At 40.0% G+C, this 108,266-nt stretch overlaps 4 protein-coding genes across 8 annotated transcripts; 2 read left to right on the forward strand and 2 right to left on the reverse strand.

The window, feature by feature from the left end:
• Nucleotides 1-3,613: 3,613 nt before the first annotated feature.
• LOC120559695 (glycerol-3-phosphate dehydrogenase [NAD(+)], cytoplasmic) lies at nt 3,614-11,352 on the forward strand. Its single transcript, XM_039801618.1, has 8 exons — nt 3,614-3,762; nt 5,108-5,285; nt 6,496-6,636; nt 6,843-6,981; nt 7,506-7,618; nt 8,915-9,151; nt 10,047-10,153; nt 10,267-11,352. The coding sequence occupies exons 1-8, from the start codon at nt 3,719-3,721 to the stop codon at nt 10,361-10,363; spliced, it is 1,056 nt and encodes a 351-aa protein (XP_039657552.1). The 5' UTR covers nt 3,614-3,718; the 3' UTR covers nt 10,364-11,352.
• A 1,034-nt stretch (nt 11,353-12,386) lies between these two features.
• On the reverse strand, nt 12,387-25,359 carry LOC120559225 (glucose-6-phosphate 1-dehydrogenase). 4 transcript variants are annotated; one of them, XM_039800783.1, is made up of 14 exons: nt 25,242-25,359; nt 23,348-23,413; nt 22,054-22,175; nt 18,006-18,043; nt 17,770-17,878; nt 16,955-17,172; nt 15,641-15,799; nt 15,024-15,149; nt 14,658-14,751; nt 14,358-14,544; nt 14,025-14,260; nt 13,823-13,899; nt 13,512-13,604; nt 12,387-13,419 (listed from the first exon to the last, which is right to left on the reverse strand). In XM_039800783.1, exons 1-14 carry the CDS (start codon nt 25,285-25,287, stop codon nt 13,329-13,331), a joined length of 1,662 nt encoding a protein of 553 aa, XP_039656717.1. In that variant the 5' UTR covers nt 25,288-25,359; the 3' UTR covers nt 12,387-13,328. The 4 variants fall into 4 exon arrangements, with proteins under 4 accessions (XP_039656717.1, XP_039656719.1, XP_039656718.1 ...); XM_039800785.1 differs by lacking the exon at nt 25,242-25,359 and adding an exon at nt 25,129-25,240; XM_039800784.1 differs by lacking the exon at nt 25,242-25,359 and adding an exon at nt 25,046-25,217.
• Nucleotides 25,360-31,034: 5,675 nt separating this feature from the next.
• LOC120558822 (testis-expressed protein 49-like) lies at nt 31,035-33,029 on the forward strand. Its single transcript, XM_039800084.1, has 4 exons — nt 31,035-31,225; nt 32,066-32,242; nt 32,352-32,475; nt 32,555-33,029. Exons 1-4 carry the CDS (start codon nt 31,135-31,137, stop codon nt 32,601-32,603), a joined length of 441 nt encoding a protein of 146 aa, XP_039656018.1. The 5' UTR covers nt 31,035-31,134; the 3' UTR covers nt 32,604-33,029.
• Nucleotides 33,030-34,759: 1,730 nt separating this feature from the next.
• On the reverse strand, nt 34,760-77,363 carry LOC120558823 (adenylate cyclase type 6-like). Of its 2 annotated transcripts, XM_039800085.1 has the most exons (24): nt 77,135-77,363; nt 73,616-73,883; nt 72,551-73,490; nt 53,552-53,701; nt 49,544-49,665; nt 47,597-47,708; nt 47,172-47,299; nt 46,895-47,053; nt 46,308-46,449; nt 45,324-45,452; nt 45,208-45,236; nt 44,978-45,125; nt 44,751-44,848; nt 41,347-41,434; nt 41,135-41,251; nt 40,881-41,039; nt 40,557-40,732; nt 40,227-40,253; nt 40,083-40,112; nt 39,865-39,997; nt 39,377-39,640; nt 39,065-39,269; nt 38,824-38,948; nt 34,760-37,480 (listed from the first exon to the last, which is right to left on the reverse strand). In XM_039800085.1, the coding sequence occupies exons 2-24, from the start codon at nt 73,633-73,635 to the stop codon at nt 37,352-37,354; spliced, it is 3,630 nt and encodes a 1,209-aa protein (XP_039656019.1). In that variant the 5' UTR covers nt 73,636-73,883; nt 77,135-77,363; the 3' UTR covers nt 34,760-37,351. The 2 variants fall into 2 exon arrangements, with proteins under 2 accessions (XP_039656019.1, XP_039656021.1); XM_039800087.1 differs by lacking the exon at nt 40,227-40,253.
• Nucleotides 77,364-108,266: the final 30,903 nt, after the last annotated feature.

Here is a 108,266-nt window from a genome sequence, read left to right on the forward strand (position 1 = left end):
GTCCTGCATTCAAAATTTTACTTAAGCAGTATATTATCAGCAAAATGTCCAAGCACCAAAAGTACTTTTTATGCAGAATGTTCTGTTTCAGAACATTAGGCTATGTATTATTGGATTATAATTATTGATACATTGTTGCGGCTGGTAAAAGTGGAGCTCATTTTAATACACAGCTAGCATGATTTCCCCATAGGGATCAATCAAAGCTTAACCTATAAATTCATAATGCATCACAATGTATTAGTTCATTATATTTTCTATCATTGTGTGAATGCTGATTCAGCATAATTCTCAGTATTGTTATCTGATTCTTCCATACGATTTCAGTCGCCTACTACTTCTGCATACAAAGCTACAAAAACCATTCAAATATTGAAAAGTCGATAAAGTGATGATGAAGAAGGCATGGTATAGTATGTCTAAAACAGTCATAAAAAGTCAGTGTATAATAGTATGTCAAAAATGGTCATACTATGTCGAAAAAGTGAGGAAAAAGTCATAGTATAGTATGTAAATGTCAGCTGGGAGATTCAGGCCTTTCTTATTACCACACTAAACCAACAAGGCTGTCAGCTCCAATACGGATGTGGGACTTGGAGGTGTCTTCCCCCCACTTCTCACCATCATCACAGACCAACCCCTGCATAGAAAACCGTATTAATCAATTGATTTATCGTCAGGAATCAGGCTAGGCTTTGATTGTATCAGCAAGTCATGCAATCAATCAATTAGTCAGGACCTAACATTCTATACTATGACTTTTTGATCACTTTTTCAACATACTATACTATTGGCGCTTTTCCATTATATGGTACCTGCTCGACTCGCCTCGCCTCTACTCGCCTTTTTTGGTTTTCCATTAAGAAAAAAAGTACCCGGTACCTGCTAACAGGTACTTTTTTTAACACCACCTCAGTCGAGGTTCCAAGCGAGCTGAGGCGATACCAAAAGGTGACGTGAAAGTGACAGAGGGGGGTGCCCTGAACAAACCTGCCATTTTTAAATAGTTTAGCCAGCTGTGTTTTTTTTTTGCTGCCTCCAGCTTCATTTGAAACAAAATGTGTCTTCTGGCTGTGGCAACAACAACACACCTTCGACGTTCTCTGTATGTGTCGTGTTAGGTCACGGCAGTTTACTGCGGCGCCACTATGAGGACCAGCCACGCTGAGGACCAGCCACGCTGAGGCGGTACTAAAATCTGCAATGGAAAACGGACACACAGTGAGTCGAGTCGAGGCGAGTTGAGCAGATACCATATAATGGAAAAACGCCATATGACTTTTGGCCGCGGGTTTGACTCCGACCTGCTGCATGTTATTCCCCCTCTCTCTCCCCTTTCATGTATTCATCTGTCCTGTGGAAATGCCTCTAAATGTCCTCTAAATGCCCCCAAAAATAATCTTAAAAAAAACAAAACATACTATACTATGACTTTTTTCGACATACTATACTATGACCTTTTCGACACACTATGCTATGACTTTTTCGACATACTATACTATGACCTTTTCGACACACTATGCTATGACTTTTTCGACATACTATACCGTGACTTTTTTATCACTTTTTGTCCATTCTATACTATACTATGACCATTTTAGACATTCTATTATACTATGATTTTTGAAGCACTTTTCTCAACATACTATACTATGACTTTTTTAGCACTTTTTCGACATACTATACTATATGACAATTTTTTACATACTACATTGTGACTTTTTCATCACTTTTTCAACATACTATACTATGAGTTTTTTATCACTTTTCGACATACTATACTATACTCTACTGTGGCCATTTTTCAACTTTTTTAGGACTTTTTTCAACATGCTATACTATGACCTTTTTCGACACACTATACTATGACTTTTTGATAACTTTTTCGACATACTATACTATGACTTTTTAAGCACTTTTTTCAACACACTATACTATGACTTTTTAAGCACGTTTTCGACATAATATACTATGACTTTTTAAGCACTTTTTTCAACATACTATACTATGACTTTTTTGTGACTTGACCATTTTAGACATTATTATACTATGACATTTTAAGCACTTTTTTCAGCACACTATACTATGACATTTTTATCACTTTTTCGACATACTATACTATGACTTTTTCGATATACTATACTATGACTTTTTTAATGGCTTTTCTTGACATACTATGCTATAACTGTTTTGAACATTTTGTATTTGGTATCACAGTGGCTCAGTGGTTAACACTGCTCCAAATAGCACTGGTAAGTAGGAACTGCAAACTCTGACCTGGGTTCAAATCCCAGTAAGACTTTTTTTCGGTATACTATACCATGACTTTTTCATCACTTTTTCGACAAACTATACTATGACTTCTTCATCACTTTTTCAACATACTATACTGTAATATGACTATATTTGACATACTATAGTATGACTTTTTTATCACTTTTATCAACAAACTACACTATGACTTTTTTATCCCTTTATTGACATACTATACCATGACTTTTTCATCACTTTTTTAACATACTATACTATGCTATGACTATTTTTGACATACAATACTATGACTTTTTAATAATCTTTTTGACATACTATGCTATAACTGTTTTCAACATTGTCTATTTGGTATCACAGTGGCTCAGCGGTTAACACTCCTCCAAATAGCTCAAGCAAGTAGGAATTGCAGACTCTGACCTGGGTTCAATTCCCAGTAAGACTTTTTTTGGTATACTATACCATGACTTTTTCATAACTTTTTCGACATTTTTATATCTTTTTTCGACATACTATACTATGACTTTTTCATCACTTTTTCAACATACTATACAGTGACTTTTTCATCACTTTTTCAACATACTAGCTATACCATGACTTTTTCATCACTTTTTCAACATACTATACATATATATAACATAATCTGTGATCTGTGAATCTGTGAACATACTATACTATGCTATGACTATTTTTGACATACAATACTCGACATACATACTCGACATACATATGATTTTTTTATAATCTTTTTCAACATACTAGCTATACTATGACTTTTTTCGATATACTATGACTTTTTTTAACACTTTTTTAACCCATGTTCGATTCCCAGTAAGACTTTTTTCAACAAACTATGACTTTTTCAACATATAATATGTACATACATGCATTTTCTAGTTAATATAAATCTGCAAAGTCTACTAAAGTCAGCAAATATATGCAGTGGAAAAAAAATCACAATATTTTTTATCGGTAGCAACGTTAGTATTAAGTAGCAGAAAATGGAAAAACTCAGTAAAGTACCTCATATTAGTACTTAAGTAGGGTACAGTATTCCCACCACTGTGTATGGTTAATAAGATTACTGAAGCAAGCAGCCTCAATAACTTCCCAGGTTGTTTTCTTGTATTTGCACACACCGTTATCACGCCATGAAGCCGACCGTTACACCATAAAACGTTAAGCAATGTCTGCTAGTTCACATAGCTAGAGACTTTGTCCGATTTACTTTGAGCCTGATAACCTCTAGCTAATCAGCTAGATGAATGAATGACCAGATTGGCCCTTCTTTTAAAGGGCGGTTCAGTGTCTCCCCTCGGACAGACCAATAAAACAGTAGTGCTGCTTGCAGCTCGCTCGGTTGCATAACCACACTGAGTACAAGTCCACAGCAGGTCCACAGTCAGTCAGCCAGCGTCGGTTCAACCCCTATTCGATTTACCACTTAAGAATGGCAGCTCCGAAGAAAGTCTGCATCATTGGCTCTGGAAATTGGCAAGTTCATGTGTTAATGTAGTCAACTATAAACTGTTTAACATGGCTAACTTTAGAGTTCGTTGGCATCTTTGTGTGTTACCAATTGCTTGTTCACCCATCGAACCGGTGCTAGCCAACTTAACATTAGCATCACTGAGCAACGTTAGCATCACCGGGCAACCATCCATGGCAACCATCCAGCTAACGTTAACTAGCAGTTAGCCGCATTTTCCATGGTGACGTTAGGGAAGTTTGACTTATACCATTAACTAATTTGTAACATTTAGCTAGCGTTAGTTAGCTGGTACACAAGCCAGTTTTAGCCTTGATTAGTGCTAATAAATCGGCTGAGTACAGAAAACTGGCCATGTCAGTCACGATTACGTTAACGTTACTGGGATTTTGCCTGTCAGCAGCAGAAATATTAGCTACGTTATATGTTAGATGAAACTCTTCTTAGTACCTGTACAGTAGAAATATGTTGTTGTTATTTTACAGCCACCATCTATCTAATCATCTACAATGTGCATGGCTTTATATTCTTGCCCAAAAGAAGCCTCCAAATGATGGTTTTCTATAACACCAAACCCCATTCAACTGTCAACATTGTCTACTTCAAAATCTCAGCGTGCTAAAAATTCATTTCAAACCGTGGTTGAATCTTTTAACGTTAAGTCCTCTAGTAAATTCGGCATATAGCTCTAGTTATAGTTTATCAACCAAACATATTTACTTTAGGTAAAATCTTTGTTTTATATTTATTGGAAATAAATTACGTTTAAAGTTTAATAAGCTCATTGATGTATTGTTTTGTATTGTATTGGCTCCGAATTATTAGACGACTGCCTCAAAATCATGTTAAACCCCTATGCAACAATATGGTAATAAACATAAATTCATCAAAGTTCTCAATGGAGTTTGGCGCAGTGTTGTCTCCACACACCAGTAGTCGAGGGTAGATCATATTATGGATATAAACCTGTTTTATGTCTATGGGGTAGATTAACCACATATGTCAGCTTATCTTGAGTACAGCCTGCCAGGTCATTATCTCCAGAAAACAGAAGTTGGTGATTAAAGAGCAGCAACTTTAAAGGAAACTAGTAAAAAAAAAAAAAAAAAAACAGGATGAGCCATGATTAATAATGACCTGGTGATCACACTTCTGTATATCAAGACTTAAAAGGCAAAATCACTGGATGTTGGATCATTTCAAACCCCTCTGCTTATCATACATGGACCCACACTGACTGTTTTCCTTCCATTTTACTGTCAATATTCACAGACTTTTAAATGCAGTGTGAATTTTATCACACTTGTTTTATTTAAATGAATTACTAACTTGTAACTATTACCAATACAGGGGTTCTGCAATTGCCAAGATAGTGGGTGCCAATGCTGCTCAGAATTCAAATTTTGACACCACCGTAAAAATGTGGGTGTTTGAGGAGACAGTTAATGGGCGTAAACTGACTGAAATTATCAACACTGACCATGAAAATGTGAAGTACCTCCCTGGTCACAAGCTGCCAGCAAATGTGGTAAGAAACTGTTAAGTTTCCCACCATTCAACAGTAATTCAGTTTTCTGCCTGTTGCTTTGCTACCTGTTCAGTGCATGGATGTAATGGTTATTTTGGTTCCTTGAGGCATTATTTGTACAGACTAGGCCTGAACAATATATTGTGTCAACATTGCTATCCCAACGTGAGCACATGCAATAGTGACATCGCAGAGGACGAAATGTGAGTCATGGTGTGAATATGCTCATCATTCAGGTCACGCTGAAGAAATGTTAGCTGCTTAGTAGGGGTGTAAGAAAAAATCGATACACTTTAGTATTGCGATATTTTATTTTGCAATACTGTATTGATTTTCAAAAAGGCAATATTTTTTTTTTTTTTTTTTTTTAAACGTTCAAAAATATTCATGTAAGACAGTGGTTCACGTTTATGTTGTGTTTAAACCCCCTACCGCTAGATGGCTATGATGAGACGCACCACTAGTGGCCTTGCCTAAAAGTGCCTAGCAGTGCCTGACTTTTTGCTAGAAACTAACAACGTAGCTATGGCTGAACTTTGGCCTACTTTAGCATATAAACATTAGCTCACTAAGAACCTGTGAACCACAATCTCAAGATTAGATTTTCTGTGTACTGAATTGTTTACCTAAAGTAAACTTCTTTGACTTCTTCTTTTTTTTTAAATATTAGTTTTTCTAAAATTATACTTTAAAAAAAATCCCAATATATCGCCTTACGCACAGTATCGCAATATATTGCAATATATCGTGACCCACGTATCGGGATACGTATCGTATCGCCAAATTCTTGCCAATACACAGCCCTACTGCTTAGTAAAACAAAGGTTTGCATTCACCACATCTACTCATTGTCGGGTAATTTTGACAACATTAAGTCTCATTTATTGGTTTCCTGGTTACACCTGTGCTAAACGCTGGTCCAGTTCTTTAAATTGCAATATACTGTATATCGCAAACAACAAAAGAATCGCAATATCAAATGTTTCCAATATGATGTTCAGGCCTAGTACAGACACATTATGCCTTGTATCTGCTTTTGTTCTTGTTGCCCTAAATAGCTTCCTCTTTCACAATAAAAGATTATTAGTCTTTTTATAATGAATTTATAATATCAGTTTCTGAATGTGCTCCTAAAGCAGGTTGTTAAACCAGACTTTAATGAATGTCATATCTCTTACAACATCCTCCTCACCCTCCTTTTCCTCCTCAGCTGGCCGTCCCAGACCTGGTGGAGGCGTCCAGTGACGCAGACATTTTGGTGTTTGTGATCCCACACCAGTTTGTTGGGAAAGTGTGTGACACCATAAAGGGCAAGATAAAGACTGATGCACTGGGGATATCCCTCATCAAGGTTGGAAATGGCTCTTTTAATTTTGTCACCGTTTGTCTCTGAATTTAGTCGCTTTAGACGCTACTTCATGTTGTATGATGCATACAGGATGTGTCCAGGTTAAAGCAGCCGCAAAACCAGTTGTGCAGTGTGGTCTTTGACCCAAATACCACTAGAGATGGCTTAAAGTAAATACACTGCTTGAGTATTTGTTTATTTTCCTCTAGGGCGTAGACGAGGGACCTGATGGACTTAAACTCATCTCTGATGTGATCCAGGAGAAGCTCGATATCGCCATGAGTGTACTGATGGGGGCCAACATTGCCAATGAGGTTGCTGATGAGAAGTTTTGTGAGACCACCATTGGTTAGTCTGATTATTGGCTTTCATGTTTTTTGTATTTCTTGCTTTTATTTTGCGATTGCTTAGCATTGGCTTGTTGCTTAATTAGGACAAAGTTGAACTTTGGTTAAGAACGCAATCAGCAAGTTTTAGTCTTGAGGGAGGAAGCATGTTTGTTATGTGTTCCAGCTTTCTGCAACGTCAGCATGAGGGTCACAGTTTAATCTGCTTTGTGGTGTAAATGACAGAGTGGGCTGGTTCAGTTTGACATTTGCTTTCTTTACATCTTTGTACGCAGCATATGACTGCATGCTTCATGGGATTTCCTTTAGTGCGTGACAGAATTAATATTTGTTGGATCAGTGCTGGCAAATGTAACTTCTTTGAGGAATTGGAGCTTTACAGCTACACTCTAAAATATGCAAAATCACTGTGATTTAACCATGACTCTTAATAAAAGTCTAACAATATATGTGGTGGTGACAACAAGTCATCTTGTAGAGATCCCAAAAGATAACCATGTTTTTTTTTCCCCCTCTTGCTCGCAGGGTGTAAGAATAAAAACCACGGGGCTCTCCTGAAGGAACTGATGCAGACCAACAACTTCCGAGTCACTGTGGTAGAGGAGTATGATGTGGTGGAAATCTGTGGAGCCCTGAAGGTGAGCTTTTATTACGATTAGTATGCTAGTATAGGTATGTTAAGTATGCCATTACCAGCAGACTGTTACCAGTGAAGTAAACTCAAGCAATATGTCTTCTCTGCATCACATGACCGTATCAATTACGACGTGACCAGTCCGAGCTAACGTTGAATGAAATTTGTTAATCACAAATGTAAATCAACCTTACCTCTTCCACTCAATTTAATATTTTCCAGTATTATTTTAAAGGGGACATATCATGCCAACCATTTTCGGGTTCATACTTGGGGGGGGGTTTCTAATGATTTCTGCAAGTGACATAGGAAGGGGAGCCACATCTGAATGGCTTGTTGAATCCCATGTATTCTGATCTAGGCAGCCCACATACTATGCAGTTAACCCACTACATATTCAATTTGATGTCATTGTTAGTATGAATAGTATGTTAGCATGTGATTTTAAACAGAGCCCATGCCGTTTCATCATGCACTGAGTCTTCTTGCTGAATTACCATTATGCAACATGGAAAGTAGTTTAGCCAAGTTTAGCAATTGTCCATTTAGCGAGCATGACAGCTGCAAAACTCTCTGCAGCTCTGTCTTTGTACACTGAGCAGAAGTCAGACAAAAAACAAGTTATGTATTAGTATTTAGGTACATTCCAGCATTGCAGTCCTGTCAAATATAATGTATCTTTGAAAACTACTTTATTATATACACACAGACTATACTGCCAATAAAAGAATGCTGACAAATCACAGAAATTGACATTTAGTTTTGCCTCTAAGCAGCAACTGACTGAATAAATCTTCCCCTGGGATACACTGCAAATGTTAAATGAAACACTGTACTTACGTTTTTTTTTAAAGGCACAGCATTTACAGATTTATATTGAATATGGAATGTTTTTTGAGGATGGAATATTTTTCAGGGTGTTAGTTTGTGAGTTACGCCATTTAACATTTATACGCTCATAGGCTTCACACATTTTAATAAGAAATGATTGTAGATGTAATTCTTCTGTGGGTACCAAATTAGCAATTCTTTTTTTGCCAAAACATTCTTGATTCCAGCTTCCATTCTGATCCCAGCTTTTCAAACGTGATGATTTGCTGCTTTTCTCTGTTTTGACATTATTGTAAATGGAATATCTTGATCGTTTTTGACCGTATGTCAAACAAACAAGACGTTTGAAGATGTTATGTTAGGCTCTGAGAAATTGTAATGGGCATTTAGATTCAGAGTCTGCATCCTGTCCAAGGTATCCGCTCTTTTACCTGCAGTCTTTGCTAACACTTGCTCATCCGTCCTTCAGAACATTGTTGCGGTCGGAGCAGGTTTCTGTGACGGTCTGGGCTTCGGAGACAACACAAAGGCAGCAGTGATCAGGTTGGGCCTGATGGAGATGATTGCCTTCGCCCGTATTTTCTGCACGGCTGGTCCCGTGTCCTCTGCAACCTTCCTAGAGAGCTGCGGAGTGGCTGACCTCATCACAACCTGCTACGGCGGCCGCAACCGCAAAGTAGCCGAAGCTTTTGTGAAGACAGGGAAGGTGAGTGCTCAGATTTTGAAATATTTTTACCATTTTTTGAGAAAAGGAAAAAAAGTCCAACTTGTTTGGATTTTAAAAAGATTCAGCAGCCAAAGCTGATGATTTCTCTCAATTGGTTGGCAAATGTTAGAAAAGGTTGACACAGAGGCAGCCACCATTTTATCACCATAAAACATAACAAAATTGTACGAAATAATATATGAAATGCAGCTTTAACCCACTTAGTTTAAACATGATTCACCTTTTATATATATACTGCAGTTTCTGCACTACACACTTATTAATAATTAGTGCGCGCCATTTCTTGAGACTAGCAAATCCATATTGTGGTGAATTACACATAGTGACTTTCAAACTCTATAGAAATACATTGTTAATATTAACTACAATATGATATGAAATACTGACAAGCCTTGTGCCATTATTAGCCAAGGACTAAATAAGGGAAAAGTACATTTTCCGTTGTTTTGAACACGTACTTTTACCGAGACACTCCTGTTTTGAGCGTTTTTCAATATTTGTTTAACTAATAATATAACACAATACAAAGACCATAGACAAAGAGGTTCAATTAAGACCAGACATAACGAAAACCACAACCAGGTGTTTGTATTGTGTAAATGAATTACTGTTAAAGAAAAAATATTGAACAAAATCTTATGTAATACCGAAAGGGAAAAATAACTCATCCTTCAGAAAATACTTAACATAAAAAAATATATATATTTAAGCATGTTGGTCCATAAAGTTAATTCACAGTCCGCCACATACTGACATTGTTTTTTTAAAATATAATTTTAAGTATGAGAGTAAAATTGAGTGCGTGGACCTATCTCTTTTATCATTTAAAAAAAAAACTTTACTTTACACTTCTGCATGTCACGTTTCTTCTCAGTCCATTGAGGAGCTGGAGAAAGAGATGCTGAACGGTCAGAAGCTGCAGGGACCAGCGACAGCAGCCGAGGTCTATCTCATCCTCAAGCACAAAAACCTAATTGACAAGTAAGTTAGGCAGCAACACAACACATTCATAATCATGTGCAGTGCTTAGAAAGTAGGTCATAGACATCACCTGCATTATTTTGCACTCAACAATACCTCCTCCTTCCTCCCAGGTTCCCACTGTTCAATGCAGTGTATCAGATCTGCTATCAGGGCCATCCAGTCACAGAGTTCATAAGCTGTTTGCAGAACCACCCAGAGCACATGTGAAAAACAACAAACTGACCAAGTGCCTTCTAAATGGAAACCATTACCAGTTCTCACCTGTTACCCATCAGAAATAGACGGGGGATGACCAGTCACTCCACAGCTGTCATGCAACTAAAAGGGCTCCAGCCAGTGAGCGCAATTCATGTTCACTCTTTGGAGAGGTTGCATAACATCTGTGCGTTCAGCTCTCGTTTTACCACTTTGTCCTTAACACTGGGTTTCTTTTAAGTGCTTTTTTTTATTTCCTGACATTTACATGAAACTTGAAGGATCATTGTTGAAGGATTTTCTTTCCCCTTGCGATGGTCAGATAGCTGTTTTTGCCCGAGATTTTTTTTTCAAAATCCGAACGCATGGTATCACTTTTCTAGACCGTAGCAGAATTGAAAACACTAAAGAAATCCAGACTTGACTGGATGTCAAAATGAGAATTCAATAACAGTTTTTAAAAACGTTTGACTCCTGTTTTAGTCAACCCTTGACTGCCATTCAGTTAGTAACATTTGTACAATGTTTTTAATGGCACTTCATCATGCATTCAGATTTTGGCAGGGCCAACCACTCAGGGCAAAGAAACAGCTGTCTGTAGAGGGACTTATTAGTATCTAACGTCGTTGCCGTCTAGTGAATGCTTGTCCAGCATGACAAGTTCTTTAATTATATATGTAATACCTCACTTAATTATTTGTGTGTGCTCTAAAGTGTCTTACAAAATTCACTATGGTTTTTCTTGTCCTGTACTGTATATTAACATACTGTTGATCGCACAGCAACTGTTTTTAACAAAAAGTAATGCAAGTGCCTTAGAATGCACGGTTGCTAAGTCTAGCCATTGTCTTTTCTTGTCAAACCAAAGACTTAACTACTTAACATCCGTCCACTATTCCATTTGTTGTTGTGACCCTGACTGACATCGTTTTCACTGTTATGGCTAATGTGTTAAATAATGTCAACATTTGTCTGTGAATAAACTAATTGTTGTCAAATCATCGCTAGAATCCTTTTTTAATCTTGCATTAGCAGCAATGATTTAAACATACGTCACTGCAGTGGGAATTTTGGTTGAAAAAAAAAAAATACTGCCAGAATATTGTTATGTACGCTCTAAAAGCAAAGTGTTGCAGTGGTAGGAGGATGAAAGTTAAATTTATTGATCTAATATTACAGAAAGCTGAAAAATGTGGAAGCGTTATTGGAGGAAATACTAGCCTTTTAGCTTTTAAAAACTTTCTGTAACATCAGTTTGTTTTGTGGCTGGATGTGAAATATGCTTGACATTTTAAACCGCAATACAGTAGGCTTTTTACAGTAGACTCTGCGATTCAGTGTGTGCTTACCGTTTCAGGACCGACAACTGACGTCTTTGTGGCATTGCAATTAGTTAATTCATTTCGAGGAGCGTCAGCCAAATCCCCAAAAATTGAATTTGACATTTTGTGTTAGATGACAATATTTTTGACACTCATGTCTGTATGCTAAATTTGAAGCTAGAGCTAGCATGCGATTAGCTGAGCATAAAAAAAAATATAGAAGAGAAATAGCTAGCCTAAGTGTATCTCTAAAGCTCATTAATCGACACGTACCTCAGTTGTTTAATCTTTACAAAAAACGAAATGACAAATTTGTGGTTTTACGGGACATTGGCCAAGAAATAGCTTAATGACGCTATAAACCCACAAATAGTTTTCAACTTAAACTTTTTTGTACAAATTAAAAGATCTTAGATACATGTTAATAAGTGAGGTTGAGAGGCATTTGCATTTAAAAAAAATTTTTTTGGGACAGAGCCATGCTAGTTGTTTCCTCCTGCTTCAGGCTTTTAATGCTAAGCTAGGCTCCTGCTTGCTTCACATTTAGCGTACATACATGAGTGATGTTGATCCTCTCATCTAATTCTGAGCAAGAAAGCCAATTGTCAAAACTATTTCTTTTAAGATTTTCATTTAAATGCTGATACACCCACCAAAACATAATTTAGTGACTTCAGTGCTTGAAGCAATAAAACCTACAAAGCGTGAGACACTTTACCAGAGAAGCAAAACTAGTTTATTACAAGAAGTGGGAATGTAGCAAGCTTCACATACAAGTGTGCAGTTAACAGCAGTATTCAGTACGTCATTACAAAGACATTCACTGTTGACCTGTGGTAGACACTGCTGCTGCCTTGAAATATACTTTGAAATATGGAATGAACTTCAGTAACTTAAACTCAGAAGAAAACATGTAAACAAAAAGGGAATGAAGCTCAGTTGGAGGCTACTAACCAAGACATAAAGCTTGTTTTGTATGTCCATAAGGACACTTAAGACTATTCCAGTATGAATGCTTTGCCCTTTGCAAACCACAGTGTCTATTTATCTTAAAGAGGAGGCATACAAATAAATTACACTAAGTGCGATTAATAACTGCAGTCAAAGCATAATAGTATTACAATCACAATGGTTATTAAGAGTGACAGCTGGTGAACAATCATTCCTGTTGTTTCTCGACTCTGCTGTGTTCAGTTCCCATCTTTGGTACAGTGCTGAGTGAGCATGACTCAGCGGAGTGTTTTGTTGTTGCTCTGCTCTTGTTACTCAGTCATCCTGACAAATTAAGACCCAATTAATAGAGACAGGGACATGGAGCTAGTTCATCAGACCGTTATTTTGTTCACAAAAACATTTTTTTTGTTCCCTCTCCAAGTGACTTGGTCCCACCTCAAAAAGAAAAGAAAACTTGCTGTATATGTAATATATGAAGGGAAAAAAAGAAAAAAAACTACCTCAAAAGCTGGTATATGCCCATGATGACCACATAAATTCACATTTCTCTTTTGAATGCGTGATGAACTGGCTCCAAGGAATAATTGCCATACCCGAGTAAAAGTTCTGCTACTCTCCAGTATTGGATAATGAGACGGCTCACTTACCCTGCTGCACTCCTCATACTATCATACCTCTACTCCTCCCTCATCTAACCAAAATCACAGTCTGTGAGGATTGACCCATTTATAAGTGCCTTCATAGCGAAATCCAACTCTCTTTGCAAGCTCGTCTGCTTCTGGTGGGCCACGGCTAAGAAGAAAAGAAACAATCACAATCAACACTCTGTATTAACTCCTCTTCAAACTGAGGGAGGAGGGGGGTAAGTGAATAACATTTCCTACCTTCCGTATTTGTAAGGAAGAGGTTTGGGCTTCTCTCTGTCTATGTGATGAAGAAGAGGTGTGAAGATCCTCCATGCTTCCTTTAGTTCATCACTGCAGTGACAAACAATCATGTGGTGGAGGACATAACAACAAAGTCAAGTAGTGTCATGTCTAAAATAGGTTAAGGTTTTTTACGATGCAGGTTTCCTTCTGGCTGAGGCAGAGAAAAGATGCACTATGTCGCTCGTAGCTCGCATGAAGCAACATGCTATTTTAACAGATTGTTTACAAGTAGTAACATGAGACAGTAGTGAAAAACTAAGACAGACCTGCGTACAAAGTGCATCTGACTCCCACAGAAGACGTCCAGGATGAGACGTTCGTAAGCGTCTGGAAGCTTCACATCCTGACAACAAAAAGCACATTTTGTGTTTTTTTATTTATTTTATTTATTTTTTTAAATATGGTTAAGAAACTGAATAGCTTGGTTATCTTTCCTTTGTACAGTTGTTTAAATCAACTTGAACCTGCCTTGTATCTACTCTTGTAGGTGAGGTCCAGCTCAGTTTCCTCAGGGCTAAAGTAGACGCCAGGTTTCTTGCTCATCATCTTGGCGTAGACAGCCTCGTTGGGCTGCACACGCACCACTAGCTCATTCCTGCGGCACTGATTTCCAAAGATGTCCCCTGGGACATCTGTGAACTGAAGCCGCACCTCAGCTTTCCTCTCATTCAGAGCTTTTCCACAGCGAAGAATGAAAGGGACACCTACGGAGTGAAACATTTTAAAGCCAATGCGTTATAAAAGAGCAGGGGGAAATGTGAGATCAGTAGGATTTGTTTTGTAAAGGCATGGCGTGTTTACCATCCCAGCGTTCGTTGTGCACATAGAGTACAGCGGTGGTGAAGGTGGCCTGAGTTGACCCTTTAGGAACTGTGGGATCATCAAGATAACCCAGTTTGGCGTCTCCCTCACCCTCTGGATCACCCACATACTGACCCAGCACCACATCCGACATAGACACTGGAGCGATGCACTTCAGCACCTTCACCTACAAGAGGGAACACAAGAGAACAGAATCCCTCCATTAGAAACCCAAACCATAACATATCACTCCATAACTGTAGTAGTGTTTGAGTGGCTCTCTGGGAGACGATTTTGTACCTTTTCATCCCTGACATCATCAGAGCTAGTGGATGCTGGTTTCTCCATGGCAACCAGGCAGAGCATTTGGAGCAAGTGGTTCTGCATGACATCACTGATCAGGACAAAAAGCATAGTTGGTCACACAAAAGACAGGAAGCGACAATGTGATGGCTGTTCCTTAAAATTATAACTTGTGTTAAAACTGGTAAAATCTTTTCATTGTCTAAACCAAAGCTACCAATGATTATTTACTAATGAAAAGTAATTAAGTATGGTACTACTCTGCTCATTCCTATACAACTTCACTTTAAACCTGGTGTATTAACTTTAAAATTAGCATACAAAGAGAAACTTTGGGGATTTCTTTTTTTCCCCCCCACTCACCGGATGATGCCAAAATCATCAAAGTAGCCCCCTCGGCCCTGAGTGCCAAACGGTTCTTTGAAGGTTAGAACAACACAGGCCAAGCTGTCCCTGTTCCAGATTGGCCCGAAGATTCGGTTCCCAAATCTGCAATGAACATCACAAAATTGTTCTCTGCTCAGCGGCAACACACATGCACGGCGCGAAAAGACGGCGGTTCTTGACAGAAGCTTTTCTAAGAAAATGATCTTTGACCAAACAAAGGATTACAAAGCTCAGGGAGAAATACCACTAACTCTAAGAAGAAATATATACTGTATATTTCTGGTAATATAGTTTAATTAAGCCCATTCTCCCAACTGATAACTGCTTTGATTTCCACAATCTGACATATGTGACCAGGTTTATTTTATTTTCACTCTATTGGATTATTGTTATTTTATAACCTATGAGTGGGTGTAGCTCATTTACGGTTACCGCTTAATTAAAAATTCAGGCCAGTCAGGCTTTGTTCCTCTACATACAGTAGCTGTTTACCAGCAATGTTATCCTATTTGACAATCATAATCTTTACGAGGCATAAGATGATAAATAAATGCATGTAAAAAAGGGTCCTAATCTGAAGATTGTTTGCTTACCTGAGCACCATGAGGTTCTGCACCATTTCCTTGCCCAGATAGTGATCTATACGGTAGATTTGATCTTCAGTGAAGAGGGAGGAGAGGTGAGTGGACAGCTCCTCAGAGCTCTGAAGGTCATGTCCAAATGGCTTCTCTACGATCACCCTGTTCCAGCCTCTGCGCACGAGAAGAAAAGAACGGAACAATTCAAGTTCTGTCCACTTTGATTGCGCTCATAGTCTCGCATTGCCAGACCTATCTCCACAGCACGGTGGAGTAAGGTCTGGCTACACCACACATACATTCCAGGATAGGAGAAAAAAGAAAAGACTCTGGGTTATGCATTTCTTTAAACCAATCACAATCGTCCTGGGCAGCACTAAGCTCCGGACGCAGCGATGCTGGCTGTGCAAAATGGTCTCGGGAAGGAACTTGTTTTGGGTGGAGCATTTGCACCCCGCAACTGCTCACATAATACAGCAACGTGAGCTAATTAAATTAGCTGGATACATGGGTAAATGTAATTTGCTCATGATCACAATGACACATTAGTGGAACACAACTTGGTTTCCACTTAAATTCAATTAAAATGACATAAGGCAAAACAACAAATACTAAAAAGGAACTAAAAAACACTGAGGATAGGAACTGCTGAGGATCACTTTTTCCCCTCCATCAGACCTGCTTATGAAGAAACCAGATGAGAACAAAAAGTAAGAAAACATTTTTCTCTTAGGCGTCATATACATCATATTTTAGCTAGGTGTACCTAATAAACTGGCAACTATTTCTCTTTATAATGTTCAGTTTTTGTTGAAACTATTTTAGAGAGGTGTTGATTTAACTATATCTTCATTCTGGAGGATTTAGGTTGCAGTGCTAAAACTGTATTGCATTAAACAGATGTTGTTCAGCCTACTCTCATTGGTATGAATGGAATGGACACAATAATAGAAACGCCATTGTATGGCTGCACCTATGAAAGCACCCAGAACTTCCAGTGATGCTGGTAATTTTGCAGTCACCCAAATGTACACCTCTGAACCATGGTACTAGTGCCGTCTTATGGAGACATAAAATCTTTAATCACATTTTATTGGAGGGATTTCTTTGTATGTGCTAAAAGGCAGTAAAACAACGAAGCTTTGAATTAAAAGGGTAAGGTGTTGGTACATATTTTCAAAGAACGGCTGAATAGTACAACAAGGGACATCATTGGAGCTTTAAGACATACCACTCTGTGTGTAAACAGTACAGACTGTTAGACATAGCAGGACAAAATACAAGTAAACAGTGTGCCGAAGCAGCAGTTAGTAAGATAAGTGTACTGACTTTGTGCTCATACAGCAATGCTTGATGTTCTTGGTAACATCGTGGTAGACGGTAGGTGGCAGCGCCAGGTAGAAGAGACGGTTTGCCTCTGGTCCTCCAGGCAGAGACAGGATGTGCGTGTTGAGTTTGGAGAAGGAACTCTCATCTGCGTATTTCCCACTGATGTACGAGTTCCTGCTGAAGAAGGCTGACAACCGCTCTGCCTCTTTATCCGTCACCTGGGTCAGAGGATAGTAACATTTACACATGAATGGATTTCATAACGATTTTGAAAAATGCAGTCGTGTGTGTGAAAAAATTGTTTCATCCAGAGTCACCAGGACTTGAGGACTATACATACAATACATGAAATGGAAAGATTTATTGTATTTCTAAAAATATAAATTGACCGATTATATAACTCCACTGGGAGCTTAGTTTAGCCACTTGGGGGCAGCAGAAACGAGCTGTAAAAACAACACTGACATGTCATCTTTTAAGTTGACATGGCAAACTTGTTAGCAGGTTTTTAAGACCTTTTTTTTCGCTGAAAACAGCTGCCAGCTGTGGTCGAAAACAATGCTGCGAGAGGGGTGAGAGGGAGCCAAAACGATAAAGTTGCAGGTCAGCCAGCTGAAAAACAAGCTTAAACTCACTATAAAGCCAAGTGGAACCGCAGATTAATGTGATAACTCTCCGTAGGTTCATCATCTCTTCAAGGATTAAACCAACAGAGGAAAGAAGAGTAACAGAGGGGATGGAAGATGGACCTGCACATGCATATGAATCCGTTAAAAGATTATAGGGCGTCGCATCTCAAAAGGCTCAGTTTTTACCTTCAGGTATGGCATGGAAGAAGTCCGAATGTCATCAACTGTCAAGTCAGAGCGAGCAAAGCCCACAAAATATGTCTCCTCAGGGAGGAGGCCGTCTCTGTACAACCACCTGGGAGAGAACAGAGAGACATAGCGTTCAAACTTCAGAAGCTTCAGTCCAGATTAGAAGTATCCTTCCTCACACTCTGCTGTGCTACTGATGCGAAAGCCTTCACTGGGGTCAGAGGTTCACTCACCATAGTGTTGGATAGATTTTCTTCTTTGCCAGATCCCCCTACACACAAAATCAGAAATAAGATTTCACTTTAAAAACGTAGGTCACAAACACAATCATCAAGTTACTGTGCAGCGTATTTAACTAGTGCCAAAGTGGTGATTACTTTCCATCTCCGACTCAATATGCTGCAGCACTACAGGTCACACCGTCTGGCAACAGGTAAGCAGGTTGCTTTAGCCATTTAAGAATTATGCGGCCTTAGTAATCCCACTGAAAGCAAGTGCTAACCGCTGACAGAGTGTGGAGACAAAGAACTGCCCGAATGCTGAAGAACCGGTTGCTTAGTGGTTTAACTATAAGAGCTTACCGATTGAACTTTTGATAGTGGTTGACATGTTTCACACGACAACACAAGGGCTTTACTGTATACTACTACTACTACTACTACTACTACTACTACACTACAGTGTCAAACAGACCGGAGACACTCAGAAATCAGAGATGTCCTGAGGCAAACTTCTAATCAATACAAGGACAAGACAGAAGTCAACTTAATTAAAAGTATTTCCCATAACACCCTCCTGCTGGCCTAAATCACAATCTCACATCTGCCTTTAAGACAGTATTGCTCAGCTGGGAATTCAACTCATGTTAACCCTGCTTCTTTGTTTAAGATGGTGCGTTTAAAATAATAACAGATGAGAGAAACTGAACAAAAATCTGCCTTTAATGTCACTCTTAAAAACTTGGCTATGCATATGAACTTATATGTACAAATGTCCTATGACATAAGCAAAGGACAAACCTGTTGAACAAACCTTTCATGTCATCATGAAGCTGAACTATAACTATTAGAATTAGAAGTAGCAAGTGAAGGTTTGAAAATGTCTGTGACTGTATGTATTCACTTTGTGATAAACATGAAAAAGACGCTTGCAGTGCAGCCCTTTATAACAGCTGGAGCAACACACATATCTATAAAACAAGTAACTAGAGTGAGATTGCACACAGCCCAGCCCTTCCTCTGACCTGCCTGTGTATGACATTGAAAGAAAAACGCTGACTGTCAGTGACACTGCAAAAATCTGCAACAGCGCCACTCTATTCTCCCAAGAGCAAACTGTGCAAGAGACAGGCAGACACAGCCAATGAATGACTGTAGCCTGACAAGATGTTAAAAAACCTGAACAAAAAAGGTTTTTCACATGTGATGGAAACAAAAAAAAAAAGTTTTAAAAAAATGGTTCTTTAGAAAATAGGGTTTGAGCAGTAAAAGAAAAGCAGTTTACATTTTTTTTTAAGATTATTTTTTGGGCTTTTCAACCTTTAATTTTTGACAGGATAGCTAGATCAGAAATGGGAGAGAGAGGGGGAAGATATGCAGAAAATTGTCACAGGTCAGATTCAAACCCCGGACCTCTGCGTCGAGGCATAAACCTCTCAGTATATGTGCACCTGCTCTACCACTGAACCAACCCGGCCACAGCAGTTTACATTTTATTATAGATACAACCACGTTGCTGTAAAACTGTCTTCATTTACAACAGTGTTAGGCATGTCTTATTTAAATCAGAGAAACAAATGAATGAGAAAGAGACATGTAGATAGATTGAAGCCCTGGTAGAGAAGGAGAAGGCAAAGAGAGAAACATTGAGAAATGAGGAAATTGGCCAAAAAGATTTCAGAATGCCTGAAATGATTTTAGTTCCTGAACTTGACACCTGACCAGTATGAGGAAATAGTAAAACAGTGAAAAGAGGAAATTTCTTATCATATTCAACTTACTATTGAATTTACTTTAGCAGTAAAATAAATTAACTTTGATTATGATTAGGCATGTGCATTAAATGCCAATATTTTTCTAGTAACAATCAAATTGAGTCTGTGACATTGATTTTCACAAACCGTAAACTGCACTGTACTATTTTATGCTTTGTTGGATTGTTAATATTGGTTTACTTTTTGCACAATTTTAAATAGGGATTTTAATGATTAATCTATGGATCGATAAACCTATATTAACCGATAATGCAGAAGATGAGGGACATGTAAATTTGCTGTAGTATACCGTTGCCCCACTAAATGGACCCGCTTTGTTTTTAATGACATTTATTTACAGGTGTGTTTGATGACTGCCCGAAAGGGCCGTACAAACTATAAAACAAACGCCAGCCCTCTGAGGAAGAAACAAGTCGCAGCATGCCTCGCTCTGCTCACTGAGGCAGTCCTGTTGATGAACTTTCTTCCCTCCTCTACACAGACGACTGCAGGTCTACTCAGCCAAACTGTCACATGGTGAAATTAGCTGATGACACAGTCGTCCTGTCTCTGCTTTTAGGCTCCCTCCATGTCCACAGCTCAGCTCTGCAGGAGTTTGTGATGTGGTGTGAAATGTCCTGTTTAGAGCTGAATGTGGATAAAACCCAGTAGATGATAGTGACCTTCTCCCCCAAGCAGAGGCAGTTGGCTGAGGCAGTCACTACCACCATCCAGGGAAAGCTAGTAGAGGAGTATAAATACCTCGGGACTATTTTTGACAACCAGCTGAAGTTTTCGTCCAACCTAGAGGAAATTCTGAAGAAAAGCCATCAACAGCAGTACCTGCTCAGGAAACTAAGATCATTTGATGTAAGCAAGGACATCCTAACCACACTCTACTACTCATTTACTGAAAGTGTGATAACCTTTTCCTTCACTTGTTGGTTTTATTCCATTAGTCTTCAAAACAGGAACTGCTTACATCAAACTGTTAAAGTCTGTTCCAGAATTATTGGACACCCCCTGAGAGCTCTGTTCACCCTATGCGAACAGCAGACCTTGAAGACTGCCTGTAGGATCCTTTGTGATCCATCACGTCAAGTTTTCGATGTTTGACTGGCTCCCCTCAAGGCGCAGACTCCGCTGTCAGGGCTGTAAGACCCAGAGGAGGAAGGTGATCTTTGTCCCCAGGGCTGTCCAGCTCCTAAACTCCCAGCCCCACCTCAAGATTAAGCATCTTGAACAGAAGCAGCTTCTCTGTAATGCAGGCTGAAAGCTTAGTGTCAGACAGGACAGACTACTTAAGCCGCCTACACATGAGCCACAGGTTAAACAGCTCTGCGCTGGCTGTTCCATTGTTTTTCTAAGGGGGGAGCGGTGCCACCCAACTAGGTAGAGCCCTACCGGTGGCGCCGCGGATGGCTCGACATTGCCGCAGAGTGCTGTGCTCAAAGTTTATCATTCAAGTAACTTTGAGTTTACTTGTTGTTTTAACTCTGAATGTAGCCTACTCGGATTTTGTGTCAAACATAGGTCATGTCAGTAGTTAAAAGTGGTTTTCTAGTAGAAAAACATCCAACTCATTTCATAAATTATAAATGATTAATCGATTGTTAAGGCAGCCGACTATGGGTTAAAGAAATGGCTTAAAATTTGCATAACTAATTTTAAGTGATTTTAGCACTTTATTTCATGTAAACAAAGTTGTTAAATAAATGTTTGTGTTGATACAATGAATAAAAATGATGCATTTAGGGTGCGTTTGATTTAATTTAATTCATTAAATGAAGACAAAAAGGTTTCTGCAAGAAATATGTTTATGCTACAAAAAGTAAGCTTTTAAAAAGAATATTTATGTCATGGGACCAAAACTCAGGTCTCACACTGATGCTAGTTTTTGAATGATACCGAGTCTGAGGGGATACACAATATTGAAATGATAAGCAAAGAGGAACCTTGAGGTTTTACTGTCTCAATTTTAGGCTTTTGAAAGCTCGGATGACTCTATGGTGCTTGTTTGCATAAGCTTGGTGAAATCGGTTTCAACATTTCCTTATTCACATTATGTGCAATTATTGCAGTATTTCTAAAGATTTCAACACACTCTTTGAAATTATGGCAAACAATTCTTGTGTAAGTGGCCTACTCTGTATGTGCCAAAACTAATAAGGCTACACAGAGCAAAGGTACATGCTGGTTAGTCCTAACAGCTTTTCTGAATCACAAAGTAAATTGTGTGTCATGCACATCATTAGCTTTTACTTATAAAAATCACTGTCTAGATTATGACGCCCCTCCCCTGCTCTCACCGATGCCCCCATGATGATGAAGATGTGAACATCAGACTGATGGAACTCCACATCTTCATACAGCTCCTTCCTCAGCTCCCCAAACACCTCAGAGCGAGAGAGGGGGATGTTGTTCATTTTCTCTAAAAAGCAGACAAAAAGATAATCCAGTAAATAAAAATTTAACAATGTTTTTTGACATGTTAAAGAATCCATTAACCCAACAAATACAGAATGCACCCTACTTAACACAAATGTACCAGGCCTGCATAAAATTAGTATGCAGCCGATGATTTCATAAAAACGAAAAATGTGAAAGAAAGTTTGCGAGTCCTGGCCTAATATGTGAATTCAATGGACTTTTGCTCTAGGCTGGTAGCACCCTAAAAAAAAAAAAAAAAAAAAAAACTTTATATAATCACTGCAGACTGATTTGAAAATTTTATATCTTTGGGTTGTGGACTATTGGACACAAGACATTCTCCAACATTACATTTTTAGAATTTGGCTATTTTCTCCATCAGAATCCTAAAACATCAAATATAATACAAAAAAAAAAACCAACAACAAAAACCATAATAATTGACAAAAACGAATGTACTGATTAATCTAGAGTTGTACCTACCAATTAGTCAACAGTAAGTATGTATACTTTATGGTTTCCTGTGTAGATCAGCATTGACTAAATATTTTGTAAACAAGCTTAGTAAAAGTGTTTGATATCAATTCAAACCTGATTTATTTTTAGCTTAAAGGGTATGATTTAAATTTGGTTTCACATTTATTCTCATTATCTGCCCAAGATCTTTCTAGTTGTCAGTGTTTTGGTTCATTTTGTAAGAAGAAAAAAATAAGTTGAAATCTTAGGAACTGAGGTAAAAAAAAATTAAACACCATGGTATGGTTTACATGTTGTACTACCTTGTAGTCTGCAAATGCCTTTATCAATTTAAAGTGTAATTTTAAAAATAAATGTAGTTTCGAGTAATTTTGATATGCAATTATCATTTTAGTCATATGTTAAGAAAAATACCAAAATTGTCTGGTTCACTTTTGACCACAATTTCTGAACCATTTGTTGAGGCTTCTACCAAAGATGTAAACGCAGACAGGGGCGTAGCACAAGATCCTAGACCCTATGCATACGCAGTCCTGATGGGCCCCTATGTTCCTCAACCCACCCACCCGCCCAAAAAAAAAAATACATTTGATATTAACCTCTTATCCTAATTGTAACCTAATATAATAAAACACACTAAGATGTTAATGTTACTTAACACCTTTCAGTCAAAATGTCTAAATATGGTTTGCTCACCTGGTCTCAAATCCAAAGAGGAGGATGAGGGGTCTGTTGCTACTCCACTCCCTGGTGTGACACTTTCTGAAAGTGAGGGCCATGTGTTTCACAATGTTAAGATCTGCTTCTACTACTATATCTGACATAACTATAATGTTGACATGATATGTATCTACCGATGAGCTACCGAGCTACCTATGACACAGATTAGCCTATTATTGCTAATTATAGCCTATTCATTTTAAATTAAACATGTTTCAAATTAGGCTATTATAATGGTGTGTTGTATGCAAACATCATTGTTAGTGTAGTTAATCTATTTAGCCTTTACCTCAGATTAAATGTATAACCAAATTATCAGTTTGAAAGTGTATGTTCTGCTCTTTCAATGGGTTGTCTCAGTCCGGTCGCGAAGATATTCAAGCAGTTTAGCACCATGGATTTCGTTTTCTAGTTTGTGCTCACCTTTCTATAAAAAGAAGTCAGTTACCGATTGTTTCCCCCCCATTGTGTCTTCTCTCCTTCTCCTGTCTTTCCTTTCTTTTTTGGTAGCATGATTTGGCTTTCTTTGGCTTTTCTACAGCAGAAGTTTGCACTCCACCAGATGCTCAACTGAACTAACATAAACAAAATGCAGATGGACTAAACCATTTGGCGCATTAGAAAGGGACCTTAGTCTTTTTTTGTATACAAAATGTATTCAGTCAATCATTTCCTGCAATATAGTTCAACAATAGAGTATTTTTATACATGACAGTCACAGAGCAGAATTGACCATGAATCCTTTCTAGTTCTAGTAGTAAATGAAACACTATATTGTACTACCTTGTAATCTGCAAGTGCCTTTATCAATTTAAGTGTAATTTTAAAAATAAATGTAATTTCGAGTAATTTTGATATGCAATTATCATTTTAGTCATAGGTTAAGAAAAATACCGAAATTGTCTGGTTCTGGCACTGTTTCTTTGCTTCCTCAATTATCCAACTTTCAAAGATAAGGACCTACATATTTGAGAGAGAGGACAAACAGATTTCTGTGTGACTCATATAATTTGGTAAAGGAGCTAAATCAGGAAGTACTTTTTTTCATTAATTTCCCCACAGACTTCTTCATTTTACCCATAACTAGACCTGCAGACTGCGTTGACAATAACAAATATGAAACGCTTTTCTAAAAACATAGCAATCGACAAACTTGAAAACTCATGTAAGGTTTCATGTCATTCCTGTCATAAAATCCCTTCACATAAAAACAACACGTGGAATTCTGTTGATGGTGATTGTGAGATAGTTACTATAGCTCCCATACTTAGCCTTTCACACAACAAACTATAATGATATTAGTCAAATCCTCCACCAAATCCCGTATTTAGAGGGGCTAAGCGTTACTGCAGAACACCGTGATAAAGCTGGATACATTTCGGCTAACACATCAACAGTACACGAGCTGACATCTTGTTGCTTGGACAGTTTGCTAGCTACTCACATCCAGACGAAACCAGCTCAGATAATGCTGATATTTAACTGAAAACCGCCCTGTCATCAGCCCTTAGCTTCAAATGCTGTTGCGCCAACATGAGTTGACAAGCAACAAATCCCTAAACTGTCGCTTTACAGCTAGCAAACAGCCCCTAGCTTACATCTAGCTAGCTAACTTACATGGAACAATAAACACGGTTAAGTTAGCGCTACAGAAGTTAAACTACTGCTACTCACACGTCCGTAAACGAGATGATAACTTGGCAGTTAAAACCCTGAACCGAACCCAACGACAGGGTACGGGCTTTACACACACTCACAGCTGACAACAGTCGAGAAGGTGTGTGGTGTGCGTTTGCGAGTCCTGCCTACTTCCCTGTTCAAGCGATAAAGAAGAAATCGAGAGGTTTTTATTGGTTTGGGAGAAACATACCAGCGCTCGCTCGAGTTCCCATCACTGTCGAAACCAGTGACGCCATCGACTCTGCCGGTGGGCGTGGTTTAACTGTACACCCAACCTCCCACACACACACACATAGATATATCTACGCACACACACACACACTCCCGCCGCGCACGCACTCACACGCGCACGTTCGCACGCACACACAGAAGTGTAGTTCAATCTTCCCAGCAATGTGCTTGAGTACGAGGAAACAAAGAAGAGATTAGGAAAAAATAACAATTATTTGATTATTGATTATTTTTTCAGCTTTATTATTTTTTTTAAATACAATACTATTATTGACTCTTTTCCTTTTACAAAAACATTTAAAAGAAGAATTGTACCACTGGATATAGATGAATACCTCTGCCAACCAGTCAAGTTCATTGGTCAAGTTGCAGTTTACATCCATGTATGTCCAGACTCATATATATAGTAGCCAAGACTTTATAGAAATTTCAAAGAAGGTATTAAGTATATTTTTTGGTGAAAAGTGGATGCTTCACACACATCTTCAACCTGGCAGCACAGAAGATGTATACAACCACCACAGTTGGTAGCTCATGAGATGTGTGTGGAGCTGTGAGATTGTGTTCTAGTTCTGTTATGGCCCAAAACGTGTTTTGTGAGGTCACAGTGACCTTAGTCTGCATCCATGACGTACCACTTCCGGGATTGCTCCGTTGCCGCCAAAAATGTCTTTAATTTCGGCCAGATGTCCAGTACCTTCCACTTTCTTTGTCTAAGCATTTTAAACTCCGGCGGATTTATGAGGACTGGTTGACTGCTCTTCGGATCTCTGCAGGGTAAATCCAGACAGCTAGCTAGACTATCTGTCCAATCAGTTTTCTGTTGTCCTGAGGCTATTTTGCAGAGGCGCCGTTGCTCCACGTGGACGATTGTTATTGGTTTAAAAATAAATGCCAATAAACCAGAGCATGTTTTTCTACTATCCTGGAATGCTGTGTGGACTCACCAGACCCTCCTCTGCAGTGCTGTGAAGGACGGTCTGGCAATGTGAGACTACAGGGGCCTTGACCTTTGACCTCCAAAATCCAATCAGTTCATCCATGAGTCCCAGTGGATATTTGGGCCAAATTTTGTGAAGATTTCCTTAATGTGTTCCAGAGATATCGCATTCATATGAATAGAACAGACAGGCAGACAGACAACCTGAAAAGTTCACAGTATATAGAATGTGTGCAGTGGTCAAGGATAATATTCCAGAATGTGTGTTAAGCAGCTTACCAAATGGTGATGGAGCAGGTGAGGATGGACTAAATGATGCCAGTGTAGAAGTGCACCATCATTGTCTGGGGCAGGTGGACATGACGTACAGGCTCAGTAACTTATAGCTGGGCACTGAAGTTTTTAGCAAACGTTACTCAAACAAGAGTAAATAGAACATTTGTTGGGCACTTTTTCCATCTGTGGATTAATTTGGTGCTCTAGTGAGTGTATGTGGAATTGACTTGAAATAAACTACAGTGTGTGTGTGTGTGTGTGTATTTATGGAAATGAAAGAACATGTCTCCCAGTCTAACAGTGTTTTTAGTAGTTATTAGACAACAGTGGAGTGCTATTAGCACAGAGGAATAAGCTGATCAGGCTTTGGCTACATAGTCTATACAAGATGTCAGTAGCAGGAGGCTCATTGTTGATTTTGGTCTTTTGGATTTGTTAACCATTAGAAAAATATAAAACATCACAAGACATATCCTTTAATTGAATACTCAAATGCCCAAATGTACATTAAAAGCAAGAGTTATTGGTCACTGGGATGATTCCTCCTGTTGGTACTGGCCGTAAAGAGATGCCCTCCTAGTGCTCCTGTGCAAAAATGCCTTCTGAATAAAAGGTCAGCTGAAGCTAATATGAATTAACCAAATCCAGAGGGTATTTTCCATACAGCCTATAGTCACAAAATGTCCTTCTTGTGTTTAAACACAGTCACAGATTGAGAGTTCACAGAACACGTAACACTAAAAGCCAGGAACAAACACAGGCAACCAGACACTGAAATAAGAGAACAAAATAGGGTAGTAATGAGGGACAGGACAGGTGACATGAGAGCTGACGAGGAACAGGTGAAACATGTCAGGGCGGGGCAGACAATCACAAAGACAAGGCAGGAAGTAAAACAAGACATGACACATGAGAAAAACCTACAAAATAAAACTGGAAACTAAACTAAAACCAGGATCATGACACGTTTCTGGGTTGCAGCAGAGGGATATTAAGCCGAAGAGGGAACTTCGTGCTAAAAAAAACCCATAACTTTGTCAGATATCACTTGATTTGGTTAACTCAGACTTACTGAAGGCTCTTATTAGCTTCGGCTGAACTTTAACTAGGCTCCATCTTTTACATTTGAGTTGCACCGGGAAGGGATTCCTTCCCAGCTAGTATGGATAGGGGGAACAATTATACAAACAAATAACTCTTTGAATGTTCATAAGAGCATGGGAGAATTTTATTAAAGCCCTATTCGCACGGGATAAGTATTACCTGGTGACCTCCAGTCATTTGTAATAATTGCGGAGGTTGTCTGTGATCTTAATCCCGTGCGAATCGGTCATGTCTGTAATTTGTAAAGTAATAATTCCCCCGCAAATGACCTACCATATTTCGCCGAAAACGGAGGTCCTGTGATAATATTAGTCCCGTGCGAATCGGCATCTCTGTGATTTGGGGTCTAACTGGCTGCGTTGTCAATTATAAATGAAAAGTTTTTACATCATATCCGGGGGATAATGTCTGTAAATTTGAGTAAAATACAGACTTCAGTTATCCCGTGTGAATGCGCCAGACGAAATACAGACGTGTGGGGGTAATTTATAAACTACAAGAGGTCCCCAGGTAATACTTATCCCGTGCGAATAGGGCTTAAGATGGATTTATTTTTTTATTTTTTTTATATCTGAAGCTAAATGTCAACATATACAAATCCATGACTAGAGTCAGATGAAAGCCCAGCTTTGGCTGACTCTGGGGGATTTGCAGGTAGTCACAATCACTTTTCCTTCTAATACTGTCAAAAACTTGCCCGGTGATGGGTTCTTCAGATGGTTTTGCTGAAAACAACAACAATGTAAACTGTGACAAGAAAGAGGAAATGGAACAGGATTTCCCTGTGCAGCTTGGGACATTGTTGTAAGATGAGTGGCTGCAGAGTATGAGGTGATGTAGAAATACATGTTGTACCTGTGTGAAGATCCACACTTGCTCAGGCGCTGCTGTGGGTACTTTTCCCTTCAGTTGACAGAGTTTAAGAGACACCACAGCTCTTCCAGGGGTTGCATGTAAACACAACTCAATGCCGATGCTGAGCCATACCTCTTGCCTGGATGTGTACTCAAAATACTACAAAGTCACACAGAACAATGTTATTTTTAAGATGGTAAATATAATGGAAAAAAATAATCCCTCATCACAGGTCATGAACTAAGTGTGGAAACAATTCCACCACAGTGATTTCTCCTTTTTAGATTTCTGCAATTGAAGGATTTTTAAAGTCACGAAGAGTGCAAAAAGATAAAACAAACATCATTTTGTGTAACAGAACACAATTTGTTATCCCTTTATTCATTCCTCCTGAGATATTTCGGACCCCCATGTTGGGAGCCACTGATCTAACAGAAGATAGCGTACCTGTGCTCTACCTTAATCACTACATTTTAACTCTTTCTTCTCTACATCCAGGCAGCACTTCCAGCCAATTTTTGCAACTGCAGAACAAATAATAATACAGTAACTGGACAGTTAACGGTCTGGATTTCCATCTAATATAAGTTTTGTCTCAATGTTCTGTAGAAAACACAAATCAATCAAACAAACGCTGTACAATGGTTCAACCAGACTGACAACTGAAAGCGCTGAAAGAGACAAAGATACCTCTGGGCAACAGAGAATAGAATCTAAATAAGAATAGAAATCAAGAAAGAAAAACAAAAAATCACTATAACCAGTGATTTTTAACGGCAGTGTACATTTCCTCCAGAATCATGAGTCAGTGTCATCAAGAAACATAAGCTCACTCTGTCTTCACCCAGATCACGGTGCAGGGAGATACGATCACTGGCAAACGTGAACTTTTTGACCAAGCGCCTAAACACACATCCCTACTTGACTATTTCCTGCCATAAAACCTCTCACACATAATCACACAATCATCATTGTAAACTTTAACATCCTATATGGCATCACCCTCTCTTCTCTCCTTCAAACTTTTATCTTAACCTCACAGGGGGGTGACCTCTAGCAAGCTTAACCTCCTATGCGTCAGTGACATTCCATTGAACCACTTCCTCAATTGACTGCACACAGCTTCTTCTGCAACGTGGACAAATATAACTCTAACTGCTAATATTCTATAATCATGTCTACAATAATAGAAATATCTCAACAGAACCCATTTAATTCCTCTTTACGTTCTTCAGGAGTCATTCGATGTGACACAAAGGGTTTGCCATTTGCGCCTGGTGCCCTCACTACCCTGGGATCTTGGAGAGGCCTCTGGATGTGAGGCTGGTGCTCGTGTTCAGTGTAAAAGCCAGTTGGGCAGCTGGGACTTGGCAACGGGACAACAGGCCGGACGGCGGATCCTGGGAGTCTCACCACACCTGCCACAGGTTGGTGTGATGGTTGTGGGAATGCTGTGTCGTTGACGTTGTAGAATTTAATGAAAAGTACGATCAAGAAGCAGGAAACTGTAACCTTTACGGGAAAGGTGAGTCGAAGGCAAAATATAGGCATAGTATGCACTGGGAAGGACTGGCCTAAAACAAAGCTGAAAAGAGACCACATAAAATACATCAATTAAGTAAGCATAACAAATCTTTATAAAAGCAATTCATCTGAATTCTTTAGACTGATACCAAGACTTTAGATACCAAGCACTATACTATTTTTTTTTACTGGCCTTCATGTCTTGTCATGTGACAAATGAGTATTAGACACATTTTTCATTGTTCTATTATGTACATATGTCTTCAAATACTGTGGAAACCAGCAGTATGCTACTTGTTGATAGTACAGGTAGTAAGTTTTAGCAGTTTGCAGATAATTACTCAACTCACATAGTTGAGTAACAACACATAGTTGAGTAACACACAACTACATATAATATCCATAAGAGTAGATTTTCTTTGTGTTATGTCGTAAAATATACAAATTAAGAATCTTTATGTACATGTATTAGTTATTATTGTGTGCAGTAGTGCATTAAAAATACCAACAATCTTAAAGTAAAATTAATACATTTTGTATAGGATATATACATACTGTATACCTTGTTTGTGTATTGTCTAAAGACTTCCATACAGGCTTCATAGAACATTATACTTGTGCTTTGTTTGCAAGCTACTTAAAATAAAATAAAAATGTTGTGAAATTTGACATGAAATCTGTATGAAAGTGGCCATAATCATACAAGACATTGTTTAAGTTTACAAAGTAAAAAGTAGTAGAAAGTTGAGACATTGTACATTCAACACAAGTTTACAATTCTACAACAATATTTGGAGGAAAAATACCCAATAAACAAGATAGATTACACATACAGTCATAACAGGATAGATCTACCAAGTTCTGAGCTAGATAGCAGACACGCTTCCAACCAACACAGTCAAGAACATTATATATCTGCTCAAACCGGTCTAAAGATTATATATATATTTGCTCTAAAAATAATGTTTTATTAGTTGGTTTGTTTATTTATTTATTCTAGTTGGCTCAGGTTCAACGTTTCCTAGCGGATGGGCGGGGCTTGCTGCCATGGTTACGCCTAAACCAAAAGTTGTGATTTATTTACAGGCTGTCTGTCTCGTCTGTCTCTCGGTTGCAGGCTCGTTTATCGGCTCGGAGCTAACTTTGCCGCACTATGACCTTCTTCGGTTTAACACACCTGGGTTATCAAAACCCAATAGGCGATAAAATGATAGTGAATTCCAGAGGAGCGTCTCAATTCCGGGGTAAGAGGAGCTGGACACCGATCGCTTCTGGATTGTATTTCGTCTAGCTAACTAACTTGAAGTTAACTGTCGCTACCCACAGTGAAAACAGAGCCTTTAACTTGCTGATAGCTAACACGAAGACTTTTTTTAATTCTCTAAACGTCTTCAGGCTTCAAAAAACCGCAAGCTAGCTACATATATAGCGCTAGCTAACATTAACGTTAACAAGTAGCTTGATAGTCCAGAGCAGGATCATGTTTGCTTATATGAGCTAGCTAGTAAATTGTTGTTTTTTGCCCTGGAGGGCCTTAATTTACAACACGTGGAAGACTTTAATCCAGGTAAAACGTTAATTATAATATTTGACTTTATTTAATATACTATAACGTTAGTCTCAAGATCTCTTTTTCAAGAGAGACCTGAGAACAATAACCATTTATAGTCAGAGAACCAGCATACAAGCACTGCTGGAATGTAATTAAGCAACGGCACCACGTTAATTGATAGCTTTAGTTACTAACGTTAGTTACTTTGCAGATGTTGATTATTAATAAAAAATATAAATTAAATAATACATAATTATATATCATTATCGGTTAAGCTACCCAGCAGTATATAAAGTATTTATGTGACTCTAAAATGGTCCATTCTAGCGAAAAAAAAGGGGGGGGGGGCCTCGATGCTGTATTATTTGCTGCTATATTATAGCATTTTTATGAAATCTCAAGCAATGCATCGATGGTAAAATACAAGTTAAACTTTAACTTGAGTATCTTGTGTCTTTCATAATAGCCAGAGGTTTATTATTGTAATCGAATGATGGATCAGTCTATACTATAGTAACGTATCTCTTTACAGATGGTGAGATTAACACCAGAGCAGGACTGCCTCCATCTCTTCAAGGAGAACAGGGACCCCTCAGATGTAATGACACATGCAGCGTTTACCACCAGCCTCTTCCCTACAGCGCTGACATACACCATGGGAGCCATGAGCGATACAAAGAGATGGTCAAACGGGTTCAAACACCCAGGGGTGAGGAAACATAGAAAGACAAGACATTAAGGGTCCGATGGGCTATGTTGGATCTATATCACAGCTGTATTCCTGCCTGGTAAAAGTGTCTGTCTCCTCTCTTCTTCAGCCCCTAACCAGCTGTACATAATGCCTCTAACGGACAGCCAGCAGTATGGATGGATGTTGTCCAGGAATCCTGAACCATGGACCCAAGTCAAACGCTTTCCCCGAAAGAACAGTGAGATGACAAAGTATGTAACATTACCAAATCTAATTTTTGTACATGTAAAATAGATCTCTGTAAATGTAATCCACTTGTTACTTTCACAGGTTTGTTAAAGAAATGTCAGCGACAGACCCGGAGTTCAGCCTGTTCTGACAGCCTTTCTTCTTCAGTTATGACACACACGCACACACACGCACGCAAAGCAGCATCAATTTTGATGTGCATTACGAGATTAAATTGATAGCAGATCCACTTTTTTTTGACGTTTTTCATGCTTCATTTCATTTTTTTTTTACTTGCAATCGAAAATCTAGTTTTATGGTAAGCTATTTTTTACACGAGCTATGAGTAACTAACTACCTCTCTAAAACATTATTTCTTAACCCTTTTAGCTCCCAACTTTTATAAAAGAAGTCTGAAGGTAGTCCAAAGAAATTTAGAGCAATTTTTCAGTGTTAAACAAGCAATAAAAATGTACCAACTACCACATTTTTATTTTACAAGTCAAGATCAAGCAGGGTCCAGACCATAGACTGTATATTAATGGACAGAGCATGTGTGACATCACCCATTGGTTTATGGAGATCTGCTATGACTCGTCGAGTTTGCCGTTATGGGCGCAGCCATCCTGGTTGCGGATGTGACGATTTTAGACGAGAGGGAGGAGTGAGGGAGGAGCCATAGACTGATGCTTACACTCTGCCTTACGTTACACACTTTCACTGGCAATCACATCATAGCCACGCCCTAAAACGCCCCCTGCTTTATCGCAGATTTTAAAATCAACGAGACCATAATTGAAAGAATGAACATCATTCTGTATTGCAGACGACTAAAAACTAGCGATTGAGACCATAAACTCATTATGAAAAAATGAGGTAATAAATCAAGTGAGAAGTGGGTCACTGTCTCATAGACTTCTACAGAAACCGACCTCCTTTTTGCAACTGCATGTGTCGCCCCCTGCTGGAATTCAGATAGAATGCAGCTTTAAGGCACTTCCGCATTTGCAGCACTTTGCCGAACCGGATGCTTTGTCCATTAATATTTACAGTCTATGGTCCAGATCCTGCAGGTTCAAAGGCACCACTGGAGTGGTTCATATAGAAAGTGAGATTGTACTGCGCTCTAGAGGAAACAAAAATAACTACTTCTGAATTTTGGGAGATGGTCTTCATGCGAGTATTCAAAACAGACTTCTTTACCAGATGCACAGCAGGTGCACTGATTGTCTAAAATAGAGAGACATAACAGTTTGCAGATTGTTGTTGTTTAAGAAGTGTTGAGCTTTTGAGGACCATTTGACCACTCGGCAGTAAAAACGTTTTACATTATTCCTCCTGAAGAAATATTTCACTGATATTCCAGTGCATCCTTAAGGGATCAAGATGGACACAGGCTTGTTTTCTCAGGTCATCAGGGATACACAGGAAGTCAAAGGATATCAGGGCATTCTCAGGCTGGATTTAAACAATTACCCTTACCCCTCCAAAGGCATAAAATGTCCCAAAAATGACTTATTGGACTTAATTCAGTACCACAGAAAGCGGCAGATTAGTGTGTCAAAATTCCAAAGGCTGTTTCTTACCATAACTAGCCTTTAGATGGTGCAAAGTGTCATGTGTTTATCAGTGGTACTGCTGGTCCTGCAGCTCTGCAACTGGAAAATATTGTTTTGGTGCTTTTCATCAGTGACAGTGTCCTTATATCGGTGGTCCATTCCTGTGGTAACTGGTCCAACCTCCCACAAGTCCAAACAAAGTGGTGACATTGCCAAAAAGCCTTAAGTATTCCTAACCAATCTGTTTATTTGGCGACAGGTGAACAAGGCATCTCTTTTTTTATGTTTCTTACAATTACTGTCATCTAACTTTGAGAATATCTTTGTTTGCAGGCTTGAATTGTCTAATATGTGTTATAATGGTGCTGTTAAGGTTTGATTCTGTGAGTGAAACTTTGTGTCCTGTGTGGGTAACTGTAAACACATCCAAAACAGGGATATTGTTTAATTATATGTTCATTGGATAGTCCGTATTATAAAGTCAGCACACAGAGAATATCTGTGGATGCTTTTAAAATGTGTAAGAATCTATATATGATATGAGTATATATATATATATATATATATATTATATATATTATATAAGTATGTGAATGGCAATTAAACTACTTTCTACTGTAAAATAACTGACATTACCACGAATATGAAGTTAATGTAAGACAAACCTCTGTTCCTACAAGCCACAGGTAGGATATAATTGCAGTACATCCAACAACATTAGTAAATATATGAACATGCAAAACAGCCATGGATTTTTTTTTATTTATTTTTTTCTTCAAGGGGAAATGTTATTTTTCTCTTTGTCATAGTCCTCAACTCTTCTTGTCCTTTAACTCTGCAAAAAGACTCCCCTTTCAACTCCTCCAACTCAGGGAAAATACAAATAAAACAAAAACAAATGCGGAAGGATTCATCAGGCCTGAGCAAAACACTGTTTCAGTAGTATGGGGACAACCTTCCTCCCCTCTCTTGTTCCCCCCAAAACATCCCAAGAGTTAACAATCAACACAAGTCTATGGACAGCCAATAGAAATAGAATACATACAATGCACATTTTATAAACTCATGTCCATTCTATAAACTCTTTGCTTATATGAATCACTCTTCATTGGTCACAGTTCACTTGATAGTTGGTGATCTCCATTACATTACTGTCCTCTGGTGCTCCCAACACACCCCAAGGCCAAATATCATTGCACAGGAGGGGACCAATAGCACAAGGCTGCGTGAGCTGGCTTTGGTACAAACATGATCAACTGTTGGTTGCCATTGTTGAGTGTGGCGGAAGAGCTAAATCTGGACTGATTCTCTCAATTACAAAAGTTGAAGCTGGAAAAACCAAGTTAATTGCATTGATAAGAATGTTTACTGGAAATTATTCTCGACAAGCCCTCATCCCTTTCTCTCTGCCCAGGCACTGTTCCTGTTAAGTGTTATTCTATGATTTGTTTTCTATTAACTTAAGGCAATCAAACTCAGCTATTAGTACTTCTACTGAGTGGAGGAATAATACAAGAAATATGTTTAAGTTTATTCATTCTGTCCTCTTCACATAGTGTGACACCAGGGATGTCATTTTTTTACTGCTGAGAAGTGAATGTGTGGGAGGGAGAGGTCACCTTAAAGCCTGACTGAGATTTACAATACTGCAGTAGTGGCATAAATAAAATAAAAGCACAGTGAATCATCTGTATGTGTGTGTGTGTGTTTACTGCTATGCTTATGTGAGCATACACCACTCAGGTTCTGCTGCAAAGGCAGCTAATGGTTATTACTTACTATACATGATCACACCTATCGCCAGTTGAAATACTGTATTGTACATTAGGATTGAACAGCAGAATTCATTGGCTGCAGTTGATCAGTTGGTACCAGTGAGCTTGAGCTTTACAACTGGCATTTTACAAGAAAGCGTGCTGGTCTTTGATCCTTTTCATTGGAATGGAATCATCATAATAAGCATAATAATTAATCAGAATCATCATCATAATAATAATAATAATAATAATAACATTAAGAATATACAAATGATGGATACAGAAGTGATACAAAATACCCTACGTTAAAACAAACAGAAATGAAAACAAGATACCACAATCAGACATGCTTCAAAGCAGTTATGTTTGGCAAGAAAGCAGTTTTTGTTGTATCATAAAAACCTCACAGTGAAAATAGTTATGCCCCTTCAGGATTACAAAGCACAGTATTCAGTCAAAATCAATATATATTTCTTTCCTTCATCTATTTCTCCTTCATAGAAGAATCCGGCTGTGTGGTACCACTGCGTTGATATCCAAGGTTTTCCCCCCTGATGCCTCTGGATCTAAGTTCCTTCATTTCCTTTTGCACCAACAAATACTTCTCTAAAAGGGAAGGAGCAGTCGATGACAATATACTGTAAAGGCTGACACCAGCTGCCCACTGGCTGCTCAAGCTCTAAGGAACCTAACTGACATGATATGAAGGATGAAGAGGATCCTATTCCCAGCTGGGGCTACTTCTAGTCCTCAGAGATTAAAAATATAGATTTCAGATATCACCTTCTAATAACATCCTTAGTCGTCTTTACTCATTTTGTTTAGAGGTTGAGGGCAACATCATAATTTTCAGTTAAAGTGATCGGATCTTTGCTGCCTGAATGGCAGACAAAATAAATGTATTGTATATATTTTATGAAAACAAAATAAGCAGCCTGTGCTGCCAGCAGTTGTAGTGAGAACATATCAAACATGTCTTGCCTTGCTTTTAGTAAATACTTTAGTCTTTGGTCAATATATTCCTCCTCAGTTCATACATATATTCATACACACACAAATATGCATGTACATACACACTTATTAACGTGTAATAAACTGGATATTTGTGCACGTATGTATTCACACTTTTTCATAAAGGACCTTTTGCACAAAACTTCAAGATCAAAATAAATAATTAAGTCAAAAACAAAATATGAGTACCTGTTCATAATTCATGTGAAATAAAAAGAATTACCAGAAAAAAAACAAAGTAAAAATATAAAGTAGCCTTATGTACAGCGTTTATCTTCTTTTGACACAGGCTAAAAGGCGTTGTTTTAAATAAACAGACTTTGCATCTTTCAAGAAGCCTGAGAGAGAGGCTAGACATGAGAAAAACATGTGTCCTTCAACATGTATGTGAGCCAAAATGGCTGTCAAACGAGAAAATTTCCTTTCATCAAGAACACTTTCCTTTTGAAGTCTTGAGTTTTTTTTCCTCCTTACTTGGGATTCAAGCCATTCTCTCACACTGTGAGTCCTCACTCAGTGGTGCTGTGTCCTTGCAGTGGGGAACATCCCAACATGTGCTGCTGCCACGGTTGCTAACTGTTGGGCGGGCCATCGTTCAGGAAGTAGGTTGTCATTTCGCCTTTCCCTTTGACCTTAACCACCCCACGATACTCCAACACGTACCCTTTGTTTGCAAGCACCTGGTAAAGGTCTGTAGTCACCTGAGAGCAGAACGGAAAAGATAGATTTATATAAGGCTGTATAAATACTTATCTGATCAAATTAAGGAGCACGATGCATTTTTTCAAAATGTAGATAATATCATGAATCCACAGTCTGACAACCAGAGACTACATTATTTAGAATTTTTTAGTTCCCTCAATTTCATTTAAAATGTGCAGGTGGAAGGTTACTTATTCCAGCTCTTATGAGACTACAGTTTCTAATATTTGTTGGGGTAGAAAAGTAACCATTATTCCAAAAATAATGACAGTAAACATTTTCATTTAAAGCTGCTCTAATCCTCAGCTGCTGGTTGCTCAATATTGTTGGAATCAGCTTGCTTTGTGGCTAGTTAAGTAAATGACCTCAGCTGTAAGGTTTAGAAATCAACAGTGACACTATAAGACACATGAGCTCTTACAGTAATCTACCAGGTATTTATTATACACTCAGTGGCCACTTTATTAGGTACACATGTACAATCTAAGCAGTTCTGTCATAAAGTCTACTTTTTGATTGTCAAAACCTGAAAGTCCTCCCGGATCCATATTCTTCATATATGTTTACATTCTATGTAAACTTTTGTCATCCTGATTGTCTATACTGTCATTGTATTATGTTGGTCTATTCTGTTCACATGACATCTATTGCACGTCTGTCCATCCAGCAAGAGGGATTCCTTCCACAGTTGCGCTTCCTAAGGTTTCTTCGCCGCTAAAGGTTTCTTTTGGGGACTGTTTCCTTCAAGCGAGGGTCTAAGGACAGAGGGTGTCATACAGATTGTAAAGCCCCTTGAGGCAAATTTGTGATATTATCTAAATAAAATATAGTCATAGAGGTGTTTATTAAAATATATGTTTTTAGAACTGATGTCATAGTAACTGTGGTGGTGTTGTACTGGAATGTATTGTATTCAGAAGCATTTGTAATACTGGGCCTCTCTCAATATAATATACCACCGTTAACTTATGACCTCAGCAATAAGCTGAAATAAACTGAATTTACAGATTTCCGACAATCAACAAAAACTTAACATTATAAACTTCATAAAGATAGACTTTATGGCAGAGCTGACGCATTGAATTGCCATACAATGTACAGGTATAGCTAATAAAGTGGCAACTGAATGTAACATGTTTCATGAGTATTGTAGAATAATCCTGAATTTTAATAGTTGTTACATGACGTTTATCAGTGTTCTAAGCCCCCAACGTCTCCTACTAGGATTAGGCAATGGTTATGGTTAGGGTTAAGGTTAGGTGCCTTGAAGTCAATGGTCGCAGCACTGCTTGGAAGGAGACGTTGGGGGCTTAAAACACCATCAAGCTTACATGACACCTACCTGTATGCAGTCAGGTACACCTGTACTGTCCATACGACTGGCCACATTGACGGTGTTTCCCCAAATATCATATTGAGGCTTCCGTGCACCAATAACCCCTGCTACCACTGGTCCAATGTTCAGACCTGGGAATTAAAGACAAAAACATTTGACCGCATCAACAAAGCTGCTACTGTTAACATATTAGGAAAGAAAAGCTATTGTTTTCAACATGTGGCCCCTGTAACTTCTGCTTAGTTACCTATCTTCATCTGGAAGTTGTTGAAGGAATGCTCATTGATGTACTTCATCTGCTCCCTCAGTCTCATGGCGTAGTCGGCCAGTGCAATAATGTGTGAACGGCCCTCCTTGTCGTAAGTGGAGTCATTGAGACCGGAGGCCGCCATGTAGGTGGAACCAATGGTCTTGATCTTCTCTAGCTGCCTGTACTTCTCTTCACTGATAATCTGAGAACAGACAGTGATTACATTTGAGCAACTTTTAAAATTAGCTGTAAGCAAAGGTCAAAGGGACAACACACTGAGCTTTACAAACATGCCTCAACCAACTTTACCTCATCAAAGTCAGCAATGATCTCGTTGAGCAGCCGGAGACACTCCACTCCCTCGTTGTTGGCCTCCAGCTCCACGTAGAATTCAGAGAAATTGCTGATGGAGGCAAACATGACGGCCACACACTCACAGGACTGGTAGTACAGCTCGTCGTTACGCCGCTCACGCGCCAAAAAGTGAGCGGCTACGTCCTTAGGCAGAATATTATGAAGGAGGCGACGATTGTAGGCTTGCAGTTCCTCCATCTCCTCCTTCTCCTCTGTGGCCTGGGAGTGAATGCTCTTTATTAGATATATTTAGCTTTTATGAATGCTGTAATAAAATGTCTGGCAGGGTCGAGGTGTGGACTAGACTGCAGATGTTCTATTATCAGACACTAATAAACTGTGAGACAACTCAATCATCTTCATCAGCTTTCGCAGAAAAGTGAAGAGATTGTGTTTGTAGTTCACGTGGTCAGATGACGCCCTCTAGTGGACGCTGCACATACCTGTAATTTCCACAGGAAGTCGAGGCGTGCAGTAGATTCAACCTGCTGGGCGTGCAGGTACAGTGCCAGGACAAAGACTGTGAGGATCACTGGAGTCATGACCCTCAGGGACACTTTTGTCACAACAAATGGGCTGCAAAGTGACAGACACATGGTGACATTAATGGGAAAAGAGATAAAAACCTTCAAAAGTAACACTGAATGTGCTGTAATCTTACCACTGGTTTGTAGTTTCATTGAAACTGGACCTAAAAATACAAACACAAAAATGCATTCTGGTCAATACAAATAAAGCAAATAATCATTTAATATTAATTTATTTAAAGTGTTTCTAAAGTGTGAGTCCAAATACAAATTCTTACCATTGAGCGCTAGTTTCATTTAAATCACTAAAAATAAAATAATGACCATTAGAACAATAATGAAATATACAAAACTCTGACATTTAAAATTATTACATTTTAAGTCATAAATGTTTTAATTAATGGCACAAAAGGGTACAACACAATCGTATTGTTTCAAAATGTTTGATATTGGTGCCAATATGATACTTCAGTTTCGGTATTGATATCAAAACAATACTTTTTTTGATACCTTAGTTTGGGGAATGTAAGCATGCTAAAACCCTTTTGTTTCATTTAACAAAATATGCCCCCTCCTCTGCATTAGCATGCACAACCTGTACCACTTACATGGCATTGGAGGTGACAAAGAGGTCTGCGTTGTCGAAAAGTGCTACTTGTGGCCACTCCACCAGCAGCAGGAAGGTGAGCTGGATGAGCAGCATGAGGGCCAGCTTCCCTATGCTGCTGATCTGCAGGAACACTGAGCAAGCCAGCAGCGTCAGCAGCACACTGTAGCTGAAATACTGGAGAGCAGCATCACAAAGAGGTATTATCAACAACCGATCTCAGAAAAAAACACAAATGTAAATGTGACATTTTCATTTTTGAAATGGTTCGACCAGTTGCGTAGAGAACACAAACAGTGAAGTGGTGACATAACAATGAACTCACCTCAGGAAAAGGGCAGGAGGGGCCTTCGCTAGAACAGATCTCCAGACCCCCTTCAATGGACACATTCAAGGTGCGGATCAAACAGGGCGTCACCAGCGCTGCAGAGGTGTTCAGCTTCTCGGCTACGCATTGTGCCAAGCTCTTGGTGTCACAGGCAAACTGCAGTGAGGCCGAACATACACACACATGTATTCAGCATGATTTTCAACATGTATGGTTTGTGTACTGTATGGATATGCTGACTGTAATCATACCATATTAACAAAGGCAGAGATGAAGACAAGGATAATGGTAAATACTCCAACCAGGGTGCTGTTGGTGCGCGACTGGACAATCTTCTTTGAAACAGTCTGCATTGCAGCTGGAAAGAGCTTCAAGAGGAGGGGAGGGGGAAAATAAATGATTTACACATATACAATGAATGACATATTAGCAAAATATCTGTTTGTGCGTTTTGAAAAGCTACCTTGATGCACGAATATATGGCACAGATGAAAAGGATGTTGGCAAGTATGACAAAGATACTAATGTAGATTCCCAGCATGACTGGGGTGCTGCAAGGGAGAATACATAAACATAGTTATAGAGAAACACTTAAACACAGTTATAGAGAAACATTTAAAATGCTTTCACATCTAAACTGTTTGGTGTGAACGCTGTCAATCAAACCCTTTTGTGTGCGACTGTGTGCAATGAATTCAAAAGCTTAACTTATATTTATCCATCTGCTAATTGTGAAATGTTAAGATCTTGTAAGTTTTCGATACAAGTGATGAACTGTGTATATTTATGGAAAATAATTTGCTGAAAGTGAAAAGGAGTTAAAACAGGTATGTTGAGCTAGTGTCATAAACCCAATTTTAGCATTTCATTAATAAAACGTGACACATTCAAACAGTAAGCTTCCACCTGTAATATTATGGACCGAGACTCAGTTTTTGTACTGTTTGTATGAGAACATACGCATATACAAGGTCTTGTTGCAGTCTGGACTAATACTTCTCATAATGAATTTTATTAGGTAACTTTTTGAAAATAATAGGGCTGGGCAAATTAACGCGTTATTATCGCGTTAACTCATTAATTAATTAACGCGATAATTTTATTGCGCATTAACGCAGTTTTTATTATTTCTTTTATTATTGTAAAAGTCTGTTGCTCATAGGCTTTTATTTTGTAAAAGTCTGTTGCTGACTGCTGCCACGCTTACAGGAACCGGAAAAGAAAAGAACTGGCAGATAAAGAAACATGGAGAAGGGTACGGAACTTTTACATGGCCATTTTCATTTTAAAGTTCTTCCAGACGGCGCAGTAGACAGAACCAAAGTTATTTGTAACCACTGCAAATTTGAATTTTCTTATCGCCAGAGTACTTCCAGTCTGAAATATCACCTAAGCGCAATACACACAGTTGATACCAGCTAATCATTCAACGAAACAAACAGTGGCGCGTCGGCAGACTGCGTTAGATGCAGCGTGTGGGAGAAGTATAGATAAACAAAGGCAAGAGAAGCTAACAAATGCCATAGCGAAGTGGATAGCTACAGACTGCAGGCCCATTAGTGTTGTGGAGGACGTCGGTCTGAGAAACATTCTGAGAATCGTAACAAATGACGGCAGGTATGAGATTCCCTCAAGACGCACCATCACAAGAAGAATACACAAGTTGTTATGAAAAGGAGAGGACCGCAAAAGCGACAACTTTACAACGTGTTCTTCTCACTGGGGACTACTGGACAACACTGGGTAACCATAATTACCTCAGTATTACATTTTTGATGTTATGATTGTGGCTCAGGATTTTGTTTTTTAAATATATATATATATATATATATATATATATATATATATATATATATATATATATATATATATTAGGGCTGTGAATCGATTAAAAAATGTAATCGAATTAATTACATCCTCTGTGATTAATTAATCGAAATTAATCGCATACATAATTAACGGTGCCTGAACCGATACTTTTTAAGAAAGTAAAAAAAGAAAAGAAAAAAGAAGGGTACTAAACAACAGTCGGTGACATTAAAGAAGGGCTTGTTTATTGCTAAGGCCATATGGTCAAAATTAAATGCTTTGATAATAATCTATAACAATAACTTATTTCACTAGTAAATTGCTGTTGAACGACAAAAACAACCACCAGATGGGAAAAGGACATTTACAATAACTTCAAATGCACCACGAGGCTGTAGTTTACCAGTTTCATTGAACGCACCGTCTGTGCTGAATCCTCTACAGTAAAACACAGTCAAACTTTACACCGTTTAGCGTTAGCTGTCAGCATTTTAACAGTGTTTAATCCAGCTACTAGCTAGCGGTAGGCTAACGTTAGCTGCTGTCAAGTATAGTGTTAACTAGCGTCACGTGCAGCGGTGTTTGTGTTGCCTGTATCGTCCGTTTCATAGTGATGACGAACTGACCGAAGAGCCGGTTATTAACCCGATTCGTGTCACTGAGCCGGGAGAATCGAGTGACATACGTCAATGAACCGACTCACTCCTGTTTTTTACCTCATTAGCGCCTCCACTGGAGTGGTGGTAGAATCAATCAGGAAATGGGCTACCTCGAGCAGCACGATTCATTGGACCGAAAGAGTTGTTAAGAGAGTAGAGACCGTGCACCCGGCTACTGCCGAGAGTCTGCACTGCCGAGAGTCGAGACCGAATGTAACCGTTAACAACCGCTCGAGTATATAAGCAAACGGTTTGTCTAACGGTTCTCGGCAAGTTTGAGTTATTAACCAAGCCTTGTTTCTGATGCATCTTAGGTGACTGTGTTCGGAAATTCACACATTATTGATTGGGAAGTGCATCACATACAAATACACATGTTATCTTAGTTATGTTAAGTTAAATGTTAGAGAAGTGAATGTTACAGGCTGTCACGAGCAGACCGGGCGGGCACCCGGCTACTGCCGAGACCGGGAGTAGCCGGATGCTGCAGCCGCAGGCACGTGAACCGTTGACCGAATCTATAGACTCGGTTCGCCAACCAACAACCGTCCGGTTGAACCGACTCGCGTAAAAGAGCCGGTTGTCACATCACTACCGTTTCAGAGCATCAGAGAGAAGAGCAGACATATCGTGGCACCAGATTTCGGTAGCCAGGGTTGGCAGGAAGAAGTAACAAGTAGCTAAATGTTCCAATCAATGATCCAGGCAGCACATTCTCGTCTCCCTCCTTCATTTTACAGTCAAATAGTGGCTAGAACGGCTCCGGGTCAAACGTCAATATGGAATGGATTAATCTGTTATTTTTTGTCAGATTAATTAATCGAAATTAACGCGTTATTTTCACAGCCCTAATATATATATATATAAATATATATATGCTTTGATTACATTGTTTAAGTTGAGATTTACACTAAATATTTTATTTATCTGCTATTGTATAAACAAAATGCTGATGTTAAGTGTTTGCAGAACAAATGTTATGGCACTTTCGTTCATATGGCAGAACATTTAAAATAAAATTGCGCTATACACTTCTTTTGACTTCATTATTGGATTTTGCGTATAACAATGCGATTAATCGCGATTAAAACTTTTAATCGTTGCCCAGTTCTAGAAAATAAATAAACATACATGGTTCACAAAATGCAGCAATTTGATTTCCCCAAATAGAGTAAAGGTCACCAAAACCGTCCAATGAGCTACCTGTAAGTCTGAATGACTTACAGCTCTTGGTTTACTTTTAATAACTCAGTGTGAACAATAAGGCATCAATCTATATTTTTCTACTTTTTCTACTCAGTCCAAACCAAACAAACCAAACTACAGGTGTGAAAGCAACCCTAAAAACACACAGTACATACGGGAGGATCTACAGTATGTGAATTTAGGAAGTACTCACTGTGGAAAGATAACAATCTGTATGAAGGATATGAAGCAGAATACTAGTAGAGTACACGCAACATAGCCTCCAAAACGATCGTCCACCTTCTTGGAATACTGCAAGAGGAAACAGCAGAAGAAGAAAAAACATAGTCAGATATGAGCAGCAGCCAGCTCCCTCCTCCATACATGTATTATATTTAAGTTGAAGAAGCAAAGACAATAATCAGGGGTCTTAGGATCAACCTTTTTCTCCAGGCTAGATGTCTGGAAGGTGAGCAGGAACTTCTTAACGTGGTCTTTTCTTAGCTGGTCAATGCTGCGAGCGTCAATAGCTCGCCCCAAAAATTCATCCACCTCGTCCTCCGGGTTCATCGCCTCCTGAACACAACGGCTGCAAAAAGATACAGGTTCTTAATGACATCCAGCACTGCAGCAGTCTTCATATGTGTTAAGCATCAAGAGTCAGTACTCACTTGTCTTTACTGGAGGTCTCATCAATCCCCTGAAGAAAAAAACAGACACAAAATATGACTCTCAGAGAAAAGCCGCCCGGCTACCTACGAAGGTGTGTGTTGGTGTTGATTCTTACCATTTGTCTAAAGACTTTAGAGTCTTTGGTCCTGGAGAAGGTTCTGTCGGGGACCCAGCGTGGCATCAGCCCCTCATTAGAGTTGGCTCTCGTCCTCTGCATCTTAGCCATCACCGCCTTCTCCTCCTTCTGCTCAGAGGGAAGAACATGAAGGCTTGACCAGCTGTTCTCACACAACAGTCAATGACAATATAAGTGACTAAATACACTAGAAGAGGTCTTTTTTATTTATTACGCCCACAAGGAAGAGTGTACAGTCAGTTCAGGATCTAGAAAGATTACTTAATTCACAAATCTGTCCACTCTCATCTGTTAAGATTATGCCTCCTTCACAGCTTTTGATGTTACAGTTATTCCACTTGTCACTGTTGACCTGCAGCTTAACACCCATAGACATATACAGTATATGTCCATCTTAAAGCTTCTAGACACTGCTGAGTTACCCAATGGTGATGTATCAGTTTGGGTCCAGTTAGCCTTGTTAACTATGACATGCAGCTCGGGAAATAATTTTGGACAAATTTAAATGGACTGAAAGTTTAAGGACAAAGACAACTTGATACGCTCTACACGTTATTGTAGGCCCAGTTTTAGATGCAACTTAATTTTGTACAATATATGTAGTACGGGGTCCCTGTTCCATCTCTCTTTCAGTTAAGGGGTCCTTGGCTTAAAAAAACGTTGAAGACCCCTGTTCTAAAGGATGTGCTAAAAGGCTAATGTTGTGCAATAATAATAATTAAAATAAGGGTGAAAAATAAGGATTAGATAAAAGGAAATAAACATTTCAAAGTAAAAAAAAAAACATTTTAAAGTTTAAAAATATAAATGTATGTAATATATGTTTTTAAATGCATATTTTCAATATAGGGAAAATGTAAAATATAAAATATTTTAATTTCTTAAATAATATTTTTCCTGAAAGGCATGCTATAATAAACCTATAATATCTTTATTGAGCTGTGTGCGTTTTTGTGCACTGACCCGTTTCTGGCTGCAGCCAAGAACCAGGAAGGTCTCGATGCTGTTGTCCTTTAGATACGCGTTCCTCTCACCTCCAAAACCTGGTTCCACCTCATAGTCTCCATTAAGATACTGCAAGGTGGCCTTAGTGATGTGGATCCGCCTACAAACAGACAAGGAATTTTTATATAAAACCTGCATATGTGTGCATGTCCATATTTGAGTGTGCAAATGGGTGTGTGCTTTATTTCTTTATTGGTATATGCAGAACTTGGGAATGCCAGACACACTTCTGAGCAGTTCTGGAATTACTGTATAACATAGGTCAGAGAAATGATCTACATGAATTATAGCAAAAAAATAATCAACTGTTCTCAAATGTTGTATATTTTCAGATGAATTAGTTACATTGAGAAAGGTTAGGCAATATTTTAGGTGAACCTCCTTCACTTAATTGGTTATAAAGAATCTTAAAGGGTCGTTTTTATCAAAGAAAATTCGGTTGACCACTGTAAATAGTGTTGGGTTGATAGCTATTCTACATTGGGATGTTTTTTATAATGTGCAAACTGTCCATGTGTGTGTGCACCTGTGTTTATTTCCCTCACCCTGCTTTGCCTCCCGCCTCCATGTGGTTTGCCAGTGTGACATCGTTTGACCACACGTCAAACTGCCACTTCCTGAGACCAAGCACACCACAGTGCACACGCCCACTGTGAATCCCAACGCGCATGTTAACGTTGACCCCTGTCACCTCGCGCACCAGCCTGCAGACACACACAGCCCAGACGATCAGTGTCTCCGACAGGACAAAACTTTGCAAACGACAGCAAACAAACTAACTCCAAACACATGCAAACATATGCAAACACTATTTCTACTCACGAGATCGCCTCTATCATGTCGACGCCCATCTCCACACAGCAGTGGGCGTGGTCAGCCCGGGGTTCAGGCAGTCCAGACACACAATAGTAACAATCACCCAAAATTTTAATACGTAGACAGTGGTTCTCCTGAAAAAGGTAGGAAAAAAGGATGAAAAGAAACAAATGAGGTTGATAAGTTGAAGCTTTCCGAGGAGAAAAAAAAAAAGAAGGAATAGTTTGACATTTTCAAACTAGTCATATCTGTCAGTTAAGAATGACTTTACAGCCAGGATTAGCTGAGTGTAAAGACTGAAAGAGAGGGGAAACAGTTAACCTGGATATGGTAACAAAATCAGACTATCAGCCCCTCTAAAGCTATGTCCCAGAACTACTCCTTTAAGAAAACACAACAGACATAGGAGAAAAGACGCTGTGGATCCTTACCGATGCCAGCTTGTCAAAACGGGCAAAGAGTTCATTGAGTGTCATGACCAGCTCCTGAGCCGTGCATTGAGAGGCCAGGCTGGTGAAACCCTCGATGTCTGCAAACAGAATACTGAGGACGAGATAAAAGAGGTGGAAAAACAGAAGAAAACCACTTTTAATCGTTGAATTAACCTATCAAGCATCCTCACTTGGGTTCAGTGTTGAAATTTTAGCATTAGCAAATGATTAAAAACTTAGCACAAAAAGTAAGGAAATTTGTGTTTGGTAGATTATTTCTGTGGTAACAATGCTTTTTGGCAATACATCTTATACTGTTGGAAAGCCTGTTTACTTCCCTTTCAAATGGTGCCCCATTTGTAAGGAAGATGCATTTGTGGGATGAGCAGCAATGCTGAGTATGTGGGTTGCACCCATGAAAAATTTGCCAAATCTTCTCTGCCAATGCCAAACAGCTTATTCTGCCATTGACTCGTTTGGTGTTTGGTGGATTGGATGATTGAAGTTTGAAGAAACAAGACATATTGGCAATTTAACAATTTATTCATTTCACAAACAGGAGCCTCAGCCTGGCACCTCCTCCTCATGCTGGTCACCAGCCTGGTCACACACTGCTGTGGGATGGCATCCCCATTCTTCAACCAGCATTTGTCGCAAGTCAGCCAACGTGGTTGTGTTGGTCACTCTGGCACGAACAGCCCGCCCAAGCTGATCCCACAAGTGTTCAATGGGGTTGAAGTCAGGACTGCTGGCAGGCCATTCCATCGTCTCCACTCCCACATTCTGGAGGTAGTCTGTGATATACCCCGCCCTGTGGGGGCGAGCGTTGTCATCTTGGAGGATAGAGTTCGGTCCCAGACTGTGGACATATGGGATTGCCACTGGGTGCAGAATCTCATCTCTGTATCTCTCTGATTGGCAGCACCTGGGGGTACCAGAAGCTCCAATAGAAGTGTCAATAGCAACAGCAAAATAACCTGATGGCATTGGCAGAGAAGATTTGGAAAATGTTTCATGGGCGCAACCCACATAATCAGCGCTGCTGCTCATCCCACAAATGCAGGTTCCTTACAAATGGGGCCCCATTTGAAAGGGAACTAAACAGGCTTTCCAACGGTATAAGATTTATTGCCAAAAAGCATTGTTACCACAGAGAAATAATCTAACAAATACAAATTTCCTTACTTTTTGTGCTACATTTATTTTCATCACTACACAGCAGCAGCAACAGCAGTACTACAGTTTGTTGCAGTATGTTACTATGTGCTGACCTTGAGAGAGGCAGAAATGTTTGGCCCTAAAGTCTTCTGAAGAAGATCTGTGCTAATAATGTGTGTGTGTGTGTGTGTGTGTGTGTGTCTGTGTGTGTGTATGTGTGTGTGTGCGTGCATGTTTGTGTGTGTGTGAGTGTGTGAGTGAGGGACAGAGGGACTATGTGCAGTGTGTTTGCTCAGTGCTGTAATTGAATGCGCGCTGAAGCTCTCCATCTTTGGGGATTATCTTATCTTGGCTGCTGGTGATTAAGTATTCCCTCACTAGTGTTAATTAGCCTCCACTCTGCCAAATCACTCTACCCTCTTATGACTCTGTGAGCGTGTGTGTGTGTGTGTGTGTGTGTGTGTGTGTGTGTGTGTGTGTGTGTGTGTGTGTGTGTGTGTGTGTGTGTGTGTGCGTGCGCATGCATGTACAAATGTGTAGTCATTCTCAGGAAGATTTATGGAAAAAGTTATGTTTTGTGTTTAATTTTATGGGCAATACATCTTAACATGTATTATTATGTTTTAAAGATGACATATGATACATAGCATATCATATAATGTACTCTCAAGGTATCTTACATGAATATTACAAGTGCGATAACAGAAAACAAGGTAGATTGAGTAAGTGAAATTTGAATTCATGGGTAAAACATGAAATAAAGCACTGAAGCCAAGTGTCCCGGCTGACCTGACATTGTCGTGTTTCTGGATATAGATTTTATGGAACATCATGTTTTCCTTCTTGGCATTGATGTCAGCCTTCATCTCCATAGCAACGTGCCTTGGCAACACTGAAAGCAACAGACGTTCCTGAAAAACAAAAATACACAAAAAGAAACAAATTGCAGATTGTATCATTCACAATATAGTTGTCTACAGTATGTGCAAAATGGACGGATTAGTTAGAATTAGGATGAGGTTTAGTTTTAGGCAGAAGTTAAAGGTTAAGTCTGGTGATATTCTTTATTTATACTATTGTCAACAAATCCCATGAAAGGATTAAAAAAAACAATGTGACCAATTTTCAAAGATTTACTTTTTCTGTAGGAATGAATGGGCTTTAGAGGAACAGACGGGGATGGGAAGTCAAAAAGTATTGAGAAAGCAAACACATATATTTGGTCATTTCATGGGATTTGTTGAGAATAAAAGTTTAAGAATAATTATATGACCGATGATGTAGCCTCCATTTCTGAGTCCACTGTGCTTTTTGATAGTGTTATTTCTTGTTCATGTTTGTAAGTATTTTTGGGTGCATTTTTGTGTCTTTATTTGACACCCAACAGTAGAGAGGTACAGTGTTGGAGTAGTAAAAAGTAAAATGGAGATACTCAAGTATAGTACTTTACCACACAGAGAGAAAGACATCATAGAAATGCAAAGCCAATGCCAAACATTAATTACTGCTGTGCTGTAAAGAAATGTTTCCAAGTTAGTTGACTGACGAGGGTTGGGTATCGTTTGGGTTTTTTCCGAAACCGGTGCTAAAACGATACTTTTAAAACAGTGCCGGTGCCTAAACAGTGCCTGAACCAGTGCCTGAACCTGAAAAATACAGTTGTGTTCAAAATAATAGCAGTGTGATTTAAAAAAGTGAATAATGCTCAAAATCCTTTGAATAGCTTTTAATTCCATAATATCAATGCACTGGGAACACTGCACATTCAATTCTAAATCAAAACATGACCAAAATTGATCAAGTTTGTGTTATACCTTTACAGAAAGTGAAGAAAAAGAAATATTAGGCTGTTCAAAAAAATAGCAGTATTTGCATTTTTCTTTATAAACTCAAACATTTACTGTATAAACTGAAAAATGTCTCAAGGGTTTGCTTTACTTTGAATCACTGCACTAATATTTAGTTGCATAACCATTATTTCCGAGAACTGCTTCACATCTGTGTTGCATGGAGTCGACCAACTTCTGGCACCTGTGAACAGGTATTCCAGCCCAGGAATACTGGAATGTCCACAATTCCTCTGCATTACTGGGTTTTGCCTCAGAAACAGCATTTTTGATGTCACCTATGGGATTGAGGTCTGGGGATTGGGATGGCCACTCCATAACATCAATCTTGTTCATCTGGAACCAAGACTTTGCTCGCTTACTGGTGTGTTTTGGGTCAGTGTCTTGTTGAAAGACCCATTTCAAAGGCATTTCCTCTTCAGCATAAGGCAACATGACCTCTTCAAGTATTTTGATGTATTGAAACTGATCCATGATCCCTGGTATGCGATAAATAGGCCAAACACCACAGTATGAGAAACATCCCCATAACATGATTTTTGCACCACCATGCTTTACTGTCTTCACAGTACTGTGGCTTGAATTCAGTGCATGGGTGTCGTTGGACAAACTGTCTGCGGCCCCTAGACCCAAAAAGAACAATTTGCTTTTCTTTCTTTTTCTTTGGCCAGTCAATGTGTCCTTTGGCAAATTTTTCTTTTTTTCAGCAATGGGACTTTGCGGGGGCTTCTAGCTGATAGCTTTGCTTCACATAGCCTCCTTCTGATTGTAACAGTACTCACAGGTAACTTTAAGTCTTCTTTGATTTTCCTGGAGCTGATCATTGGTTGAGCCTTTGCCATCTTGGCTATTCTTCGATCCATTCGAATGGTAGTTGACCGTTTTTTCCCACGTCGTTCAGGCTTTGGATCCCATTTCAAGGCATTTGAAATAATTTTGTCTGAGCAGCCTATAGTTTTTTGCACTTCTTTATATGTTTTCCCCTCTTCAATCAACTTTTTAATCAAAGTCCGCTGTTCCTCAGAGCAATGACTGGAACAACCCATTTTGCTGAGTATTTCAGTGTGAAATGCACTACAACCAGCATGCACAACATTTGCTTCCTTCCTTCCTTAAATATGGGCCATAATTGACGCCTGTGTCTTCACAGAATCAATCACCTCACTAAGTGAACACAACACTGCTATTATTTTGAACATGCCTCTTTCAATTACAGATTCAATTTTACAGAATGAGCAGCATGCATGTCATGACTGTTGGGTCTGTTGGTTTTCTATGACTCTACAACACTTACTAGTAAATTATTTGCCATGTAGAAATATCACTTCTACCAAAAAATTTGATTTATGAGGTTAGTGATGTTGGACTGCTATTATTCTGAACACAACTGTATATAATATATTTATAATGTATATAATATTAAATATAAAAAAAAGGAGCACAAAAAGACAGCTGGCAACATTAAAGAACGGCTTGTTTATTGTTAAGCCCATATGGTCAAAATTAAATGATTGGTTAATAATGTAATAACAATAACTTATAACAATTACTTATTTCACCAGTAAATTGCTGGTAAACGACAAAAACAAGCACCAGATGGGAAAAGGGTATTTTACAATAACTTTGAATGTACCACAAGGCTGGCGAGTTTCAAGTAAACGCACCGTCTGTGTTGTTTTTCCGACAGCGGCAGCTGTGGACTGTTAGGTCCCGCTGTTGGAATCCTCTACAGGGAAATACAGTCACACTTTACGCCGCTTAACATAAGCTGTCAGCATTTTAACCGTTGTGTTAAATCCAGCTACTAGCTAACGGTAACGTGGTATCCCGTGCAGTGACATTATAAAATTCTACTATCAGTTATAGTAATTTAGTGATGGCAGGCCGCTGACTCAATGTTTAGTGCTACAACAATCCCTGGCCTCATTAATTAAAATGATTCCAGAGAGTTTACATGCAGTGAGGGACACAGATTTTAAATTTGGGGGAAAAAAAGGAGCAGTACTTGGTACTTGGCAGATAATCAAAATTTTGATATCTGGAGAAAATATCTAAAAATATAAGACAATATTTGTTCTGGAAATAATGTTTGGAAAAGTGACTGGTGAGACATGTACTTTTTCACATTGTCAGATATTCTTTTTGAAGGGAGATAGTACTGGTGTAACTGAGGCTTCTAAAGAGTGTATTGCAATATGGGTTATTTTTAAGCTTAATATTGTTAAACTAGCTAGTTAATTCAAGTCCTTTTATATTGTATTTTAAAGTTGATCCAGTTCAACCTACGAGAGATTTTGACAGCTTGTGCTAGTGTTTTGCTTCCAGGAAGAAAATGCCTGATATCTTTACTACAGAAATGGACAAGGGGACGAATCATCTGTCCAAATAGCCCAAAATACAGTATATCACTGCATGTAATGATGGAGAGCTGAAACAGACACAAAGCTAACTGGCAGTAACTCCCGCCATGAGCCTGACAGCAGAGTGTGTGAATATGAGACTCATGTTCAATTCAGTCACTTTATTGTTCTAGATGGGAAAGTCGATGCAGTACACGATAAAAAACACATGTACAAATAAACGAAAGGACAACAATACAAAAACATAAAGCACAAAAATATGTTTCCTGTACATACAATATACATAATTTTACACAATACTCAGCAGCAATCTCTGAATAAATTCTAATTTAAATGTGAAAATTAAGCTGGGTTATTGCACAGGCAATTAATGTGAAATATTTTCTTTACTTGAAAACATATTTGGACAATCTGGGAGTCACATTCTGCTTTAATAGAAGTATTTCAAGTTTTATTTTTACGAGTGAAAAGACTTCAAGGTTGAGGCCATTTTTTTCAAAAACAAGTGTTGGAAAAGGTCTTATATTCTGGCCAATGTGGTCATTATATACATATAGACAAATGTGTATAGCATTTGTGTGCTGGCCTACCTGTTGTTGATTCTCCCTCTGCAGGTGTAGTCTGGCCTGGATGTATCCTCGGGTCTCCTGGAAGGCTTGTCTCTGGGAAACCTCAGCGGGGTAGTGGGTACAGATACCAATTATGTTAGTGCACAGGAAGATCAGGACATTAGCGCTCACCTGGAGAGACGAGAGAGGAGGGAGGAAGGACAAAGGAAGTGAATGAATCACGATTCAAGCATAAAAGTAAGCAGGTATAAATTAATTTGTCATATAACAGTGTTGTTTTTATTGTTTCTGGCACAAAATGGTTTAATTAATCAAAAACCTCAGTCTATACTGAAAGAGAAAGGTCCACAGGTGTACACTTTTAAATAGTGTAAAAAGGATGTCTATTTTTCTGTGGGTTTAATCTTAAATCATAGTAAAACTGTCTGGTTGACTGGTTTCATTGACAGTGAGAGCAACAGTGATGCTAACAGAGACAGTACATCTCAAGTGCTTGACTTTACCGGAAGATCTTAACATAACATAAACATAAACAAGTCATAAAAAGACTAAGAACTAAAATGGTGAAAGGCTTTTATTGCACTCTTTGTAAGGGTTAAATTATGATACTACTGGCATGGTTTTTATTCCCCTGTCTACCTCTTTCCTCAAACATTTGTTTCCAAACTATAGACAAACTATATACATTAAGGACCCTTCACACGGTGTGATTTCAGGCTGTCTGAGACAAAAGTTGATAATCGTGAGAGAAACGTGGTAAAAATCTTTGATCGTCATTCCAAGTCTGGTCCTAGATCACATTGTGAGACATGTCCACCAACGACCGATTTTCTCACAATGTGACTGCTGCTATAATCCACCACTACAAACCAACCAATCAGAATGCAACATAAAAAACACAGAATACACTGGTCGGTGTGACATTTTGTAAGAGACATTTTGAATACATTTTAGAGGAGAAAACACCAAAATGATCAAGACAAAATGAAAGAGTTTGTGGCATTCTGGCCAAACATTATTTATTGTTTGCTGCATTTTTCACATGGATAACGCAAGCTGATGACGTGCCTCAGCTCTCTTACTATTTAATATTTACACGGTACCTCTACGATTCACCACAAAGTTGTCTGACATAACTCAAATTGATATCGTACAGTCTGACACAGACTTCTACCAAGATTTTATTAGACCCATCTCATACAGTGTGTCACGTAATAAACGTACACGATCGTTGTTATTGCACACTCTAAAGGCCTTCAAACCACTTCGACAGGATTAGAAGACAATGTATTCATAAGATATATATTCAGCTCATTTAATGAAATTAAAACAGAAACATGTATGTCCAAATATTTGTCAAAGCTTTCTATAAATATGAAATATCATTTATTCTTTTAAACACACCAGTTAAATTTTGCTTTGCCCCAAACTAATCTATCTATTTGTTAATAATCTATTGAGCTCACAATGGTCAATAATTACATTGAGTTGAGTGTGCACCAGAAGGAAGCCCAGAGATGATACATCTCGTATCAAACACGAATAAGAAGCAAAAAAAATGGCTTCAGGTCTAATTTGAAGCCCAGCTCCACCAAACTCTCTCTGTATTTTCTCAGTATGGCTATGTTTACAAAATGGTGCTCTCCGGTGACTTTTGCGCGCAGAAGCTTGAGTGATGCGTTTTACGCCATCGCTGAGAAAGGGCAACAGGTAACGGTCAGCTTTGGAGACGAAAAAGACTACAAGATAATTACCTCTTCTGAAGAGTCAATCATGTTTTTTAATCCACCGTTTCCTCCTTGAGCTACTAGCAACTGGCGTGGGAGGGGTGGGGGTGGTGCGCTGACCACCGAAGGCTTGCGTCATGTGGACAGTGTTGTTGTCATTACTTAGAGTTCCTCATGGGGACGACAGAAACTACGCACTTTTTTCACAGTTTTAACCATTTTCATCAAAAAAATCCCAGATATACGGCATAAATGATGGTTTGGGTGTCAATTATTTTGAAAGATACATTTCTTGGAGAAATGCAACAGGAGTACTTAACTTTAATGGGCTTTCCTAATTGTTAAATTTTTTATTTCAATTGTTCATATCAACATATCTTTAAATCAGAAATATCAATTGAGGGACTTTGTTAAAAACATGTATATTTTGAATCAAAAAGGTGAATACTGGAGGGATTGTTGCTGCCTTTAATATAAATAAAAATAATAAAAGGAAACTGAAATGGAGAAATGTATCAAGTCTTAAAGGTTGTGGGAAACTATTTTCTTTTTCCAGCCCCAAAAAAAAAGAAAAAAGAAAAAGCCATCCCAAGCAGCCCATGTTGAATATACAATACTTCAAACATTTTTGGTAGGCCTAGCAAAAACTACGTTTCTTCTGCTTTTCCCCCCAAAATCATCCAACTGGGTTTCCAGGATATACTGTAACACCCTTTTCAGCACGATCCAGATCACTTTGGATTACTCAAGTACCTTTCATTGTTAAGATAGATTGTTCTTCCACGTCCATGCAGGTCCTCAAGTGTTTTGATCACCATGCTTCCTTCACTATTTGAAATTTCCCTGGAAAGTTTATCCAAAGCTGTATAAAAGCAGTCTAAATGTTACTGTTGGTTTATGTTGTTTCAGAATATTGGGCCTTCAGTTTTAAAATGCCCTTTGTGTATCTTTACATAAGCTCCACTTTGTGTTTGAACCTTTGTTCAGCAGATTTTCTGCACTTTTACTTTACTGTACCATAATCACTTTCTCAAATGTAAATCAATCTTACTGTTAATATCGTGTTCACGGTAGAACAAGAGATGAAACATTTAATATAATTCCTAAACAACATTGAAATTGCCCACGACCAGAGCTTTTCTTCTGTCCTAAAACAAAAGAAACACATTTAATGAGAACTTGCATGTAAACAGGAGAGCATGAATGAATCATGGGCATATACAGTATATACAGTGGCTACAAAAAGAATAATGAAAATAGCAATAGAGGATAAAGGTGACCCAGGGTGACATAGTTTCCAGAGTATCACAGACACAAGAATAGAAGCAGATGGGTAATGGACAGATGAGTTGAAAAAGAACAAGGCGGGGGTAAAAAATAGACCAGCAGACTAATAGACAACACAGATAAAATGGCAGACTGACAGATGATGGGGGTCGGAAGGAAATAAGTCGAAAGAAGGAGGATGAGGAAGGAAAAAGACAATGTAAGGTCGACAAGAGTAAGAAGAGTACGAGTTAGTAAGATCTGGAGTGCGAGAGAGAGAGAGAGAGAGAGAGAGAGAGAGAGAGAGAGAGAGAGAGAGAGCAGGACAGATATGGGCCACAGTGACATTAGGCAGATGGCTCAGAGCGCTGACAAAATGAAGACACAGATGAAAGATAGTGTGTTTGATTTTAGGTGAATGCCTTACTCCTATATGTATGTGCAGTCAAGACTTTACTGTGTTTCCAAATGCAATGAGCTGCAGCTACTGTAAGTATTGATCTGTTGAGATTCACTCAACGTGCGTATCACACTCCATGCGTCTGAGCTCACAGACTTAAACTAATTGCTTGCTTTTCTCAAGAGGGCAAGGCCTAGTGGGTTTACAGAGTACACATTAAGGCCCTGTGTTTACGCAACAGCACTCCACCTCTTTAGTAGCTCTGCTTGGCAGCCTTTACCTGCTACCTGTACACGCCGCCACGCTCCCAGTGCAGGGCCAGTGCACCTGCTCCTCTGTGCTCAACAACACACTCATTTATCTAAACTCACCACATATTACCATATCCTGCCCAGCTTCTCCTGTGCTGGTTTAGTCCAGTACCATTATAATCATACCACTAATCATTATGATCTGCATTGCTCACTTCCTGTCAGGTAGAGTTCATGACTGAGTTACCAATATGATTATGCCCTACTAAAAGGGTTATGTTCGGTTTGTGGAGACTAAAATAAACCAGGAATTGAACATCACGTCACTGGAACATCACATAGTTTGTTTGTTTTTTGCCATAAAAGCAGTCGTCATTTCCCCGAGGGCTGATATGATGGAAGCAGCCAACCAGTCTGTGGAGAGAACCTTGGCCTAATCCCGGGATATCAAAATGGCATTATGTAAGAGCTGTTCTGATCTAGACAGGACAGGCAAAACATGTACACAACATAGATTAAAATGTATTTTTCCACAAAAAGCCCCCAACAGCTCAGGGAGGATATGCAGGCTTAATTAATAAATGATCAACACTGCTCTATGGATCCATTGCTGAATAAATGACTTCCTATGTCTGCTGCATACCTAAAATAACTCCACAATGAAGTTAAAGTGTGTACTTTAAAGTGTGTACTCAATTCTGCCACAAACAAAATCCAACCCCTACCACAACTTAGTTTTTCTAATAATCACGAGATACGATTATAAGATACTTTAATAATAATAATTATTACATTATTTATTATTATATTATTTCTATATACCATGGCATTAAAACTATGATTAGTATCTCATAATTATGTTGAAACAAGGCTGTATGGCTGTTCTTAGGCACAGCTGTGCTTTTAGCTAAATGCTCACAAAGACAATGCTAACATGGTGGTATTTAGCAGGTATGTTCATCTTGTTTATCATCTTAGTTTAGTTTGTTAGCATGCTAACACTTGGTAGTTACCACAAAACAAGTTTTGCAGGTATTATTTGGTCATAAACCAAAGTATGAGGGTGCTTGAGGAAAAGTCAGAGGATTACCAAAGTTATTGCAATTTATCCTGAGGGCGAGATGAAGGTTTGTAAAAAATTTCACAGCGATCCAGTCAATATTCATAACCACGTCAACCTCATAGTGGAGCTAGAAAAAAAAAGGCAGGGATTACCAAAGTCAGTCCCCCTCTGGGGACCATAAATGTCTGTTCAAGATTTCAGGGCAATCCACCCAATAGTTGAGATATTTCAGTCTGAACCAACGTGGTGGACCGCAAATGCAGCGATGATATCCACACTATGATATCCACACTACACCTTTCCTCCACATCCAAACACAACACTCATCACCACTCTACACCTAATGAAGCCTCTTTGAAGCTACCGTCTCAGAGTTGGACGAGCAGGCGAGGATGAGAGGGGCGCTTATGGAACATTCACAAACTTTATTTATAATTTTTCTCCTCCTTTATGACGGATCTAGCACAGCAGCCATTTACTTTAGCAGGAAGCCTCTGGTCCTGGCAGTGAGTCTATAAACATTGACTTTTAAGGCAAGCAGGCCCCTTTTCAGACGTGAGGAGAGAGCAATGCGGATGAACGTGTCAAAATGGGACATTTAACAGCATCCTATAAGATGGACACAAATGTAATGTACCTGGATTTGATTATTTAAAGCAGCTAAAATCAATATTTTGATATCAGCAATGGGTCATATGGCTACTTGTTTGTGAAAGGGGCCGCAGCAATAAACCCACAGAGAATGATCACCGAACTCTGCAGCTTCCCTCAGCTCTACAGAGGTTTATAGCATATTTTAATGTTATAACTGCTGGATGTGTAAATAAGTAATTTTACTAAGTAAAGTTTGCAAATACCAAATCAACAAAGTTGATTCTATGTCAATGTTGTGTTCTCAACTTTGTTTCTGCTGCCCCCAAGTGGTAAAGAAAAAATCTGTTATTGCAGGTTAAAGGGCTAACATAAATATAGTCCGTCTGTGCAATGAACTCATTAAATTAAAGAACCCTCTCCAAAACAGACAGTAGGATGTGACTAATAGTCAGCACTACCAAGCCAGTTCCATTTCAAACCAAACAATCTCATCAACTGGCTGAGGTTTCCGGATACACGTCCTTCTTCCAAGTATCTCTTTTTATTTTTCTCAGCATGTTCACACAGAAGTAAGGGGCCTGACCCCTCCTTTATTCCCTCCATCCTGCTCTCCATTCCACTTAACAATACTCAGCCAACACCCACCCAGCACTGACCACAGGAAGGTGTGTGTATGTGTGTGCACACATACAAATGCACAAAATTAGCAGGTCATGGAGGATCCTAACATTTTCCCCCAGACGCCTAGTATTACTACTGTACTGCAGACCCCTTACACATCAGTTGACAGAATGAAAAGTTCAGAGGCTTAAAAATGAAATGAAATTAATATGCAGAACAAACGGTCTTTCAGGACATGCAATTTACACTTTAAATCCCTTTTAGCAGATCAGATACATTTCCCACAGACACATGCTTTGTCTCTTCAATCAGTCAGCAAGTCAGTTTAGAAGTTGTTGATATGCAAAAGCAAGCTTTGCTATAATGTACTGTATATTCAGGTATTATGTTCACTTTCCTGAATAAATATTCCTGTTAGAGAGCTCATTTTGAAGCCAGCAGTCATAATAGACCTCTTATGCATGGAAGATGGAGATGTGAGGATTTTATATATAACTCAATGTTGTTAAAGTCTCTCTCTCTCTCTCTCTCTCTCTCTCTGTGCTTCTTTCTCAGTCTTGTGAAAGGTTCTGCTTAGTTTTGGCCTGAGACTCACACCCACGGAGACTGTGATGATCAGAGATGGCAGCGCAGCTTTCACTTAGCAACTATCACCCACATTCCACAGCCTTCCTCCAAAGACCTGCATTCACCCACCCAGGTTCAGGAAGGGTGCAGTGTGGGGACCAGCTGGGGAGGAGGAGGGGGGCGGGCTAATGACTTTGTCTTACAGGTTGTTTACGCCGACATACCACAGTCAGAACATGCTGTATTCTCAGTACGTCCGGACTCTGGTTTGCCCCTTATCAACTAATTGTTTTCACAAGCAACAAATAAATTGTAATATTTTAAATGTCACATATACTGTACAGTAAAAATCTCCAAGTTAACAGAGCCCAAATTCCAAAATAATCAATTAAGTGTTCATTGCTACCCCTGTCAATCTTTTTACTCTTGCACAGCACACATGTAGATTACAATGACAACTATGGAAGATTTACCATCAAAACTCTTTTTGATTCAAGACAGAGGTAGACAAAACTGGCTTCTCACTTCAAGCCAATAAAGCTTGGGTAGGCAGTATTGTTTTGGCGTCATTGGGCAAAAAAGAAAAACAATAACCTTTCGTCATATTGTAATTCAAGTGGTCTGAGAGAAAACTAGATTTCTGTACATTCTCTTGGCTCTGTTTTCAGGCTTTAGAAAATCTAACCCATGTCGAGAGACTTTGGCCAATCACAGGTCATTTCAGAGAGAGGGCATTTCTATTGGCTGTTCTACAAATGCAGATGCGTGTGCACAGTCCTTCAGATGATGAAAGCCTGATTCAATGGCTACCCGAATGTGATTTTTTTTGGTCCAAGGTAGGCTTTCTTATATGATGACGTATACGCATGTTGTAATTTAGCATGCGGCAGGTCAGGGCCAAGGTAGGTCACGTCGGCTACTTACAAAAAAGCTAAACGAAGGATGACAGAGAGTTGGATGACGGAGAGAGGAATACTTTCAACAGCTGAAAGTATTATCCTTGACAGTGTGAAGACAGTGGGAACATTGATGACATCCAACATGTCACTGTGAGCAGAGCAGGGCAGCGTCCCTCTCCTCTCTCGCCTTGTGCACGCAGGCACAGCGAGTTACTATGGTTATGGGAATCTGTGTCGCCAGGTCCTTTTTTATTATGTAAGCCTCAACAAAAAATTTAATAGGCCTATATAAATGTGCGATAATCTTCGTAACATACAGTAACAGATTGAATGCAGAATGTTTGAAGTTATGCAGTTTGGCTGATTGTTGACTCCTGCTGTAAGGTTAATTATTGTTCCAATTCTTTATAAATAAAGAATGATTTCTAAAGGGGGGGGGGGGTGCGAAAAGTAATAGAGTAATATAACGAGTAATGTAACTAGTTACTTTTGATACTAAAGTAATATTACTTTTTAAAGTATATCTCTCATACTAAAGCCCCATGAACATGTGGAGAAATCCTAAACTTTACAGGCCTGCCGTGCTTAGTTGTAGTTGCTAAGCTATGATTGGACAATTCCTGTTCTGACAATTAAATCGACTAATCCTTTCAGCACTGCTTTTACTTCAAATGGTATGGAGCCGTCTTGGACTACTAGAGAAAATAATTGTCCAGAAAACTGTGTGGAGAACAAGATGCTGATTTATAAGACCTTTTCCCAGAGGGAGCAATGACTGATGGGATATTGTTGTTGAAACGGGGCCAGCAAGAGTGCAAGTCAGAGCTCATCGACCTTTGAGGAGCATCTGGAACTTGTTAGAACATCTGTGTTAGATCAGGCTCTGTAAAACACACTCCAGCACCCCAAACATAATGACGGTGCTTTACTCGTGACAAAACATAAGAGTGTCCCCCGTAGGTTGCACCTTATCTTTCCTTGAGAGCGTCGGTTATTTATTTCCATATTCTTTCATTTCATTTGTTTTTTCCGACCTCCTCCCACTCTGACTAGCGCTCACTGACACTTTTAGCCTTTGTGAAAGAGAGTGTGTGTGTGTGTGCGTGTGTGTGTGTGTGTGTGTGTGTGTGTGTGTGTGTGTGTGTGTGTGTGTGTGTGTGTGTGTGGTGCCAGGCAGCTGCTGGGTTTGTGTACTCAGCCTGAACCTCATGTCTACACACAGCTCGCACTGCCCTTATCTGAAATGACCAGAACCACATCAACAGATAAAGAGTCAAGCCCCGCCTGCTCACTCTGCCGGGTGGTCTATACACTGCCTGGAGGTGAGCGTCGCCCGGCTGCAACTAACTGAGACGCATTACAATCAAACATTTGTGTCTTACAGTGGAAACACTTTTAAAATATTTTAAGCTACAGACAAAAAGATATTTTGGAGCATATTCATCTGTACAGTGTTGTCATTTCTGCAATTTGTGATGAACAGCAGGGAAGCGTTTTGTCCTTTCTCAGGAAATCATTTTCAGGACAACGCCACTCAAACTATTTAAAGCTATTCTTAGGTTCTTAAATCTGTCATCATTGAGACTGACATGAAGCAGTGTCATTTAAACAAAACTGAAACACTGTGATGTGTGAGGCCACAAAATGTAATCATTTTTTTATTTAGTAGTTCTTTAGTTCTTCAATTTCACCTTTTTTTTGGTTTCCATTGCAATAAATCTTTTGATTTACAAGAAGAATGTTGACTTGACGTGTAATTATCACAAATATATAAATATATTTCACATTGAAAGATTGAGGTCCACTCCACACACCCGTGTTTTTATTTATTTATGGTAAAACAACAAAACAGATTAAGAAGAAGGTTAACATGGAAACTTTTCATTACATTGCTCAGATCTGTGTCCAAAATCCGCCCCTCATTCATTATTTCCTGTAATAAACACTCAGTAGTTCAATCTGTACGACAGTTAACTTTATACTGGGCAGTAAATTGAGATTTTGCATTGTGGGACTGTTAGCAGAAAATACTTTTTTCATTCCATCATGGGAATTTTTAAAAGGCACAATATGGAACACAAAGTTCACACTCAGACAGACAGCTAATATAGTGCACTGTGGAGTAAATACAGAGTGATTTCAGTGACATTTTCACTTATTGTAGATCCAGAAATAATTTATACAGAGATTTGTTCCAACAGTAGACAGTAATAGATCTTGATTTTTTTTCTTGTCAACTCATATACTAGATACAGTTTACTGTAGATTACATTAGTAGTTGGAATCGTGCAATCTGGTAAGGAAGTAGTATATTTTGTGTATTTAAGTATGTGATGCATAAGATAAATCACAAAAGAGCAGGAACTGAGTAGCTGATATTGTATCTATGTTCCTTTAAAACAGGAAATGGTGCAAATGTTCCCAAAGTGTAATTAATTCAGAAAGCCAGTCACAATATATTTTATTACAACAAACATGTTTTTTTAGCTAAAAAAGCCCAATGATTACACTGTCATTGTAACTCTTTCCGTCTGTCATCACTTGTATTTGTGAAGAAATGAATTTTTCTATCAACATAAAAGTATTACTGATGACCCAAAGATTTCCAAAAACAGTTCTATTTGTTCGCTTTTCTGCAATTCCTTCCGCTGTTTTAGACATCTTTGAGTATTTTAGAGGCTGTGAAACACAAGACCACATTGCATAAATGATGTTACAGCCGTGTCTGTAACAATTACCTGTAATATAAAGCCAGTAATTTGAATTCTATTGGCCATGTTTAAACTCCCTTTCATGTTTCTGTAAACATGGACAGGGACATGCTGGGGGTCCTAACACTGGAAAAATACACACCACACAGTTCTGCTGGCAACCAGGCGGGTGTGACTTCTATGGAGAGAGTGTGACTATTAAGTATTTTGGCATTGGAGTTGCAAAAGTGTTTTTATTTAAAGAACAACAAAATCTACACAAAAAAAGAAGGGTTTACGAGAAGTTTTTTCTGGAAACGCATCGGACACCTGCAAGGACGCTGGGCCTTACATGCTGTGGACAGACACAGCGATAGCTCAGGGATAACTGCTGTGATTAAACAAAAAAGCCTCTTACAGGAGTTATGTCACCATTACAGAAATGTAAAGGAGTTGTAATTACCAATAAAAACGATTATCTGTGCCAGAAAAAGAAACTCATAAATAACAGAACCATCCAAGCCATTGAGTTTTCTTTAAAAAGTGTGTATCTTCAGAGGCCTAAAAACACATCCTGAATAGAGGCTAGTGACATGCACAGTCATCGCGAGCTGACCAGAGATAAGCTTCCCTGAACCACACAACTGGCAAACAACATCCTGTGCATCCCTCCCTCTCGACTCCCCACCACCTCTACACATATGACCTCTCCTCTGTCATCGTCATGTTTAATTATGGGCTGTCTCATTTTGACAGTAGGGGGGAGGAAAACAAAGCACAAATCTATCCAAGCAGCCAAACAGCAGCGTGTTTAGAAAGCTCGGACCCCTCCATCATCAAGGTCCGCAAGCTTTCAGATTCTCAGAAGGAGAAAGTGAACAGAAAGTGAAATCAATTTTGACCTGATTTTTACTTGAAGCAGTGGTTACCAAACTGTACACCAGCAGGCTGAACTGGGTATGCTGGCTGCTTGAGTCGTAGTTGTTTCCATGGCAACCACTGGACCAACTGAACACAAGCACTGAGGGAGACACTTAGCAATGCTGTTTATTCCCCATCATTCTCAGAAGTGATGCTAAACTAATTACTCATTTTTCCAGTGCTCTCATTGGTCCACAGGTTAAATCTGTATCCATGTAATCCTCATACAAGTAAATACAAACAAGCTCAACTCTATATGGAGAAACAATTACGCAATGAGGGATCATATCACATTCAGGAGTATCAATGCTGCTTACATTTTGTACATACACTGCAACCTCTCTGGAGCCTTGTGGTGTGTGTGTGTGTGTGTGTGTGTGTGTGTGTGTGTGTGTGTGTGTGTGTGTGTGTGTGTGCGCGCGCGCGTGCGTGCGTGTGATCCCATCGGTCAGCACCCATCCTGGTCGTGAGGAAAGTGTACATGTGACAGGTATCCTTGTTAAAATGCTGCTGCCGCGTTAAACACACAAATTATTTATCAAGGAGGCTGTGAAAAGGACTGCGTGGGGAGAATATCGGATTCTCCTCCGATCACACCGCCTTGCTGCCTCCTCCTTCACTTATACTGGGTGTCTTATTCTATAGCTGCAGCTTTGCACAGGTGATTGTCACTCGCTGACACTTCCTCCACTAGGATCCAAGTACAATGTTATTCAGGCACCGGGAGCTGATGTTAAACTGTGAACAGCTGATACGGTGTGAGATTTGCTCTGATTAAAATGTTTTTTCTCTCTGTGTAACATCCTGGTAATTTCAAAATTGAGTAAACAGCCATTTGGAAAGTTTGACGTGAGACCAAAGTGGATAAGCGCATTACTACACATTGTAGCACATTACTATTTCAACTCTATTCCCTTATCTTATTTACTGAATAAAAACACTTAGTGGGAGCTTGACAAAGAGACCTGTAAAACATATCGACTAGACGCTTGATTTGCCCTCTGTGGTATTTAATGAGCTTTTAGGGGCTTAACACACCATATCTGCAGTGGTCAAAGATCCATCCCAAAATGCATTACCTTATGCTTCATTAATGTGCAGCAGAAAAAGATAAAGAAATCGTTGTTCCATCTGTCAATATACAGTATCAGCCTTCAGGGTATGTGTAAATGCAGGCCCATATGTATGCAGAGAAAAGGGGGTTAGAGTGACATGCCTGTTGCTCTGACGTAGGCTCTGATAAGACTGTCCCATGTGACGCAACAGTTAGCAGAAACGCAAAAGGCTGGGTATTTTTAGGAACCAGTCTTTGACCTCTCACAGCATTTGTGTCAACAACATCCAAACAACAATGCTAGCTTTTGCCGGGGACCATAAATAAAATAATGACGAATGTACAATAATGAGGAGTTTCAATGACAAAATGAAAAAAAATGTAATTGACAAACTGTTCTGCACTGATCAGTGTGCGTAAAAAGAAGCAGAATGGCGTGTATAAAATGTGCTTGGGCTTTACTGGTGCATTTTTCTGATTTAATCCAGGACAGAAGCAGGCACTATTCATGTCAGTGTTCACATTCAAATAGGCACCCACACATACAGGCAGGACAATAGTTTTGTGATGTTGCTTCCCAAAGAAAAACAAACAGCAGCAATTCTGACAAACATTCAATAGAGACTAGAAGGGAAGGTGACAACCATAACAAAGCATTGGATGGTGTGTGTGTGTGTGTGTGTGTGTGTGTGTGTGTGTGTGTGTGTGTGTGTGTGTGTGTGTGTGTGTGTGTGTGTGTGTGTGTGTGTGTGTGTGTGTGCATTGATGGGTGGGACATGCACAAGTGTAGGAACTGTTCTGCTATGGCTAATTGATTTTAGCTGAGGAGTCTCAGGATCAAAAAAACATGAGCAGTTACAGCAGAGTGAAGCTCACATGTAACAGCACGTCTCCATTACAAAACCACTTGTTACCACAATGTTAAAGCTTTGATAGATTGAGTGTTTGTTTTTAAAGCAGACCTGTGTATAACAAGGTTCAAATATACTGTAGTTCATGATGTGAGTGTGTACAATAATATGCTCAAAGTGAAGCTGAGAACAGACACTCTTCAATTCTACTGTATGCAGGTGTAAAAACACACATCCCAAACAACGGCAAGAGCAATACAGGAAACCTCCAGATGGACTGCATGTGTTTTGAAAGTTTTGAAGGGATTAACGGGCCATATATTTCAAGAGACGAACACGAAATACCTCTCATGTAGCTGGCAGACAACATCGAGATGTCTGCTCGTGCCTCAGATTGCTCTGGTCTTACACAATAAGAATAAAAACAGGATAACAACCCTGAAAACAATTCAATTCCGCATACTAATGCCCATTTTTTATGTACAAATCAAATTCAAAATTTTGTAATGAGAGATTTGTGTGATCATACTATGGTATATTTTGGCCAAGAAAATATGATAATGGTATTTTGAAAAGTTCAAAAGTAAACTATTTTTACTACTGTTCTGTTTTCAGGTCACATTCTTTGTGGAAGTCTTGAATTAAGTTGCTATTTTCTTTTGTGTTTTGAAAGAATGTATGGTAATAAATTAATAAATGTCCTGTTAAGCCATTCTGTCAAGACTTATTATTTTTATGAGGAACACTTGTTTTGGACTTCATGCTGCGAGTCACTGACAATGTAATTTAGTAGATTACCTTTCATAGGGCAGCTTTCCTGTCAAAATGTCAATTTATATAGATACAGTAAGTGTATTGGCTTCGCTCTTCAAGCAAGTTGTAATGTTTTGAACAGAATTTAAGAGATTTTATTACAAAGTAAATACACACTATATAAATTTAATGCTATGTTGCAAGAAGAACCCAATTGTTCCCAAAACATCTAGATCATATGAAGGTCTTTTTCATCTTTAAAGCTCCTGAGAACTTGGTTATGAATCTTAAATATTTCTATGCAAGATTAAATATTTAGGAATACATAAGCAACAATCAAAATTTAAGTTTGTAAATAAAGATACTTATTAATAAATGAAAAGTTTACCGGCAGTAATTCAGTTAATCTGCTTCATCAGGAGTGTGTCTGTGTGCTTTGATCCGATTTGATTGACAGTGACTAGGCAACATAACCTTTTTGCAAGCGAACGCTCACTTCAAACCAGTAAAAGGAGCTCAGAGAAAAATACAAAAAACACACAGAAGAAAATGTCATGTTAAGTGTGCAACAATGCAAAATTGATATAACAGTGTTTCCATGTAGCACGTGTCACAGTAAGATTTTCCACGTTTTTAGTGCCTTTAAAGAATCTTTAATGCAGTCGTCACAGAGCTGCCAAGCCAGATGTGGTGATCCAGGGGCAACACTGACATTTACCCCTGACCTTTTGCTGGTGTTTCTGACACAGGTAAGTCGGGCGAAGTGTCCATGCTTTCTGAACAAGCTGTCCATAAATTATATGTATTTATGAATGTTTAAGTGTTTTGTGTGTGATCCTCATTTCTCAGATATTTCAGCTCTTACTGTATATGAACTATGTTTAAAATAAATAGGAAAATACATGATTTTGGGAAGGGGCATTTAAAAACCACACATTGCTGGTCACTGATTTAACTCAGCAATCCCCTTGAGTCATGAAACTACAGTCTGATACACAAATGGGACGAACATCATTCACTGCACGGATGATAGATTAATCAGCTACTCCTACTTTTTCAGAAATCAACTGGCGCTCATGATAGAGGAGAAACCCAACTCAACTGCACAGATTCCTTCTCAATTCCCCGTTTAAATCTGCAGTGCCAGCAAACAGAAGTTGGCAACAAAAAGACAGAAAAGAGGATCTGCATTTACATAATTCCTCATACACAACTTCATCATTATCTGTGAGGTTAATGAGTTATTGGAGAAAGAGGAAATACTTGCACACAACCGTGAAGCAGTGATTGATGACACTGTTTTACTGTGTCACATATAGTATACAGGCGACCTCAGGAATAAACAGCATTGCCGGGCCGCAGCTATCTCATGGCATTCATTCAGTTAATGACGGCAAACAACGTTGGAGCCCGTGATGGATTATACTATGGTACATCATGCATGATGTTACAGAGCAGACAGCAGTTACTGAGTTCCCACGAATGCCTAACCTAGTCCTGTACTTCTGTTATTAATTTATAATAAGGATCACAATACTATAACAAAGTGATTTGTCTTTAAGTGACTTGTTTGGGTTGTTGTAGTCTGGCTAACACGTGAGAGGATATGTTACTGAACCTTACAGTTATGGCAGAAACATTACAGTGACAATCAGTGATTTATCATTAAGTCCTATATCCCACTATTGTTTTCATGTAATGGCCTTCCTATTATGTTTTTCATAACTTTCCCCCAGGGAGACAGCAGTTGTGAAACAGCTATGGCTATATGGCTGTCTTCCCCCCCAACCACCAGTCTGCCTCATCCTTGTCACCCCACCCTTGGAGAAAAGTACAAAGCGTCCCCTGTGTGAGAGCACAGAGACCTGAGTGATACTGCTTTATATCATGGTATTCTCCCACTGTCACACAACTGCACACACTCGCACACACAAACAGCCGTCCAGCCAGGGGCAGTTTATTCAGCCAGCTGACCTTCAGCAAGCCCCTAGGTCCTTGGCATGACGCACAAACAACACACTGTACAAAAGACCCATAAGCTGCAGAATACATCTAAATATGCAAATAAAACAAGGTGATGAAAACACAGCAGAGCAATCTAGGGCTGCAACTGAAGGTTACTTTAATTTTGATTATTTTCTTGATCAATCGATTTTGTTTGGTCTATAAAATGTCAGAAAATGGTCAAAAAATGTCGATAAGTGTTTTCCAAAGTCCAAGATGACGTCCTCAAATGTCTTGTTTTGTCCACAACTCAAAGATATTCAGTTTACTGTCATAGAGGAGTAAAGAACTAGAAAAAATTCACATTTAAGGAGCTGGAATCAGAGAATTTTTACCTTTTTATAAAAAAAATAACTCAAACCGATTTAATCGATAATCAAAATAGTTGTCGATTAATTTAATAGTTGACAACTAATGGATTAATCTTTGCAGCTCTATAGCAACCTATACACTGTATCCGCTGTGTTGCCAGTTCACGTGGCATAATACCACATAAACATCGTGACATAAGAGGCATTTTAACATGACATGTTTCGTTTACGTTGCGACGTAACAATGTGTCCAGTTCAGTCAGACTACAATAATGATTTATCACTATATCACAATTTTTTGTTTTTCTGATTTAAAGTGCTCATATGCTTTTTGGCTTTTTCCTTTATTGTTATATATCTTTTTTTTCCATGTTTGAGGTTTACTAAGTGAAAAATCCCAAAGTCCACCCCAAAGGGACTTACCGTCTCCAACAGAAAACACTGTTCACAAACTGCTCCAAACAGCTCTATTGTAGTCCAGCTTTTACTTCCGTGACGAACGTGCGTCACTTTGTAACACACATTATAATGCTCGCCTAGCTGCTAGCGTGGCACGCCCTCATACTCTGTTTCTAACTGGGTAGTAGTCATTACCTAGCTACTGTGCATGTGCGACTCCCAACAAATATGGTACAGAAGTGTGATGCCTCACTCTGTAGCTAAAACAGAGAGCTCAACACACAGGGAGAAAAGAGGAGCTGCAGCAATGTGCAGTCCACCAAAAAATTGTGTTTTTTGAAACTTAATCCAGTAAACCTATTCTGATATAAACTCTAAATACAATTATGGACCTGAAAATGAGCATAATATGAGCACTTTAATTACTTCTTAAACCTCAATGTTTTCAATTTTCCACTTAAAGTAGCTTCAAATTTTGATTAAATATTTTTTTGGGCCTGCATCTAACAATTATTTAAATCTGCTGATTTTTGCGTTTCATCAATGAATGGTTTGATCTGTAGAATGTCAGAAAATGGTAATAACAAATGCCCGCCACAATAATAAAGCCCAAAATAAGGTCTTCAAATGACTTGTTTTGTCTGACCAAGCAGCAAATCCTCACAACTGAGGAGCTTACAGTAAGCAATGTTTAGTATTTTTGCTTAAAAGATGACTGAAATGACGAACACAGTGAAGGATTTAGCAGCTAAAGAGCCAAATATTTCCCTCAGGAGTTGGCGGAGACCAAAATCAAGCTATAAGGAGAGCGGGTGGCCACAAAGTCAACAGATGAATGCTAATGTAGTTTGTCTGCTGGTTGATTAATGACTGAATCATATAGACCAAATGGAGAGAACTTGTTTTCTATCATGTATATTTGCAATATGGCTTAAGCTAGACTTACAAAACACACAGAGCCTGTTCATCCTATGAAAGACAACTATTAGCTAGATGCAATCAATTTAAACATGTCCACTGCCTCTTCTTACTCTCATAAAAACATGCTTTATGTTGAAACATCAGTTGCTACAGCTAATCAAAAAGCTCCAACTATAACAGTTTGCTCTAGACCTCATCACTCCAGATCCTTAAAAACGCCACTGAAGTGGCGACAATTTAAAAAGGAGAGCTCTAGAAAGTGGCCAGATTAACTTTTTCTTTTTTTAGGGAAACGCCAAATGAAGACGATGACACAGATAAGCTAAGTTAATCAGGAGAAGTGCAGGATGCTAGCGGTCTTGCAAAACAATACAACGTTGCCTGCAAACCAGCGTTTATGTTTATGAATCAAACTTTTTCTTGTAGCTCCGCAGCAGCAGCTAGTCCAGTGTGCTGCTAACAGTGACAATGAAGAGCCTATAACATTACCAAGCACCAGTAGCTTAGAAATCTAGACGCACCCTAGCAGCAGCGAATTTAATTTGCAGCCAGGGGGGTCCAGGCACTCTCTGTTGACATGCAAGCTGGAAAAACCAAACTCTAGTCAGGCCAATCACATTGTGTATAGAGTCGGTGGGCGGGCTTATGGCTGCTGCTGCTGGGAACAGCGGTCTTCTGGAAGACTTGGAGTTCAGCTTTTCTTTGAGAAAAGAACAAAGAACAGCACAGAAGTCATTCTTAAAAAAGGAAGATGTGTTCGTAGTTTTGCCGACTGGATACGGCAAAAGTTTAATCTATCAACTAGCTTCGCTACCTTCTTCATTGCTCTGCCTGGTTGTAGCGCTAATTTGAAAGACAACCGTTTATCCCGCCCCTCGGATTGAGCCCCGTCAATGGTAAGTTCCCAGACCCAACATCTTGATGTGGGTCTGGCTTGTCAGGCTAAAGCACCAGCTATACCCATAAGTCCAGTTTGGGCAGGTAGGGTTGCTCATTGACTGAATATTATATGAATTAATAAGAGTGTGGTGTAGACCTGCTCTATATGAAAAATGCCCTGGGATAATTAATGATGCCAGATGATTCGGCACTACCATAATGAAACTGACTTGACTTGATCAGAAAGCTTTGTAAAAAGGAGAGATTTGTGCTGAGAATTATGACAATTTATAAAATGTGATTTAGTGTCAGAAGCAGAGCCAGTAGTGTGCATTAGGGATAGCTGCTGTCAGTGTGGATGGCACATCTACTGTAAGCTGTTGTATCACAGTGTGTGAACAAGCAAACATGATCAGATTAGTAACAATATTATCACTTTTTATGCCCAAATATTACTCGTGACCCATTATGCCTTTATCCTTGAAATTATGATAGTAAATATACAAAGCCCACGACTGAAAGGGAAAAGAAAGTTATATGAAATATTCAAAGGAAAAAATAGATTATGGTGTCATTAGAAAATGCAATTTTTGAAAGTTTTGGATATCTGTGATTACTTATTTGCACAGAAAATAGATTCTGATATTGTTGAACATCATTGGGATGTTGTTAAGATGTTAACTTTTCTAATAAATCTACATTATGAAGCAACACTTGGAAATAGTCAAATTATTGGTACTTGAGTACAATATTTTAGTACTTTTTCCACCTCTGCCACCCTGTTCACTGTAACTGTCTATTGAGGTCACCCATAAACAGTCAAAAATTAAGACGTCAACCTTCTCTTACCTGTTTCCATAGGAACTGGTCTTCCTGATTGATCTGCCAGGTGGTGACCACGTGTATGATGGACAGCACTGCTCCACTTAGCACCGCCGCTCTCATCCTCACAGGTAGCAGAGTGTAGATGATGTAGATGAAAAACACGGACCACCAGATGCCTTCTGAAGCGCTCCTGGGTGCCACCATGAGCACCCCGAACACCTGTACAGACAGCAAGACTCCAATCACCAGGTAACTGACCATCCACATGTAGTCCTGGTGGAAGCCGTTGCGGTTGCACACTACCATAAGAGCCATGAAGAGCGCCATCGCGACTGACAGGGCTGACGAATAAGCCACGTGAGGGGCGGCATGGACACAGTGGAAGGTCAGCATGATGCCGCACACGATCACAAGTACCCCCATGAGCATGGTCAAGGAGCTCTGGTTCAGCCTGAAGAAGTAACGCTGGTATAGGCGCTCCAGTTTGCGGGACTGGAATTTTTTTGACTGGAACACCTGTACTACCCTGAGCCAGCAGTCTGCAGCCGTCACCACCCCTGCTGCCCCATTGGACCCGTCATCGCCCATGTCACCGCTTCCTCCATTACATCCCCCTTTCCTCCCTTTTAACGCACCATCCTCAAAGCCCAAGTTGACCGATTTCAGCCCCACCCCTTCCCCGGGAGCCCCTACTCTTTTGCCGTAGTGGTCCTCCTGCCATCCGCAACGGACGCCGAAGTTGCCCCCGCCTCCCAGGGCCCCAGTCAACCCTCCGCGGTGGTGCTGATGGAGGGGGGCTCCAGAGGGGGGCTCCATAGCATCTGAGTCCCGCAGACAGCTCATGTAACGCGGGTTGCAGAGAGATGAGCTTCCTTTCCGTTTGGACTTCTTGCCATTGCGCTCCCCCCACGCAGTCTTGCGGTCGTCCACTCTTGCGACTAGGAAACCACTGAACCAGGACATTCTGTGTGAGCAGAGAGAGGAATGTTTAGTACAGCATCAGATGAAAGACAGATAACAGCTTTAACACTGATACCACGTTGGAGGACCATGTCCTCCTTTGACTACCTGTAGGAGTTGTTAATATACCTGTTGGGGTTCTGGTACATGTCCCAGCCCTTTCCCTTGCAGCCTGTTCACTCATTTATCCCCGTGGACAAAATTTTGAAGTAGTGAGGAGGGGTTTGTAGAGGCCACACTGCAGGGCCACAGGGTGGGAGTGACTAGATGGGGTCAAAGGCGCAACAGTCGCTTCACAATGCTTTAGATGTTTGGGCCAGGGTCAGTGATCAGAGACCAAGGTTAGTGAGGTGATCAGTCTCTGCGGCCAGGTCTATCTCCACGGCTTCTGCTGGGTCTAGAGGAAAAATCAAACACATACAGTAGACTGTATAAAAGCCAATGCACAAATAGATCTGGGATGGTGTCATGGCTCAAATGTAATCAGTAAGCACATGTTTCAGGTGAGAAACATCAGATCATGATAGTAATGTGGATGTCTTGTCCAGTCTATCATTGATCTCAACAGGCCTGACACACATTAAAATAGCTTGTTCACATAGATCTACTTTATCCCAAATCTGACAGGAAATAAAATGCATCATTGTCCGCTAAATGCACAAAAATCCCATTTCCTGAATAACCAGACACACTTGAGATTTTGTCTCATAATGACAGACAGATTAATAGGAGAAGAACAAGCTACTTCCAAAACTCTGGGGGAGGATATGACCCAAAATAGCTTGAAAGCTTGGATTTCTTTAAGGTGAAAGAGAACTTGTTCGATTTGACCCCCGTACAAAAACACAGCCTCTAGTATAAACAGACAGCAGCATTTTGGAGTCAGTTGGGCTGAAGATAAAGAGTGACTCCTTCAAGCTCTGTTTATTATCACAATCAATAATAAAAGACGTGTAATAAATACAGATAAATGCCACTGGACAACAGAACACTGTCAAGACAAATATCAAGACAGTCATGGGAAACAAAGCATGAAAGGATCTGTGGACCCTGCAGCGTTAAACCAAAAGTTGTTGTAGAAATTACTAGAAAATCAAGCTTCTTCCCTTTTAGCATTATATAACATGTATATAGACATGTAATTGTATCAGTCGGTTGTTGCTGGATGAAATCTATGTGTAAAGATGCCCTGTGAGCACAGAAGGACACAAATGAACTGAGTTTTATATTCTCCTGTCCATTTTATAATAATCTTTAAATTAAACTTTTCCTAACATCTGTTTGATGTTGTAGACGGTGTTTGACTTATTTTAGTTGTTGTTTTTAAGTGTACCATCAATGTATGAAAGTTTATATCTGGTATGTTCTATGGATATTGATTGTTATCTCTTGCCCCTGTATGTGTAAGTAATCTTGTAAGCCTGTGTGGATTGGACACCTTTGAGTGTATGACATCCATTTTTGTATGATGAGTAGGGATGCACTTAGCCGATACTGCCCTTATTAAGTGGACTGGGTTTCAACCGAATGAGACTAATCTACATTAAATACAGTTCTTTTGTGTTCCTATTATGAGTTACATTAATTTAGTCATGGTAGGCCGCTGACTATACATTTGTAGTGCCAAGGCAAAGCCTGCCTTCATGTTACCTCACAAGAGAAAGATGCCAATGAGTTTCACACAGCGAGGTATACAGATTGCAAAGTTGTGAAAAAGAGAGCACTGGTATCGGACTGGGATACGGTATCTGCAGATAAACTGAGTTGAGGTATCATATCGGGAGAGAAAAAAATCAGATGGTGCATCCCATTTATGAGGCTACTATAGGTATCTAGGGACTTACTTTCTTTGATATTCAATTGAAGGTGTATGCTGACCTGGTCACATTGTATAGTATCTATGTCTCCAATAGTAGGCTACTATAACGACCATACAGCATTTTTTAGTAGTTAATATAATAATAGTAATGTAGTATGGTCTTTTTCGTCCTGATTGAATTAATCATCCACACACACCTCAGCAACTGCTACCAGCTGATCTTACCAGGCCTCCACACACCCTGAGCTCCACACAGTGCAGAGACACACAGAAGCAACGCAGCCGCTGCAGCCGCCGGCTTCCTCCTCGACCTGCATTTTCGCCAGAGAGGCATGTTGTTGAAGCAAAAATAGCATTTCCTCGCTATATCTTGCCTGCATGCGCCTTCTCTGGCACGTATAGACCCCCCACACACACACACACACACACACACACACACACCTCCCCTCTATCTCCTCGTCCCTGACTCCCCTGCACAAGGTCGACCAGCGTGTACCCATTTGCAAACGTCGCGGTGTTGCCACTCGCTTGGTGTGTGTGTGTGTGTGTGTGTGTGTGTGTGTGTGTGTGTGTGTGTGTGTGTGTGTGTGTGTGTGTGTGTGTGTGTGTGTGTGTTTGTGTGTGTGTTTGCATGGTGCTTGGCTGTACTCTCCAGTTCCCCCCACTAGCGTTAGGAGAAGGGAGGGGAAGCGGAGAAGGGAAGGCGGGGGTTACTCACTATTCCTAGGGGACATTTTCAACCGGACAGCCGCTACACTGGCGTTACAGCCACAGACGGCGAACATAAAGTAATTAATTGTGGGCTTGATGTTAGACAAGTCCGAAGCTGTGTATATGCATCCATCTCTCTCTGTGGCTCAGTTGTCATCCAGATGATACAGATGCGAAAATAGATCAACCAATTCAAAATCAAAAAGGTATGCAACGCGCTGTATGGGCATTTTTTTCATTTCGTGCGGATGATATGTTTGCGATCCGGTATATAGCCTAAATGCCATGCACAGAGAGGCCGAGTGTAAGGGCCCGCATTCAAACAGCGCAGGCTTCTTGTTACATAATACCATGGCCTATGTGACAACCATAGCGGGGACCATAAAACCATTCCGTTGAGTCCGATAGTCCAAATTAAGACACAAACACGCCTCTGTCAGCGATGTATTTTTGTGCAAATGTCCTTCAGCCTGCAGCAAAGCAAAAGCTAACAGTTTACGTGTATTGACAAACATGAGTCTTGGGTAAATAAACAGATATAAACACGTTATTGCTGCTGCTGTTGCTGCTGCTGCACATTCCTCAGCATCAATTGATGGAGGACTAGCGGTGAATAATACTCTAAACCCCATCATTTACAAAGTCAATGGGTTTGTATAGGGGTAAGACATGGAGGTGTTTAAGTTTAAAGTGATGTTATGAAAAATGATCTGCGGAGCCTTGATGTGAATCATCATGAGCATCAGATCCAACCTGCAAGCGGCTCCAGTCTCTTATGTAGCCAATTAACACGCCCGGGACTGTCAACTGTAATAAGAAACATAATGATGCAGCTCATCCTTCTCTCCCCCCACACACACAGATATGTTGTAATTGGCCGCCAGTGGAATACATGTACTGGCCGTGTATCGTTTGCCACCAGCACCAGTGTGAAGCAGAGGCCTTACAGCAACTGTTGCCAGCTATGTCATTCACTCCGACAGACATGGGTGACAGAGTGGCAGATGCGTCTACGGTTCAGTGCAACAGCGTTTGAGACATTTGTGTGACAGGAGAACATATATTGCATGTCGGCCTGCAGTGTGCAGCAGCAGTTACAGTCAGAAAAACGGACTCACCGTGTTCATCTTCTTTTTCTATTCCCCGACAGGACCGCAGCAGACAATCCGATTCGGTGTGGTTCTCGGTGGGAGCGGCCAGGGTGGAGGACCATAGCCTAACGTTAGCTGTCCAAGGATGGTCCGGTTAAATTGGTCACCCTGTGGTGGATCTCCTCCTGTCGTCTTATCGCTCCACTCCCTTTCCTCTCCTCCCCCTGACCCTCTCGGCTCCAAGCACCACTGTCAAGACGGGGGAAATACAAACATCACACTTCCGGTTATTCGGTTTTCAAATTAAAACCCTTCCAACCAGCAGTGGTGGCGGAAGTGGACTATTCGCAACCCAACAAAGCAGTCACTTAAAGAAATCGCTTAATGAAAAGATCAATACGTCCATGTCTGCCCACTTCCCAAAAAAATGTCCTTTACATAAATAAAGACATTTGCACCATAACTTGATGCAGAGAGGGACAAATTGTTGCAGAAAAATTCACCAGAATGCAGAAAATCAAGTGTTGATCTCAAAAGTGGAGATCTCAACCCCCCAAATGTTCAAGTCAAGGTTAAATTCATAGCCCAATATCAGAAATTTGCCTCAGGAGTCTTTACAATCTGTACAGCATATGACCCTCGATTTGGATAATGAAAAACAATATACAAGACAATCCATATGACAAAATGATACATATGATGTGAACATATATGAAAATGAATGGATCCAGTAGGATGTCAAACAGCAGGAGCCTGAGCCACACAACCTCCTCACCAAAGATTAAAGATAAAAACAATGTGGCTTTTATTGCCTTTATTAATAGGAAAGATTAATTCAAGAAAGTGGGAGAAAGAGGGGGATAACATGCAGCAAAGGGCCGCAGGTTGGAACCGAACCAGCAGCTGCTGCAACAAGGACTGGTGAGCTAACCAGGCACCCCTAGTTATATGTCTATTTCTTTTTCTTTCTTTTTTTCCTGTAAACTGTTCTGTGTGTAAGTGCATTCATTAATTTCCTTGTATGTGTACACATACCAATAAAGCCGATTCTGATGAGAAATAAAAGTGTGCAGGTCTACTCCACACAGCCATATCATTTAAAAATCTTAATATTTTCGTGTTACAGCAGGGCTTTCTCTCAGTATGGAATCAAACGATTGCATCAACCATGTTTTGTTGCTTGTGGTGCTGTTCACCTCAATAGCCTTAATGTTTCGGCTTTTAGTCTGAAATCAAATTCCACTTAGTTCCGGTGTCATGTTATTTAACTTTGGGAGAATTGAGCAGCTCACCTCAGCCCAGGCGCGCCGTTGCTCACAGTCACACCACTCTCCCATTCCCACTTTTGATCAGCACTCCCTCTAGAGGTGAAGCCGTGTCTGTAGCGAGCCCGGCCGGTCAAACACCACCAGCATGAGTCCCAGAAGGAAAAAACAGTCATGTGGAGGAGGGAAAAGTCAGCTGACACCTTCATTCTTTTTACCTAGCCTAATTAAGTATTTAAACCTTGTTAGGCTGATATACAGCAGCAGTGAACTAAGTACTCAGATCCTTTTACTCAAGTAAAAGTAACAACAGTGTAAACGTACTCAATATGTAAAATGGCCCCAGAGTGTTACATTTAAGGTCTCAAAAGATATGTGCCTCAAGCCTATTCGTGGGCTCAGTTGCTTAGTTTTGTCCATTTCTCTAGCCAGATCACTGATTAACATTTTGATATAATTTTAGTTTAAAAATCTAAATATTGTAAGTCTATAATAATAACAACAACAACAACAATAATAATAATATAATAACTGCAGTGAATTTTTTCAATTAAACCAGACTCATTACAGGATCTGGTTTATAAGAAAAGTCTTATTTATTGTCAGTGTCTGCACTAAATCAGACATGATAGGGCCATGTTTACAAAAGGTGACAGGTGACAAGGTCCCTCTTAAAAAACTGTGTTATACAAACAGAAAGGAACAGATTATAGTGAAAAGTTTACAATGGACAAAAAATAGATAATAGTAATCAGTTGACCATCAGCGGAAGGCAGGGTGGTCAACATTAGCAATGAGGAATATCACAAACTAGGGTCAACCTGTGAGGCAGGTCAAAGGTGAATAACCTGTCTGCTTGAGAGGGCCAGGGGACTGGTGAGACAGGCTCAGGAAAACCAGTTTGGGAACTGGAGGCAGGTCCATTAAGGCGTCTGCCCAGATGCTGAAGCAACAGATGAGGTTACTCAGGAAGATGGCACAAAGGTAGTCTGGCTCAATAGATGTACGTTGCTGCGATATAGCCTGACATTGACGCGTCTCTCACACATGGATTACCCTCTCCTTCTGCTATCTCCGTTATCTATTTTGCAAGGGGACGGTTACTGCATCTGGGTCTTGGCGCTGCCCAGGACGGTTGGGGCAATGCAAGACTAGCATAAAGGTAACCTGGTTCGAGACCTCTGAATCATCGGCCACATCTCCAATTTGTTGAGTAATTCAGATAGATAAATTGAATTAACTTGATAGGCTGAATGAACAGAACAGAGTGGCAATTCAGCCTGATTATCAGAGCTGGGTAATGTTGCTCGGGAAAGGGAAGTTTGGGGTCCCCTGCTGGAGCTGCTGCCCCCGCGACCTGACCCCGGATAAGCGGACGAAGATGGATGAATGGATGGATACCAGACAAGCACAAAGGAGGCAGACACCACGACTACAGAAATCCAAAAATACTTTCTGCCACATAAACCAGGCAATGTAGAAATCACAAAAAGCAGCAATCTGGACAGGGAGAGGCTGATGATGACCACACTTGGTCAGAGGCTCACAAGACTATTTAAAGATGTAGAGATGAAAAACTGGATGGTGCTGGACCAACTGAACCAACTCCAAGCTTTGTTGCATGTCATGCCCCCTTTCACAAAAATATTGGGAAAGGCAATCTGATAGTGTATTACTGTAGTCCGTCTTAGAGTTTCAGGTTTAACTATAGACTGTATGCATAAACAAAATAATTTGGAGTAGGTGTTGAAGAAAGGTAAATGCAGTGGTGGAATGTAACTAAGTACATTTACTCAAGTACTGTACTTAAGCACAATTTATACTTCTACTCCACTACACTTCAGTGGCAAATATTGTACTTTTTAACTCCAAATTTAATAACTTTAGTTACTTTGCAGATTCAGATTATTAATACAAAATATAATCAACAAATAAATGATGATGTATTATTATTAGACTTTATTAATTCCTTTGGGAGGAAATTCACAAGCTAAAGTAATCAAAAGTAGCCCCACCTTGCATATGCAACATTTAAATGATGTACAAATGCATCCATAATATAATTAAATAATATACATTATTCTAAAATGAGCCAGTCTACATAGTGAGCCCTTTAGTTTTGTTACTTTAAGTAGATTTTGATGCTAATACTTTTTACTTGAAAAGTAAGCAAGTTAGTAAGTTAAGACACATTTTTAATGTATGACTTTTACTTGAAACAGAGTATTTCGACACTGTTGTATTGTTACATCTTCCACCACTGGTAAATATAACAGCTGACCCTACACAACATAAGGGTAAAGAAGCACACAAGAGATTAAATGACATGTGCATAAATGCTCTCTTTATGATTATTAATATTGTCCAAAAGGTCTGTGATGTGTAACGTTAACCCATATATTACTTACAGGTATAGCCTAGCTCAACAGTTTTTACTTAAAGCATAGCCTAAATACTGGAACAGTGGAAAGATAGCTAACGTTAGCATTGTCAAAACTACAGCAGCAACCACAACAACAACAACAACAACGACTTTATTTTTAGGTGTAGAAATGGAAAACCTTGTAAATTAGTTTGAAGAACAGTTAATGTTAGTTAGCTTACCCACTGGAGCTATTTCCTGACCAACTATGTAAGTTAACGTTATGGCTGCAGTGGGGTTGTGTTTGCTACCTAACAAGTAAATCTACGCTATGTTAAATAAGACCATTTTGGAGTTGGAAGTTGTATTTTTCACTTTATAACGTTCCACAGCCTTACTGCACACAATCTCACCGCCAGCCCTGAATCCACAGAGACGTGTATCAGCCCAGAACCCACAGGGATGTGTTTCACCCCAGAAGCCAGAGGGAAACTGTCCTTAAAAGGAGTGGGGAGCAAGATAAAAATGTTGGCTAATGAAACTACAACACTGTAGGCTAGTCTAGGCGACTATGTAGACTAGATAGAGCTAAAACAGAAACGACACATAACTAACTTGTTCGTGGTGTTTTATTTTGAAACAAGGATTCTTTGATTTCAGACATAAGAAGACATGACAGTAAAGGCTCATGCAACATTTCTTTTGGACAGGTTCATAGGTTTACATAAAAAGACAAAAACATTATTTGAGAACTTAAACAGACTGGAACTGGAATGCTTCCAGCTGAAAACGACAAAAGAGCAATCAGAGAGTGCACTGGTGCCTAGCAACGGTTGCTAAGCTGCATTCAATGTTGGTGGGCGGAGCTTAGCTGGAACCATAGATAGGCTGGAACGTCCTTTGATCTGACCTCAGGTTCTAGAATGCCTTTCATCCTTTATCTATGCCTTTCATGAATGACATCATGACATTTTGCCTATAAGACAGATTCAGACATTAGGGAAAATCATTCTATACTATGGTTTACTCTACATCGGTTGACTTATATCTGCTCAAAAAGCTTCTGACAAACCAGTACCTGTAAAACAAGACAAGACATTCAGAAAACATAGTCTATCTAATACAATCACCATGACTAAAATGGAAAGTTCCCAGACAGAGGAGATAGCGACGATCAGAGTGGAAGATGTTCGTCCAGTGGTTGAGTCCTTTTTCAAAAGGATGACATTGGAACAGCAGAGATTAATGAAGGAAGGTGCACCTGATGATGCCACATCAACATTGATGGCAGAGATGATTTTGGACCTAATATCACTAGTGTCTAAATCCATTTTGGCAACTCTGCAGAATAAATACAGCCAAATAATCTCTGAGGAACGTGTTCGGTCCAGTCTGGGCGACACACTTCCTCTGACTTTTGCTGAGGTTCTACAAGTAAAGGACCCTGTCCACTGTGACAACTCAAATATATTAAACAACATGTTTGTTACAGAGGTTGCACAATGCATTTACTCTGCTATCAGCAATAGTGCGGACACTTTGGAACCTGTATTTAGTGGGCTGAGCTCCCCCTCACAGACTTAATGCAATGGTAGGACATGCCTTTAATATGTTGAAAGCTTTTATGAGCAAAATGAAAGACGTTTTGTGCTCACGTCCGACCACGTAAAACCACGAACAAGACAGGACATCTCCATACAGAAGGCTGCTGATGGACAACAAGAAATGGAAGATCAAGAGGAGGCAGATACTGATTGCTGCCAGTCAGCAGCCAGATCTGTGGAATCAAAAACCCCGGACAAGGTCTCCAGAGCATCAGAGCACTTTGTGAGTGCAACAACCACAGCTGTGAAGGACATAATTACAAGTGAGGTCTGTGGACTCACAGAACCTCTACTGCAAGAAATGACAGACTCCGAGTATGATCAGCTGCAATCTGACACCTCACGGGAGATTAAAATTATTGCAGATGACATTACGCGGTTAATTGTTCAGGAGGTTAACAGTCTGGAAGAACAAGATGCTGCAAATATTAGTCCAGAACCCAAAGAGACAAGGACCAGCCCAGAACCCTACCCAGAACCGACAGAACAGTAAAAAGCCCAGAACCCACAGGGATGTGTTTCACCCCAGAAGCCAGAGGGACATGTATCACCCCGGAATCAAGAGAGAAACTGTCATTAAAAGGAGTGGGGAGCAAGATAAAAATCTTTTTTGCCACGCAGTTTGCCAAACTGTCAATACATCGCATGGCGACTCAACTAGACAACCAATTCCACCCTGACTCCAAAGTTAAAAGTGAGACGTCAATGCAGTCCTTTGTGACTGATGTTGACTCTCTTTTTGCAAAAGATGGTGTACAACAACAAGTTGGAAGTGAGGTTATTTATAGCAAATTGCGGGATATTTCCAACGGTAAAGACCAGGTGTTCAAAGAAGAGCTTACTGGTCTCCTCTACAGTTACGTCTCTGAGGGGAGGATTCCAGAGACTGTCCCAGGATCAAATGAAAGGACACTGTCTAATTCCCCATCCCGTGATACAGTGTATGGTGAAATACATTGTAAAGTGTGGCGTTACCTTGGACTGATAAAGTGGTGGCTGTGCACACAGGCTGGCATCCACAGTGACAAGATGAAAAAGGCTTTCAAGAATACTGAGTCACTATCACCGACCGCTACTCCGACATCCTCACCCACACCTACACCTACACCCAAATCTACACTTACGCATATGCCCAAATCTACACCTCACGACAATACCAAACCTACACCTACGCATACGCCCAAACCTACACTTACATATACGGCCATACCTACACCTACATATACGCCCAAACCTACACCTACGAATTCGCCTATGCCCAAGTCTATACCTACGCCCAAACCTACACCTACAGTCGCAGTATCTGAGGAGGCGGCTGCCAGACCTGTGCAGAATTCAACGGCACAGGCAGAGAAAAATAAATGTTCCGTCAGGCTACTTGTGCAGAAGTTGGTTTTGCGGACCTTTAACAAAGCGAAGGTCAACACAACAATTGGACATTCAAAAACCATCATTGAGCGCCTGTTCGAAAAGATATGGGCTGAAGTCGAGGGAGAAGATTTTCAAATCACCAATGACACTTATAAACACCTGAGCAAGGCCATTTTAAAGGACATGTGCAAGAAGTGGGGCTGTGCACAGGACGTGCTGGTTTCAATGAATCTAGATGAACCAGCAGTTGACAAATGTATTGTCTCCTTCTTCAAAGAACACCTGATGAAACCAAAGAAGCAAAGTGCCATCAAAAGAGTCTTCTCCTCCATTCCAAAGTTTGGCCAGAGACTCTTTATTGTTTGGACTATGGCAGTGATTGGCCTCTGTTGTGAGGATTGCCTTTGTAGGACAGAGGACCAGTGAATGGCCTCGGTAGGACAGAGGACCAGTGATTGGCCTCTGTTGTGAGGATGTTTTGTAGGACAGAGGACCAGTGATTGGCCTCTGTAGGACGGAGACCAGTGATTGGCCTCTGTAGGATGGAGACCAGTGATTGGCCTCTGTAGGATGGAGACCAGTGAATGGCCTCTGTAGGACGGAGACCAGTGATTGGCCTCTGTAGAACGGAGACCAGTGATTGGCCTGCGTGGGTTTTACTCCGGGTGCTCCGGTTTCTTCCCACTTTCCTTTAAACCATGCAGCAATTGGGCATTTTTAATATCTCCCTACAGCTTGGTTTTGTTATTAACAATAAACAAAACATTTATAAAAATTTAAATCTGCTTATCTCTCTTATCATTTGCTGTAAATATTCAACTCATGCAGAAGTTCTGCCGATTGAGTTTCACCCAGGTCAAATGTTTGTGAAGAAAATAACAAAAAAAAACAACGTGGTCTTTTGCAACAGTGTTTTTTTCATGTGAAAGCCAACTGTTCTGGCATCAAAGTTATGCTCATGACCAAAAATAGTTAGTAGATAGAATAGGGTTAGGGCTGTTAAGATAAGATATGATTACAATACTCAGTTGCATTACTAAATTCATTTTAACCTAACCAATTTACCATCTAGAGATCCCTTTCTCCAATATTATGATTTTGTTGTGAGAAAGTGACTTTGACAATAACATTCAAACAATAATTCTGTTTACATTTGAGAGTTTTATACAACAGTTTCAAAATATAACATTCTATTAAAATCTTTGCAGTGTCCGTGTTCACCAAGTCTCCCTACTGTATGTGCACCCTACTGATAGATTTAAACAAATACAAAAATCAAAGCTGTTATAGTATTATACAATATATTTGATTATTAATATTGTCCAAAAGGTCTGTGATGTGTAACGTTAACCCATATATTACTTACAGGTATAGCCTAGCTCAACAGTTTTGACTTAAAGCATAGCCTAAATACTGGAACAGTGGAAAGATAGCTAACGTTAGCATTGTCAAAACTACAGCAGCAACCACAACAACAATAACAACAACGACTTTATTTTTAGGTGTAGAAATGAAAAACCTTGTAAATTAGTTTGAAGAACAGTTAATGTTAGTTAGCTTACCCACTGGAGCTATTTCCTGACCAACTATGTAAGTTTGCTTGTTGGCTGCAGTGGGGTTGTGTTTGCTACCTAACAAGTAAATCTACGCTAAGTTAAATAAGACCATTTTGGAGTTGGAAGTTGTATTTTTCACTTTATAACGTTCCACAGCCTTACTGCACACAATCTCACCGCCAGCCCTGAATCCACAGAGACGTGTATCAGCCCAGAACCCACAGGGATGTGTTTCACCCCAGAAGCCAGAGGGAAACTGTCCTTAAAAGGAGTGGGGAGCAAGATAAAAATGTTGGCTAATGAAACTACAACACTGTAGGCTAGTCTAGGCGACTATGTAGACTAGATAGAGCTAAAACAGAAACGACACATAACTAACTTGTTCGTGGTGTTTTATTTTGAAACAAGGATTCTTTGATTTCAGACATAAGAAGACATGACAGTAAAGGCTCATGCACCATATCTTTTGGACAGGTTCATAGGTTTACATAAAAAGACAAAAACATTATTTGAGAACTTAAACACACTGGAACTGGAATGCTTCCAGTTGAAAACGACAAAAGAGCAATCAGAGAGTGCACTGGTGCCTAGCAACGGTTGCTTAGCTGCATTCCATGTTGGTGGGCGGAGCTTAGCTGGAACCATAGATAGGCTGGAACGTCCTTTGATCTGACCTCAGGTTCTAGAATGCCTTTCATCCTTTATCTATGCCTTTCATGAATGACATCATGACATTTTGCCTATAAGACAGATTCAGACATTAGGGAAAATCATTCTATACTATGGTTTACTCTACATCGGTTGACTTATATCTGCTCAAAAAGCTTCTGACAAACCAGTACCTGTAAAACAAGACAAGACATTCAGAAAACATAGTCTATCTAATACAATCACCATGACTAAAATGGAAAGTTCCCAGACAGAGGAGATAGCGACGATCAGAGTGGAAGATGTTCGTCCAGTGGTTGAGTCCTTTTTCAAAAGGATGACATTGGAACAGCAGAGATTAATGAAGGAAGGTGCACCTGATGATGCCACATCAACATTGATGGCAGAGATGATTTTGGACCTAATATCACTAGTGTCTAAATCCATTTTGGCAACTCTGCAGAATAAATACAGCCAAATAATCTCTGAGGAACGTGTTCGGTCCAGTCTGGGCGACACACTTCCTCTGACTTTTGCTGAGGTTCTACAAGTAAAGGACCCTGTCCACTGTGACAGCTCAAATATATTAAACAACATGTTTGTTACAGAGGTTGCACAATGCATTTACTCTGCTATCAGCAATAGTGCGGACACTTTGGAACCTGTATTTAGTGAGCGTGTGACTCCCCCTCACAGACTTAATGCAATGGTAGGACATGCCTTTAATATGTTGAAAGCTTTTATGAGCAAAATGAAAGACGTTTTGTGCACACGTCGACCACGTAAACCACGAACAAGACAGGACATCTCCATACAGAAGGCTGCTGATGGACAACAAGAAATGGAAGATCAAGAGGAGGCAGATACTGATTGCTGCCAGTCAGCAGCCAGATCTGTGGAATCAAAAACCCCGGACAAGGTCTCCAGAGCATCAGAGCACTTTGTGAGTGCAACAACCACAGCTGTGAAGGACATAATTACAAGTGAGGTCTGTGGACTCACAGAACCTCTACTGCAAGAAATGACAGACTCCGAGTATGATCAGCTGCAATCTGACACCTCACGGGAGATTAAAATTATTGCAGATGACATTACGCGGTTAATTGTTCAGGAGGTTAACAGTCTGGAAGAACAAGATGCTGCAAATATTAGTCCAGAACCCAAAGAGACAAGGACCAGCCCAGAACCCTACCCAGAACCGACAGAGACAAGTACAAGCCCAGAACCCACAGGGATGTGTTTCACCCCAGAAGCCAGAGGGACATGTATCACCACCGAATTAAAAAAAAATGTGGGGGGGTGGAAAGGAAAAACGGATGGTACATACAGATAAAAACAATTCGCACCCGCCCATACCAACCAAGAAGCGAGAGCGTCAATCTAGTCTTGAGACTGATGTTCACCTGTCTGCAAAAATAAAAGGGGGGGGTTAGTGCGTTGTTGTGTTTTTTTTTTTTTTTTTAAAGGTTGTTTTACACCAACAAGTTGGAAGTGAGGTTATTTATAGCAAATTGCGGGATATTTCCAACGGTAAAGACCAGGTGTTCAAAGAAGAGCTTACTGGTCTCCTCTACAGTTACGTCTCTGAAGGGAGGATTCCAGAGACTGTCCCAGGATCAAATGAAAGGACACCGTCTAATTCCCCATCCCGTGATACAGTGTATGGTGAAATACATTGTAAAGTGTGGCGTTACCTTGGACTGATAAAGTGGTGGCTGTGCACACAGGCTGGCATCCACAGTGACAAGATGAAAAAGGCTTTCAAGAATACTGAGTCACTATCACCGACCGCTACTCCGACATCCTCACCCACACCTACACCTACACCCAAATCTACACTTACGCATATGCCCAAATCTACACCTACGCATACGCCCAAACCTACACCTACGCATACGCCCAAACCTACACTTACATATACGGCCATACCTACACCTACATATACGCCCAAACCTACACCTACGAATTCGCCTATGCCCAAGTCTATACCTACGCCCAAACCTACCCCTACAGTCGCAGTATCTCAGGAGGCGGCTGCCAGACCTGTGCAGAATTCAACGGCACAGGCAGAGAAAAATAAATGTTCCGTCAGGCTACTTGTGCAGAAGTTGGTTTTGCGGACCTTTAACAAAGCGAAGGTCAACACAACAATTGGACATTCAAAAACCATCATTGAGCGCCTGTTCGAAAAGATATGGGCTGAAGTCGAGGGAGAAGATTTTCAAATCACCAATGACACTTATAAACACCTGAGCAAGGCCATTTTAAAGGACATGTGCAAGAAGTGGGGCTGTGCACAGGACGTGCTGGTTTCAATGAATCTAGATGAACCAGCAGTTGACAAATGTATTGTCTCCTTCTTCAAAGAACACCTGATGAAACCAAAGAAGCAAAGTGCCATCAAAAGAGTCTTCTCCTCCATTCCAAAGTTTGGCCAGAGACTCTTTATTGTTTGGACTATGGCAGTGATTGGCCTCTGTTGTGAGGATTGCCTTTGTAGGACAGAGGACCAGTGAATGGCCTCGGTAGGACAGAGGACCAGTGATTGGCCTCTGTTGTGAGGATTGCCTTTGTAGGACAGAGGACCAGTGATTGGCCTCTGTAGGACGGAGACCAGTGATTGGCCTCTGTAGGATGGAGACCAGTGATTGGCCTCTGTAGGATGGAGACCAGTGAATGGCCTCTGTAGGACGGAGACCAGTGATTGGCCTCTGTAGAACGGAGACCAGTGATTGGCCTGCGTGGGTTTTACTCCGGGTGCTCCGGTTTCTTCCCACTTTCCTTTAAACCATGCAGCAATTGGGCATTTTTAATATCTCCCTACAGCTTGGTTTTGTTATTAACAATAAACAACACAATTTAAAAAATTTAAATCTGCTTATCTCTCTTATCATTTGCTGTAAATATTCAACTCATGCAGAAGTTCTGCGCGATTGGTTTTCACCCAGGTCAAATGTTTGTGAAGAAAATAACAAAAAAAAAAAAAAAAAAAGCGTGGTCTTTTGCAACAGTTTTTTTTTTTTCTGAAAGCCAACTGTACTGGCATCAAAGTTATTCACAGATACAAATAGTTGGTACGGATAGAATAAGGGATAGGGTTTAGGATAAGATATGATTACAATACTCAGTTGCATTACTAAATTCATTTTAACCTAACCAATTTACCATCTAGAGATCCCTTTCTCCAATATTATGATTTTTGTTGTAGAAAGTGACTTTGACAATAACATTCAAACAATAATTCTGTTTACATTTGAGAGTTTTATACAACAGTTTCAAAATATAACATTCTATTAAAATCTTTGCAGTGTCCGTGTTCACCAAGTCTCCCTACTGTATGTGCACCCTACTGATAGATTTAAACAAATACAAAAATCAAAGCTGTTATAGTATTATACAATATATTTGATTATTAATATTGTCCAAAAGGTCTGTGATGTGTAACGTTAACCCATATATTACTTACAGGTATAGCCTAGCTCAACAGTTTTGACTTAAAGCATAGCCTAAATACTGGAACAGTGGAAAGATAGCTAACGTTAGCATTGTCAAAACTACAGCAGCAACCACAACAACAACAACAACAACGACTTTATTTTTAGGTGTAGAAATGGAAAACCTTGTAAATTAGTTTGAAGAACAGTTAATGTTAGTTAGCTTACCCACTGGAGCTATTTCCTGACCAACTATGTAAATTAATGTTATGGCTGCAGTGGGGTTGTGTTTGCTACCTAACAAGTAAATCTACGCTAAGTTAAATAAGACCATTTTGGAGTTGGAAGTTGTATTTTTCACTTTATAACGTTCCACAGCCTTACTGCACACAATCTCACCGCCAGCCCTGAATCCACAGAGACGTGTATCAGCCCAGAACCCACAGGGATGTGTTTCACCCCAGAAGCCAGAGGGAAACTGTCCTTAAAAGGAGTGGGGAGCAAGATAAAAATGTTGGCTAATGAAACTACAACACTGTAGGCTAGTCTAGGCGACTATGTAGACTAGATAGAGCTAAAACAAGAAACCACATAACTAACTTGTTCGGTGGTGTTTTATTTTGAAACAAGGATTCTTTGATTTCAGACATAAGAAGACATGACAGTAAAGGCTCATGCACCATTTCTTTTGGACAGGTTCATAGGTTTACATAAAAAGACAAAAACATTATTTGAGAACTTAAACACACTGGAACTGGAATGCTTCCAGTTGAAAACGACAAAAGAGCAATCAGAGAGTGCACTGGTGCCTAGCAACGGTTGCTTAGCTGCATTCCATGTTGGTGGGCGGAGCTTAGCTGGAACCATAGATAGGCTGGAACGTCCTTTGATCTGACCTCAGGTTCTAGAATGCCTTTCATCCTTTATCTATGCCTTTCATGAATGACATCATGACATTTTGCCTATAAGACAGATTCAGACATTAGGGAAAATCATTCTATACTATGGTTTACTCTACATCGGTTGACTTATATCTGCTCAAAAAGCTTCTGACAAACCAGTACCTGTAAAACAAGACAAGACATTCAGAAAACATAGTCTATCTAATACAATCACCATGACTAAAATGGAAAGTTCCCAGACAGAGGAGATAGCGACGATCAGAGTGGAAGATGTTCGTCCAGTGGTTGAGTCCTTTTTCAAAAGGATGACATTGGAACAGCAGAGATTAATGAAGGAAGGTGCACCTGATGATGCCACATCAACATTGATGGCAGAGATGATTTTGGACCTAATATCACTAGTGTCTAAATCCATTTTGGCAACTCTGCAGAATAAATACAGCCAAATAATCTCTGAGGAACGTGTTCGGTCCAGGCTGGAGACACTTCCCTCTGAGCTTTGCGGGTTTTATGCAAAGTTTATAAAGGACCCTGTCCACTGTGACAGCTCAAATATATTAAACAACATGTTTGTTACAGAGGTTGCACAATGCATTTACTCTGCTATCAGCAATAGTGCGGACACTTTGGAACCTGTATTTAGTGAGTGTGTGACTCCCCTCACAGACTTAATGCAATGGTAGGACATGCCTTTAATATGTTGAAAGCTTTTATGAGCAAAATGAAAAGACGTTTTGTGCACACGCTCGACCACGTAAACCAGAACAAGACAGGACATCTCCATACAGAAGGCTGCTGATGGACAACAAGAAATGGAAGATCAAGAGGAGGCAGATACTGATTGCTGCCAGTCAGCAGCCAGATCTGTGGAATCAAAACCCGGACAAGGTCTCCAGAGCATCAGAGCACTTTGTGAGTGCAACAACCACAGCTGTGAAGGACATAATTACAAGTGAGGTCTGTGGACTCACAGAACCTCTACTGCAAGAAATGACAGACTCGAGTATGATCAGCTGCAATCTGACACCTCACGGGAGATTAAAATTATTGCAGATGACATTACGCGGTTTAATTGTTCAGGAGGTTAACAGTCTGGAAGAACAAGATGCTGCAAATATTAGTCCAGAACCCAAAGAGACAAGGACCAGCCCAGAACCCTACCCAGAACCGACAGAGACAAGTACAAGCCCAGAACCCACAGGGATGTGTTTCACCCCAGAAGCCAGAGGGACATGTATCACCCCGGAATCAAGAGAGAAACTGTCATTAAAAGGAGTGGGGAGCAAGATAAAAATCTTTTTTGCCACGCGGTTTGCCAAACTGTCAATACATCGCATGGCGCTCAACTAGACAACCAATTCCACCCTGACTCCAAAGTTAAAAGTGAGACGTCAATGCAGTCCTTTGTGCGATGTTGACTCTCTTTTGCAAAAGATGGTGTACAACAACAAGTTGGAAGTGAGGTTATTTATAGCAAATTGCGGGATATTTCCAACGGTAAAGACCAGGTGTTCAAAGAAGAGCTTACTGGTCTCCTCTACAGTTACGTCTCTGAGGGGAGGATTCCAGAGACTGTCCCAGGATCAAATGAAAGGACACTGTCTAATTCCCCCATCCCGTGATACAGTGTATGGTGAAATACATTGTAAAGTGTGGCGTTACCTTGGACTGATAAAGTGGTGGCTGTGCACACAGGCTGGCATCCACAGTGACAAGATGAAAAAGGCTTTCAAGAATACTGAGTCACTATCACCGACCGCTACTCCGACATCCTCACCCACACCTACACCTACACCCTACACTTACCGCATATGCCCAAATCTACACCTACGCATACAACCTCAAACCTACACCTACGCTATACGCCAAAACCTACACTTACATATACGCGGCCAACAACACCTACACATACGCCCAAAACCTACACCTACGAAGTTCGCCTATGCGCCAAGTCTATACCTACGCCCAAACCTACACCTACAGTGCGCAGTATGACGAGGAGGCGCTGCCAGACCTGTGCAGAATTCAACAGCACAGGCAGAGAAAAATAAATGTTCCGTGGGCTACTTGTGCAGAAGTTGGTTTGCGGACCTTTAACAAAGCGAAGGTCAACACAACAATTGGACATTCAAAACCATCATTGAGCGCCTGTTCGAAAGATATGGGCTGAAGTCGAGGGAGAAGATTTTCAAATCACCAATGACACTTATAAACACCTGAGCAAGGCCATTTTAAAGGACATGTGCAAGAAGTGGGGCTGTGCACAGGACGTGCTGGTTTCAATGAATCTAGATGAACCAGCAGTTGACAAATGTATTGTCTCCTTCTTCAAAGAACACCTGATGAAACCAAAGAAGCAAAGTGCCATCAAAAGAGTCTTCTCCTCCATTCCAAAGTTTGGCCAGAGACTCTTTATTGTTTGGACTATGGCAGTGATTGGCCTCTGTTGTGAGGATTGCCTTTGTAGGACAGAGGACCAGTGAATGGCCTCGGTAGGACAGAGGACCAGTGATTGGCCTCTGTTGTGAGGATTGCCTTTGTAGGACAGAGGACCAGTGATGCTTGTAGGAGTGGGGATGTGGCCTCTGTAGGGTGCGGAGACCAGTGATTGGCCTCTGTAGGATGGAGACCAGTGATTGGCCTCTGTAGGATGGAGACCAGTGAATGGCCTCTGTAGGAGGGACGAGACCAGTGATTGGCCTCTGTAGAACGGAGACCAGTGATTGGCCTGCGTGGGTTTTACTCCGGGTGCTCCGGTTTCTTCCCACTTTCCTTTAAACCATGCAGCAATTGGGCATTTTTAATATCTCCCTACAGCTTGGTTTTGTTATTAACAATAAACAACACAATTTAAAAAATTTAAATCTGCTTATCTCTCTTATCATTTGCTGTAAATATTCAACTCATGCAGAAGTTCTGCCGATTGAGTTTCACCCAGGTCAAATGTTTGTGAAGAAAATAACAAAAAAAAACAACGTGGTCTTTTGCAACAGTGTTTTTTTCATGTGAAAGCCAACTGTTCTGGCATCAAAGTTATGCTCATGACCAAAAATAGTTAGTAGATAGAATAGGGTTAGGGCTGTTAAGATAAGATATGATTACAATACTCAGTTGCATTACTAAATTCATTTTAACCTAACCAATTTACCATCTAGAGATCCCTTTCTCCAATATTATGATTTTGTTGTGAGAAAGTGACTTTGACAATAACATTCAAACAATAATTCTGTTTACATTTGAGAGTTTTATACAACAGTTTCAAAATATAACATTCTATTAAAATCTTTGCAGTGTCCGTGTTCACCAAGTCTCCCTACTGTATGTGCACCCTACTGATAGATTTAAACAAATACAAAAATCAAAGCTGTTATAGTATTATACAATATATTTGATTATTAATATTGTCCAAAAGGTCTGTGATGTGTAACGTTAACCCATATATTACTTACAGGTATAGCCTAGCTCAACAGTTTTGACTTAACGCATAGCCCCTAAATACTGGAACAGTGGAAAGATAGCTAACGTTAGCATTGTCAAAACTACAGCAGCAACCACAACAACAACAACAACAACGACTTTATTTTTAGGTGTAGAAATGGAAAACCTTGTAAATTAGTTTGAAGAACAGTTAATGTTAGTTCCGCTTACCGACTGGCGCTATTTCCTGACCAACTATGTAAATTAATGTTATGGCTGCAGTGGGGTTGTGTTTGCTACCTAACAAGTAAATCTACGCTACGTTAAATAAGACCATTTTGGAGTTGGAAGTTGTATTTTTCACTTTATAACGTTCCACAGCCTTACTGCACACAATCTCACCGCCAGCCCTGAATCCACAGAGACGTGTATCAGCCCAGAACCCACAGGGATGTGTTTCACCCCAGAAGCCAGAGGGAAACTGTCCTTAAAAGGAGTGGGGAGCAAGATAAAAATGTTGGCTAATGAAACTACAACACTGTAGGCTAGTCTAGGCGACTATGTAGACTAGATAGAGCTAAAACAGAAACGACACATAACTAACTTGTTCGTGGTGTTTTATTTTGAAACAAGGATTCTTTGATTTCAGACATAAGAAGACATGACAGTAAAGGCTCATGCACCATTTCTTTTGGACAGGTTCATAGGTTTACATAAAACGACAAAAACATTATTTGAGAACTTAAACACACTGGAACTGGAATGCTTCCAGTTGAAAACGACAAAAGAGCAATCAGAGAGTGCACTGGTGCCTAGCAACGGTTGCTTAGCTGCATTCCATGTTGGTGGGCGGAGCTTAGCTGGAACCATAGATAGGCTGGAACGTCCTTTGATCTGACCTCAGGTTCTAGAATGCCTTTCATCCTTTATCTATGCCTTTCATGAATGACATCATGACATTTTGCCTATAAGACAGATTCAGACATTAGGGAAAATCATTCTATACTATGGTTTACTCTACATCGGTTGACTTATATCTGCTCAAAAAGCTTCTGACAAACCAGTACCTGTAAAACAAGACAAGACATTCAGAAAACATAGTCTATCTAATACAATCACCATGACTAAAATGGAAAGTTCCCAGACAGAGGAGATAGCGACCGCATCAGAGTGGAAGATGTTCGTCCAGTGGTTGAGTCCTTTTTCAAAAAGGATGACATTGGAACAGCAGAGATTAATGAAGGAAGGTGCACCTGATGATGCCACATCAACATTGATGGCAGAGATGATTTTGGACCTAATATCACTAGTGTCTAAATCCATTTTGGCAACTCTGCAGAATAAATACAGCCAAATAATCTCTGAGAACGTGTTCGGTCCAGTCTGGGCGAAGCACACTTCCTCTGACTTTGCTGAGGTTCTACAAGTAAAGGACCCTGTCCACTGTGACAGCTCAAATATATTAAACAACATGTTTGTTACAGAGGTTGCACAATGCATTTACTCTGCTATCAGCAATAGTGCGGGACACTTTGGAACCTGTATTTTGTGAGTGTGCGACTCCCCCTCACAGACTTAATGCAATGGTAGGACATGCCTTTAATATGTTGAAAGCTTTTATGAGCAAAATGAAAGACGTTTTGTGCTCACGCGACCACGTAAAACCACGAACAAGACAGGACATCTCCATACAGAAGGCTGCTGATGGACAACAAGAAATGGAAGATCAAGAGGAGGCAGATACTGATTGCTGCCAGTCAGCAGCCAGATCTGTGGAATCAAAACCCCGGACAAGGTCTCCAGAGCATCAGAGCACTTTGTGAGTGCAACAACCACAGCTGTGAAGGACATAATTACAAGTGAGGTCTGTGGACTCACAGAACCTCTACTGCAAGAAATGACAGACTCCGAGTATGATCAGCTGCAATCTGACACCTCACGGGAGATTAAAATTATTGCAGATGACATTACGCGGTTAATTGTTCAGGAGGTTAACAGTCTGGAAGAACAAGATGCTGCAAATATTAGTCCAGAACCCAAAGAGACAAGGACCAGCCCAGAACCCTACCCAGAACCGACAGAGACAAGTACAAGCCCAGAACCCACAGGGATGTGTTTCACCCCAGAAGCCAGAGGGACATGTATCACCCCGGAATCAAGAGAGAAACTGTCATTAAAAGGAGTGGGGAGCAAGATAAAAATCTTTTTTGCCACGCAGTTTGCCAAACTGTCAATACATCGCATGGCGACTCAACTAGACAACCAATTCCACCCTGACTCCAAAGTTAAAAGTGAGACGTCAATGCAGTCCTTTGTGACTGATGTTGACTCTCTTTTTGCAAAAGATGGTGTACAACAACAAGTTGGAAGTGAGGTTATTTATAGCAAATTGCGGGATATTTCCAACGGTAAAGACCAGGTGTTCAAAGAAGAGCTTACTGGTCTCCTCTACAGTTACGTCTCTGAGGGGAGGATTCCAGAGACTGTCCCAGGATCAAATGAAAGGACACTGTCTAATTCCCCATCCCGTGATACAGTGTATGGTGAAATACATTGTAAAGTGTGGCGTTACCTTGGACTGATAAAGTGGTGGCTGTGCACACAGGCTGGCATCCACAGTGACAAGATGAAAAAGGCTTTCAAGAATACTGAGTCACTATCACCGACCGCTACTCCGACATCCTCACCCACACCTACACCTACACCCAAATCTACACTTACGCATATGCCCAAATCTACACCTACGCATACGCCCAAACCTACACCTACGCATACGCCCAAACCTACACTTACATATACGGCCATACCTACACCTACATATACGCCCAAACCTACACCTACGAATTCGCCTATGCCCAAGTCTATACCTACGCCCAAACCTACACCTACAGTCGCAGTATCTGAGGAGGCGGCTGCCAGACCTGTGCAGAATTCAACAGCACAGGCAGAGAAAAATAAATGTTCCGTCAGGCTACTTGTGCAGAAGTTGGTTGTTATGGACCTTTAACAAAGCGAAGGTCAACACAACAATTGGACATTCAAAAACCATCATTGAGCGCCTGTTCGAAAAGATATGGGCTGAAGTCGAGGGAGAAGATTTTCAAATCACCAATGACACTTATAAACACCTGAGCAAGGCCATTTTAAAGGACATGTGCAAGAAGTGGGGCTGTGCACAGGACGTGCTGGTTTCAATGAATCTAGATGAACCAGCAGTTGACAAATGTATTGTCTCCTTCTTCAAAGAACACCTGATGAAACCAAAGAAGCAAAGTGCCATCAAAAGAGTCTTCTCCTCCATTCCAAAGTTTGGCCAGAGACTCTTTATTGTTTGGACTATGGCAGTGATTGGCCTCTGTTGTGAGGATTGCCTTTGTAGGACAGAGGACCAGTGAATGGCCTCCGTAGGACAGAGGACCAGTGATTGGCCTCTGTTGTTAGGATTGCCTTTGTAGGACAGAGGACCAGTGATTGGCCTCTGTAGGTCTGAGACCAGTGATTGGCCTCTGTAGGATGGAGACCAGTGATTGGCCTCTGTAGGATGGAGACCAGTGAATGGCCTGGCCCTAGGACGGAGACCAGTGATTGGCCTCTGTAGAACGGAGACCAGTGATTGGCCTGCGTTTATTCGGGTGCTCCGGTTTCTTCCCACTTTTCCTTTAAACCATGCAGCAATTGGGCATTTTAAAATATCTCCACCACAGCTTGGTTTTGTTATTAACAATAAACAACACAATTTAAAAAATTAAAATCTGCTTATCTCTCTTATCATTTGCTGTAAATATTCAACTCATGCAGAAGTTCTGCCGATTGAGTTTCACCCAGGTCAAATGTTTGTGAAGAAAATAACAAAAAAACAACGTGATCTTTTGCAACAGTGTTTTTTTCATGTGAAAGCCAACTGTTCTGGCATCAAAGTTATGCTCATGACCAAAAATAGTTAGTAGATAGAATAGGGTTAGGGCTGTTAAGATAAGATATGATTACAATACTCAGTTGCATTACTAAATTCATTTTAACCTAACCAATTTACCATCTAGAGATCCCTTTCTCCAATATTATGATTTTGTTGTGAGAAAGTGACTTTGACAATAACATTCAAACAATAATTCTGTTTACATTTGAGAGTTTTATACAACAGTTTCAAAATATAACATTCTATTAAAATCTTTGCAGTGTCCGTGTTCACCAAGTCTCCCTACTGTATGTGCACCCTACTGATAGATTTAAACAAATACAAAAATCAAAGCTGTTATAGTATTATACAATATATTTGATTATTAATATTGTCCAAAAGGTCTGTGATGTGTAACGTTAACCCATATATTACTTACAGGTATAGCCTAGCTCAACAGTTTTGACTTAAAGCATAGCCTAAATACTGGAACAGTGGAATGATAGCTAACGTTAGCATTGTCAAAACTACAGCAGCAACCACAACAACAACAACAACAACGACTTTATTTTTAGGTGTAGAAATGGAAAACCTTGTAAATTAGTTTGAAGAACAGTTAATGTTAGTTAGCTTACCCACTGGAGCTATTTCCCGACCCCAAGTTATATATGTTATGGCTGCAGTGGGGTTGTGTTTGCTACCTAACAAGTAAATCTACGCTAAGTTAAATAAGACCATTTTGGAGTTGGAAGTTGTATTTTTCACTTTATAACGTTCCACAGCCTTACTGCACACAATCTCACCGCCAGCCCTGAATCCACAGAGACGTGTATCAGCCCAGAACCCACAGGGATGTGTTTCACCCCAGAAGCCAGAGGGAAACTGTCCTTAAAAGGAGTGGGGAGCAAGATAAAAATGTTGGCTAATGAAACTACAACACTGTAGGCTAGTCTAGGCGACTATGTAGACTAGATAGAGCTAAAACAGAAACGACACATAACTAACTTGTTCGTGGTGTTTTATTTGGAAACAAGGATTCTTTGATTTCAGACATAAGAAGACATGACAGTAAAGGCTCATGCACCATATCTTTTGGACAGGTTCATAGGTTTACATAAAAAGACAAAAACATTATTTGAGAACTTAAACAGACTGGAACTGGAATGCTTCCAGTTGAAAACGACAAAAGAGCAATCAGAGAGTGCACTGGTGCCTAGCAACGGTTGCTTAGCTGCATTCCATGTTGGTGGGCGGAGCTTAGCTGGAACCATAGATAGGCTGGAACGTCCTTTGATCTGACCTCAGGTTCTAGAATGCCTTTCATCCTTTATCTATGCCTTTCATGAATGACATCATGACATTTTGCCTATAAGACAGATTCAGACATTAGGGAAAATCATTCTATACTATGGTTTACTCTACATCGGTTGACTTATATCTGCTCAAAAAGCTTCTGACAAACCAGTACCTGTAAAACAAGACAAGACATTCAGAAAACATAGTCTATCTAATACAATCACCATGACTAAAATGGAAAGTTCCCAGACAGAGGAGATAGCGACGATCAGAGTGGAAGATGTTCGTCCAGTGGTTGAGTCCTTTTTCAAAAGGATGACATTGGAACAGCAGAGATTAATGAAGGAAGGTGCACCTGATGATGCCACATCAACATTGATGGCAGAGATGATTTTGGACCTAATATCACTAGTGTCTAAATCCATTTTGGCAACTCTGCAGAATAAATACAGCCAAATAATCTCTGAGGAACGTGTTCGGTCCAGTCTGGGCGACACACTTCCTCTGACTTTTGCTGAGGTTCTACAAGTAAAGGACCCTGTCCACTGTGACAGCTCAAATATATTAAACAACATGTTTGTTACAGAGGTTGCACAATGCATTTACTCTGCTATCAGCAATAGTGCGGACACTTTGGAACCTGTATTTAGTGAGCGTGTGACTCCCCCTCACAGACTTAATGCAATGGTAGGACATGCCTTTAATATGTTGAAAGCTTTTATGAGCAAAATGAAAGACGTTTTGTGCTCACGTCGACCACGTAAACCACGAACAAGACAGGACATCTCCATACAGAAGGCTGCTGATGGACAACAAGAAATGGAAGATCAAGAGGAGGCAGATACTGATTGCTGCCAGTCAGCAGCCAGATCTGTGGAATCAAAAACCCCGGACAAGGTCTCCAGAGCATCAGAGCACTTTGTGAGTGCAACAACCACAGCTGTGAAGGACATAATTACAAGTGAGGTCTGTGGACTCACAGAACCTCTACTGCAAGAAATGACAGACTCCGAGTATGATCAGCTGCAATCTGACACCTCACGGGAGATTAAAATTATTGCAGATGACATTACGCGGTTAATTGTTCAGGAGGTTAACAGTCTGGAAGAACAAGATGCTGCAAATATTAGTCCAGAACCCAAAGAGACAAGGACCAGCCCAGAACCCTACCCAGAACCGACAGAGACAAGTACAAGCCCAGAACCCACAGGGATGTGTTTCACCCCAGAAGCCAGAGGGACATGTATCACCCCGGAATCAAGAGAGAAACTGTCATTAAAAGGAGTGGGGAGCAAGATAAAAATCTTTTTTGCCACGCAGTTTGCCAAACTGTCAATACATCGCATGGCGACTCAACTAGACAACCAATTCCACCCTGACTCCAAAGTTAAAAGTGAGACGTCAATGCAGTCCTTTGTGACTGATGTTGACTCTCTTTTTGCAAAAGATGGTGTACAACAACAAGTTGGAAGTGAGGTTATTTATAGCAAATTGCGGGATATTTCCAACGGTAAAGACCAGGTGTTCAAAGAAGAGCTTACTGGTCTCCTCTACAGTTACGTCTCTGAGGGGAGGATTCCAGAGACTGTCCCAGGATCAAATGAAAGGACACTGTCTAATTCCCCATCCCGTGATACAGTGTATGGTGAAATACATTGTAAAGTGTGGCGTTACCTTGGACTGATAAAGTGGTGGCTGTGCACACAGGCTGGCATCCACAGTGACAAGATGAAAAAGGCTTTCAAGAATACTGAGTCACTATCACCGACGCTACTCCGAATCCTCACCCACACCTACACCCACACCCAAATCTACACTTACGCATATGCCCAAATCTACACCTACGCATACGCCCAAACCTACACCTACGCATACGCCCAAACCTACACTTACATATACGGCCATACCTACACCTACATATACGCCCAAACCTACACCTACGAATTCGCCTATGCCCAAGTCTATACCTATGCCCAAACCTACACCTACAGTCGCAGTATCTGAGGAGGCGGCTGCCAGACCTGTGCAGAATTCAACAGCACAGGCAGAGAAAAATAAATGTTCCGTCAGGCTACTTGTGCAGAAGTTGGTTTTGCGGACCTTTAACAAAGCGAAGGTCAACACAACAATTGGACATTCAAAAACCATCATTGAGCGCCTGTTCGAAAAGATATGGGCTGAAGTCGAGGGAGAAGATTTTCAAATCACCAATGACACTTATAAACACCTGAGCAAGGCCATTTTAAAGGACATGTGCAAGAAGTGGGGCTGTGCACAGGACGTGCTGGTTTCAATGAATCTAGATGAACCAGCAGTTGACAAATGTATTGTCTCCTTCTTCAAAGAACACCTGATGAAACCAAAGAAGCAAAGTGCCATCAAAAGAGTCTTCTCCTCCATTCCAAAGTTTGGCCAGAGACTCTTTATTGTTTGGACTATGGCAGTGATTGGCCTCTGTTGTGAGGATTGCCTTTGTAGGACAGAGGACCAGTGAATGGCCTCGGTAGGACAGAGGACCAGTGATTGGCCTCTGTTGTGAGGATTGCCTTTGTAGGACAGAGGACCAGTGATTGGCCTCTGTAGGACGGAGACCAGTGATTGGCCTCTGTAGGATGGAGACCAGTGATTGGCCTCTGTAGGATGGAGACCAGTGAATGGCCTCGGTAGGACGGAGACCAGTGATTGGCCTCTGTAGAACGGAGACCAGTGATTGGCCTGCGTGGGTTTTACTCCGGGTGCTCCGGTTTCTTCCCACTTTCCTTTAAACCATGCAGCAATTGGGCATTTTTAATATCTCCCTACAGCTTGGTTTTGTTATTAACAATAAACAACACAATTTAAAAAATTAAAATCTGCTTATCTCTCTTATCATTTGCTGTAAATATTCAACTCATGCAGAAGTTCTGCCGATTGAGTTTCACCCAGGTCAAATGTTTGTGAAGAAAATAACAAAAAAAACAACGTGATCTTTTGCAACAGTGTTTTTTTCATGTGAAAGCCAACTGTTCTGGCATCAAAGTTATGCTCATGACCAAAAATAGTTAGTAGATAGAATAGGGTTAGGGCTGTTAAGATAAGATATGATTACAATACTCAGTTGCATTACTAAATTCATTTTAACCTAACCAATTTACCATCTAGAGATCCCTTTCTCCAATATTATGATTTTGTTGTGAGAAAGTGACTTTGACAATAACATTCAAACAATAATTCTGTTTACATTTGAGAGTTTTATACAACAGTTTCAAAATATAACATTCTATTAAAATCTTTGCAGTGTCCGTGTTCACCAAGTCTCCCTACTGTATGTGCACCCTACTGATAGATTTAAACAAATACAAAAATCAAAGCTGTTATAGTATTATACAATATATTTGATTATTAATATTGTCCAAAAGGTCTGTGATGTGTAACGTTAACCCATATATTACTTACAGGTATAGCCTAGCTCAACAGTTTTGACTTAAAGCATAGCCTAAATACTGGAACAGTGGAATGATAGCTAACGTTAGCATTGTCAAAACTACAGCAGCAACCACAACAACAACAACAACAACGACTTTATTTTTAGGTGTAGAAATGGAAAACCTTGTAAATTAGTTTGAAGAACAGTTAATGTTAGTTAGCTTACCCACTGGAGCTATTTCCTGACCAACTATGTAAGTTAACGTTATGGCTGCAGTGGGGTTGTGTTTGCTACCTAACAAGTAAATCTACGCTAAGTTAAATAAGACCATTTTGGAGTTGGAAGTTGTATTTTTCACTTTATAACGTTCCACAGCCTTACTGCACACAATCTCACCGCCAGCCCTGAATCCACAGAGACGTGTATCAGCCCAGAACCCACAGGGATGTGTTTCACCCCAGAAGCCAGAGGGAAACTGTCCTTAAAAGGAGTGGGGAGCAAGATAAAAATGTTGGCTAATGAAACTACAACACTGTAGGCTAGTCTAGGCGACTATGTAGACTAGATAGAGCTAAAACAGAAACGACACATAACTAACTTGTTCGTGGTGTTTTATTTGGAAACAAGGATTCTTTGATTTCAGACATAAGAAGACATGACAGTAAAGGCTCATGCACCATATCTTTTGGACAGGTTCATAGGTTTACATAAAAAGACAAAAACATTATTTGAGAACTTAAACAGACTGGAACTGGAATGCTTCCAGTTGAAAACGACAAAAGAGCAATCAGAGAGTGCACTGGTGCCTAGCAACGGTTGCTTAGCTGCATTCCATGTTGGTGGGCGGAGCTTAGCTGGAACCATAGATAGGCTGGAACGTCCTTTGATCTGACCTCAGGTTCTAGAATGCCTTTCATCCTTTATCTATGCCTTTCATGAATGACATCATGACATTTTGCCTATAAGACAGATTCAGACATTAGGGAAAATCATTCTATACTATGGTTTACTCTACATCGGTTGACTTATATCTGCTCAAAAAGCTTCTGACAAACCAGTACCTGTAAAACAAGACAAGACATTCAGAAAACATAGTCTATCTAATACAATCACCATGACTAAAATGGAAAGTTCCCAGACAGAGGAGATAGCGACGATCAGAGTGGAAGATGTTCGTCCAGTGGTTGAGTCCTTTTTCAAAAGGATGACATTGGAACAGCAGAGATTAATGAAGGAAGGTGCACCTGATGATGCCACATCAACATTGATGGCAGAGATGATTTTGGACCTAATATCACTAGTGTCTAAATCCATTTTGGCAACTCTGCAGAATAAATACAGCCAAATAATCTCTGAGGAACGTGTTCGGTCCAGTCTGGGCGACACACTTCCTCTGACTTTTGCTGAGGTTCTACAAGTAAAGGACCCTGTCCACTGTGACAGCTCAAATATATTAAACAACATGTTTGTTACAGAGGTTGCACAATGCATTTACTCTGCTATCAGCAATAGTGCGGACACTTTGGAACCTGTATTTAGTGAGCGTGTGACTCCCCCTCACAGACTTAATGCAATGGTAGGACATGCCTTTAATATGTTGAAAGCTTTTATGAGCAAAATGAAAGACGTTTTGTGCTCACGTCGACCACGTAAACCACAAACAAGACAGGACATCTCCATACAGAAGGCTGCTGATGGACAACAAGAAATGGAAGATCAAGAGGAGGCAGATACTGATTGCTGCCAGTCAGCAGCCAGATCTGTGGAATCAAAAACCCCGGACAAGGTCTCCAGAGCATCAGAGCACTTTGTGAGTGCAACAACCACAGCTGTGAAGGACATAATTACAAGTGAGGTCTGTGGACTCACAGAACCTCTACTGCAAGAAATGACAGACTCCGAGTATGATCAGCTGCAATCTGACACCTCACGGGAGATTAAAATTATTGCAGATGACATTACGCGGTTAATTGTTCAGGAGGTTAACAGTCTGGAAGAACAAGATGCTGCAAATATTAGTCCAGAACCCAAAGAGACAAGGACCAGCCCAGAACCCTACCCAGAACCGACAGAGACAAGTACAAGCCCAGAACCCACAGGGATGTGTTTCACCCCAGAAGCCAGAGGGACATGTATCACCCCGGAATCAAGAGAGAAACTGTCATTAAAAGGAGTGGGGAGCAAGATAAAAATCTTTTTTGCCACGCAGTTTGCCAAACTGTCAATACATCGCATGGCGACTCAACTAGACAACCAATTCCACCCTGACTCCAAAGTTAAAAGTGAGACGTCAATGCAGTCCTTTGTGACTGATGTTGACTCTCTTTTTGCAAAAGATGGTGTACAACAACAAGTTGGAAGTGAGGTTATTTATAGCAAATTGCGGGATATTTCCAACGGTAAAGACCAGGTGTTCAAAGAAGAGCTTACTGGTCTCCTCTACAGTTACGTCTCTGAGGGGAGGATTCCAGAGACTGTCCCAGGATCAAATGAAAGGACACTGTCTAATTCCCCATCCCGTGATACAGTGTATGGTGAAATACATTGTAAAGTGTGGCGTTACCTTGGACTGATAAAGTGGTGGCTGTGCACACAGGCTGGCATCCACAGTGACAAGATGAAAAAGGCTTTCAAGAATACTGAGTCACTATCACCGACCGCTACTCCGACATCCTCACCCACACCTACACCTACACCCAAATCTACACTTACGCATATGCCCAAATCTACACCTACGCATACGCCCAAACCTACACCTACGCATACGCCCAAACCTACACTTACATATACGCCCAAACCTACACCTACGCATACGCCCAAACCTACACTTACATATACGCCCAAACCTACACCTACAGTCGCAGTATCTGAGGAGGCGGCTGCCAGACCTGTGCAGAATTCAACAGCACAGGCAGAGAAAAATAAATGTTCCGTCAGGCTACTTGTGCAGAAGTTGGTTTTGCGGACCTTTAACAAAGCGAAGGTCAACACAACAATTGGACATTCAAAAACCATCATTGAGCGCCTGTTCGAAAAGATATGGGCTGAAGTCGAGGGAGAAGATTTTCAAATCACCAATGACACTTATAAACACCTGAGCAAGGCCATTTTAAAGGACATGTGCAAGAAGTGGGGCTGTGCACAGGACGTGCTGGTTTCAATGAATCTAGATGAACCAGCAGTTGACAAATGTATTGTCTCCTTCTTCAAAGAACACCTGATGAAACCAAAGAAGCAAAGTGCCATCAAAAGAGTCTTCTCCTCCATTCCAAAGTTTGGCCAGAGACTCTTTATTGTTTGGACTATGGCAGAGATTGGCCTCTGTTGTGAGGATTGCCTTTGTAGGACAGAGGACCAGTGAATGGCCTCGGTAGGACAGAGGACCAGTGATTGGCCTCTGTTGTGAGGATTGCCTTTGTAGGACAGAGGACCAGTGATTGGCCTCTGTAGGACGGAGACCAGTGATTGGCCTCTGTAGGATGGAGACCAGTGAATGGCCTCTGTAGGACGGAGACCAGTGATTGGCCTCTGTAGGACGGAGACCAGTGATTGGCCTCTGTAGGACGGAGACCAGTGATTGGCCTCTGTAGGATGGAGACCAGTGATTGGCCTCTGTAGGATGGAGACCAGTGAATGGCCTCTGTAGGATGGAGACCAGTGATTGGCCTCTATAGGACGGAGACCAGTGATTGGCCTCTGTAGGATGGAGACCAGTGATTGGCCTCTGTAGGATGGAGACCAGTGAATGGCCTCTGTAGGACGGAGACCAGTGATTGGCCTCTGTAGGATGGAGATCAGTGATTGGCCTGCGTGGGTTTTACTCCGGGTGCTCCGGTTTCTTCCCACTTTCCTTTAAACCATGCAGCAATTGGGCATTTTTAATATCTCCCTACAGCTTGGTTTTGTGTTTAACAATAAACAACACAATTTAAAAAATAAAAATCTGCTTATCTCTCTTATCATTTGCTGTAACTATTCAACTCATGCAGAAGTTCTGCCGATTGAGTTTCACCCAGGTCAAATGTTTGTGAAGAAAATAACAAAAAAAACAACGTGGTCTTTTGCAACAGTGTTTTTTTCATGTGAAAGCCAACTGTTCTGGCATCAAAGTTATGCTCATGACCAAAAATAGTTAGTAGATAGAATAGGGTTAGGGCTGTTAAGATAAGATATGATTACAATACTCAGTTGCATTACTAAATTCATTTTAACCTAACCAATTTACCGTCTAGAGCTCCCTTTCTCCAATATTATGATTTTGTTGTGAGAAAGTGACTTTGACAATAACATTCAAACAATAATTCTGTTTACATTTGAGAGTTTTATACAACAGTTTCAAAATATAACATTCTATTAAAATCTTTGCAGTGTCCGTGTTCACCAAGTCACCCTACTGTATGTGCACCCTACTGATAGATTTAAACAAATACAAAAATCAAAGCTGTTATAGTATTATACAATATATATGGGACCATTTTGTATAATGAGTACTTTTAATTTGATACTTAATTTTTTTTTGATAATACTAAACATTTTCTTAAGTTTGATTCAAGGACTTTTTCAATTGGGGTATTACCAAATTTAATAAACTTGTTATCCATTATTGATATAAAGATTTTTTCAAATGACTTTTACCTGATAAATGATAAATTCTCAAATATTACTGACATTTAGATGAACTAAATTACGTCCACCAACAAAAACCTACATAGATTATATATGATATGCTGATATCATTGTGTATGTCAATGTGGTATCCTGCATCAAGGGAAGTCGGTCCTAAACAGGATTACAAAACAGACTATCCATTTCCATTAGGTGTGAGACCAAATATATAAATTATAGGAAAAAATGAAGTATATTCTGTATAGCTTACTTGACAAGCATCAAATTAGATTATCTCATATGCATGTTATTATTTAATCCTGTTTGCTTAATTTTTCAAACTTTAAAATTAAACTACAGCCCATAGACTACTTCTCATTTTCGTCAACACAAAATAATTCAAAATACCAAGTTTTTAGGGAGTCCTATTTCTGCTTCTGCATCTATTTTGAAACTTTCTTTTTATATCCTTTTCATCGTGAGTCTGACACAGACGATTTGATGCATTTTAGATGGATAAAGTCAGCTCAATGGTATAAGGATATTTGATACAATCTTGGTGTTGAGTGTAAATGTTAATTGTCCATATCCAGATGTTATCTGGGTGCAAGAGGCATTGTAATGTAAGGTGTAAAGAGGACACTGTGTTTGTCAGTTCAGTTGGTTATTATTCATCATCTGAATCATTTATAATATATACTCTTTATTATGCTCCTCTTATGAATTTATTTTACCAGGCAGTTGCATAATCAAAGCCTCAAATTTCAGCTGGCACACATATTATGGTAATGAAAGGGTATGGTAAAATAAGTCTTAATTGGTGAATTGGTGTTTTAAAAATTCAGAAAACAAACTTGTATGACAGTTTGTCATTTGGCCAGCCATTTTACAACCGTCCAGGCCCTTTATAATTAGAGCGATCCAGCAATAATAGTGTTAGTAGTCAGAGGTGTCAAGTAACAAAGTAACTTTACTGGAGTAATTATTTTATTCAGCTTTATCCTATGTACTTTTAATCAAGCAAGATTTCTTACACTTTGGGCTATGATAACTTGTGATTGACATTTCTAACTATCTTCAGACTTTTTTCCAATAATGTAAATAATCATTAGTTGCAGACCATGTTGCAGACCTATACAAAAGTTTTTTTTATAAATAATAGCTCCACCTCAACCAACTGCAACAGTCACAGGGGGTATTTTTCTGCATTACTGCAGTACTTTTACTTTTAATACTTTAAGTATGTGTTCCTGATTATATGCAGGACTTTTAGGCAATTTGTAAGTGTAGACTAGAGTATCTTTACAATGTGACTGTGGTATTGCTACTTTTACTTAAATAAAATATCTAAATACTTTTTCTTTCACCCCTCTTAAATGTTTAAAGAAATTTGTTTTA

Source organism: Perca fluviatilis, chromosome 5 (genome assembly GCF_010015445.1).
Source record: "Perca fluviatilis chromosome 5, GENO_Pfluv_1.0, whole genome shotgun sequence".
Taxonomy (NCBI): domain Eukaryota; kingdom Metazoa; phylum Chordata; class Actinopteri; order Perciformes; family Percidae; genus Perca; species Perca fluviatilis.

Excerpts from the sequence above, each read along its gene's own strand:
- LOC120558823 (XM_039800085.1), bottom strand. The coding sequence starts at position 73,635 with ATGTACCAGAACCCCAACAG. Across the intron at positions 39,641-39,864 it reads ACTTCCTGTGGAAATTACAG|GCCACAGAGGAGAAGGAGGA; the intron begins GTATGTGCAGCG and ends ATTCACTCCCAG. Across the intron at positions 39,270-39,376 it reads TCATTGCTGACTTTGATGAG|ATTATCAGTGAAGAGAAGTA; the intron begins GTAAAGTTGGTT and ends GTCTGTTCTCAG.
- LOC120558822 (XM_039800084.1), top strand. The coding sequence starts at position 31,135 with ATGACCTTCTTCGGTTTAACACACCTGGGTTATCAAAACCCAATAGGC. Across the intron at positions 31,226-32,065 it reads AGGAGCGTCTCAATTCCGGG|ATGGTGAGATTAACACCAGA; the intron begins GTAAGAGGAGCT and ends ATCTCTTTACAG. Across the intron at positions 32,476-32,554 it reads AAGAACAGTGAGATGACAAA|GTTTGTTAAAGAAATGTCAG; the intron begins GTATGTAACATT and ends TTACTTTCACAG.
- LOC120559225 (XM_039800783.1), bottom strand. The coding sequence starts at position 25,287 with ATGGCGTCACTGGTTTCGACAGTGATGGGAACTCGAGCGAGCGCTG. Across the intron at positions 22,176-23,347 it reads CTCTTTGGATTTGAGACCAG|AGAAAATGAACAACATCCCC; the intron begins GTGAGCAAACCA and ends TCTGCTTTTTAG. Across the intron at positions 14,752-15,023 it reads GATGATTTTGGCATCATCCG|TGATGTCATGCAGAACCACT; the intron begins GTGAGTGGGGGG and ends TGTCCTGATCAG.
- LOC120559695 (XM_039801618.1), top strand. The coding sequence starts at position 3,719 with ATGGCAGCTCCGAAGAAAGTCTGCATCATTGGCTCTGGAAATTG. Across the intron at positions 5,286-6,495 it reads ACAAGCTGCCAGCAAATGTG|CTGGCCGTCCCAGACCTGGT; the intron begins GTAAGAAACTGT and ends TTTCCTCCTCAG. Across the intron at positions 10,154-10,266 it reads CACAAAAACCTAATTGACAA|GTTCCCACTGTTCAATGCAG; the intron begins GTAAGTTAGGCA and ends CCTTCCTCCCAG.